At 37.9% G+C, this 144,179-nt stretch overlaps 3 protein-coding genes across 4 annotated transcripts; 2 read left to right on the top strand and 1 right to left on the bottom strand.

Moving 5' to 3' along the window:
* Nucleotides 1–35,290: 35,290 nt before the first annotated feature.
* XKR9 (XK related 9) lies at nt 35,291–65,876 on the bottom strand. 2 transcript variants are annotated; one of them, XM_036264174.1, is made up of 4 exons: nt 65,803–65,876; nt 58,760–59,287; nt 40,236–40,456; nt 35,291–35,946 (listed from the first exon to the last, which is right to left on the bottom strand). In XM_036264174.1, the coding sequence occupies exons 2-4, from the start codon at nt 59,029–59,031 to the stop codon at nt 35,306–35,308; spliced, it is 1,134 nt and encodes a 377-aa protein (XP_036120067.1). In that variant the 5' UTR covers nt 59,032–59,287; nt 65,803–65,876; the 3' UTR covers nt 35,291–35,305. The 2 variants fall into 2 exon arrangements, with proteins under 2 accessions (XP_036120067.1, XP_036120068.1); XM_036264175.1 differs by lacking the exon at nt 35,291–35,946 and adding an exon at nt 56,854–56,923 and having other exon boundaries at nt 40,372–40,456.
* A 3,302-nt stretch (nt 65,877–69,178) lies between these two features.
* LACTB2 (lactamase beta 2) lies at nt 69,179–102,459 on the top strand. Its single transcript, XM_036264093.1, has 7 exons — nt 69,179–69,377; nt 77,584–77,747; nt 88,051–88,177; nt 95,455–95,633; nt 97,850–97,998; nt 101,563–101,644; nt 102,288–102,459. The coding sequence occupies exons 1-7, from the start codon at nt 69,256–69,258 to the stop codon at nt 102,329–102,331; spliced, it is 867 nt and encodes a 288-aa protein (XP_036119986.1). The 5' UTR covers nt 69,179–69,255; the 3' UTR covers nt 102,332–102,459.
* A 15,227-nt stretch (nt 102,460–117,686) lies between these two features.
* Nucleotides 117,687–142,635, top strand: TRAM1 (translocation associated membrane protein 1). Its single transcript, XM_036264085.1, has 11 exons — nt 117,687–118,027; nt 125,095–125,158; nt 126,595–126,716; nt 126,831–126,947; nt 129,775–129,833; nt 131,475–131,559; nt 137,769–137,839; nt 137,942–138,046; nt 138,839–138,982; nt 139,595–139,752; nt 141,044–142,635. The coding sequence occupies exons 1-11, from the start codon at nt 117,905–117,907 to the stop codon at nt 141,115–141,117; spliced, it is 1,122 nt and encodes a 373-aa protein (XP_036119978.1). The 5' UTR covers nt 117,687–117,904; the 3' UTR covers nt 141,118–142,635.
* The last annotated feature ends 1,544 nt before the right edge of the window (nt 142,636–144,179 follow it).

The following is a 144,179-nucleotide window of genomic DNA, read 5'->3' as shown; positions in this document are numbered from 1 at the left end:
ACCCAACTTTCAGGCCCACCCAAGCTGTTGCCAGTTGTTTAACCATAGGATTGGCCTGTCTTGGATCCTGCTTCAGGTTTTCCTAAATTCTTTCAAACAAGCAGCATCTGGTCTCAGCTAGCCCCATACCTTTCATTAAGTAATAGATAGAAACAAACACAGGGAGTCAGCCAAAATGAGGAGACAAAGACACAGGTTCGAAATGAAAGAAAAGAACAAAACTCAAAAAAAAGAACTAAGCGAAATGGAGATAAGCAACCTAAAAGATGCTGAGTTCAAAACACTGCTTATAAGGATGCTCAATGAACTTAGTGAGAACCTCAGTGAACTTAGTGAGGGCCTCAAGAGCATAAAAAAGGACCAGTCAGAAATGAAGGATGCACAGTCAGAAATGAAGGAGGCACTAACTGAAATAAAGAATAATTTACACAGATTCAATAGTAGAGTAGGTAAAGCCAAGAAGCAAAGCATCGATTTGGAATATAAGGAAGCAAAAAACAACCAAAAAGAAAACAGCAAAAAGAAAACAGAATCCAAAAAAATGAGGATAGTGTAAGGAACCTCTGGGACAACTTCAAGTGTGCTAACATTCACATCTTGGGGGTGCCAGAAGGAGAAGAGAGAGAACAAGAAATCAACAACCTATTTGAAACAATAATGGCAGAAAACTTCCCTAAATTGGTGAAGAAAACAGACATACACGTCCAGGAAGCACAGAGAGTCCCAAACAAGATGAACCCCAAGAGGCCCACACCAAGTCACATCATCATCAAAATGCAAAAGGTTCAAGACAAAGAGAGAATCTTAGACGCAGCAAGAGAAAAGAAGTTAGTTACCTACAAGGGAGTTCCCATAAGACTGTCAGCTGATTTCTCAAAAGAAACTTTGCAGGCCAGAAGGGAGTGGCAAGAAATATTCAGAGTGATGAAAAGCAAGAACCTTCAACCAAGATTACTCTATCCTGCAAAGCTGTCATTTAGAATTGATGGCCATATAAAGAGTTTCCCAGACAAGAAAAAGATAAAGGAGTTCATCACCACCAAACCGTTATATGAAATGTTGAAGGGTCTTTTTGAAGAAAAAGATAAAATATATGAACAAACAAAATGGCAATGAAGCCCTGGGCGATTTGGATCAGCAGTTAGAGCGTCAGCCTGCGGTCCAGACAGACGGGGAGTTCAGTTCCCGCTAAGGGCATGTACCTCGGTTGCAGTTTGTCCCTGGCCTTGGATGGGTCATGTGGGTGGCAACCACTCGATGTGTCCCTTTCACATCAATGTTTCTCTCTCTCTCTCTCTCTCTCTCTCTCTCTCTCTCTCTCTCTCTCTCTCCCTCTCTCTCCCTCCCACTCTATCTGAACAAAAAGAAAAAAGAAAACAGCAATGAATACATATCTATCAACAATTGAATCTACAAACGAAATGAACAGGCAGAACAGAAACATTCTCATAGATACAGAGAACATTTAGTTGGGTGCCAGATGGGAGAGGGTTGGGGGAATGGGTGAAAAAGGTGAAGGGACTAAGAAGTACAAATTGGTTGCTAGACTGACAAACCTCAAAGGGAAGGGGGTTGGGAGGTGGGAAGAAATAAACCAAAGAACTTATATGCATAACCAGTGGAAACAGACAACAGTGTGGTAAAAGGCAGGAGAGGGGGTGTGGGGGGTCAATGGGGGAAAAACGAGGAACATCTGTAATACATTCAACAATAAAGATAAAAAAATAAAAATAATAAAAAATAAATTAAAAAATAAAAAACCTGGTACAGGCAAAGAACAGGCATATAGCTCAATGGACTAGAACAGAGAACCCATATATTGACCTAAGACAGTATGCACAATTAATATCAACAAAGGAGGCAAGAGCACATAAGAATAAACTCAAAATAGACAAAAGACTTAAATGTAACTCATGAAATCATAAAAATCCTAGAAAAAAATGTAGGCAGAAAAATCTCAGATATTATATGTAGTGGAATTTTCCCTGATATATCACCTAGGACAAGGGAAACAAAGGAAAAAATAAATAAATGGAACTATATCAAACTTAAAAGCTTCTGCACGGCAAAAGAAACCAGCATCAAAATAGAAAGAGAACCCACTCTCTGGGAGAACATATTTGACAACAAAACATCAGATAAGGGGTTAATATTCCAAATATATAGAGTGCTCAAACAACTCAACAAAAGGAAGACAAACAAGTCAATTTAAAAATGGGCAGAGGATCTGAATAGACAATTCTTCAAACACCACATACAATGGCCAGGAGACATATTTAAAAATGCTCAAGCAAAACAAGCCAAGCAGAGAAAGACAAATATCACATGATCTCACTTATTTGTGGAATATAATGAACAAAACAAACTGATTAACAAAATAGATCCAGAGACGTAGAAGTAGGGTACAAACTAACAAACCTCAGAAGAGAGGGTGGGGGGAGAGAAAAAATAAACCACAGAACTTATTTGCATGTATGCATAACCAATAAACATAGACAACAAACCTGGGAACAGGACAAGGGGTGATGGGGAGGAGGGTGTCAATGGGGGGAAATGTAGAAACATCTGCAACAAAAGGAAAGAAAGAAAGAAAGAAAGAAAGAAAGAAAGAAAGAAAGAAAGAAAGAAAGAAAGAAAGAAAGAAAGAAAGAAAGAAAGAAAGAAAGAAAGAAAGAAAGAGAAAGGAAAAGGAAACTCAACATCTCTAATCATTAGAGAGATGCAAATTAAAATGACTATGAGGTATTACCTCACACCTGCCAGAATGGCTGCCATCAACGAATCATCAAACAAGTGCTGGAGAGGGTGTGGAGAAAAGGGGACTCTAGTACACTGCTAATGGGAATGCATACTGGTGCAGCCACTATGGAAAACAATATGGTATTTCCTCAAAAAATTAAAAATGGAACTGCCATTGGACCCAGGGATCTCAACTTCTTGTAATATATCCTAAGAAACCTGAAACACCAATCAGGAAAAATATATACACTCCTATGTTCATAGTAGTACTATTTCCAAAAGCTAAGATCTGGAAATAGCCCAAGTGCCCATCAGTAGATGAATGGATAAAAAAGCTGTGGTACATATACACAATGGAGTACTATGCAGCTGTAAGAAAGAGATCTCTTACCCTTTGAGACAACATGGGAGGACCTGGAGAGTATTATGCTAAGCAAAATAAGCCAATCAGAAAAAGAAAATTACCACATGATCTCACTTATTTGTGGAACATAATGGACAAAATAAGCTGTCGACCAAAAGAGATCTAGAATCATGGAAGTAGGGAACAGACTGACAAACCTCAGAGGGATGGGGGCTAGAAGGGGAGAGAAGAGATAAACCAAATAACTTATATGCATATATGTACAAGCAATTGACAGGGACACTAGGCTGGTGATGACAGGAGGGGAGTGGGGCAGGAAGGAGAAGGTCAGTGGGAGAAAAAGGGTGGACATCTGTAATTCTTTCAACAATAAAAAAAAAAAAAGTTTCATCAGGAGTGATATCAGTTGCAGACTTCAGGAGCAGATGTCAATATATCACCTAGGAATGGAGGCCACTGTATCTAGTTTACCAATTATCAGCCAATATATACTAAAGGACCAGCACAAGGCCAGGCTTTAAGTCCTCATCCCCCATACACTTGAATAGTAATTCAAAGAGAAGCAGCACTATTGTTTGTATTTGTGTTTCAAATAGGAGGCAGAGACAGCTCACTGGCTTATATCTATTGGAAAATGACAGGGAAAATAATATTTTCTTTTTTTTTTTTTAATCCTCACTCAAGGATATTTTTTCATTAATTTTCAGATAGACTGGAAGGGAGGGAGAAACAGAGGAAGTAAGAGAGAGAGAGAAACATTGATGAGGGAGAAACACATCAATTGGTTGCCTCCCACACGACCAACCAGGGCCAGAGATCGAACTGCAACCCAGGTATGTGCCCTTGACTGGAATCGATCCTGTGACTCTGTGGTCCATGGGCTGATGCACTAACCGCTGAGCCAAACCAGCCAGGGCAGAATTTTTTTTCTTCAAAAATGAGTGCTAGATAGTCCTTTTAACCTGAAAGTTCCATTTAGGCTAAGAAGTTCAAACACCTATAAATTAAATATGTGCATTGCTTATGAAAATGATGTAGATTATAAATGGAAGGAAAATATTACTGAGATATCCTAAGGACCAGAAGAGCCAGCCAGCCATGAATTCTCAAATTCTGTTTCAAGTGAAGCACGTAGAGGGATTCTGACTTCATACCCAAATCTGTAGAAATGCTGCAAAGCAGCAGAATACAAACTGACAAAATAGCCATTGATTATCTTGCAGAACTTTAGCTGGATGATCCCTGCTCTACCTTGCCAAAAGCCCCAGAAGGTCTCATGAACAAGTGGATTAAGTAAGAAAGACCACTGCCTCTCAACATTTTTCAAAATTAATCACCATTTTTCTGAAGTAATGGTGAATCTTGTTCCATCCATACACATATTAAGCTTTCACTCAAATCCTAGGATGAACAATATACAGTAGGAATCCCTCAGTCCACTTTACAGCAACCACAAGTATCCCTCTTTAACCTCCTTCTCATAGACGCCAGGCTGAAATTCCTTCTTACTCAGATCATGTAAATGGTAGGAATTACTATACAATTACAATCCCTTTTTACATCTCCTATCACAAAATTATTCAGGATCTGATTACAAAATTATTCAGATTTAACCTTTCATTACCAAAAATCTGCCACATACAGATAATAATTTCAATAGTGATTTCTATATTTTTTGTTAAAAGAATAACAAAAGTATTTTTTAAATTTATTTCTGCTGCTAAACTCAGATAAATAAAGCTCACTAACTTTTACCACAGACTTGAAACTATTACGAGTGACCAAATTTTCCTAAGACTTGGAGACTATAGGGTCCTTTAAGATCAAGGACCTTATCTCATTTATCTCTGTTACCTCAGTGGCTATCACTGTACTGGGAACACGGCCACTGCTCTTTAAATATTTATTGATATGAACAGCTGAACTTAACCTGGTTATATATTAAAATCTTTAAGAATATGATGAATTACAATGATTCCAATACTTTGCAGAAGGACACTTTTAATAAATGTTTAAAGGGGATAGTGAGGTTCCTCAAAAAGTTAAACACAATTACCATATGATCCAGCAATTCCACTTCAAAATAACTGAAAGCAGGGACTCAGATATTTGTACATGAATGTTTACAGCAGTATTATTCACAATAGTCAAAAGACAGAAACAACCCAAGTGTCCATTGACAGAAGAATGGATAATCAAAATGTAGTACATACACATACACATATAATATAATGGGATATTATTCAGCCATTAAAGGAAATGAAATTTTGATACATGCTTCAACACAGGTAAAGCTTGAAAATATTATAAGTGAAATAACCCAGACAGATACACACAAAAACAAATACTATATGATTCAACTATATGAGGTGCCTAGAATAGTCAAATTCATAAAGAAAGTAGAATAGAGGTTACTAGGGGCTAAGAGGAGGGAGAAAAAGAGAGCTCATGTTTAATGGGTACAGTTTCTGTTTGAGATGATGAGAAAGTTTTAGAAATGGATAGTGATGATGGTTGCACAACACTGTGAATGTACTTAATGCCACTGATTTAAATTTATACTTAAAACTGGTTAAATTGATAAATTTTATGTTATGTGTATTATATCACAATAAAAAAAGAGGATAGTGACTATTAAATATGAAAACAATACTTCATAAGGTGCTTTGTAATAATGTACTCTACAAAGTGAAGGCTCCAAGGTATACATGCTATATAAATATCTTACTTAATGATGTGAACCTCCAACAGAAACAAAGACTAATCTGTTGATAAGCAAACAGGTAAAACAGCTGAAATATTTAAAATAAAGGTCAAAGATAATTTCCTTATCAAAAGCCTTACCATTGTATAAACTAGTTTGAGGTCAGTGTACATTTTGTTCTCACTTAGAAGTAAACTAAATAAGAATGGATGAAAATATGTTGTCATAACAGAATCTGAAATATTCTAGAATGACAGCTGCTCTTAATGCTAGTTTTATAATTAAATATTTTTTAAAGTCGCTAGAGTCATTCTGTAACAAGTACCTTAACAAGTTAGTATTAAATATACATTATTTGGCCCTGGTAAGTTTGGTTCAGCGGTTAGAGTGTTGGCTCTCAGGCCAAAGGATCACGGGTTTAATTCCTGGTCAAGGGCACATTTCTTTGTTGCAGGTTTGATCCCTGGCCCTGGTTGGGGTCATGAGGAAGGCAACCAGTAGATGTGTTTCTCTCCCATCGAAGTTTCTCTCTCTCTCTTTCTCTCTCTCTCTCTCTCTCTCTCTCTCTCTCTCTCTCTCTCTCTCCCTCCCTCCCTCCCTCACTCCCTCCCTCTCTCCCTCTCCTTCCCTTGCACCCTGTCTAAAAATCAGTGGAAAAGTATTCCTTGGGTAAGGTTTAACAACATCATATATATAAAATTTGAATGTAAATATGAAAGAATATGGTGAAAACAAGCAAGTTAGAACACTAAGTCCTCCAAAGAGTTAAAACAAACTGCAGCCTCTGAGGGGTCACTCTCTAGAACCATGTCTTCATAAATTTGATTCATTTATAGAGTGTTTTTGATGATAGGCAATTCTTTCCTGAAAGTTAAGTGCTCTTTTATATGAATAAATAAAAAAGGCTTTGGTTTGAACTAATATATTATTTTGACAAATGTTTACTGGAAACCAATTATGGGTTCATTAAATCAGGCTTCTTTGTGGTTTGTCAGGTGAACACACCAATGCCACCAGATGTCATGGGGCATATTGATAGGGTAATTAAAACAACTCTATGGAATGCTGTCCTTCTCCTATACAATGACAATAGATAAAACAGAGAACAAAATGGCTTATTATCTTTAACTCACTAAAAATGCTTTTGTAAGATCTGCTGACCATTCCTTCAAGAAAAGAAAATTGTTTTCTATTTACATTGAATTAAAATGACAAGGTCAAGAATAATGCATTATATGTCAGACAGATGATTTTCAAACATTCTTCACAATAAAAGGGGGGGGGGAGCTCATCTTCATATATTCCATGACTGAACTCTGTTCTTAGAAGAATTATTTCTTTTTCTTTTTTCCTCCCTTTCCTCCCTTTCCTTGTCCTCCACTCTGCTTTTTAAATACCTATTATTTCCTGAAGAAGCAAGTCCTACTAAAAATGGCTAGTGTACCTAGGCCAACGCACATTCAGCTGCGTATTGCACAGACTGAGTTGTATGAAAAATTCCATCACAAAAGCTTACATTCTTCATTACTAAAAAGAAAACAGTTGGCAAGACACTTCTTAAACTTAAAATTGAAAACACTTTTTACTCTTAAGACTTTTGGAAGTCTCTACATAACCCAAATGTACTGACCATGAAAAGGGAGAGAAATGAGTTGTTAAATGAAAGCCTGTATTTGCATATTATAGCCAAAAGCGGGAAATTTTCTTGACATTTGATTGTCTAAACCACAGTAGAAGATGTAAAAAAAAAAATCAGATCTGAGTGAGTAGCATGATATATAAAATAAAACCTAATAATTCTGTCTCATCAATATTGCCAAATTTGTTATAATTATCTGTAACTATTTTCAATCTTGCCTTATAATAAGTCCTTAACAGACTGAGTCCATTTCACTCCTATGTAGGCAAAGTATCTCTTCCATAATGGTATATATGACTTAAGATATTTAAGTATATTCTGTGGGAAATAGAAATGTTATGCCTCTTTGTACAATATAGCTAAAAGGGGCTTCTGCCCTTTTTCTTTATACATCACTATTTAGCAATGGAAAATGAAGGATCTCTGCCTGTCACAGATTGCTAGACAGATCTCTGCATAATTCATTCCAATTGCAAGTAGCACAGGCAAGAATATTAGAGATTTGCCTCCAGAACAGCCAGGCAGCTCCATGTGAAGTGCCAGTAGGGTAAGGCCACACACGCAGAGCTCTGCTATTACTCTATAACCGCACTGCCCAGGCTTGCTGGCTTGGCTATTGGTGATAAAGTAAACAAGAAGGGAGTGACAACTTAAAATGCTGGCTGTTGAGCCCTGGCCAGTTTGGTGCAGCGGTTGGAGCATCGGCCTGCGGTCTGGAGAGACCCGGGTTCGGTTCCCGCTAAGGGCACGTACCTCGGTTGCAGTTTGTCCCCGGCCCTGGTTGGTCTTGCGGGTGGCAGCCACTCGATGTGTCCCTTCATGTCGATGTTTCTCTCTCTCTCTCTTCCTCTCTCTCCCTCCCGCTCTATCTGAACAAAAAATGGAAAAATATCCTCGGGTGAGGATAAAAAATAAATAAATAAAATAAAATGCTAGCTGTTGATCTACTCTAATTTTAAACCCAAGAAAGTATGTCATCAAGACTGACTTAAAAAGGACAGTGTCTAAATATAGCTGTTATTTGTGAAAGACAAAAAAATGTTAGCATTGTATCACAGACAAATGTCTAGAAAGAACTAAACTGGGAACTAGGTCTCCTAGAGCATCTTTGATTTGAAATTATCTGGCCAGCTTCATATAAAGAAGAGTTCTGTTTAAACGGGTACCTGAAGGGCCCTGAATTCCCATAATGAATCAAGAGACTCTCTTTTTTGGTTGAGTTGTATGAATCTGCATAATGTCAGCTTAGTGAACAGCTGTCAAGAATAACAGACTGCTATGAATAGTAGCATGACAGCAGGAAAAGCTCCACAGACTCACTTCCTAGTGAAACTGGTGAGAATTATTAAAAAGCAAGTAATTAAAACCTTTGTAAATGGCCCTAAGTATAAACAGCAAATGAAAAAATATATATATCTATTCAAGGTAACCTAAAAAATTTTCTGTACCATGAAAATCTGTGGTATTTGAATCAAGACCACTCCTACCCCACGCCCAGCACCTTGAGGCTGACCCTCCACTGGAGATTGCTGCAGCCAGGAATACAGGGTCGCCTATTCCTCAGCTCCTAGAAGGAGGACTTTCTTCCCAGGAGCCAGCAGGACTTCAGTGTTTCTCATCTAGCCTCCAGCTGCCTGTGTCTGGGAATAAATCCCAAGCAAGTGCAATCAAGAGGTGCAGGCTCATTTCTCTCCCCCAATTCATACTGAGGTTCTCACTGTGGAATGTCACCCAGAGATAAGTTTACCATTGTTCCCACCCCTGGCTCCAGAGCCTTGGCTCAGAGATTTTTGCCTCAGGGAGAAGCAGTCTTAAAACAGATAGCTCCTAACCTTTTCCCAAAAAAAACTGACTTCATTTGCAAAAGAGTTTGGAAAAGTTTAACCTAAGAGCACTATTAAAAACAGTGGAGGTTGTGGTCAAAGGCAATTGGGAGGAGATTTGTGTATCTAATAAAGAAAAAACCTAGACTGTAGGCTGGCTAATTTACAGGAGAGAACTGGGAATAAGATAGCTGGGAGGAGCTTTCCTGGAGTAATAACAAATATCAAACACTGATCTCAGAAAGTTTGGATTCATGAGTAGAAGAATTTATGCTCCAGGAAATTTTTGGTAAAAATAAAAAATAGACCAACCAGCCAGAAATTGGTGAAATTTTAACACCTGAGTGAGGTCAAAGTGGAAGAAAGCCCTGCCAGTGCTACTGTCATCTCAAAGTGACTATGGACACACCTAAAGCTGTGCCTCCCTGAAGAGCAACATCAGAGGCTTAACACTGGGGGATGGGGATGAAGGGTTGGGAGAATAGAGACTTCACTAAAATAACTCAGCCAATCACTAAACAAACAAGCAAATGACAAGCTCCAGAATGAGGGGACCAGTGCCCAGAATTGCTACAATATATTATCTAAAATGTCCAGTTACCAATGAAAATTATAAAGTATGCAAAGAAACAGGGAACCATGACCCATATTTCAGAAAAAAATAAAATCAGGCAACGAAATTTCCTGTGAGAGCAATAAGATGTCTGATTTAACAGAAAAATATTTCAAAGTACCCATTATAAATATGTCCACAGAATGAAAGAAAACTACATTTAAAGAAGTAAAGGAAGATACATTGACAATGTTGTACAAATAGAGAATATAAATAAATAAAAAAGAAATTATAAGAAACCAAATGGAAATGCTGGAGTTGAAAGGGCAATTAACTGAAACTTAAAAAAAAAAAAAAAAAAAAAAAAAAAAAAACTGCTAGAGAGGATCAACAATAGATTTGAATTAGCATAAGAAAGAATTGCTAAACTTGAAGATAGATTGATAGAGATTATGTAAGCTAAAGAACAGAGAGGAAAAGAATAAAAAATAAATAAACAAAACTTCAGAGAAATGTGAGATACCATTAAGCACACCAACATACAGATAAAGGCAATACTAGAAGGAAAGGAGAAGGAAGATTCATGACCCAGTGAGATGTGTCCCAAGGATTCAAGATTGGTTCAGCATCTAAAAATCAATTACAGTAGACCCCGTTTATCCATGAGGAATATGTTCCAACACCTCCAGTGGAAGCCTGAAACCATAGATAGTACCAAACCCTCAATTTAAGGGACTTTGGATTTAATGGAGAAAATTTCTAGTCTGTATGTCATATATGAAAATTAGCACCCTGTTAATTTTTAAATGCTTTTAACCAAGATTTGCTTATTATTAAATTAACAGTTTTTTGTTATTAATTCAGTTATTTTTCACAAATGTTAGCAAATAGGCCATATATTGGAAAAAACACTGTAGTAATTTTGCCAGCAAATGAATACATATTTAAACCCAAGAGTCACTGCTCATAAACAATGTTCAGTGAATGGTTAGCATGTGATCACACTGCACTACGTGCAGTAATTGGTCCTGTTGTCATGTGGTTGGACTTTCTGCAGCAGTTTAAACTCCTGCTAGCCAGTGTTTCAATGTGCACTAAGCCATGCCCCAGCCATGCGCATTTGTGTACTTGCAGTGACAGGTGAATATACACATTTACTAGACCTATTCAATAAATTTAAAAGTAAAGTAATACATATAGAAAACTTTTCTGTGAAATTAAATGTTTCATACATACTTAATTTTAATTACACAAATGTATCTACATAAGTAAAAACAGATAAACCATCAATTTTTTAACATATGCATTTGGGAAACCTACTTTATTATATAATGGACTTTTGGCTTTAACAGACACCCCCTCATCAGAATTAGTCGGTCATATTGAGGTTTTACTGTATATAGCATGGTTTTTCCTACACATACATACCATTTCACTTAAAGGAAGCACTTTACAGCTTCTCTTTGGTATATCCGAATTGCCAGCATCACTACTCTTGTGCTCTGGGGCCATTATTCTGTAACATAAAGGTTACTTGAACACAACACTAACTGCGATACTACACAGTTGATTTGATAATGGAGACAGCTACTAAATGAGACAGCTAACAAGCATATGCAGCATAGATATGCTGGACAAAGAGATGATTCACGTCCCTGGCCAGAAAGAGTGGGATGGCATGAGATTTCAATACACTACTTAGAAGGTTATGCAATTTAAAACTTATGAATTGTTTATTTCTGGAATTTTCCATTAAATATTTTTGGACCACAAGTGACCATAAATAACCAAAACCATTGAAAGTAAAACCACAGATAATTGGAGACTACTGTAATGCAATGCCTATATTAATAGAACAAAAATTATAAGTAACATAATCATCTTAAAAGAATCTGAAAATAAGTTATCATCCCTTCAAAATAAAACACTAAACAAACTAGGTATGGAAGGGAACTTCTTCAACATGATAAAGAGCATCTATGGAAAACCACAGCAAACATCACAATTAATGGTAAAAGTTTGAAATATTTCCCACTCAGATGAAAAACAAGATAAGGATGTCTGCTCTCACTACTTCCATTCAATATTGTCCTGAAAGTTCTAGCCAAAGGAATTAAGCATGAAAAATAAATAAAAAGCATCCAGATTGGAAGGGAAGGAGTAAAACAACCTCTTTTACAGATGACTTGCTCTTATACATAGAAAATCCCAAGTGCCACTAGAAGCTATTAAAATTTAATAAATGAGTTTAACAAGGTTGCAGAATATAAGAGCAATACCCCAAAATCAGTTGCATTCCTATACACTGACAATGAACAATCTGAAGATGAAATCAGAAAACAATTTAATAAACAATAGTATAAAAAAGAATAAAATACTTAAGAATAAATTTAATAAAAGAAATGCAAAATGTATACTCTGAAAACTACAAAACACTGTTGAAAGAAATTTAAAATCTAAATAAATGAAAAATACATCGCATGTCCATGGACTGGAAGATTTAATATTGTTAAGCTGGCAATACTTCACAAATTAATCTACAGACTCAACACAATCCCTATCAGAATCTCAGCTTACTTCTTTGTAGAAATTGACAAGCTGATTCTAAAATTCACAGAGAATTACAATGGATGCAGAAAAGCCAAACATTCTTGAAAAAGAATAAACGAGGCCCTGGCCGGTTTGGCTCAGCGGTTAGAGCGCCAGCCTGCGGTCCTGAGAGACCCGGGTTCGGTTCCCGCTAAGGGCATGTACCTTGGTTGCAGTTTGTCCCCAGCTCTGGTCAGTCGTGCGGGTGGCAGCCACTCAATGTGTCCCTTCACATCGATGTTTCTCTCTCTCTCTCTCTGTTCCTCTCTCTCCCTCCCACTCTACCTGAACAAAAAAAATGGAAAAATGTCCTCGGGTGAGGATAAAAAAAAAAAGAAAAAGAATAAACTAGAAGCACTAGCACTTCCCAATTTTAAGATTCTTTTTTTTTTTTTTTTAATGAATTTTTTATTTATTTTTTTGTTACAGATATTTTACCTTTTTACCCCATTGGCAACCCCCACCTCTGCCCCGTCACCGGCTTAGTTGTCCATGTCCATTGGTCATGCATACATGCATATAAGTTCTGTGGTTTATCTCTTCCCACACCCCCACCCCCGCTCCCCCTCTTCTGAGGGATGTCAGTCTGTGCCCTACTTCCATGTGTCTGGGTCTACTGTATTCCTCAGACTGTTATGTTCATTATATTCTGTATATAAGGGAGATCATGTGGTATTTGTCTTTTTCTGCTTGGCTTCTTTCACTTAGGATAATACTTTCCAGGTCCCTCCATGTCGTCTCAAAGGATAAGAGATCTTTCTTTCTTACCTCTGCATAGTACTCCATTGTGTATATGTACCACTGCTTTTTTATCCATTCGTCTACTGGTGGACACTTGGGCTGTTTCCAGATCTTAGCTATTGTAAATAGTGCTGCTATGAACATGGGGGTACATATATTCTTCCTGGTTGGTGTTTCAGGCTTCTTAGGGTATATTCCCAGCAGTGGGATAACTGGGTCAAATGGAAGTTCAATTTTTAATTTTTTGAGGTAGCACCATATTGTTTTCCATAGCGGCTGCACCAGTCTGCATTCCCACCAGCAGTGTATTAGAGTCCCCTTTTCTCCACACCCTCGCCAACACTTGTTGTTTGATGATTTGTTGATGGCGGCCATTCTGACAGGTGTGAGGTGATACCTCACTGTTGTTTTAATTTGCATCTCTCTGATGATTAGTGATGTTGAGCATTTCTTCATATGTCTCTTGGCCATTTGTATGTCCTGTTTGGAGAGGTGTCTAGTCAGCTCCTCTGCCCATTTTTTAATTGGGTTCTTTGTCTTCCTTTTGTGGAGTTGTATGAGCACTCTATATATATTGGAAATTAACCCCTTATCTGATACATCATTGGCAATGATGTTCTCCCATACAGTGGGTTGCCTTTCCATTTTGATGATTGTTTCCTTTGCTGTGCAGAAGCTTTTAGTTTGATGTAGTCCCATGTGTTCATTTTCTCCTTTATTTCTGTTGCCTTAGGTGATGTATCAGTGAAAATTCTGCTCCGTATAATGTCCGATATTTTGTTGCCTACATTTTCTTCTAGAATTTTTATGGATTCACGGGTCACATTCAAGTCTTTTATCCATTTTGAGTTTATTTTTGTGTAGGGTGTAAGTTGATGGTCTAGTTTCATTTTTTTGCATGTAGCTGTCCAATTTTCCCAACACCATTTATTAAAGAGGCTGTCTTTACTCCACTGTATGCTCTTGCCACCTTTGTCAAATATTAATTGAGCGTATTGCCTTGGATCCATTTCTGAGTTTTCAGTTCTGTTCCACTGATCTATATGCCTGTTCTTGTGCCAGTACCAGGCTGTTTTGGTTATAGTCACTTTGTAGTATAACCTGATATCTGATATTGTGATCCCACCTACTTTGTTCTTTTTTTCTCAAGATTGCTGTTGCTATTCGGGGTCTTTTTTGGTTCCATATGAACTTTTGAAGTATTTGTTCTAGTTCTATGAAATATGTCGTTGGTATTGTGATGGGGATTGCATTGAATCTATAGATTGCTTTGGGTAGTATGGACATTTTAATTATGTTAATTCTTCCAATCCATGAACAGGGTATGTGCTTCCACTTTTTTATATCTTCCTCTATTTCTTTTTTCAATGACCTGTAGTTTTCTGCAAATAGGTCCTTTACTTCTTTGGTTAAGTTTATTCCTAGGTATCGTAATTTTTTGGCGCCATGGTAAATGGGATTGTTTTTTCAGTTTCTCTTTCTGTGAGTTCATCATTGGTGTACAAGAATGCTGTCGATTTCTTGACGTTAATTTTGTATCCTGCTACTTTGCCAAATTCATTTATTAAGTCTAGCAGATTTTTGATGGAGTCTTTAGGGTTTTCTATGTATAATATCATGTCATCTGCAAATAATGACAGTTTCACTTCCTCCTTTCCAATTTGGATCCCTTTTATATTTTCTTCATGTCTGGTTGCTGTGGCCAAGACTTCCAGTACAATGTTAAATAAGAGTGGCGAAAGTGGACATCCCTGTCTTGTTCCTGTTCTTAATGGAAATGTTTTTATTTTCTGTCCATTGAGTATGATGATGGCTGTAGGTCTTTCATATATGGCCTTTATTATGTCGAGATATGACCCCTCTATTCCTACATTGCTGAGCGTTTTTATCAGAAATGGATGCTGGATTTTGTCAAATGCTCTTTCAGCATCTATTGATATGATCATGTGATTTTTATTCTTCATTTTGTTTATGTGGTGTATCATGTTTATTGATTTGCGAATATTGTACCAGCCTTGCATCCCTGGAATGAATCCCACTTGATCATGGTGAATAATTTTTTTGATGTATTTCTGGATCCGATTTGCTAATATTTTGTTCAGGATTTTGGCATCTGTGTTCATCAGGGATATTGGCCTGTAGTTTTCTTTCTTCGCAGTGTCTTTTTCTGGTTTTGGAATTAGAATTATACTGGCCTCATAAAGCGAGTTTGGAAGTCTTCCTTCTTCTTGAATTTTTTGAAATAGTTTGAGGAGAATGGGTGTTAGTTCTTTTTTGAATGTTCGATAAAACTCCCCCGTGAAACCATCTGGGCTTTTGTTTGCTGGGAGAGTCTTGATTACCTCTTCAATTTCCTTAGTTGTTATTGGTCTGTTCAAGTTTTCTATCTCTTCTGGGAATAGTTTTGGGAGACTGTGTTTCTAGAAATTTGTCCATTTCAATTAGATTGTCGAATTTGTTGCCATATAGTTGTTCATAGTAGTTGTTAATGATCTTTTGTATTTCCGTGGTGTTGGTTGTTACTTCTCCTCTTTCATTTCTGATTTTGTGAATTTGGGTTCTCTCTCTTTGTTTCTTGGTGAGTCTAGCTAAGGGTCCATCAATCTTGTTTATCTTTTCGAAAAACCAGCTCTTTGTTTCATTGATCCTTTGAATTGTTTTTTTGGTCTCTATGTCATTGATTTCTGCTCTGATCTTTACTATTTGCTTCCTTCTACTTTCTCTGGGGTTTTCTTTTTGTTTGCTTTCTAATTCTTCAAGTTGTGAGGTTAGACAGTCAATTAGAAATTTTTCTTGTTTTTTGAGGTAGGCCTGTAGTGCTATGACTTCCCTCTCAGAACTCCTTTCACTGCATCCCATAGATTTTGTGTTGTTGTCTGTTCATTTTTATTGGTTTCCAGGAAGTTTTTAATTTCTTCCTTGATCTCCTCGGTGACCCATTCATTGTTTAATAACATGCTATTTAGCCTCCATGTGTTGAAATGTCTTTGCATGTCCTTGTTGCAATTGATTTCTAAGTGTCATGCCATTGTGATCTGAGAAGATGCTTGATATGATTTCAATCTTCTTGAACTTGTAGAGATTTAGTTTGTGTCCTATCATGTGGTCTATCTTTGAGAATGTCCCATGTGCACTTGAGAAGAATGTGTATTCTGTAGTTTTGGGGTGTAATTCTCTGTAGATATCTATTAAATCCATTTGTTCTAGTGCTTCATTTAGAGTCTCTGTTTCCTTGCTAATTTTTTGCCTAGAGGATCTATCCAGTGCTGTCAACGGGGTGTTGAAGTCCCCTGCTATGATTGTATTCTTGTCGATTTCTCCTTGAAAGTCCTCCAGAAGATTTTTAATATACTTTGGTGCTCCTATATTGGGTGCATATATGTTTATCAAGGTTATATCTTCCCGTTGGATAGATCCTTTCAATATTATGTAGTGGCCGTCTTTATCTCTAGTTATGGTCTTCATTTTGAAATCTATTTTATCAGATATGAGAATTGCTACCCCAATTTTTTTTGCTTTCCATTTGCTTGGAAAATTTTTTTCCATCCCTTCACTTTCAACCTATGTGAGTCTTTTGTTGAGAGGTGGGTCTCTTGTAAACAACATATAGATGAGTCATACTTTGTTAACCAATCAGCCACTCTGTGTCTCTTTGTGGGAGCATTCAATCCATTTATGTTTAAGGTGATTATTGATATGTCCTTATTTATTGCCATTTTTGTTTAGTGTGGTTCTATTTTTCTTCCCATTTCTACTGCTAATTACAGCAGTCCTTTTAACATTTCTTGCAGCGCTGGTTTGGTGCTAATGTATTCCCTTAGCCTTTTTTTGTCTGGGAAGCTCTTTATTTGACCTTCTATTTTGAATGATAGCCTTGCTGGGTAGAGTAGTCTTGGATTCAGATTCTTGTTTTTCATGACTTTGATTACTTCATGCCATTCTCTTCTGGCTGTAGTGTTTCTTGTGAGAAGTCAGCTGAGAGCCTTATGGGGTTCCCTTTGTAGGTAACCTGTTGCTTATCTCTTGCTTCTTTTAGGATTCTCTCTTTGTCTTTAATTTGTGGCATTTTAATTACTATGTGTCTTGGTGTGGGCCTGTTTGGGTTCTTCTTACTTGGGACTCTCTGTGCTTCTTGAACTTGAATGCCTTCTTCCTTCACCAAATTCGGGAAGTTTTCTCTCACTATTTTTTGAATATATTCTCTACCCCTTGCTCATTTTCTTCTTCTTCGGGGACTCCTATGATGCGAATATTATTACGTTTCCAGTTGTCCCATAGTTCTCTTAAGCTGTCTTCCTGATTTTTAATAGTTTTTTCCTTTTTTTTTCCTGATTGGTTGATTTTTTCTACCCTGTCTTCTAATTCACTGATCCAGTCCTCAGCTTCCTCTACTCTGCTTTTTAAACCTTCCAATGTTTTTCATTTCTGATATGTCATTTTTTATCTCTTCTTGGTGGTTTTTAATTCCCAATTGGCTTATTTTCAGTCTCTATATGTCCTTACTCATGCTGTTCAGCTTCCTCAAGATCATGGCTCTGAATTCTAGCTCTGTTAACATGCCTAATTGCTCCACATTGATCCCATCTTCGGTGGAGGTCTCTTGCTCTTTCATTTGGCTTCTGTTTCTGTGTTTCACCATTTTGGCTATCACTGTGGGCTTTGGAGCCTGTCAAGTTTTCCCTGTGGGTGTTGGTGTTCTGCTGTTTGTGGCTCCCTCTCCTGTGTTTAGATGAGCGAGGGAGGACCCACGTTGAACACCACTGTCAAGTCTTACTTTCCTGGTTAAAGTTGCTAGCCCAGGAAAGGTACTGTTATCCTCTAGCTTTTTGCCTGGAGGCCTGCAGTCTACTTACTTGATGAGTTTTGGGTTGTCAGTTGATTGAAAAGCTCCCTCAGGTGCTTAGCACAAGAAGATTTCCTGAGGGTGAGGCAGATGCTGGTTGTTAGTGAGCCTCAATTAGCACTTCAATGGCCCACAGGGTGGGGTTGGATCTCCGAGAGAGGGGCTGCTGCCTCTCTCAGAACCCTGGGTAGGAGCAATGTGGCCACCGTCCTGAGTGGCTGCACTCAGCCAAAGCTCTGAGCGCCCTTCAGATCCCGTGTGTCCCGACACAGCTCCAGTCCTGTCTGCCCTCCCTCTGCCGGAGCCCAAGGTGAGTGGCTGTGGCTGTTTCAGCCTCTGTCCCGGCTCTGCGCTGTCGAGCCGCCTGGGAGTGTCACCTGAGGGCGCTGCTCCCAGCTAAGGCTGCTGCCGAGCTGCCGACCGTGGGCTCCCAGCCCCCATCTCTCACCTTCGCAAGCCTACTGGGATGGAGTCAGTGTCCCTCGTTGTATGGTCCTCGCAAACTGCTTTTCTGTTGGTTTTTCCCATCGATTTGTCTGTGTTATAGTTGTAATTTCAGTTTGGTTCTGGGAGACGGTCTGTGTAGCTTCCGTTCACTCCGCCGCCATTTTTCCAAAGTCAGCACTTCCCAATTTTAAAACTTACTACAAAGCAACAATAATCACAACAGTGTAGTACTGGTACAAGGATAAGATATAGACCAATGGAATAGAGTTGAGAGACCAGAAATACCCCCTACATCTGTTGTCAACTGATTTTCAACAACAGTGCCAAGACCAGTCAATGGGAAAAGAATAATCTTTACAACAAATGGTGCTGAAACAACTATATAGCCATATGCAAAAGAATGAAGTTGGATTCTTACTTCACACCATACACAAAAATTAACTCATAGTGGATTGAGCACTTAGATATAAAAACAAAAACTATAACACTCTCAGGAGATAATATAGGAGCAAATATTCATGACCTTAGATTTGGCAAAATTTTCTTAGAGAGGAAACCAAAAATATAAGTAGGAAAAGAAAAAATAATAAATTGCACTTCATCAAAATTTAAAACTTTTATGCTTCTAAGAACTTCATCAAAAAAGTGGAGGGAAAAACACTGAATGGGGTAAATGTTTTCAAATCTTTGAATCTAAAATATAAAACTACCTTTACAATAAAAAGACAAATAAGCCAAATTAAGAAGTGAGCAAGGGATCTGAATAGACATTTTCCCAAAGAAGATATACAAATGGCCAATAGTGAGTATATAAAATGATGTCTGACATCATTAGTCATGAGGTAAATACAAATCAAAACCACAATAAGATACCATTTCTTGCCCACTAGAGTGGCTAGACTCAAAAAGTCAGATAACAACAGTGCTGGTGAAAATGTGGAGCAATTGGAACCCTCATACACTACTGATAGGAATGTAAATGGTACAGCTTCTTTGAAAATGGTCTGGCAGTTCTTCAAATGATTAAATGCAGACTTACCATACAGCCCAGCAATTCCACTCCTAGGTATCTATTTACCCAACTGAAATGAAAACATATGTCTACACAGAAACTTGTACCAAATGTTTATAGCAACATTATTCGTAATAGCCAAATAGTAGAAATAACACAAATGTCTATTAACAGACAACCAGTGGTCTATTCATACAATGGAATATTATTCTGTATAAAAAGAAATAAGTACTAAGACATGCTACAACACAAATGAACCTTAAAAACTATCGTAAGTAAAAGAAGCCAGTCACAAAAGATGATATCGTATATGACTCCATTCATATGAAAGTTCAAATAGGGAAATCTATAGAAACAGAAAGTATATTAATGGTTGCTTAGGGCTGGGAGTGGTGGAAGGAAAGATGGAGGGTTGTATTAGTGTTCTACAGAGAACCAGAACAAATAAGATGTGTATATAGATAAAATTTTAAAAAGACTTAAGGAATGGATACACAGTTATGGAAGATGGTAAGTAAAAAATCTGCAGGGTGAGTCAGCAGCCTGAAGACCTATGATAAGCTAGTGTTGTACATCAAGTCCAAGGGCCAGAATTCCCTCTTGTTTATGAGAGATACGTCTTTTGTTCTATTCAGGTCTTTAACTGATTGGGTGAGGGCTACCCACGTTATGGAGGACAATCTGCTTTATTTGAAGTTCACCTATCTCAATGTAAATGTCATCTAAAAACACCTTCATAGAAACACTCAGATAATGTTTAACCCCCATATCTGGGCACTGTGACCCAGCCAAGTTGACACACAAATTAACTATCATAGAAGGAATAGATAAAGATACAAGGTTTCTTTTAAAAGTGATAAAAATTTTTCTAAAATTGACTGTGATAATGGTTGAACATGTCCATGAATACACTAAAAACCATTGACATGTACACTTTAAATAGGTGAGTTCTTTGTAAATTATATCTCAATAAATCTGCTCTTAAAGAACAGATGCCCTGGCCAGTTTGACTCAGCGGTTAGAGCATCGTCCTGTGGACCAGAGAGGCCCGGGTTTGGTTCCCGCTAAGGGCATATATCTCAGTTGCAGTTTGTTCCGGCCCTGGTTGGGGTTGTGTGAGTGGCAGCCACTCACTGTGAGGTCTCTCTCACATCAGTGTTTCTCTCTTTCTCTCTTCCTCCCTCTCTCCCTCCTGCTCTGTCTGAAATAAATGCAGAAATGTCCTCAGGTGAGAATAAAAAAAAAATGTCAGGGATAGTTATAATCTATAAAACATTATCACATATAATATATTACTGATTTTTTACAACAGCCCAGGGAGATAGTTATTATTGTTATGTAATTCTCACTCTATATATACAGAAACTTAGATTTAGAGAAATTAAATGACTCACCAAGGTCATCCAGGTAGTAATGTCAAGGCAATCAAACGCGGGTCTTTAAACTTTCAAATCAAAATTTCTACAATACAACATGTTAGGACACAAAACTAGTCTCAATAAAATTAAGAACTGAAATTATAGCAAGCATCTTCTCTGACCATAATGCTATGAAACTTGAAATCAATCACAAGAAGAAAGCTGGAAAATATACAAACACATGGAGGCTAAATAACATGTTACTAAACAATGAATGAGTTAGCAATGTGACAAAGGAAGAAATCAAACAAAATAAAATCAATTCAATTCGAAAATGAAAATGAGAACGCAACAATCCAAAATGTGTGGGACACAGGAAAGCAGTCCTAAGAGAAAAATTCATAGCATTACAGGTGTATCGCAAGAAACAAGGAAAAGGTCAAATAAACAATCTAACTTTATACTTAAGGAACTTAAAGAATAAAAAAACAAATCCCAGAGTGAATAGAAGGAAGGAAATAATAAAGATCAGACTAGAAATGCATGAAATAGAGTCTTTAAAAAAAATGGAAAAGATTAATGAGTAAATCAATAAATGTGATACACCACATAAACAAAATGAAGAATAAAACCATATGATCATATCAATAGATGCTGGAAAAGCATTTGACAAAATCCAGCACCTATTTCTGATAAAAACACTCAGCAATGTGGGAATAGAGGGATCATATCTCAACATAATAAAGGTCATATACGAAAAACCTACAGTCAACATCATACTCAATGGGCAAAAACTAAAAACATTTTCCTTAAGAACGGGAACAAGACACAGATGTCCACTTTTGCCACTCTTAGTTAATGTAGTTCTGAAAGTCTTAGCAACAGAATTAGACATGAAGGAAAAATAAAAGGGATCCAAATTGGAAAGTAGGAAGTGAAACTGTCATTATTTGCAGATGACATGATATTGTATGTAGAAAACCCTAAAGACTCCACCAAAAATCTACTAGACTTAATAAATGAATTTGGCAAAAGTGGCAGGATACAAAATTAATGTCAAGAAATCAACAGCATTCTTATACACCAACAATAAACTCACAGAAAAAGAAACTTAAAAAACTATCCCATTTACTATTACAGCAAAAAAATTAAAATACCTAGGATTGGACAAGTAAAGGGTCTCTTCATAGAAAACTACAGGTCATTGAAAATAGTAATAGAGGAAGATATTAAAAAATGGAAGCGGAGATTCCAAAATGACGACGGAGTGAATGGAAGCTACACAAACTGTCTCCCAGGACAAAACTGGAATTACAATTAAAATAAAGACAAATCGTTGGGGAAAAGCAACAGAAAAGCAGCTTGCCAGGACCATATAACCAGGGACACCTATTTGATTCTGGTAGGATTGCAGAGGTATGAGAGGGAGACTGGGAGCCCACAGACAGCCGTGGTCTTAGCTGTGAGCAATGCCCTCTGGTTAAAATCCCAAGCCCGCTCCACAGCAGAGGAGGGCCGAGACAGAGTGCTAAAATAGCCACAGCCACTCACCTTGGACTCCTGCAGAGGGAGGGCAGACTGAACTGAAACAGTGTGGGGACATTTGGGATTTGGAAGGTGCTCAGAGCTTTTGCTGAGTTGTGGCCACGCAGGAATGTGGACATCTTACTCCTTCCCAGAGCTCTGGGGAGAGGCACTGGCCCCTCCTATGAAGATTTAACCCCACCAGGTGGGCCATTGAAATGCAAATTGAGGCTCATTAACAACCAGCATCTGCCCCACCCTTGGAAAATCCCCTTATGCCGAATATCTTAGGGAATTTTTCATTCAACTGAGAACACAAGGCTCTTCAAGAAGCCTCAACTAATAGCCTTCAGGCAAAAATCTAGAGGATAACTGAATCATTCCTGGACTTGCAACTCTACCCAGGAAAATAAGACTTGACAGAGGTGTTTAACGTGGGTCCTTCCACGCTCACCCAAACCCAGTAGAGGGAGCCAAAAACAGCAGAACACCAACACCCACAGGGGAAATTTGCCAGGCTCCAAAACCCACTGAGATAGCCAACATAGTGAAACAAAAAACAAATCCCAAATAAAAGAACAAGAGGCTTCTACTGATGATGAGATAAATGAAATGCAGTTAAACAAGTTAACAGAGCTAGAATTCAGAGCCATGATCTTGAGGAAGCTCAACAGCATGAGTAAGGACATCAACACCATGAGTAAAGACATAGAAACATTGAAAATCAACCAATTGGAAATTAAAAACCACCAAGAAGAAATGAAGAATGACATAGCAGAAATACAGAACACATTGGAAGGACTAAACAGGAAAGTAGAGGAAGTTGAAGACCAGATAAGTGAATTAGAAGACAGGGTAGAAAAAATCAACCAATCAGAAAACCAAAAGGAAAAAATAATTTAAAAACAGGAAGACAGCTTAAGAGAACTGTGGGACAACTGGAAATGTAATAATATTCGCATCGTAGTAGTCCCCGAAGAAGAAGAAAATGAGCAAGGGTTAAAGAATATATTTGAAGAAATAGTGACAGAAAACGTCCTTAATTTGGTGAAGGAATAAGGCATTTAAGTTCAAGAAGCACAGAGAGCCCCAACTAAAAAGAACACAAAAAGGCCCACACCAAGACACATAGTAATTAAAATGCCAAAAATTAAACACAAAGAGAGAATCCTAAAGGCAGCAAAGATAAGTAACAGGTTACCTACAAAGGAACCCCCATAAGGCTCTCTGCTGACTTCTCAACAGAAACACTCAGGCCATAAGGGAATGGCATGAAGTAATCAAGTTCATGAGAAACAAGGATCTGAATCCAAGACTACACTACCCAGCAAGGCTATCATTCAAAACAGAAGGTCAAGTAAAGAGCATCCTAAACCAAAAAAAGAAAGCTAAGGGAAGACATTAGCACAAAACCAGCACTGCAAGATATGCTAAAAGGACTTCTGTAATTAATAGAAGAAATAGAAAGATAAATGTAACCACACTAAACAAAAATGACAATAAATAAGTACATATAAATTATCACCTTAAATGTAAATAGATTGAGTGCTCCCATAAAAAGACAGAGTAGATGATTGGATAACTCATGCCAAAGCATAACTCATATATGTTGTTTACAAGAGAACCAACCTCACAACAAAAGACTCATATAGGTTAAAGTGAAGGAATGGAAAAAAATCTTCCAAGCAAGTAGAAAAAAAAAAAGCTGGGGTAGCAATACTAGTATCTATAAAATAGATTTCAAAATGAAGGCCATAACTAGAGACAAAGATGGCCACTACATAATATTGAAAGGATCTATCCAACAGGATGATATAACCTTGGTAAACATATACACCCAATATAGATGCACCAAAATATATTTTAAAATATTCTGGAAGACTTCAAAAGAGAAATCAACAGCAATACAATCGCAGTAGGAGATTTCAACACCCCACTGACATCACTGGATAGATCCTCTAGACAAAAAAATTAGCAAGGAAACAGAGACTCTAAATGAAGCACTAAACGAAATGGATTTAATAGATATCTACAGAGAATTACACCCCAAAACTGCAGAATTCACATTCTTCTCAAATACACATGGGACATTCTCAAAGATAGACCACATGATAGGACACAAACTAAATCTCTACAAGTTCAAGAAGACTGAAATCATATCAAGCATCTTCTCAGATCACAATGGCATGACACTAGAAATCAATTGCAACAAGAACATGCAAAGACATTTCAACACATGGAGGCTAAATAGCATGTTATTAAACAATGAATGGGTTACCGAGGAGATCAAGGAAGAAATTAAAAACTTCCTGGAAACCAATGAAAATGAACACACAACAACACAAAATCTATGGGATGCAGCGAAAGCAGTTCTGAGAGGGAAGTTCATAGCACTACAGGCCTACCTCAAGAAACAAGAAAAATTTCTAATTGACTACCTAACCTCACAATTTAAAGAACTAGAAAGCAAATAAAAAGAAAACCCCAGAGCAAGAAGACAGAAGGAAATAAAGATCAGAGCAGAAATAAATGACATAGAGACCAAAAAAACAATTCAAAGGATCAATGAAACAAAGAGCTGGTTATTAAAAAAGATAAACAAGATTGATGGACCCTGAGCTAGACTCACCAAGAAACAAAGAGAGAGAACCCAAATACACAAAATCAGAAATGAAAGAGAAGTGACAAGTGACACGACAGAAATACAAAAGATCATTAACAACTACTATGAACAATTATATGGCAACAAATTCAACAAGCTAAGCAAAATGGACAAATTTCTAGAAACACACAGTCTCCCAAAACTGGACCGGGAAGAGATAGAAAACTTGAACAGACCAATAACAACTAAGGAAATTGAAGAGGTAATCAAGACTCTCCCAGCAAACAAAAGCCTAGGCCCGGATGGCTTCATGGGTGAGTTCTACTGAACATTCAAAGAAGAACTAACACCCATTCTCTTCAAACTATTTCAAAAAGATTCAAGAAGAAGGAAGACTTCCAAACTCGTTTTATGAAGCCAGCATAATACTAACTCCAAAACCAGAAAAAGACACTACAAAGAAAGAAAACTACAGGCCAATATCCCTGATGAAAACAGATGCCAAAATCCTGAACAAAATCCTAGCAAGTCAAATCCAGCAATACATCAAAAAAATTATTCACCATGACCAAGTGGGATTCATCCCAGGGATGCAAGGCTGATACAATATTTGCAAATCAATAAATGTGATACACCACATAAACACAATGAAGAATAAAACCACATGATCATATCAATAGATGCTGAAAAAGCATTTGACGAAAACCAACACTCATTTCTGATAAAACACTCAGCAGTGTGGGAATAGAGGGATCATATTTCTACATAATAAAGGCCATATATAAAAGACCTACAGCCAACATCATACTCAATAGGCAAAAACTAAAAGCATTTCCCTTAAAACAAGAACAAGACAAAGATGCCTACTTTCGCCACTCTTATTTAACATAGTATTGGAAGTCTTAGCCACATCAATAGGACATGAAGAAAAAATAAAAGGGATCCAAATTGGAAAGGAGGAAGTGAAACTGTCATTATTCATAGATGACATGATATTATACATAGAAAACCCTAAAGACTCCATCAGAATCTACTAGACTTAATAAAGGAATTTAGCAAAGTAGCAGAATACAAAATTAATGTCAGAAATCAATGGCATTCTTATACAACAATGATGAAGCCACAGAAAGAGAAACTGAAAAATAATCCCATTTACCATCACAGCAAAAAAATTAAGATATCTAGGAATAAACTTAACCCAAGAAGTAAAGGACCAATTTGCAAAAAACTACAGGTCATTGGAAAAAGAAATAGAGGAAGATATAAAAAAGTGAAAGCACATACCTTGTTCATGGATTGAAAGAACTAAAATGTCCTTATTACCCAAAGCAATCTATAGATTCAATGCAATCCCCATCAAAATGCCCACAATATATTTCACAGAACTAGAACAAATACTTCAAAAGTTCATATGGAACCAGAAAAGACCCCAAATAGCCACAGCAATCTTGAAAAAGAAGGACAAAGTAGGTGGGATCACAATACCAAATATCAGGTTATACTACAAAGATACTGTAATCAAAACAGCCTGGCCCTGGCTGGTTTGGCTCAGCGGTTAGAGCATCGGCCTGCGGTCCAGAGGGACCCAGGTTCGGTTCCCTCTAAGGGCATGTGCCTCGGTTGCGGTTTGTCCCCGGTCCTGGTTGGTCGTGCGGGTTGCAGCCACTCAATGTGTCCCTTTCACGTCGATGTTTTTCTCTCTCTCTCTCTCTCTCTCTCTCTCTCTCTCTCTCTCTCTCTCCCTCCCTCTCTCTCCCTCCCTCCCTCTCTCTCTCTGTTCCTCTCTCTCCCTCCCACTCTACCTGAACAAAAAATGGAAAAATGTCCTCGGGTGAGGATAAAAAAAAAAAAAAAAACAGCCTGGTACTGGCACAAGAACAGGCATATAAACCAGTGGAACAGAACAGAGAACCCAGAAATGGACCCAAGACATTATGCTCAATGAATATTTGACAAATAGGCAAGAGCATACAATGGAACAAAGACAGCCTCTGCAATAAATGGTGTTGGGACCTGGCCAGTTTGGCTCAGCGGTTAGAGCATCGGCCTGCAGAGAGACCCAGGTTCAGTTCCCACCAAGGGCATGTATCTCAGTTGCAGTTTGTCCCTGGTCCTGGTTGGGTCGTGTAGGAGGCAACCACTCGATGTGTCCCTTTCACGTTGATGTTTCTCTTTCTCTTTCTCTCTCTCTCTCTCTCTCTCCCTCTCCCTCTCCCTCTCCCTCTCCCTCTCCCTCTCCCTCTCTCTCCCTCCTACTCTATCTGAACAAAAATATGGAAAAATGTCCTTGGGTGAGGATAAAAAATATATAAATAAATAAATAAATGAATAAATAAATAAAAATGCTGCTGGGAAAATTGAACAGCAACATGCAGAAAAATGAAACAAGACCATCAACTTACACCATACACAAGAATAAACTCAAAATGGATAAAAGACTTAAATGTGACCCATAAATCCATAAAAATCCTAGAAGAAAATGTAGGCAACAAAATTTCAGACATCATACACAGCAGAATTTTCACTGATACATCTTCTAAGGCAAAAGAAACAAGGGAAAAAACAAACACATGGGACTACATCAAACTAAAAAGCTTCTGCACAGCAAAAGAAACAACCATCAAAATGGAAAGGGAACCCACTCTATGGGGCAGCGTCATTGCCAATGATACATCAGATGAGAGTTAATTTCCAAAATATACAGAGTACTCATACAATTCAACAACAGAAAGACAAAGAACCCAATTAAAAAATATGCAGAGGAGCTAAATAGACACATCTCTAAACAGGACATACAAATGACCAAGAGACATATGAAGAAATGCTCAATATCACTAATCATCAGAGAGATGCAAATTAAAACAACAATGAGGTATCACCTCACACCTGTCAAAATGGCCGCCATCAACAAATCATCAAACAACAAGTGTTGGCGAGGGTGTGGAGAAAAGGGGACTCTAGTACACTGCTGGTGGGAATGCAGACTGGTGCAGCCACTATGGAAAACACTATGGTGTTATCTCAAAAAATTAAAAATTGATCTGCCATTTAACCCAGTGATCCCACTTCTAGGAATATACCCTAAGAAGCCTGAAACACCAATCAGAAAGAATATATGTGCCCTCATGTTCATAGCAGCACTATTTACAATAGCTAAGATCTGGAAACAGCCCAAGTGTCCATCAGTAGACGAATGGATAAAAAAGCAGTGGTACATATACACAATGGAATACTATGCAGCTGTAATAAAGAAAGTTCTCTTATCCTTTAAGATGACATGGAGGGACCTGGAAAGTATTATTCTAAGTGAAACAAGCCAAACAGAGAAAGACAAATACCACATTATCTCACTTATTTGTGAAATGTAATGAACTAAACAAATTGATGAACAAAATAGACCCAGAGTCATAGAAGTAGGATATAGACTGACAATCCTCAGAAGAGGGGAATGGGGGAAGAAAACAGATAAACTACAGAACTTACATGCATGTATGCATAACTGATGGACATAGACAACAAAGCTGGGGATGGGGTGGAGGGAGGGTCTCATTGGGGACAAAGGAGAAACATCTGTAACAAAAATAAATCAATTTTAAAAATAGTAAATAAAAGTTCAGGTCAAAAAAAAAGATTAATAAAAAATACAAAAGATTAATAAAGAGATGGTTAAGAGATAAAGCAGATTGACAAAGCTTTAACCAGACACATTAAAAAAAAAAAGGAGCGAGGAACCAAATAAATAAAATCAGATGAAAGAGAAGAAACAACTGACAACAAAGAAATATGAAAATATTACAACTATTTACCAACTTATTGGACAAATTGGGCAAAATGGACAAATACCTAGAAACATATGGTCTTCCAAACTAAGTCAGGAAGAATCAGAGAATTTGAGTACACATCACAACTAGTGAAATTGAAGTAGTAATTAAAAAATAAATATTAAAAACTCCCAACAAGCCCTGGCCGGTTTTGCTCAGCTGTTAGAGCATTGGCCCGTGGACCCGAGAGTCCCGGGTTCAGTTTCCGCTAAGGACATGTACCTCTGTTGCAGTTTGTCCCCGGCCCTGATTGAGGTTGTATGGGTGGCAAACACTCAGCGTGTCTCTCTCAAATTGATGTTTGTCTCTCTCTTTTCCTCCCTCCCACTCTATCTGAAGATACATGCAAAAATGTCCTCAGGTGAGGATAAAAAAAAAACTCCCAACAAACAAAATCCCTGGACCAGATGGCTTTAGAGGTGAATTTTACCAAACATTCAAGAACTAACACCTATCATTCTCAAACTATTCCAAAAAAACTCAAGAAGGTAAGATTCCCAAGCTCAGTATCCTAATTCCAAAACCAGATAAAGATATGACAAAGAAAGAAAATTATAGGGCAATATCCTTGATGAACATAGATGTTAAAATACTTAACAAAATATTAGCAAACCAAATCCAGCAATACATTAAAAAGATCATATACCATGACCACATGGAATTTATTCCAGAGATGCAAGGTTGGTCCAATATCCACAAAACAATAAACATGATACATCACATAAACAAATGAAGGATAAAAAACCACATGATCATATCAATAGATGCAGAGAAAGCATTTGATAAAAGTGAGTATAGAGGGAACATACCTCAACGTAATAAAGGCTGTATATGACAAACCCACAGCCAACATCATACTCAGTGGGCAAAAACTATGTGTTCCCTTTAAGATCAGGAATAAGACAGTGATATCCACTTTCACCGCTCTTATTCAACATAGTACTCGAAGTCCTAGCCACAGCAATCAGATGAGAAGACGAAATAAATGCATCCATATTGGAAAGGAATAAGTAAAACTGTCATTATTTGCAGATGACATGATACTGTATATAGAAAACCATAAATATTCCACCAAAAAACTACTGGAACTGATCAATGAATTCAGTAAAGTAGTAGTATATAAAATTAATATCCAGAAATCAGTTGCATTTTTATATACAATAATAAACTATCAGAAAGGGAAAGTAAGAAAACAACCCCATTCACAATTGCTTCAAAAAGAATAAAATACCTAGGAACAAATTTAACCAAGTATATAAAAGACCTGTACTTGGAAAATTATAAAACAGTGAAGAAAGAAACTGAAAAAAGATACAAATAAGTGGAAGTATATACCATGTTTGTGAACAGGAAGAATTAACATCATTAAAATGCCCATACTATCCAAAGCAACCTACAGATGCAAAACAATTCTTATCAAGATACCAATGGTGTATTTCAAAGAACTAGAATAAATATTCCAAAAATGTATATGAAACCACTAAGACCCTGAATAGCAGCAGCAATCTTGAGAAAAAAGAACAAAGTTGGAGGAATTATGCTACCAGATATCAAACTATACTACAAGGCCATAGTAATCAAAATAGCATGGTATGGGCATTAAAAACAGACATCTAGATCAATGGAACAGATCTAAGAGAGCCCCAAAATACATCCACGCCTTCATAGTCAATGTATATTTGGAGACAAAAACATACAATGGGCTAAAGATAGTCTATTCAATAAATGGTGTTGGAAAAATTGGACAGATACGTGCAAAAAAAAAAAAAAAGAAACTAGATTACCTTCTTACACGCACACAAGAATAAACCCAAAATAAATTAAAGACTTAAATGTTAGACTCAAAATAATAAAAATCCTAGAATAAAACATAGGCAGTAAAATCTCAGACATTTCTCGTAGCAGTATTTTTTCTGATATAGCTCCTTGGGCAAGGGAAACAAAAGAAAAAATAAACAAATGGGACTACATCAAACTAAAAAGTTTTTGCACAGCAAAGGAAACCATCAACAAAATGAAAAGACAATCCACTGAACAGGAGAACATATTTTCCAATACATCTGATAAGGAATTAATATCCAAAATTTAGAAAACACAACACAAAAAAACAAACAAACAATCCAATTAAAAATGGACAAAGCACCCAAATAGATACTTCTCCAAAGAGGACATGCAGATGGTCAATAGACATATGAAAAGATACATCACTAATCATCAAAGAAATGCAAATTAAAACCATAATGAGATATCACTTCGCACCTGTCAGAATGGCTATCATCAGTAAATCAACAAACAAGTGCTGGTGAGGATTTAGAGAAAAGAAAATCCTTGTGCACTGATCCTTGTGTGGGAATACAGATTGGTACAGCCACTGTGGAAAGCAGTATGGAGTTACCTGAAAAAATTAAAAGGTGGAACTGTCTTATGACCCAGTGATTCCACTTCTGGGAATTCATCCGAAGAAACCTGAAATACTAATTAAAAAGAATGTGTGCACCTCTATGTTCATTGCAGCACTATTTACAATAGCTCAGATTTGAAAGCAGCCCAAATACTCATCAGTAGATGAGTGGATAAAAAAGCAGTGGTACATTTACACAGTGGAATATTACTTGGCCGTAAAAAATATAGAAAATCTTACCCTTTGTGACAGCATGGATGGACCTGGGGAACTTTATGCTAAGTGAAATAAGTCATTCAGAGAAAGACAAATACCATATAATTTCACTCATATGTGGAATTTAATGAACAAACTGGACTGATAAGCAAAATAGAGAGAGATTCATAGATAGAAAGCAGGCAGACAGCTCTGGTGGGAGGGTGTAGGGGGGGTGTGGAGGGATTGAGCAAAAAAAAAAAAAAGAGAGAGAACTCATGGACATGGACAACAGTGTGGTGATTGCCAGGGTCAGGGGGGTGGGTGGAGGTGGAAAATGGTATAAGGGGGATAAATGGTGATGGAAAACAAAGAGAAAAAAAAAATTTATAACACAGTGAAAAGCCATTGCTGGTTCCAGCCAAGAACTAGGACTACTCATAAAGGTGGTTATGTCTATATACTAGGTATCAAAAGGAAATTTTAAAGAGCATTAAGTGCAGCAGTAAAGGTAGCTTTCAAGTTCTGTACCATGTTAGGCAAAAAGAAAATATAACAACATCCCTGAAAACTACATATTTTGTTTTTACTCCAGTCCTTTTCTACCATCAAAGCAATATATCTAAGAGAAATTGCAAATTCCTGCACTCTGTGGATCTTTATGTTCTGTGGACTGAGGTTTAATACATACCAAATTTAATATTTTTAATAAGTACTTAGGTCTCACTTTCACAAAATAAAAAGTGCATGTCTTAAAACAATAAATACAACATAAATGTAGAATTTTCTTCATTACAAACTGAGCCTATTATCAAAATGTAGTCTCTTCCCCCTAAGAAAAATCCAACTTTTAATTTATTGTGATCACAGAATGGGCATCAGCCAAAGTTAGAGTTCATTATACATCTCTGACCCCCACAATCATAAGGACAAGTTTTGATTTATATCACAATTGAGAATGAGCCTGAAGATATTGTACAGGAAATTAGTGTTTGGCTTTGGTATTCTGGCTTATAACAATACTGTTGTTGATAGCATAAATCAGGGAACCTATTAAGCAGCACATCCAATTTGTCTGTGGTTCCATTGCCCTCTAGTGGCTATTTTGAAACTAATTATTAAAAGTGGTATTAACCTTCAAAAGTCAGTGGCAGTTCTCAAAGCAGGGTGGGCAGATCAGCAGCATCAACAATATCTGGAAATTTCTTACACATACCAGTTTCAGACCCCTACGAGCTACTGAAAAGAAATTGTGAATGAAAATCTAATAGACCCTCCAGATGATTCTGATGCACTCTAATGTTTGAGAACCACGGATGTAAGGGAAGCCTTCTATTATTTCAAGTAGATATGAAAGTATATGGGTGTATGTGAGCATTAATTTTATGTGTTAACTTGACTGGGCTAAGGGATGCCCAGATAGCTGGTAAACATTATTTTGGGATGTGTCTGTGAGGGTGTTTTTATCTCAAACAGATTAACATTTGAATTGGTGAAATGAGTAAAACAAATGCCCTCCCCAGTGTGGGTATTATCATCCAATCTGTTGAGGGCCCAAATAGAACAACAAAAAAAAAAAAACGCATAGGAAGAGCAAAATTGTTCTGTCTGCCTGAGCTAAGTCCTCCCTCTGCCCCTGCCCTCAGACATGGGTGCTCCTGGTTCTCAGGCTTTTGGACTCAGATCAGGACATATACCATTAGCCCCATGACTCCCAGGCCTTCACACTTAAGAGTGTATTACACCACGGGTTTTCATGGTTCTCCAGCTTGCAGACAAAAGATCGTAGGGCCTCCATAACCACCTGAGCCAATTCCTATAATAAATATCCTCCTCTTTTTTTTTTTACATCCTCACCTAAGGATATTTTTCTATTTATCTTCAGATGGGGGGGGGGGGGGTGAGAAAACATCAATGTGAGAGACACAGCAACTGGTTGCCTCCTGTACAACCCTGACCAGAGCCGGGAGGAACTGCAACCAAGGTTCGTGCCCTTGTCCAAAATTGAAGCCTCAGCTCATTGGTCCACAGGCTGATGCTCTAACCGCTAAGCCAAACTGGCCAGGGCAATAAACATCCTCTTATACACACATCTGTATACATCCTATTGGTTCTGTTTCTCTGAAGAACCCCTACTAGTGCAGTGCATATGAGTGTTCTTTTATAGGAGTGTTGCTCATAATTATCCCATGCTTTTCTAAATTTCAAAATGTCTTTGATATGTGCAGAATAATCTAGAAAAAGTATACAATTAGTTGGGGAGATTTAAAAGTACTATATATTCAAGACTGAATGATAAAAAAAAATAGAACAAAATAAATAAAAGTAACATTAGATATTAAATGTCCATTTTAAGAGCTTGCTAACTAGCCAAACCATCGACCAGGATCTACCCATTCTTTTTTTGGCTATAAAATCAATGGGGAGCCCTGGCCAGTTTGGCTCAGCGGTTAGAGCGTCGGCTTGCAGTCCAGAGAGACCCGGGTTCAGTTCCCACTAGGGGCACGTACCTCAGTTGCAGTTTGTCCCCGGCCCTGGTTGGGTCGTGCAGGTGGCAACCACTCAATGTGTCCCTTCACGTTGATGTTTCTCTCTCTCTCTCTCCCTCCCACTCTATCTGAACAAAAAATGAAGATGTGTCCTCAGGTGAGGATTAAAAAAAAAAAAATCAATGGGAAAATATTTGTTGAATGGAATGACTATTCAATCCAGGTTTGTATGGGGTATTTAATATTCGAACTCATTAGTAGACGTATATTGCTTTATAACCATTTTCTTCCATTACATAAATTGCTACTTCTCATGTTTGTTATAGGATTATTCACAATAGCCAAGAGGTGGAAGCAACCCAGTGATGGATAAATAGAGAAAATGTGGCATATGTATACAATAGAATATTATTTGACCTAAAGAAGAAAATTCTGACACATGCAACAATATAGATAAATCTTGAGGACATTATGCTAAGTGAAAAAAACCAGTCACAAAAAAACAAATACCATTATGATTCCACTTACATGTGGAATCTAAAGTAGTCAAATTCATAAAAGCAGAAAATAGAATTGCAATTGCCAGTGGCTGGAAAGAGAGGGAAATGGGAAGTTGTTGTTCAGTGGAAACAGAGCCTGTTTTGTAAGATGAAAAAGTTACAGAAAGCATACTGGCTGGTTTGGCTCAGCAGTTAGAGCATCGGCCCACAGACAGAAGGGTTTTGGGTTCTATTTCCAGTTGAGGGGATATACCTGGGTTGCAGGTTCAGTCCCCTGCCTGGTGGATGTCATGCAGGAGGCAACCAATCAATGTGTCTCTCTCGCATCAATGTTTTTCTCTCTCCCTCCCTCCCTCCCTTCCACTCTATCTAAAAACCAATGGGAAAATGTCCTCAGGTAAGGATTAACAACAACAAAAAAGTTACAGAGATGTACAACAAGGTAAATATAGTTAACACTGCTGAACTATACACTAAAAAATGGTTAAGATGGTAAATTTTATGTTTTGTTTCTTCCTCTTCCCCTCCTTTTCCTTTTCCTCAACTCAATCTGTCCCCAACTCAATATATGCACAGAATCAAGAAAATAGAGGCAAGAAGAACAAGTGTTCTGCTCTCTTCTTTCTTTTGCAGTTCACAATAGGTACATCAGTCTTAGTTCAGGAAAAATGAGGGGAAAGTTGGAGGGAAGCTCAATTCCAGCCTTCTAATTATGGGAACCAGGCCATTTCTTCCCATTCTGGCGCAAAATGGCTACTCTGCCAAACAACAGGCAAATACATCTAAGTTCTTAAGATCTTCAAACTCAAATGAGAAATTTATTTAAATAATAAAAATATTAATATACTCAGTCTCACATTCATAAATAATGTACCAGAATCTATCTCAAATTAAAGAAAGCAAGATCAAGAAGCAATACAAACAGACATATATATATGTGTGTGCCTCAAAAGCAAATAGCTTATTCCATTAGGAAATGCTTCATTCTACAATCTATTTGCACTGTGTTTCCATCAATTTCATCAGGTTTTGTTTCTTCACTTCTGTCTTCACTTCTGTTTGGGTGATAAGTCCCATAATAAACAATAAGAAAAATAATTCCAAGGAGAAGAGTAAGAGCTATAGTAATACTGATAGGTATAAAATAGTCTGGATTAAAAATAGAAAGTGGGCAAACCCACAACACAATCAATGTCCCCAATGTGGCCAGTACCCTTACAATATAATAACAAGACATTGGACATTTGGTATTCTGTCCCTTAATATTAAAAAATGTAAAAATAAGAATGAATCCAACAACAATCCTGTATAAGAACTCCATACTTATGGAAGCACAAAACTGAGTTTGCTTTTTAAATGCCCACAATATACCTAAAAACCAAAGAAATAGCAACAGACATAAAGCAATGTTAACATTTAAGAATAAAAGAAGAACAACACTCAGCATCCAAGATAATAATGTAAAAAACTTGTAAAAGAAATATGTGGTTTTGGGACAGGGACCAATAAGGGTATTTTTATCAGGCAAGGATTTTCTTAAAGCTATTTGATAATCAACAGTCGACCAAGAAATAGCACAGCAAGAGACCATGATGGCTGCATCTACAAAACAAAAAAATTTAAAAAGGTATATTGTTATAGGAATAATAATAGCAATATTAAATTACCATATGCCATACATGCTTTATCTGTATTTACACATACCCACAAACACATGTCAGGCACTTGATATACTCATCTCAGCTAATCCTTTGAGATACATATGAATATTCCCATTACATATGCAGGATTAATGCTTTAAGAATATATATTACTTGCCCTGGCCGGTTTGGCTCAGTGGTTGGAGCGTCGGCCTGCAGTACAGAGAGACCCAGGTTCGGTTCCCGCTAAGGGCATGTACCTCGGTTGCAGTTTGTCCCCGGCCCTGGTTGGTCATGCGGGCGGCAGCCACTCGATGTGTCCCTTCACATCGATGTTTCTCTCTCTCTCTCCCTCCCGCTCTATCTGAATAAAAAATGGAAAAATGTCCTCGAGTGAGGATAAAAAAAAAAAAAAGAATATATATTACTTGACCCAAGTCATACAGCTAGCAAGTTGCAGACAGTTGAGATTTTAATCTAAAGCTACCTGATTCCAAAGTTGGTATACTTTACCACTGCATTAGACTGCTTTACAAGATACTGAATAAACTGTGCAAATTTTGGACACATTTTATTGAGCAACTGGTAGAGTGAAAACTACATACTGTTCTATGGAAATTCTCTAAGACACTACAATTATAATCCTAGCTATTCCAGTCTTTAACTTTGACCCTATATATATCTGGGCATATATCTAATTCACTAAGAGACAGCATCATGAGGGAAAAAAGTGGGAAGGAAGGAAGGAAGGAAGGAAGGAAGGAAGGAAGGAAGGAAGGAAGGAAGGAAGGAAGGGAGGAGGAAGGGAGGGAGGGAGGGAGGGAGGGAGGGAGGGAGGGAGGGAGGGGGGAGGGGGGGAGGGGGAAGGAAGGAGAAGGGAGGGAGGGAGGGAGGGAAATTTAATATAAGTATGAGCTGAGTATCAACAAGCTCAATTTCCCACATCTTTAAGATGATGGATCAAATGAATATGTTCTAAAGAAAGCTAACAAATTTCAATAGGTTTGACATCTTAACCCTATTTTTCCCCCAACAAATAACAGAAGAGTAATCTCATTACTACTTTAGAAAGGCATGTCATAGCACCACTGTCAAAACTGGACTTTTATAAGACAGTATCTAGATCATACCCATGTTTACCAATGTGACTATATTTTGTGATAGGGCCATTAGGAGGTAATTAATCCAACTTTATGGATTAGACTTTTCTACCAGACATCCCTCTCTTGTGAGGACCCTGAGTTTTGTTTTCAGTCCTCCACACCCTAGGAAGCCATCAAAACTGAATTTGCTGCCAAGCTGGAGTGGCTCAGTTGGTTGAGTGTTGTTCTGTGAACCAAAAGGTAGCCAGTTTGATTCCTGGTCAGGGCACATACCTAGACTGTGTGCTTGATCCCTGGAAAAGAACAGGTCTATATTTTTCTCTTTCTCTCTCTCCCTTCCTCTCTTTAAGCATGTCCTCGGGTGAGGATTTTTTTTAATATGTTTTTATTGATTTTTTAGAGAGCGAGGAAGGGAGAGAGAGATAGAAACATTGATGTGAGAGAGAAACATTGCCCAGCTGCCTCCTGCACACCCCTTACTGGGGTTCAAGCAGGCAACCTGGTCATGTGCCCTGACCGGGAATTGAACCAGGACCTCTCAGTCCAGGGGATGAGGCTCAATCCACTGAGCCATGCTGGCTGGGCTCAGGTGAGGATTAAAAAAAAAAAAAAAAACTGTATCTGCTGTTTATAATATTCGGTAAAAACCCTCAGGGTATAAATACCTTCAAGCTCCTACTTAACCCTACTGGGTTCTACTTTCATGCATATTTAGCCTGTTGCATCAAACTGTTATGCAGGCTTTTGAAAATATTTATCCAACAGTTTCAGATACTTTCAGAGGGAGACTAGTTTCAAGTAATTTTGCCTTTCAGTGGAGAGCTGATTCAAATAACCTAAATTTTCCATAATCTAAATATTGGTTGATATTTCTAATCTGCTATTCTATTTTGCATTCTCTTTGTTCTTGTGGGTTTATATTATTTTTACTCCTTTACACTCCTTATTAGTGTGATTTCAAGAAGGAGCAAAGATATAAGAATATGTTCAGTTTTCTGAAGTACTTCTACAAGTAACCTGATTTTTTTAACATTCTAAGTTTTTCTTCTTGATTGTCAAAACAATACATAATTACTATAGAATGTTTGGAAATTCAGAAAAGTGTAAAGATTAAATAAATTCATTCATAATCCCACTGCTCATAAGCAGCCACAGTTAACACTTTTCATATTTTCTTCCTGATGTTGTTCTATATAATAAGTTTTTGTATCCTTAAAAGTATGCTGATAGAAAATTTTATAAACTGCTTTTTGCCTAAATTTTATTTTAGAATTACTTTCCTGTGTTATTAAAAGTTATCACTATTTCCAGTAGCTACATAATTTTTTATTGTAACAATACAATAACTTATTTACCAATTCTTCTATTGTTAAACAATTAGACTCTCATTTTTTTTTTTTTTCTATTTTTAACTAATACCTCAACTTCTTACTTCAAGGAGAAACTGAGAATGAGATAGAACCATAATATGAAGATAAGGTTACTGGATCCCATAGCTGATCTGAATGCTATGTACTACTTGGAATCATCAGCAGATCTACCATAAAATAGGCTATAAACTCTATAGGTTGAACTTCTAGTTTCAGTAACTATATGACACAGAACATCTAAGTCCCAAAACACAAATTATTTGCATTACAAGGAAAAAGAGGTCTCATACACAGTAGGTTCATTTCAGTGTCTTATTAACAACTAAGGTAAAAATAATAATATTAGAGGGGGCTACAATCTTGAGGTTTATGGGAAATTGGGAAGAAAAAGACTATTTAGGAGAATGAATTGATCTCACAGGTGAGTCTAGCATAGAAAAAACTCCAGGAAAGATGACAATCTGGTCCTCTGAGGTGAATCCAAGTCTTCATGCAACCTTAGTCATTAGTTTTTTATAACATCTCAAATTAAACACCTATTAAAAGTTTTTTAATGGAAATATCAAGCTGTCTTTTAAAATTTAATATTTTACCCTAACAAGGAAATATGCCATAATAGAGCAACATACTGGCCAACTTTTGCGAATTCTGTAGCATTCATAATTTATCTAATGATTCCAATTCTGGAAATTTACCCTATGGATATACTTCATGCATATATAAGATTATTCACAGCAGCATTTATTGCAATAGTAAAATATTAACAACCTAGCCCTGGCCGGTTTGGCTCCGCAATTACAGCAGCGGCCTGCAGTCCAGAGAGACCCGGGTTCGGTTCCCGCTAAGGGCACGTGCCTCGGTTGCAGTTTGTCCCTGGCATTGGTTGGGTCGTGCGGGTGCAACCACTCGATGTGTCCCTTTCACGTCAATGTTTCTCTCTCTCTTTCTCCCTCCCATTCTATCTGAGCGAAAAATGGAAAAATGTCCTCAGATGAGAATAGGAAAAATATATATATTAACAACCTAAATTAACATAAACAGGGGCTTTTTAAAGAAATCATGGTAGCCCAGCCAGTGTGCTCAGTGGATAGAGTGTTGTCCCATGGACTGAGAGGTCCTGGATCGATTTCCAGTCAGGGCACATGCCCACATTGCAGGCTCGATCCCCAGTATTAAGGGATCAAAGAGGTGGGCAGGAGGCAGCCACTCCATGTTTTTCTGTCACTCTCACATCAACGTTTCTCTCTTTCTCTCTCTCTAAAAATAAATCAATAAAAACGTATTTTTTTAAATAAAAATAAATCATGATACATCCATAATTTGTAATACTATGCAGATAATGAAAATGAATGAGGGAGCTTTTTCTGTACTGACATGGATTGATATCCAAGATATACTGTTAAATGCAAAAAACAAAGACAGTTTTTATTTTATGTTACCATTTCTATAAAAGAGGGGGGAGGAAGAGAGAGGGAGAGAGAGACACAAAGAAACAGAAAAAGAGACAATTAATATAGGCTTTAATTTTTTTTTTCTGAAAGAATTATTGAAAAACTGACTATGGTTTCCTTTCTGGGCAGACAAAGGAAGGAAAGAGAAGAAGTCTGAGGGAAACAACATATACCTTAAAATACTTAAACCATGTACTTCTTTTTAAAAATTAAATAATTCTATAAAGAAAAACAATTTTAAAAATTCTAAAACCTGCCCAAAACTTACATAGTCAACGTAAGATCTCAATTGCATCCCTCTAACCAAGGGTCTTAAGAAAGACTTACACTGACTGATATTTCCTTGACCATGTTCCAGACAGATGTAGAGCTGAAGAACAAGTTGTGGGCAGCCTTCCAGGTAGGTCTCAAATAGCCTGAGCATGCTCAGATCAGTCACTCTATCTATAACTTCTTTATGTGGATCAATTTGTTCTTCTAGGAAGTTATCAGTTTTGCTGCTATATTTGAAAGCCACACGATAACCGTTTTTCAAGGTAAACCAATACCTGAAAAGTAAGCATAAACATTCATCTTCTGTAATATGTACTTTATAACATATATGTTTAATATACACAATAATTTTGAAAAAAAGTAGCATATGTTTAAGTACAGATTTTCCCCACAAACTTTCTCTACTACAAATTTCTTCTCATTGTGGCTTTACTGAGATTCAGTTTCCATAAACTTTTATTTCATGTTTGATGCTTCATTTTGTGCTAGCACTGTTAAACATACATGATCTCATTTCATCCTCACAATAATTATGTAAGATGAGTAGGTATTATTCCCATTTTATAGATGGGAAAATTAAGGCTGAGACCAGTAAGGTGATTCACTGACAGTTACACAGAGAGTAAGGGGCAGACCTAGAGTCCAAATCAAGATCTTATGATTCATAGTCTTAACCACTACTCTGAAAGACAAACTACAATTTTCAATTCATGCAATTTATCTTTCTTAAACTATTTTAGAAAGAGAAAGAGAGAAACATTGATGTGAGAAAACATTGATCAGTTGCCTCCCACACTCACCCCAACCACGAAAAATACCCACAACCTGGGTATTTGCCTGACCAGGAATCAAACCTGCCATCTTTTGATGTAAGGGAGAGACACTCCAACCAACTGAGCCATACCAGCCAGGGTCATGCAATTTATCTTAAATACAAGATGGATATATGCCCTTAAGATAATGTCAAGTTTGAAGATGAGATTAAACTTCTTTCAATTTAATCCAGCAAATAAGTATTCAATATCTGCATGGTGCTAGTCTCTTTGACCATTATCATCTTCGAAAATACAAAAAAAAATCTCAGACTTAAAACATCCTTGCTCAGGCTCTTCTTTTAAAAAAATTTTAAAATGAACATAGGTTATTATCATACAAGTAAAATTCATTTTTAAAAATGGAGACACAGAAGAAATCTGAGTCTAGCAATAAAGCAACCAGGATTCTAGCCCAAAGTTTATCAGACTCTTTATCTACACCTCAGTTTCTTCATATATAAAATAAGGGCAGTAAATATATGTACATCCTCTTTTAACCTGCTCCTTCTGTCAGTGTTTCCCATTTTAGTAAATGGTACTAATGACTTCTGGTCAAGATGGCGGCATAAGTAAATGTGGTACTGGCTTCCTCCCACAACCACATCAAAATTACAACTAGACTACAGAACAACCATCATTCAGAACTGCCTGAAATCAAGAGGAATGAAAGTCCTACAATTACGAAATTAAATAAGAAGCCACATGCCCAGCCAGTGTGGCTCAGTGGTTGAGCGTCAACCCATGCACAAGAGATCACCTGTTCAATTCTCACTCAGGGCACATGTCCAGGTCATGGGCCAAATCCTCAGTCAGAGGCATGCAGCAGGCAGCCAATCGATATTCTCTCTCATCGATGTTTCTCTCTATCTCTCCTTCTCCCTTCCTCTCTAAAATCCATAAAGAAAAAAAAAATAAAGAAGAAGCCACATCGAGACTGGTAGGAGGGGCGGAGGCACAGATGGGCTAGTCCCATACCCACGTGTGGCAGACACCCCGGTTGTGAAGGTCCTCTCTGAGGAGTGAGGGGTCCCCGTCCCACATCAGGTACTCAGCTCGGGATTCCAGGACCAGGAAGAGAATCTCCATAACTTCTGGCTGTAAAAATCAGTGGGAACTGAGGCTAAGGGAGGCTGAGGCTGCGGCTGCTGGAGCCCCGGGCAGCTCCTCTTAAGGGACCCACTCATGGACTTACTCAGACTCACAACCTCTGGGCTCTGGCATGTGGGAGGCAGCTTGAAAGGCACCAGAGACATACAGTGAAGAACTGAGTTGTTAGGCATCAGGGCAAGAACTGAAGGGGCAGCTTTCTCCTGGATACACGTGTTAGCTGAGGCTGTTGTTCCTTTGGTGAGCCCTCCTCCCACAGGGCAGGCAGACAGCCACCACACCTGCGACTCCAGCAATCTGGCTCACACTGTTTGCTCCACCCTGGTGATTTCTCTGAGGCCCTGCCCCACCCAACTTTCAGGCCCACCCAAGCTGTTTCCAGTGGCTTTACCATAGGGTTGGCCTTTCTTGGATCTTGCTTCATATTTTCCTAAAATCTCAAATAAGGAGTATCTGGTCTCAGTGAGCCCTGTATCTCTCATTAAGTGGCCCCAGACCGGTCACTAAAAGCAGCCAGCCTTGGTTTACAATTTGGCTTTGCCTGGGCACCTCCAAGCCCAGCACAAGAAGCAGCCATCAGCAGATCACTTTGTAGCTTATGCCGGGTGGCCCGGGGTAGAACTCAGGCATTGGCTGACCTTTCCCTAGAGCCAGCACACACAGTGGACAGCTTCAGACCACATCGAAACACCACCACCCAACCACCTCCACAAGTGACACATTGAATGAGTGGACTCCGTGGGTACCAGAAAACTGCTGAAGTAAGTCTTGCTTTGTGTGGTAGGTCCCTAGACAGCTGATCCCCCAAGGCAGTCAGAGGCCAGTGGTCAGTGGGCACAGCCAATCCTTGTAGCTGATCTGCCTGAGTAAATCCCTCCCACTGATGTGCCAACAGCAATCAAGACTCAATTACAGCAGAAGTGTGTACAATCCACACTAGGGGTGCACCTCAAGGGCCCAGCTGGGGTGATCAGGGAGGCTGTGCCACTGGATCCTGCAGGACAACTACAACAATAGGCTACCCTATGAAGCCCAGGAGACATAGCAACTCTTCCTAATACATAGAAACAATCCCAGGGAAGCAGCCAAAATGAGGAGACAAAGAAATATGTCCCAAAAGAAAGAAAAGAACAAAACTCAAAAAAAAGAACTAAACAAAAATGGAGATAAGCAATCAATCAGAAGCAGAGTTCAAAACACTGGTTATAAGGATGCTCAAGGAACTTAGTGAGAACTTCAAGGAACTTAAGGAGAACTCCAAGGAATTTAGTGAGAACATCAACAACATAAAAAAGGGCCAGTCAAGAAGGAAGGATGCACTAAATGAAATAAAGAATAATTTACACAGATTCAATAGTAGAGTAGGTAAAGCCAAGAAGTAAACCATTGATTTGGAATATAAGGAAGCAAAAAACACCCTATCAGAACAACAAAAAGAAAAAAGAATCCAAAAAAATAAAGATAGTGTAAGGAGTATCTGGAACAACCTCAAGCATGCCAACATTCACATTATGGGAGTGCCAGAAGGAGAAGAGAGAGAACAAGAAATTAAAAACCTAATTGAAAAAATAATGGCAGAAAACTTCCCTAACTTGGTGAAGGAAACAGATGTATGAGTCCAGGAAGCACTGAGTCCCAAACAAGACGAACCCAAAGAGGTCCACACCAAGACACATCATCATCAAAATGCCAAAGGTTAAAGACAAAGAGAGAATCTTAAAAGCAGCAAGAGAAAAGCAATTAGTTACCTACAAGGGAACTCCCATTAGACTCTCAGTTGATTTCTCAAAAGAAACTTTTCAGGCCAGAAAGAAGTGGCAAGAGATATTCAGTGATGAAAAGCAACAACCTACAACCAAGATTACTCTTTCCTGCAAAGCTTTCATTTAGAATCAATGGCCATATAAAAAGTTTTCCAGACAAGAAAAATCTAAAGGAGTTCATCACCACCAAAGCAGTATTATATGAAATGTTGAAGGGCCTTCTTGAAGAAGAACAAAAATGCAAACAATAAAATGGCAATTAATACATATCTACTAATGTTTGAATCTACAAACAAAATGAGCAAGCAGAACAGAAAGACTCCTAGATACAGAGAACATTTTGTTGCTTGCTTGATTGGGGGGTGGGAGGGGATGGGTGAAAAAGATGAAGGAATTAAGAAGTACAAATTGGTTGTTAGACTGAACCTCAAAGGAAAGGCAGGAGGGAGGGCGGGATGAGATAAACCAAAGAACTTCTATGCATATATGCATAACCAATGGACACAGACAACAGTGTGGGGAAGGCAGGAGAGGGGCGGGATTGGAGAGGAGGGAGTCAATGGGAAAAAAGGGGGGGACATCTATAATACATTCAACAATAAAGAGAAGTTTTAAAAAATAAATAAATGACACTAACATTCACTGTTCTTTTTCTCATACCCTATAAAAATTTCTCAGCAGGTTCTCTTGGTTCTAACTTCAAATAGACTCAAATCTAAACAGTTATTTCCACTGCTATCTACCTAGTTTAGGCAGCCAACATCTCTTGCCTGAATTATGTCAATAACCTCAAAATTGGTCTCTCTGATTCTCCTCCTGATTCCTACACATTCTTCTCTCTACAAAGCATCTAGACTGAGCCTGTTAAACATAACTCAGCTGTCACTCCTCTGCTCAAAATGTTCCAGTGATTTCCATCACTTAGAATAAAACCTAAAGTCCTTACCATATCTTATAAGGCCCTCCATGATCTACCTTCGGCACACACTACCTATCCATCTAATTTCTCCCAGACTTCCAGTGTACCCATCTTGCTGTTTTTCCCAACATAAAGGCTTTTGCCTTTGCTACTACTCCCTCTTAACCCCAGATATTTTATACTATTGCTCCTTAATTTCATAATGGTGCTTTACAATACATGAAGCAAAATTTGTCAAAAAGTAAAGGGAGAGAAAGACAAATCTAAAATCTTAGTTGATTATTTTAACACTCATCTCTAAGTAATTGAAAGAAAAAGTAGGCCGCCTCCCCTCCAAAAATGTCAGTAAGAATATACAATATTTTAATAACACTACCAGCCAAATTGCCCTAATTTACATTTGTAGAGCAATATACTCACCAGGGGCAGATTACAAATTTGTTTTAAATATACACAGAATAGTCAACAAATTAGACTATATACTGTCCATAAAACAAGTATTAAATTTAAAAAGACTAATCATATGAAGTATTCTCTGACCAAAATGAAATTAAATGAGAAATCAACACTACATCTAGGAAAACCCCCAAATATTTAGAGATTGAGGTAAAAGGCCCAGATCCTAGAGCTTCCTAAATATTGCGCCTTAGGAAATCTGAACATTACTAGATGATGTCTGTCTAAAAAGTTTTAAATAGAAAAGTAGGTAGGAAAGAAGGTTCAAGTATTTAATTCCCATTTAAGAAACTCTATAGGAAAGGGCCTCGGGATCTGTGGGAGGAAGGAAACTAATTTCCCATTGTATTCTCTTTTATACAATTTGAACTTTTTTTTTTACCATGTATTTAAAAGAGAAAAAAATAACTTTCACATTTTAAATATGTAACCCAAATGCCTATCATATATTGATCAAAGCAAAAGTCTCCTTTGGCAAAGAGAGAGATGTTATCACAAATCATACATAAAATAAAAATGTAAAGGTGTCATCTAATTTATATTCTGGAACATTCTGTTCCACAGACCCCTGAGCAGTAACCGCACACTTAATGGCAACAGGCACTTACACCTGATAAATAATTCATGTTGATATTCCTTGTCTTTCATCTACCAACACAAACTCAATTTATCTATTCTCTCTAGGGAAAGGAATCCATAATTCAGCAAATTTCAGTTTTCTGTACTTAACCTAGTCAAACCCTTGGATAATTTGGCCCATTTTTATGATGTTTTCATTTTACTTACTTCTCACTGAGTATTATGCCATTTCCTGCACTAAGAAAATGCACAGAAGGGTCTTTGTTTATCTACCTTGCATTTTTGCTAATAGCCAACTACTTCAATTTTTCCTTTTCTTTTATTTTATCCTCATCCAAGGACATTTTTTCATTTATCTCCAGATAGAGCAGGAAAGAAAGAGGGAGGGAGGGAGAGAGAAAAACATCAATGTGAGAGAGAGACACATCGACTGGTTGCCATCCACATGACCCCAACTGGGGCCAGAGACAAACTACAACAGAGGTACATGCCCTTAGTGGGAACCAAACTCAGGTCTCTCTGGTCCACAGGCCGACACTCTAACCGCTGAGCCAAAAAGGCCAGGGCCCCTTTTCTTTTATAATTGTTTAAATAGGAAAAAAAAAATCATATAACTTAAAAATTTTTTAATTTTAAAAATTATTCAGTGAAAAAATTAATCCCACTCTTATAACCCAACTACCCAATTTTCACCCTCCCCCATGACCATAAGAACTCACCGTTGCTAGTTTCATGTGTACCCTTCTAGAGTTTCTTTATGCATATGCAACAAACATAAATATATATGCCTTTTCACCCCCCATTTTTTTACACAGATTGTAGCATATTATACATGCTGTCTACACCTTGTCTTCTCACATAAGAATTACATTTTGGAGCTCTCTCCATTTCAGTACATAAATTACTTTATTATTCTTTGCAGTAGCTATGCAGTATTGCCATTACATAGATATACCATTAACTCTATCAACAGACATTTCAATTGTTTCCAATATTTTGCTATTACAGACAATGCTACAATTAGAAAATTATTTGCATGAGTTATCTTACATGTATACAAGTATAACGGCTTCCCAGAAGAGAACCTCTGGTCTAAAGGTATATTCATCTGAAATATGGTCAAAGTGCCCTCCACACTCCCATCAACAAAGTGTGCCAGTACCTATTTTCCCATGCCTTACCAAGCGAGTATATTATTACTTAGCTTTTAGCCAATCTGGTAGGTGAATAATAATATCTCAATGAAGTTTCAATTGGCATTTTTTAGTTATGAATGAGGTTTAGCATCTTTTAGAGAACCTAAGAGCCATTCACATATTCTTTTCTATGAACTATCTTATTCTTTTCCCACTTTTCTATTGGAGTATGACCTCTTACTTTTTTACTTCAGAAGCTCTTTAAATATTAGAAGACTAGCCCTTTGTTATAAGTTGCAAACATTTTTCCCTGTTTGCAGGGAAATGCTGTTTTTCTTTTAGCTTTGCTTTTGTTTTTGTTTGTTGGGGATTTTTGCTTTTGTTTATTGGCATGTATTTTTAATAGTCAAATCTATAATTTTTGTAGCTTATAAAATTTGATTTATGGTTAGAAAGGTATTCCTCATTGTACTTGATTCGTCTGAAATCAAGCGTCTGATATCTTACCTGGAAGTACAATCTATAACATGCAGTCTTAAATCCCAACTCTAAAATTAATTGAAACCTTTACTGTGTTTTTATTTTTCAATCTTTACTGTTCTTATGCTTCCTATACTGGCTATTGCTTCCTCTTACTTCACTGGTCAATTTCTACAATATGGCATACAGAAAAAAAAGTATTTTCTTGTCCTTGTGGTTTGTACTAGACGGAAAAGTATTGCTTTGGAAACAAAATTCTTTGAGTTTATCCTTTTGGATTTTCTTCTGGCTAGAAGGAATTAGAGTCCATATTATGTCACATCAAAGAGTGGAAGAATGAAAACATAAACAGCAACATTTTAAAATTCTCTCAGTACCTATATTTCTTTGTTTCTATCAATATACTTCTGAAAATTTCACCTTTATCGCAGAACAGGCTAAACTCTTTTTAAGATTATGTGCTAGGGTATGGGCTAAGCCTGACCTTCCTGTGAAGGTTCAATTATAATTTAGATAACTTTTTCAACTACCCAGTTGTCTCAACACACTTAACCACTAAGCAAAACATCAATAAGAATGCAGAATCTCTGTACAACACTAGCAACTACATTACTAAATATAATTTCTAAAATACTGCAAATAGCCACTGCAGCAGAACATGTGTTTCAAGTAGACATAAAATCATAAAGATGGACCATATGTTAGGCAATAAAACAAGCTTAAATAAATTTCAAAATTGAAATCTTAAGAGTATGTTATCTACCACAATGGAATTAATTAGAAATCAATATTAAAATGTCTACAAAAGACCAAAATACCTGAAAAAAATTTAAATACAGCCTAACATTTGGGTAAAAAAGAAATCACAAGGAAAGCTTAAAAATATTTTGAACTAATAAAAACACAACATATCAAATATAACATTTCAGATACAGTTAATGCACAGGTTTGGAGGAAATTTATAGTTTAAATGCTTTTATTAGAAAAAAAAGAGTGAATAGTAATAATATAAGTTCCATACAAATGACCTAGAAAAAGGGAAGCAAAGTAAGCCCTAATTACACAGAAGGAAGGAAATAATAAAGACAAAAGCACAAAATGCAATAAGAAAGAGACAAGCAATAGAGAGAAATTAAAAAGCCAAAATATGGTTCTTTAAAAAGACATAAGAAATAGATAAACCTCAAATGAAAAGATGCTGAAGAGTAAGAAGAGGGAGAGAACAAAAAATAACAACATCTGGAATGGAAAAGGTGATATCACTAAAGATCAAAACTATAACAATGGAATACTAGGAACAACTTTATACCAATAAATGAAACTTAGATGAAATGGACAAAATCCCTGAAAAACACAATATACTAACACTGACACAAGATCATTAGAAAATCTGAATATATCTGTACCTGTCAAAGAAATCAAATTTGTTTTCTTTTTTTCTTTTTCAAATTTGTTTTCAAAAATCTACACATGACATTAACTATCCAATACATTTTCTCAAACATTTAAGAAAGAAAAAAACACCAGTCTTGTACAAACTCCTTCAGAAAATAAAGAAGGTGTACTTGTCAACTTCTGTTATCAGACTAGCATAAAACTAATCTAAAACCTACAAAAGATATTTAAAAAAGAAAGAAAATTATAAAACAATATCTCTCATAAGCATGGACACAAAAATGCTTAATGAAATATTTTTAAATGGAATTCCGCAATGTATAAAAAAATAATAATAAATTAAGGTCTACCCCAGGAATTCTAAGTTGGTTTAACAGCATTAAATCAATCCATAAAAAACCATATGATCATCTCAATACGTACAGAAAAATTTGATAAAAATTTTTTTTTATCCTCACCCGAAGACATTTCTCCATTTTTTGTTCAGTTAGAGTGGGAGGGAGACAGAGGAAGAGAGAGAGAGAGAAACATCAACGTGAAAGGGACACATTGAGTAGCTGCCACTCATACAACCAACCAGGGCTGGGGACAAACTGCAACCGAGGTACACACCCTTAATGGGAACCGAACCCGGGTCTCTCTGGACCGCAAGCTGACACTCCAACCGCTAAGCCAAACTGGCCAGGGCTTATTTGATAAAATTTAACATCCATACATATTCTCAAGAATATTAAAAGAGGAGTAAATCTCTTTAATTTGATAATGAGTAGCTATGAAAAACCTACAGCTAACACCAAACTTCATGGCAAAACATTCAACTCTTTACCCCTGAGGTCAGAACAAATTAAAAATGTCACTCTTATCACTTCTATTCAACATTTTACTAAAGGACCTAAACAGAGAAATGAAGCAAGATAAAGAAATAAAAGGAATAAGTATTTTAAAGGAGAAAATCAAACTATTCGTATTTGTAAATGACATGATGATTAACATAAAAAACACCAGGAAAACAATAAAAAAACTAATATAAGTAATAATTGAGTTCATCAAGGTATCAGGAAATGTTATTTAAAAAATCAATTGTCTTGGAGATTTCAAAATGGCAGCAGAGTGAATGGTAGCTACACAGACCATCTCCCAGGATCAAACTAGAATTACAACTAAAATAAAAACAAATTGGTTGGGGAAAAAAAACAACAGAAAAGCAGCTGGAGAGGACCCATATAACCACAGTCAGAAAGAGGACACAAAATCAAGCCTGGTAAGAACTGCAGAGGTGTGAGAAGGCAAGCTGGGAGCCCACGGACAGCAGCTGTTTTAGCTGTAAGCAGCTCCCTCCGGGTTAAAATCCCAAACTGGCTCTACAGAACAAAGGGCCCGGACAGAGCACTAAATTAGCTACAGCCACTCACCTTGGGCTCCAGCAGATGGAGGGCAGACTGGACTGGAACTGTGTGAAAAGACGCTGGAACTTGGAGAGCTGGGAGAGCTGAGACAGCAGTGGGAGTTTTTTTGCTGAATCACTCCCTCAGAAGACAGTAGCCATATTCCTCAAAGAGCCCTAGGGAGAAGCAACAGCCTCTCCCTCAGAAATTTAACACCACCCGGCCAGGCCAGAGAAATGCAAACTGAGGCTCATTAAAAGCCAGCAAGCATCTGCCCCACCCTTTGGAAATTCTCTTACCCTGAACACCTGAGGGATTTTTTCATTCAATTGAGGGCTACAACCCAAGGCTCACCAAGTAACTGAGACTAATAGCCTCCAGGCAAAAAAAACAGAGGATAACTGAACCTTTCCTGAGCTTGCAAATCTACCCAGGAAAGTAAGGCTTGAAAGTGGTGTTTAATGCAGGTACTCCCATACTCATCCAAACCCAGTAGAGGGAGCCACAATCAGCGGAACACCAACACCCACAGGGAAAATTTGGCAGTCTCCAAAACCCATTGAGATAGCCAAAATGGTGAAACAAAGACTCTAATCCCAAATGAAAGAATAAGAGAACTCTACTGAAGATGAGCTAAATGAAATGCAGTTAAGCACGTTATCAGAGGTAGAGTTCAGAGCAATAATAATGAGGAAGCTCAATAGCATGAGTAAAAATATAGAAGCACTGAAAACCAACCAATTGGAAATGAAGAATGACAGCAGAAATAAAGAACACATTGGAAGGAATATCCAGCATAGTAGAGGAGGCTGAGGATTGGATCAGTGATTTAGAAGACAGGATAGAAAATATCACCCAATTAGAGAATCAGAAAGAAAAAACAATTAAAAAACAGGAAGACAGTCTAAGAGAACTGTGGAACAATAATGAAACATAACAACATCTGCATCATAGGACTTCCAGAAGAAGAAGAAAATGAGCAAGGGTTAGAGAATATATGTGAAGAAATAGTGACAGAAAACTTCCCTAACTTGGTGAAGAAAAAAGGCATACAAGTACAAGAAGCATAGAGAGCCCCAAGTAAGAAAAACCCAAAGAGGCCCACATCAAGACACATAATAACTAAAATACCAAAAATTAAAGACAAAGAAAGAATCCTAAAAGCAGCAAGAGATAAGCAACAGATTACCTACAAAGGAACTCCCATAAGGCTATCAGCTGATTTCTCAACAGAAACACTACAGGCCAGAAGAGAATGGCAAGACGTAATCAAGGTAATGAAAAACAAGGATCTGAATCCAATCTACTCTATCCAGCAATGCTATCATTCAAAATAGAAGGTGAAATAAAGAGCTTCCCAGACAAAAAAAAAAAAGGCTGAGGACATATATTAGCACCAAACCAGCATGGCAAGAAATATTAAAAGGACTGCTGTAATTAGTAGAAGAAATAGGAAGGCAAAGAACCCAATTAAAAAATGGGGAGAGGACCTAAATAGACACCTCTCCAAAAAGGACATATAAATGGCCAACAGACATATGAAAAAATGCTCACTGTCACTAATCATCAGAGAGATGCAAATTAAAACAACTATGAGGTATCACCTCACACCTGCCAGAATGGCTGCCATCAACAAATCATCACACAAGTGCTGGCGAGGGTGTGGAGAAAAGGGGACTCTAGTACACTGCTGGTGGGAATGCCGTTTCCTCATAAAATTAAAAATTGAACTGCCATTTGACCCAGTGATCCCACTTCTAGGAATATACCCTAAGAAGCCTGAAACACCAATCACAAAGAATATATGTACCCCTATGTTCATAGCAGCACTGTTTACAATTGCTAAGATCTGGAAACAGCCCAAGTGTCCATCAACGAATGAGTGGATAAAAAAAAATGTGATGCATATACACAATGGAACACTATGCAGCTGTAAGAAAGAAAGATCTTGTATCCTTTGAGATGACAATAAATTCATCAATGGTGTTCTTTATTTGTTATAATGTTTTTGATCCCTAGTATTTCCTTTTTATTCTTTCTTAGAATTTCCATCTCTCTGCTTTCAGCGGTTCCTGTAAACAGAGAGATGGAAATTCTAAGGAAGAATAAAAAGGAAATACTAGGGATCAAAAACATTATAACAAATAAAGAACACCATTGATGAATTTATTGGACTGGGCACAGCTAAGGAAAGAATCCCTGAGCTACAAAATTATCTCAATGGAAACCTGCATAACTGAAAAGTAAAGAGAACAAAGACAAAAAAAATAATATAATAACAGACTATGTGACAACTACAAATGGCATAACATACATGTAATAGAAAAGAATACTGGAAGGAAAAGAAAAAGAGAAAGCAACAGAAGACATATTTGAAATAATAACAACTGAGAATTTCCCTAAATTATGTCAGATACAAAACCAGATATCCAAAAAGTTCACAGGACACCAAAAAAGAAATGCAAAAAAAAAAAAAACCCTATACTTAGGCATATCATATTCAAACTGAAGAAAATCAAAGCTAGATAAAAAATCTTGAAAAAAGCCAGAGGGGAAAGAAATCTCACCTATAGAGGGGAAAAGGTAAAAATCACATCCTACTTCTCAGAAACCATGCAAGGAAGAAGAAAGTGGAGTGAAATATATTTAAACTACTGAGAGAAATGTAGACTCCTACAAAAGTATGCTTCAAAAGCAAAGAAGGTCATCAACAAAATGGTGGAGTAGAAAGTTCCAATACATGTCTCCCCCTCCACCAACAAAAACAATGAATAAACAACTGTCCAAGATGGCACTACAGAAGGACTCAACCCCTCCCAGGAACAGATTGAATACACATACACATTTAGAGCAATTCCTCCTGAGAGACAACTGAGGGGCAATTGAACAGGTCCTGCATAACAAACTAGAGAGAAGCAAGGTGGGAGGGGGGTGGGGGGCTGAGACTACATAGCGAAGGCTAGGGAACTTCCAGAGCTCTCCAGGATCTGGGGAAACCCTCTGGGATCTGAGAAACCAGTGAGAACCATTGTTTACATTCTCCTTAGACCTAGATAATGTGGGCGGGAGTGCTGTACAGGTGCTGTCCAAACTGCAAGATTGCCACAATGCATTCTGACCTGTCTTGATTTCACTCCAATGAGACCAAAAGGGCACCACAGCACATGTGCACCAGGCTGCCAAACCCAGACCCTACTCCAGCCACAGACAACCAAATTAACAGGGACCTGCCACACACATGTGCACACTGGGCCACCCCACACCCAACAGAGGAGCACCTAAACATATAAGGCAAAAATTAATAGACATAAAGGGAAAAATTGACAGTATTAAAATAATAGTAAAGGACACATGGCTAGTGTGGCTCAGTGGTTGAGCGTTGACCCAGGCACCAAGAGGTCGCAGGTTTGATTCTCGGTCAGGGCACATGCCCAGATTTGGGCCAAATCCCCAGTAGGGGACATGCAGGAGGCATCCAATCAATGCTGATGTCTCTCTCTCATCAATGTTTCTACCATTCTTTCCTCTCCCTTCCTCTCACTAAAATCAATAAAAACATTTTAAAAAATATAGGAGACTTTAATAACCAACTTACATCAATAAATATATCATCCAGACAAAAAAATCAATAAGGAAACTAAGTCCTTAAATGTCACATTAGACCAAATTGACTCTACAGATATTTATGGAATATTTCATCCAAAAACTACAGAATATACATTCTTTTTCAAGTGCGCATAGAACATTCTCCAAGACTGATCACATACTAGATCACAAGTTTCAATAAATTCAAAAAGACTAAAATCATATCAAGCATTTTTCCAACCACGACATTATGAAACTAGAAACCAACTACAAGAAGAAAACTGGAAAAAAACACAAACACGTGTAGACAAACAACATGCTACTAAATAAGCAAAAGATCAAAGGTAAATGAAAAAATACTTAGAGAATTGTTTTAGTTAAGTCATTTTTGACATAACATTTATTATCATTGTGGATCCAGTTGTCGGGTATTGGGTTATCAGTTCTTTGAAGAAATAAATTTTGAGGAGGTGTGGAAGGAAGGAATACATTTTATAAAATCTTACCATGAAGCTCATGACTAACCTTTGAATAGCAAGTGTTTTAAGTATGCTGTTAAGTATCTGTAATGTACAGTTAAGGGAATTACCGGACAGTGAAAGAAACGTGAGCTTGCCAAACAAGGATTTCATTGTAGATTTTCTCTTTATGTAAGATCTCTTTCAGTGATCTTAAAGAAACAAGTTATAGTTAAAGATTGAATGGAAGAACCTGCCATTGTTGTTCCACATCTGGATGTTGCTGTTTACATTCCTTTGTTGAGCCAATATCTTCATAAGCTTTTTGCAGGTATAAGTCGAACACTTCTGTTTCATGGTCAAGACAGATTCAGAGGCCATGGATACTGGCGATTGATTTATTCTGTCTTTTTCCATGACTGTATCTACTGCCTCGTCTTTAATTATAAGAAAAACCTGGAAAACCTACAAAAATGTGTTTTGTAGTTATCTTGGAATAATACAGAAAATATTGCTGTTATTTTTGGTGAAAAAAGTCAATTCCGTATAGTTTATTTCAACATAAATAAAATGTGAGTTTTGTTTAAAAAAATAAAAATAAATTTAAAAAATAAAATAAAAATGAAAACACAACTTCCCAAAGCCCATGGGATATAGCAAAAGCAGTTCTAAGAGGGAAGTTTATAGATACAGATCTACCCTAAGAAACAAGATAAGTCCCAAATAAACAACCTATCTTTACATTTAAAAGAACTATAGATCAAAGCAGAAATAAATGAAACAAAGATTGAAAAAAAAATAGAAAAGATCAATGAAATTAAAGCTGGTTCTTTGAAAGATAAACAAAATTGACAAACCTTTAGACAGACTCACCAAGAAAAAAAGAAAGGGTCCAAATAAATAAAATTTAAAAATGAAAGAGAAGTTACAACTGACAACATAGCATTATAAAGGATCATTAAAGAATACGACATTTGCCCAGCTGGTGTGGCTCAGTGGTTGAGCATCGACCCATGCACCAAGAGGTCGCCAGTTCGGTTCCTGGTCAGGGCACGTGCCCAGGTTGTGAGTCAAATCCCCAGTGGGGAGCATGCAAGAGGCAGACAATTGATGTTCTCGTCCATCAATGTTTCTATCTCTCTCCCCATGTCCCTTCCTCTCTCTCTAAATCAATAAAGAAAAAATAAATAAATAAACATGATGCATTAAAAAAAAAAAGACTACAATTATATGCCAATATAAGTACCCAATAGTAGAATCAAAGTCAGTAGTAACAAACCTGTAAAAGCTTCATATATTGAAATTATAAATGAAACAACTATACTTACTATGTTTAAAGATATAAATAGCAAATCTGAAATATCTAAAGTGAACAGGAAACTATAAAAAGTGACATAGCAGCCCTGGCTGGTTTGGCTCAGATGTTGGAGTACTGGCCTGAGGACCAGAGTGTCCCGGGTTCGGTTCCCACTAGGGGCACGTACCAAAAAAAAAAAAAAAGTGACATAGCAGACTTGAAAAGAATCAAATGTAGCTTCTAAATATAAAAATTGTAATAATCAAAATTTAAAACTCAGTGGTTAGGTATAATAACATCTTGGCCACAGCGAAAGAAAGTACTAGTGAAATAAAAGTTATGAAAAATTACACAGAATGTACCACAGAAAGTCAAAACATTAAAATTTAAAATAACCAAAAAGTAAGAGTCTGTTAGATACAGTGAGAATATTTAAGTTACATTTGTTCAAAGTCCCAGAAGGCAAAGAGAAATATAGTAAAGAAAATGTTAGAAGGTAATGACTAAGAATTGTGCAGAACTGATGAAAGTTTCAAACAATCATGAGGACTAGCAAATCCCAAGCAACAGAATTAAATCTACACCTACATACATCATAATTAAACTGTAAAAAAACAAAGATAAAGAGAAAAATCATAAGAGCAACCAGAGGGAAAAAAGACTGACACCTAACACTTAAAGAGAAACAATGAAAACCAAAAGACAAAGAATGTAACACGAAGAGAGAAAATAACTACTCACCTCCAATTCTATAGCCACTAAAATATCTCTCAAGAAAGATAATGAAATAATGACATTTCTAGACAGCAAAAACTTAGAGATGGTGTCACCAACAGACTCACAATATATGCAATTCTAGACCTCAGGCAGGCAGAATAGTGATACTGAGTGGAAAGTCTGAGATTCAAGAAGGAATAAAAAATAAAGAGAATAGTAAATATATAAATAAATATAAACAATATTTAATAAAATTTAACTATATAGAACAGAAATAATATGATCTAGTGAGATTAAACACAAGAATTAAAATGCCAGCAACATTAATGTACACATTGGGAACATGGTACATGGAATTCAAGTGTTTTGAGGTCTTTATATTATTTATAAGAACAATAAAGGTTCTGTTCAACTTCAGACTTGGGATAATTTAAGACTACACATTGTAGGATAACTCAAAATTGCACTTTATGGACTACACTTCTATGTAGGATGTAGTATATTGGAATGGACCAATGTTCCTGTCAAAACAACTAAAGAAACTGGAAACTGAGCTGATGTTTCTGCAGATACTTGTTACCTGGAAGTACTTGCTGATTCGGTAACTCTGGACAAGATGTTGAAAATCTGAGTTTTGCCCAGGCAAAGAGCTGTTGTTAGAAAACAGAATAAATAGCAGAGGTTTCAAAGATCTTGCAGGACTGAAGATAGGGATCTCAAAAGCACAGTCAGTTTTTCCCCTGGGACATTTACCAAATTTCGAAACTATAAGATAAAGGCTAAAAGCTAGGCAGAAAGCTTTAAAAGAGCAAAGCACACATTCTGTCAGTCTTGTGGTACCAAGGAGATAAGGACTGGTAATATTCAGGACATATAAGAGAGAGCATGACCACACCAGGCTCTCAGTGCCCTAGAAGGCTGCATCCTAGGAGCAAACCAAGAACATACTGACCCTTACTACTCTAAATGCCCAGAATAGAAAAGGAAAATAGTATTATCTGGAGCCTCTATAATTTTTTTTACCATAATGTCTAACATTCAATAAAAAATTACTAGGTATGTCAAAAGACAATGAAAATCAAGGTAATTTTGCCTTTCTTTTATAATACAATTTATAATTTATGATACAATGTCTTGTAATACCTTCAAGTCATTATTTGAAACACCAAAGAAAATAGTTCTGTAGATATGAAAATTTTATATTTATAAAATGGCAAATAACAAAGAATTTACCATTATTTCTAAAATCTCTGGAAAAAAGTAAATTTTATCCTTCTCTAGATATTATAACTACAATTCTCATTATTGCCCATAGAGAATACTCATTAAATCTTATTTATTACACATAAATACTTATCAGCACTAATGTTTACTCCATCCCCTTAAACATTTCATCTTACTGAGAACATACAGTTTCAAATCTAGCTTCCAATATCAACACCTACCGTACTTTCCAGCTTCCCTCAAACTTGTACTTTTTTCTCACTGTGTATTTTGTTTCTCTTACATGTCATAACCTTAATAATTCTAGCTTTAAAAAAACAAAGTATATGAAAACACTTTGAAAACTATAAATCTCCACACAAATTGAATGGCATTTATTATTATTACTATTAATTAACATATAAAAAGCCTGGATTTTTTTTAATACTTTCAATTAATTGCCATGAATATGTTGCTTTTTTAACAAGATAGAATCAGAAATTAACCTTTATGTAAGCTACTAAAATAATCCAAATTCCAAAACTAAATGTAACAAAACAGTATGTTATTCTTTTAATATGTTTCTAATTTTTCTCTTATATATATATATATACACGTGTGTGTATATGTGTGTGTGTATGTGTGTGTATGTGTGTGTATGTGTGTGTATGTGTATAGTTTTTAACAGAATGAATTTCCTTAAGGTAATAATGAAAAGGTCATATGAAATTAGATATACAGAGAATCACAGAATTCTTGAGGCCTATTTAGATACTAGTTTCTTTAACTAATAAAATCAGGTTTTGAACATGATTCTTAAGGCTGTTTTTAGTTCTGTGCATGATTCTGTACCAGCTAACCACATAGCTATAACACCGTTGCAGTAAATTTTTCATTGAGTTAAATCAATGGTACAAGTAATTTAAAAATTAAGTGCTTTAATAGAGTTGCAGGTGATAGGCTATATTTGCACTATCAGGCCTTGATTATAAAACAGAAGATCACGAGACATAAAAATGAGTTTTTTTTCTTCCCATAAAAATTGAGTACATATTAGAAAAAGTAAATTAACTTAATCAGGTAAATTAAAACATGCTATTAAAACCTGGAAAATTCTGACAGTACACCAATGACTCATACAAACACCAATAATAAGGAGCAAATAACCTTTGTGCTACATGCAAATAGGGGACCTTTGTACATTTGACGACCTAGATACAGAAAGGTAGTTTCTGTTAGAATAAAAGAAAAAATAGTGTTAATGATCAAAAGTGTATGCTCACCTTGTAAAAATTCCTCCTTGCAAGCAGTGAAGTAGAAGAAAACAATGCTGACTTTCTAGACCTGCTTTCTTTAAATCGGCCTTGAACCAAGAATAACTAAAACACTGGACCACAAGTGTTCCAAAGAGCATAAAGCATACTGTTAAAACACCAAAAACATATTGTCCTTCATGGAAAAACCTAACAGATACCCAGATGTCCACAATTAAATCGGTTATATAGATTATGATGCCAAGAACGGACATCATAAAATTTGATTTAGTATATTTCATTATAAATCACTATAGCTCTTGGTTGTTTACTTTCTTCTCTTATACAGAAAGGAGGGAAAAAACAGCTTTAGTACAGTACTGAATTTTATTTTCACTCACTAAATCTATCTAGAATAATAAATATTATTAAATTGGAATACCAAAATCAAATTGACTAATTTTAACTTTCTTTTCTAAATCTCTAATCTAGGTTCAGTGTTATAAGGCTTTATTCAATCTTCTGTTTCACAATGATCTTCATTACAGATGACAATACCTAAAATAAAACATACATATATGTACATATAAGATTCTAAAACTCTTGGATATAATATTAAAAACTCTAGGTCACGACTTTATCAATGCTCTATTTTTTTTTTTCATCCTCACCCGAGAACATCCTTTCATTTTTTGTTCAGATAGAATGGGAAGGAGAGAGAGAGAGAACTATCAACATGAAAGGGACACATCGAGTGGCTGCCTCCCGTACAACCCAACCAGGGCCGGGGACAAACCGCAACTGAGGTACATGCCCTTAGCGGGAACCGAACCCGGGTCTCTCTGGACCACAGGCCAATGCTCTAACCACCAAACCAAACCGGTCAGGGCTTAATAATAATATATTATCACCAAATATAGTTCTTACAATAGCTTTGGGAAAGTAAAGTCTCAGCAATATACTAACAAATTGACAACTTCCTCTCAGACTATTTACCTTTTAAAAAGCTTAACCTAGTTCCCTCTGCTCTTCACATGGGAAGATGGCTGTCTGCAAACCAGGAAGTGGGCCCTTACCAGACACTAGGTCTTGGACTTCCTGTCTCCAAACCTAAGTTTCTTCTCAGAGATGCTTCTTCTGGAAAAGGCTTCTCTACCCCAACTCTCATCTACTTGTCAACTAGAAAGCCTTAAACTCACCCCTAGAGATGGATTCCTCAGATTAAACATTGTCCTCTATTAAAATGCAGATAACTTGCCCTGTCCAGTTTGGCTCAGCAGATAGAGCGTCGGCCCATGGACCAAAGAGTCACTGGTTCAATCTGGTCAAGGGCACGTACCTCGGTTTCCGTTCATCCAGGCCCTGGTCAGGGTCATGAGGGAGGCAACCAGTCCACGTGTCTCTCTCATATCAATGTTTCCCCGCCCCCAGCCCCACTCTAACTGAAGATAAATGGAAAAATATCCTCAGGTGAGGATTAAAAAAAAAGAAAGAGCCCTGGCCGGTTTGACTCAGTGGTTAGAGCGTCGGCCTGCGGTCCTGAGAGACCCGGGTTCGGTTCCCGCTAAGGGCGCATACCTCGGTTGCAGTTTGTCCCTGGCCCTGGTCAGTTGTGCGGGTGGCAGCCACTCGATGTGTTCCTTTCACATCGATGTTTCTCTCTCTCTCTCTGTTCCTCTCTCTCCCTCCCACTCTACCTGAACAAAAAATGGAAAAATGTCCTCGGGTGAGGATAAAAAAATAAAATTAAAAAAAAGAAAGAAAGAAAATACAGGTATCTTCTAAAATGAGTCACATATGACCATAAATTAGTATCATTTGTAATTTTTAAATTTTTTAAATTGATAACTATCAAGGTACTGAAGGAATAAAATAGCACTGTAGTCTCCAAACACTTTTGATTATACATCTTTATTAGTAAAAAGCTAATATATGAGCTATGTCCACATATATATGCATATGTATGTATGTATACATATATATAATTACTGTCAATTCACACATTTTAATAAACAATTTTATATACATTTTAAAATAAAATAAAAAGCTTAACCTACTCACAAAGGTCTTTATCATAGGACCATTTATATTGGCAAAACTTTGGAAATAATCTAAATATGTCAGCATAAAGAATTGGTAAAGTAAATAATGGTAGATTCATATAATGGAATATTAGAAAGCTACAAAAATATATTTTAACAAGGTACAATAGCTATGAAAACTTTTAATATGCTTTTGACTCAGAAATTCCATCTAGGAATCAAGCCTAGGGAAATATTCACAAATGTGCACAAAGATATATATGCTCTTTTCAGAACTTTTATACAACAGCAAAAAAACTGAAAGCTACCTAAATGACAATTGAGAAGCTTAGTTCTACAACTTACGGTACCTTCATACTAAAGAATACACCATGCAACATTTAATAAGAATAAAGTAGCTTTGTGTAACCTGATTTTAAAAGACCTTTAAGACACATTAAGTGAAAAAAACAAGTGCCAGACAGATAAATATAGAATTTGTGGTTTTTAATTATATATGGAGAGGGAAAAGGGTTCGAAGTAGGAAGCAAAAGCAACTTCAATTAAATATACTTTTCATTGTTTAAGGTTTTTCTTTTGTTTGGTTTTTTTTTTATCCTCACCCGAGGACATTTTTCCATTTTTTGTTCAGGTAGAGTGGGAGGGAGAGAGAGGAACAGAGAGAAAGAGAGAAACATCGATGTGAAAGGAACACATCGAGCGGCTGCCACCCGCACAACCGACCAGGGCCTGGGACAAACTGCAACCGAGGTACGCGCCCTTAGCGGGAACCGAACCCGGGTCTCTCAGGACCGCAGGCCGACGCTCTAACCGCTGTAGCCAAACCGGCCAGGGCTGTTTGAGGTTTTTTACAATAGATTTGTATTCATATATTGCATAATTTCTTAAAATGAAAACAACAATAAATGATACTTATAAAGAATTTCAATAACTGGAGAAAACTTTTATGCTACTGATGATAGATAACATTTGCTTAGCACAATGTGCCAGGAATTGAACTAAATGTTGCATATGAAATGTCCCTATTTGCCCTTGCCAGTTTGGTTCAGCAGTTGAGCATTAGCCTGTAGACCAGAGAGTCCTGAGTCCTGGGTTCAGTTCCCACTAGGGGCACGTACCACCAAAAAAAAAAAAGTCCCCATTGTCCCCATTTAATTCTTTTTTTTTAGTTAGTTAGTTTGTTTTATTTTATTTTTTTATTAATTTATTTTTGTTACAGATGTTTCTCCTTTTTTCCCCACTGACACCCCCCATTTAATTCTTACATCAAACTTGAGAGGTAGATACTACTATTATGATTTCTATTTTATAAATGTGGGCTGAATGCAATCTGCAGATGAGATTTGTCTGACTCAGTGGTGTTCTTTTAATTTTCCTAATTAATTGCCAACATTTCATATAAAAATCCAGAATTTTCACTGCTATTTTAACAACAACAACAATAAAGATCTGCTACACTAGACTACCATTCCTCCATTAGCAGTGGGTGTCCCCTAATTGGAGCATGCTCTCTCAAGTTCACCACAGTAGCCAGCCACCCCACTTCAGTCATTTCAACAACTCCGTCTCAATGCTAATGCAGCTACCTACTAGCTGTGTGTCCTTAAACATGTTCTTTTATCTCTTTATGCTTTATTTTCTTCATCTGAAATACAGAGATTATAATGGTATATACCTCACACAGGGTTGTTTTGAAAATTAAGAAGGATAATTCATGTAACACATATAAACTTCGAGAAAAGTACTTGGCACACAGTGCTCAATAAATGTTAGTTACCATCAGTGCCTACCTGCCTACCTGATCCCTGTAAGAATCTCAGTTTGAAATATGTGACTTAACCTTCAATAATATTAAGTGAAAAAGTACTATGGTATGATCTCAAAGCTGTGAAAATGCAAAGAAAATATGACTAGAAAAATACAAAATGTTAACAATGGTTTTATTTGTTGAATTAATGGTTTTATTTGTTGAATTAATGGTGTCATTCTTTTTCTATATGTAGGGACAGAATTATTTCCCTGCAAAATTATGTTAGAATTCTACTACTCAATATGACTGTATTCTAATCCCCAATAGGCCTTTAAGGAGGTAAATAAGGCTAAAAGGTCATTATGATGGGGCCTGAATCCCATAAGACTGGTGTCCCTATAAGAAGAGGAAGAGACACCAGCTTTCTATCTCCCTCGCCATACCCCACCCCCGACATACACACACAGGAAATGCACGGGAGGATACAACAAGAAAGCAGCCTCCTGAAATGGAAGGAGAGCAGCCGCACCAGAAACCAACCCTACTAGCACCCGAGTGTGGGATTTCCAGTCTCTAGAACTGTGAGAAAATAAATTTTTGTTGTTTAAGCCACCCAGTCTGTGGTATTCTGTTATGACAGCTTGAATAGACTAACACCCTGTATGTTCTATAAAGAACATTTATTACTTTAAAAACCAGGAGGGAAAAGTGTTACTAAAAACACACACAATTTAATACTTACAGTGTTCTTGCCATTTTACCACTATAACTATTTCATTTAAAAGTCTTCAGAATAGTATTAAAAGGTATTTCACTCTTCTTACAGAAAAAAAAAGTTCATAATTACCACTTTTTCTGTCAAGAATGTTGTAGCCAACAGGATGAAACAAATAATTTTAAAATGTAAGTTTTTCCAACCTAGCAGGCCATGAATTTTTCAGCAGTAGGTTTCTTATCTTAAAATGAAAAATACCGCCCTGGCCGGTTTGGCTCAGCGGTTAGAGCGTCGGCCTGCGGTCCGGAGAGACCCGGGTTCGGTTCCCGCTAAGGGCACGTACCTCGGTTGCAGTTTGTCCCCGGCCCTGGCTGGTCGTGCGGGTGGCAGCCACTCGATATGTCCCTTCACATCGATGTTTCTTTCTCTCTCTCTCTCTTCCTCTCTCTCCCTCCCACTCTATCTGAACAATAAATGGAAAAATGTCCTCGGGTGAGGATAAAAAAAAAAAAAGAAAAAGAAAAATACCATGCCCAACCATACCAAAATACCACACCATAAGCATGAATTTTAGTAGAATGAGATTTAATCAGCAAGTTCTGTTCAATTGAATTAATTAAATATTTACTTGGAACCCACCATGTGCTGTTTTAGGCTCTTGGGATATATCAAGTGACAAAACAGACAAAAATCCCTGCCTCTGTGGAATTTACACCTTAGCAGAGAAAGATAGTCAATTAATCATAAAATAAATAAATTATTATATTCAAAGGTAATAAGTGCTATGGAGAAAAACATAGAGCATTTTAAGAGAGATGAGGAGTTGAGAGTAGAAGCAGGTACATCATGGGTTGCAATTTTAATTAGAATGATCAGAGCAGGCCTCAATGCAAAGGTGACATTTCAGTAATGAAATCTGTCATGTGGATATCATGAAAAAACTTTCCAAGTGGAAGGAACAGCTAGTTCAAAAGTGTAATGCACTACATTTTGAGTACATCCTCCAAAAACAAAAGTTCCACAAAATATTGGCAGAGATTCCTTAGCATTATTTTACTGGCTGTGTTTAACGTGTATCCAAGTCCTATTCTAACATAATTCTAAAAAATAAAATTTCTTAAGCTTTTCTATGTAGGGACAAAAAGTATTGCATACATAGTGGAAGAGTAGATAGTAATAATAGTAGCTACCATTTCTGAACGTTTACTACATGTAAACTGCTTTACATATATTATTTCATTTAATCCTTACAAATCCTTATAAGAAGGGTATTATTGGCCCCATTTTACAGATCAGGAAACTGAGTTTAGAGATATTGGGTGTTTAGGTGAGTTATCTCTAATGAGCAAACTGTTTTTATTGTTTTGTCTGTTTGTTTGTTTTATTAATCTTCACCCAGGGATAGTTTTTTCATTCATTTTTAGAAAGTGGAAAGGAGGGAAGGAGGAAGGGGGAGAAAGAGAGAGAGAGAGAGAGAGAAACATCAATGTGAGAGAGACACTCTGATTGGTTGCCTCTGGAACAAGCCCCAACCAGGACTGGGGATCAGACCTGCAACCCAGGTACAAGCCCTTGACTGGGGATCAAACCTGCGACCCTTCAGTGCACAGCCAATGCTCTAATCACCGAGTCATGCTGGCCACGGCAGCAAACCATTTTTTAATTGTAGATGATTTCCTTAGAATTACAGAGTATAATACTTAAGCACTCCATAGGTGTATTTCTTTCTTTCTTAATATATTTTCTTTGATTTTTTTTTTTTTTTTTTTTAGAGAGAGAGATGGAAACATCAATGTGAGAGAGCGAGACATTGATCGGCTGCCTCCTGCACGCCCTCTTCCAGGGATGGAGTCCAAAACCCGGGCATGTGCCCTGACTGGGAATCAAACTGGAACCTCTTAGTCCATGGGACAATACTCCACTGAGCCACACTGGTAGGGCCATACATGCATTTCTTAATCACTCTCCCCACAAAGAGAGCTTCCTTTACCTGGTATGGATATGGAAAACACTAGCAGTTTTGAGTCAAGTTTTATAAGATGGGGAAAATAATTTTGAAGAAACTTATTAATTGTATAATTGGTATAATATCAGACTCAAAAAAACTAATCTGATACGACTACTTCTGTATTCCTAATTTAGTGAGGCAGGGACATAACGCCAACTGGAAAGAAACCTACACAGTAAGGTAATAACTATAGCAGCTCTCACAAAGAGGGCCCGTAGCTCTTTCAATAACCACATGGTTATATAACTTGTATGAAGGACAGTTCATTTCTATTCTTACAGTTGATCACTATTCCAATACCAGCTTACGAGAAATAAAGCCATTTACAAAATTTGACTTCCTAGGGAACTTGTGACACTAATTTAATATTACACTTTCAATCCAATTTCATTCAGAGGTCAACCCAGTTGTATGGCTGGCTTCCTGGTTGCCAGCTAAAATATATAACCTTTGCCCACTGTACATGATCTCTTTGCAATAAAGCAGATATTTAAAAAGTAAAAACTAGGAGACTTCCATTTGTCAATCAAATTTAACACACATAAGATACAGACTTACTTGTCAAGTGTAAAAAGGCTTCTTTAATTCAGTCTCTTCTAGAAAATTCTCATTTCTTTTATTTCTTCTTCACTGAAAACAGGTATCATTAAAGGGTTTGTAAACCTTAAAGACCAAAGACTAAAATGAAACTGAAATCACCTGTTAGTCATATGTGGGATAGTCTAATCTGGTGATAACAGAGTGATTCATTGTGACTACAGTACAACCTTTTATGACATTGGGGAAAGGAATAACATGGCTTCTATTATAGGCTGACTAGGTTACAAGCTTTTACTGTATTTATCAATTAAGTTTTAAGAAAATACAATTTTTCTCACAGCATATCCAAGTGAACACGTCATGTTTGAAAGAAAGAAAAAGAGATTTTTGAATTTGAAATACTCTGATAATGAATTTTCAAAATATCATTAAGTTAGCCCTACCTACTTTTTCAAATTGTATACCTTCTCAAAGCCTATGCCAAGAACATATGATTGTTGGTTTCCGTTCCCAAAAACACCCACTAAATTTCTTCTATTTCCAAGCCTGTCTATAACGCCCTTCTACCTCCACCTACCTGATGAAATTCTATCAATCCTTTAAGAATCAACTCAAAATCCATCACCTTTAAGCTTTCCCAGATCTTCCCAATCAATTTGATTCTCCCCTTCATACTTGCAATCACATCACTTTAGCTTCTCCTCTAGGATTTACCCAAATATGCATTAAAATAAGACCATGCATATCTCCTTTCTGATTATGAATGTCTAGAAAGAGCCTACTATCTTTCATTTTTAACACCACACACACACACACACACACACACACACACACAACGTCTACAAGAATACTTTGCAGCCCTGGCCGATTTGGCTCAGCATTTAGAGCGTTGGCCTGTGGTTCAGAGAGACCCAGGTTCGGTTCCCACCAAGGGCATGTACCTCAGTTGCAGTTTGTCCCCGGCGCTAGTCGGTTGTGCGGGTGGCAACCACTCGATGTGTCCCTTTCACGTCGATGTTTCTCTCTCTCTCTCTCTTCCTCTCTCTCCCTCCCACTCTATCTGAACAAAAACAAAAACAAAAAAATGTCCTCAGGTGAGGATTAAAAAAAAAAAGAATACTTTGCATGTTGTAGGCAGATGATAAATGACTGCAAATGGGACTGGACAGAATGTAAAAATCATTGGTCTTACTTCTTGGAGAGGAAGTTAACCTTCAAGTCACATTGCTAAGTATATCAACAAATACTCAATTTTATATCTGTAGCCGAGATCTCCCATCTGAGCTAAACTCACATATCCAACTACCTATAGGTATCCTTTCCAAGATATCCCCCAATCACCTCAATTTCAACTTATCTAAACAAAGTTCACTATCCATTCGTTGTTCCTGCTCTTCTGCTAATGTCTCCTTGTATGACTCCACTCAAGTCACTCAACTACTTTTTTTTTTAATCCTCACCCAAGTATATGTTTTCATTGATTTTTAGACAGAGAGGAAGGGAGGGAGGAAGGAGGGAGAAAGGAAAAGAGAGAGAAACATCCATAGGTTACCTCTCATACTCGCCCTGACAAGGGATCAAACCAGCAACCTAGTTATGTGCCCTAACCAGGAATCAAACCCGCCTTTTGGTGTAGGGATGACGTTCCAACGATCTGAGCCACCTGACCAGGGCAAGTCACTTAACTTTTAAATTATTTGTTGGGTCAATTTCTTCATCTGTCAAATGAAGAGCTTGGCAGTTATTAAATAAAATCGAGATGGTAGGCACAAAATGAAATTCTAATTTTAAAAAAAGCTAAGGGTTAAGAGCTTGGAGCTGCCTGCAAGTCTCAGGAAGAGCACCAGGGTGCAGAAATTACTGCCCCGCCCTCTTCTCAAAGGTTCTGCTGATTCTCCAGCAGAGAGTTCTTAGGATGAGGGAAGGAGGAGGTCGCTTCCTGCCTGAATAGCCATTAATTCATGGTGACAAATACGTAAATATTGGTGAGCTGATCTTCCTGACATAGGGATTTTGATGGTTATTCCGAGCATTTTTTTAAAGGCCCATTGCTTACCTTCCCTTTGCAAAGGGGTTAATTTACATGATTATTTCAGTGAAGGTCTTTGAAACACTTTGCCATTAAAAGGACATCTTTGCGACTCAAGGCAAAAAAGTGTGTCACACATAACACAGGTGTGTCTTTCCAGAAATGTGGAATATTAAACTGCTGATCTGTAAAATAAACTTTTTTCAATTTTTAACATTGCTTATATTCGTTATGATATTTTATGTCTCTTACATAAAATCCAAGAAAGCCCATTCTTTCCCGAGTTAGCATCTTCTTAACTGGTATGCTTTTTCTTACTCACTAAGGAGAACTAACTATACAACCGTGTCTTCTTTGCTTTGGCTGCCAGGGACCTCAGGCTTTGTTCTCATCGGCAATACTTTTGTTTATCTTGCGTGTCTGGCATAAGTTATCCTCCTCCACTCTCTTTTCCTGCTTCTTTTGCTAGGTCTTTTTATTATAGTTTTAATGGGCTGAATTTTATTAAAATAAACATTTTATGAATTAATAGGAAATGGTCTTTTTCTTCAGAAATATCTACCAAAAAAAAAAAAAAAAGAATGTTAAAAATGCTTGTACTAAATTTTGGCACTGTGTCCATTTCTCATTTTTTGGAAAAGAGATGGGCTGGGGGAGCGGATGTGTTCTCCGTACTCTTGTCAAAGCTGAATGAACCTGACCACAGGATCTGCGTGTTTAAAACAGGGAGCGGTGGTGAACCCTGGGGCGGTCAATCCGCTGAACCCGGTTCCGGCCCAAGGCCGACCGCGCTCGGGCAGCCGGGAGCACGGGAGGCCGGTGCTGCGGGGGTTAAAGGAGAACCAGTTGACCAAGAGCACTTAGCAGGTGGAAAGCGCTTGGTACACATTACTTACAACTGTTACGAAAGATAAACAGGTTACTCCTCACACACACACCCCCCAGTGCCCGCAAACCTGCCGAGCCCGGCTTCCCGGGATTTAGAACCCATTAACTACCTGCAACCTGCCTGCTGCCCTTTGCTCCATCACAAGATTTCTCGATTTAAAATGTCCCCCGCCCTGGATGAACTCCCTGCCCGAGCATCAACTCCCGGGAAGGCACCTGGCTCTGTGACAAGAGAAGCTGTCAAACCCGGCTTCGCCTCAGGCCGCTTCACGCCCCGCCCAGGGAAACGCCCTCGCGCCGCCGCTCTAGAAGCCCGTGCGCAGTCACGTGGCTTCTGGCCCCGCCCCAGCTCAGAGGCTGATCCCTCCCCGCCCCACCTCCCCGCTCCGCTCCGCTGGCGAGGCGACACGTGACCTCTGGCCCCGCCCCCGGCGTAGAGGCTGATCTCTCTCCGCCTCCAGTCAGGTGACTGCTGGCTCTGCCCGCGGCCTACCTGCGGTTTCCACGCTCGAGTCCGACCGTAAACTACGCGCGGACCGGAGGCAAACGCGGAGATGGCAGCCACTCTGCAGCGCATCGAGCGTCTGTCCAGTCGAGTGGTGCGCGTCCTGGGCTGTAATCCGGGTCCCATGACCCTGCAGGGTACTAACACCTACCTGGTAGGGACCGGCGCCAGGTAAACACCCCTCGCATTCCCACCCCCCACCACACACACACGCCCGCGGAACATGCAGAGCTGGGGCTCCGATCACTGCTTGCCGTGGACCGGCACAACCAGAACCTGCCGCAGGTCACTGGTTGCCGTGGACCGGCACAACCAGAACCGGCCGCAGGTCACTGGTTGCCGTGGGCCGGCACAACCAGAACCGGCCTCAGGTCACTGCTTGCCGTGGACCGGCACAACCAGAACCGGCCGCAGGTCACTGCTTGCCGTGGACCGGCACAACCAGAACCGGCCGCAGGTCACTGGTTGCCGTGGACCGGCACAACCAGAACCGGCCGCAGGTCACTGGTTGCCGTGGACCGGCACAACCAGAACCGGCCGCAGAGGCCCAGATCTCGGACCTCCCCTAAATTACGACCGCCAAGGGTGGTAACTTCTCTAGTTTACAAGTTGCTGGGGGAGAAATGATTTTTTTAAAAAAACTTGCTGTTTAATTAAAAAAAAAAAAAAACTTGCTGTTTTTGAAACCCAGTTTGTTTTGCTTTGATGTTGAATGCCAGGGTGAGCATGTTTAAATGGTTGAGAAATTAGTATCGTCCGGACTTTTTAAGAATCCAGGAAAACGTTGATTTGGCTCACCTTCTGACTTTCACTCGTGTTTTGCCCAGAGTGTAACTGCCCCTTCACAAAAGCAATTGTACTGAGGTCTTTTTATTAACTCAGCAGCAGAGGGCAGAGTTGTCTTGCTTCCAAGTTGCTGGAGTTGGGTAATTGGAAAAAGCACCACCACACCACCCACCCCCAGCCCTTGGGAAAGAAGACATTACTAGTTTTGTTTTTGTTTGCTACTATTGTGTGGCCTTATTTAGGTTATTTTGCGGATGGAATAACCTATCTCTGTTTCTAAGATTTTTTTCTCTTGTTCAGCTGCATTCTGTTTAATGCAGAAATGAAGAGATGTGGTTTATTGCACAATAAGTGCATTGGACAGCTTTTGTGTACTTAAAATAACTTAGATATGCAAAATAGAAATAAGATATAGTTTTCTGTAAGTAGAGAATTTAACTGTGTAGTCAAGATGTGTTACAATTAATAAAATACACTTGAATACTAAATAGTTTAGCAAGTATAGTTTACTGAATTTTTATGTGAAGTACCTACTATATTCGCCTTTTTCCAGCATATCAGAATTTTCAAGTCAAGTAGGCAAAAGGTGAAGTCCAGAGCAAACAAGGCAGGGTCAGTTAGGAACAACAGTTTTAGGCTGCCTCTAGAATTTAGAAGAACAGAGAATTAGGTAGAAAAAAGTAACTGATATCTAGGGTAGAGTCTTTCTTGGCTGGGACTTGCTCACCCCAGGAAGCCCATAGGCATTTTCATCTCTTCAGTATGCCATCTTAGTTCTAAAGTCAGTACCTAAGATGAAAATTGCATATAGTCAAAATTACCCTGGAAAGTCTCCATATGGGAGATCAGTTTCTCAGTAAGTTCAACAGAGCCTGCTTTTCTCCCAGCGATGAAACAGATGGCTAGTTCCATTTGAAAACCAGATGAAGAAGTCAGCTTGTGTTTAGGGGCCATGTTGTATGAAAATACATACTGTGTCTTTAAGACACTAGAATCAGGCTCAATGTATAAACTGTTTGTACTAAAAGAGACATAAAGAACCTGAAACTGACTGAGATTCATAGTCTCCCATCTTACATAAACTCATGGAGTGGAATGGCCCGTGGAATCACTCGTGTATGAGAGAGATGATGAGTCCACATAGTTGAGCTAGAATAGGTTAATGTACAGATGATACTGCTCTATAAAGTAGAAGTCAAGTGGCTAGAAATGATTAATTGAATCCAAATTAGAGGTTCTTATATTGGTAGCCACCTGTTCCACTGCACAAAACAGTTCTAAGATCACAGGTAGTTTCTATTATCACCAAATCCAATGGCATTTTTCCATTCCTATTTATTTGAATTTCGATATCTTGATCCTGTTGACCACTCCTTGATCTACTAACACTGCTTTCTCCTGGCTTCTTACCCCTCTAGCTGCTCTTTTACAGTCTCCTTTATAGAATCATCCTCTTTACCCGATCTTTTACGTGTTTGAGTTCCTCAAGATGTAATCCTAGTCTTTCTTCTGTTCTCATGCTGTATTCTCTACCTAGGTGATCTAGTTTACTTCCTTGGATTCACCTATTATCTGTTCATTAATAACTCCCAAATTTAGATAAGAGTGCCAGTTCAGTTCATACTTGATCTTCAGACCAGGGTTGCCAACTACTTTCTTAAGTCTCAATTTGGATGACTCTCAGTATTTCCCAAACTGAACTTACAGACTTTTCCACTAAACTTGATGTTCTTCCATCCATATGTCCATATCTTAGTGAACAGAATCATCCTCACATTTGTTCAAGGCCAATACTTAAGGACACTCCTTGACATTTTTCTTGCACACACACCTAAGCCATTAAGAAGGCAGTATGTTTTTTTTTTAATGTCTGTTTGTTATTTTAACATTAAATTAGGCCCAGCTGGCATGGCTCAGTGGTTGAGCATCGACCCATGCACCAAGAGGTCACCGGTTCATCCCGGTCAGGCCAATGCCCAGGTTGTGGGCCCAATCCCCAGTGAGGGGCATGCAGGAGGCGGCCAATCGATGTTCTCTCATCGATGTTTCTGTCTCTCTCTTGCTCTCCCTTCCTCTCTCTCTCTCTCTAAAATCAATAAAGAAAAAAAAATTTTTTTAACAAAAAAAAAACCACTAAATTAGAAGACATAACTGCTTTTAATAATTCAGATATACCCAAGTCTGAAGTATCCATAAATTACTAGAATGTTTATTAAAAATACTAGGATATCTAATGTCTTCTGAGTAGATGAAGCAGTATATCTTGAATGGAGAAGTCATTGGACCTTGCATCTGAATATCTAGTGCTTCCCAGCACTGCCTGTGGTTGGGGCCTGGAACAAATCACTCAGCCTTTCTGAAGACTAGATTCCTCTGCTGTAAAATAAAATAATAATAATAATACCTCCCTAGAGTTGATCTGAGGGTCAAAGAGATAATAAATATGTGAAAGTGCCACATGTTAATTTAAATTGCTATGTCGGTCAGTGTAAGATGTTACATTGTAAGATGCTCTCCCAATCAATAGGTTCCCTTTTCTTTTATTGATAGTTTTCATTTTGTTGTTGGTTTCCTTTGCTGTGCAAAGTTTTTTTTAGTTTGATGTAGTTCTATTTGTTTATCTTTGCTTTTGTTGACCTTGCCTGAGGAGACAGATCCAAAAATATTGCTAACAGTGATGTCAAAAGAGTTTACTGCCTAAGTTTTCTTCTATAGATTTTATGGTTTCTGGTCTTACATTTAGGTCTTTAATCCATTTTTAGTTTATTTTTGTATGTGGTATAAAAAAATGCTCCAGTTTCATTCTTCTACATGTAGATGTCCAGTTTTCCCAATACTACTCACTTATTGCAGAGATTGTCTTTTCCTATTGTATATTCTTGCCTCATTTGTTTGTATATTAATTGACTATATATCAAGGATTTATTTCTGGGATCTCTATTCTGTTCCATTGACTGATATTGTCAGTTTTTATGCCATGCCATACTGTTTTGATTACTCTAGCTCTGTAGTCAAACCAGAGAGCATGATACCTCCAGTTTTGTTTTCTTTCTCAAGATTCCTTTGGCTATATAGTGTCTTGTGGTTACATACAAATTTCAGGATTATTTTTCTAGTTCTATGAAAAATGCAACTGGTTATTTGATAGAGATTGCATTAAATCTGTAGATTGCTTTGGGTAGTATGGACATATTGATAATATTCTTCTAATTCATAAGCACAGTTTATCTTCACATTCATTTGTTTCATTTTCAGTTTCTTTCATCAATGTCTTACAGTTTTTTAGTACAGGTAACACCTCCTTGTTTAAATTCATTCCTAGGTATTTTATTCTTTTTGATGCAATTTTCAATGGAATTGTTTTCTTAATTTCTCTTTCTGATAGTTCGTTGTTAGTGTATAGGAATGCAACAGGTTTCTGTATATTAATTTTGTATCCTGCAACTTTACTGACTTTATTAGTTCTAATAGTTTTTTGGGTTTTTTTTTATTCTCACCCGAGGACATTTTTGCACTTATCTTCAGATAGAGAGGGAAGAAGTGAGAGAGAGAGAGAGAAACATCGATATGAAAGAGACACATCAATTGGCTGCCACCCACACAACCCTAACTGGGGCCAGGGCAAGCTGCAACCGAGGTACGTGCCCTTAGCAGGAACCGAACCCGAACTCTCTAGTCCACAGGCCAACACTCTAACAGCTGAGCCAAACTGGCTAGGGCTAATTCTAATAGTTTTTTTATGGAGTCCTTATGGTTTTTTATAAATAGTATCATGTCATCTGCAAATAGGGACTGTTTTATTTCTTCCTTTCCAATGTGGATGCCTTTCATTTCTTTTTCTTGTCTGATTGTTTTGTCTTGGACTTCCAAAACTATGCTGAATAAAAGTGGTGAGAGTGAGCATCATTGCCTTGTTACTGATCTTACAGGAAATGCTTTCAGCTTTTCACCATTGCATATGATGTTATCTATGGATTTGTCATATATGATTTTTATTATGTTGAGGTATGTTTCCTCTATGTTCATATTGTTGGGAGTTTTTCTCATAAATGGATGTTGAATTTTGTCAAATGCTATTTCTGCATCTATTGAGATAATCATGATTTTTATCCTTCATTTTTAAAATGAGGTGTATCATATTGACTAATTTGTGGATATTGAACCATCTTTGCATCCCTGGAGTAAATGCCACTTGATGGTGGTATATGATCCTTTTAATGTGTTATAGAATTTGATTTTCCAGTATTTTAGATTTTTGCATCTATGGTCATCAGGGATATGAGCCTATAATTATCTTTTTTTTATAGTGTCTTTTTCTGATTTGGGTATAAGGGTAATGCTGGCCTCATAGAATGACTTTAGAAGTATTCCTTTCTCTTCAATTTTTGGGATAGTTTTGCGAAGGATAGATATTAACTCTTCCTTAAATGTTTGGCAGAATTCACCTGTGAAACCTTCTTGGACTTCTGATCTTGGACTTTGGTTTGTTGGGAGTTTTTAATTACTGGTTCAATTTCATTACTAATAATTGGTGTGTTGAGATTTTCTGTTTTATCCTGAGTCAGTCTTAGGACATTGTTTCTAGAAACTTTTAGGTTGTCCATTTTGTTGCTATATAATGTTCATAGTAATCTCTATGATCCTTTTTCTGAGATGTCAGTTGTTACTCCTCTTTCATTTCTAATTTTATTTATCTGTGCCCTCTCTTTTTCTTGGTGAATCTGATTGAAGGTTTATCAGTTTTGTTTGTCTTTTCAAAGTACCAACTCTTAGTTTCATTGATCTTTTCTATTGTTTTATTTTAGTCTCCATTTCATTTATCATTACTCTGACTTTTATTATTTCCTTCCTTCTACTTACTTTTGGGTTTTGTTCTTTTACTAGTTCTTTTAGATGTAAAGATAGGTTGTTTATTTAGGATTTTTCTTGTTTCTTGATGTAGGCTTGTATCACTGTAAATTTCCCTTTTATTAAAATTGCTTTTGCTGCATACCACACATTTTGGAACCTTGTGTTTCCAATTTTATTTGTCTCAGTGTATTTTTTTTTATTTTCTCTTTGATTTCTTCCTTGACATAGTTTTTTTAGTTGCATATTGTTAATCTCCAAGTGTTTGTCTTTTTTTCAGTTTTCTTCTTATAACTAATTTATAGTTTCATATCATTGTGGTCAGAAAAGATGCTTGATGTGATTTGTCTTAAATTTGACCAGACTTGCTTTATGATCTAACATGTGATCTATCCTGCAGAATGTTTCATGTGCACTTGAAAAGACTGTATATTCTGCTATTTTGAATTCAGTGCTCTCCATATATCTATTAATTCTGACTGGTATAACGTGACATTTAATGCCAGTGTTTCCTTATTGATTTTCTATTTTGATGATCTATCCACTGGTGTACATGGGGTATTAAATTTCCCTACCATTACTGGATACTGTTGATTTCTCCCTTTATGTCTGTTAATATTTGCTTTATGTATTTAGTTGCTTCTATGTTGGGTACATAGGTATTTTCAAATGTTAGATCCTCTTATTCAAATGATCCCTTTATCATTGTGTGAGGCCCTTCTCTGTCTCTTGTTACAGTCTTAGTTTTAAAGTCTATTTTGTGTAATATAAGTATTGCTACCCCAGCTTTCTTTCTATTTCTATTTGCATGGAATATCTTTTCCATTGCCTAACTTTAGGTATGTCTTAAATCTGAAGTGATGCCCGAACCAGTTTGGCTCAGCAATTAGAGCCTCGGCCTGCAGACCAAAGGGTCTCAAGTTCGATTCCCAGTCAAGGGGATATACCTGGGTTGCGGGTTCAACCCTGGCCCTGGTCAGGGTCGTGTGGGAGGCAACCAATTGATATTGCTCTCTCACATCACTTTCTCTCTACCTATTCCCCTCCCTCCCTTCCACTCTATCTAAAAAAATCTGAAGTGAGTCTCTTATGGGTAGCATATACATGGGTCTTTATATTTTTATCCATTTAGACACTCTGTGTCTTTTTTTTGTTTGTTTTTATTGATTTTTTTTTTGAGAGAGAGAGATACATTAATATGAGAGAGAAACATCTATCAGCTGCCTCCCATACTCCCCCTACTTGGGATTGAGCCTGCAGCCTGGGCATTTGCCCTGACCGGAAATTGAACCAGGACCTCTCAGTCCATGGAACAATACTCAGTCCGTTGAGCCACTCCAGCCAGGCGACACCCTGTCTCTTTTGATTGAAGCATTTACTTTTAAAGTAATTATTGATAGGTATGTACTTATTTCCTAAATGTTCTTTAAATCATCTCCTCCTTACATTTCCATTGCCAACAGGATCATATAATGCATTCTTGGGAAAGTATAATCAATTGGTCTCCCTGACTCCAGATGGGACAGTTATAACATTGTGTACTTGTAAAGTAGAGCCACTGCTCTACACAACTTATGATGTAGCTAGAAGCCTGTGGATCATAAAGCTACTGCCCTTCCCCCTGCAAGTGGGCAGTTTGTTTTTGAGTCTCAGGGAAGTGGGTCAGGGAAACAAACCATCCAGTATAAAATAGCCATCCAGTTACTGCATGTCATTTACTTCCATTTTAATGTTCTGCAAAATGATTTCTGTTATCTATCACTGTTATTGTTATTGTTTATTTTCACAGCTTTCCCTTCCCACCCTCAACCTGAATGTAAAAATATGTAGCACACAGTAGATAATTAGGAACAATATTGATAAATTAATAAATGAAGGAATGACTCAGTCTTTTCATCAAGACTAATCATCTTTCCCATGCTTGAATTAGGGAGATGTTACTATGAAACAACATAAATTACGAAGTTTATTAATTGGATTTTGAAGAGAAAATGTCACCCTCATTTCTTTAGTTCAGGGAAACTTCATAGAGAAAGACCATCATTTCATAAAATAGTGACAAAGGGAAAACTATATGAAGGTTCAGAACCACAAGCAGAAAAATAATAATATGGTTGTCTAAGTAAAGAAACAGCAGCTCAGACATTTCCTCCATGCTTTTCTGTTTTCTGTACTTTCATTTTCATATGTAAGGGAGCCAATGTAATACTTCAGGGATAAGTTTTGTATGTAGTGCAGAAGACTAGATTTCTTTAGAGATGCCATTGAATCAGATTCTGTTATGTCTTTGAGACATTTGAGGATATTGTAAAAGAACTCAAAGGCAGAATGGATAAAAGCACATAGTTTATGTGCCAGAATATCTTGGTTTGAATACTGGTTCTGCCATTTATTTGCAGAATAACCTTGGGCAAGTTACTTAATTTCTGCATATAATAATGAAATACCTACCTTAAATATTTGTTATGAGGAATACAATGGTTAAATTGAACACTTTGGAATAGTGCCATATTTATTTTGTGCTAGGTAAGTGTTCAATATTATTGCTATTATTCCTTGTTCAGACTTACATGTAGCCATAAGAACTTTCTTAAAGTGAGATTACTATAGTTAAGCTGAAGTAACATACAGCTGGTTTTGAAAGCAAAGCAATTTATGCAGTTCCTTAAATGTAAATTATCTGTGAGGAATATGGTAATATTAACTGTTTCAATTGTGTGATCATCTTCCATTTAACTTTCAGGAGAATCCTCATTGACACTGGAGAACCAGCAATTCCAGAATATATCATCTGTTTAAAGCAGGCTCTGAATGAATTTAGCACAGCAATCCAGGAAATCATAGTGACTCATTGGCATCGCGATCATACTGGAGGCATAGGAGATATTTGTAAAAACATTGATAATGGTAAGCAGAATACATTCATTAAGCTCATTGAAGAAACCTACGTTTTCAGAATAATTTCCGTTACAGAGCTAAGTAAGCTAGTAAACAATTTGCTGAATATTTACTTTTAAATGGTACTTTTAGAAATTAATATAACCCCCAAAAAATAGAAAAGAAAAACTAGAAATGAATATAACTTGAATACTGTGACCATTTTTAACAAGGGAAAAAGTAAAAGTCCTATTTTCTATTTCATATCTCTTCTCCCTCTTATTTTCCCCCTTTGCCCAGTGATGAAGGTCAGTTTTAATTTAGTCCGTGTGACAGTTACTGCTTCAGATTTTATAGCTAACCACTTTTTAGCATTTACTGTGTGCCAAGCACTGTAGTATATACTTTACATTGGTACTTGAGGTAGTTGCTGTTATTGTCCACATTCTAAACATCATCTCAGGTGTTTCATAACTTTAAGGCAGTTAATCTGATGTACTATAATAGTGATGAAAGATCATTGTATTGATAATTCTTTGTCCCTGAGATTTATTCAGTACTGACACTTTACCATCTCTCTCCTTATTCCCTTGTCCCACCATCCCACACATTCATTCCTTTAACAAATATTCAAGTTATTGCTAAATTCAAGCACTGTTCTTGGCACAGCGGATATAGCAATAAAACAAAGACTCCACTCTCATGGGACTTTCATTCTAGTAGAGAAGGTAAATGGTAAATGAATAATAGATCAGATAGTGATAGGTGCTATGAAGAAAAATAAAGCTAAGTGAAGAAAAGGGGAGAGAGAATAAAGTAGAAGAGAGCTGTAGCTATTATATTTAGGGTGGACAGGGAGTGAGGGAGTAAACTATACAGGTATCAGAGGAGGGCATGCCAGGCAAAGGGCACTGCAGGAGCAGATACTAGAATGGGGGTGTGCTTGACATGTTCAAAGCACAGAAAGGACAAAGAGGTCAAGAATGTTCGTTCACAACTGATAATTTTAAATATTTTCTAAGTGTTTTCTTTTTAGGCCTTGAGACTACAATTGGGCCAGAAAGTTATTCTCAGCTACATTGGCCTATATCACCAGGTTGCTCATTATGGAAAACTGTCTAACCTAGCTTTCTAGCCCTCTTACCTCCTTTCTTCCAATCCAAGGGGACTATATGGAAGTAGTTCTCTCTCAGTCTGACTTTTCTTCACCTTTCTTTCTCTTGTTTATCTACCCATTAAATTTTGTGAAATAAAAAACTATGCTAGGGTCCTTAATTAGCTTCCGTCAACTCTTTTAGCATGAGGGCCAGTTTGAAAAATTAAAATGTTTATATTCAGTGAGCAAAAGCTAAAAGCATTTCCCTTAAGAACAGGAACAAGACAGGGATGCCCACTTTTGCCACTCTTATTTAACATAGTAAGGAAGTCTTAGCCACAGCAGTTTGACAAGAAGAAAAAAATAAAGGAGATCCAGATTGGAAAGGAGGAAGTGAAACTGTCTTTATTCGCAGATGACATGTTGTTGTTCATAGGAAACCCTAAAGAATCCATCAAAAATCTGCTAGATTTAATAAATGAATTTGGCAAACTAGCAGGATACAAAATTAACATCCAGAAATCGATGGCATTTTTATACACCAATAATGAACACTCAGAAAGGGAAACTAAAAAAAACAATCCCATTTACTGTTACAACAACAATAACAAAAAAATACCTGGGAATAAACTCAACCAAGGAGGTAAAAGACCTGTTCTCAGAAAACTACAGAACACTGAAAAAATAAATAAAGGAAGATATAACAAAGTGGAAACATATACCATGTTCATGGATTGGAAAAATCAACATCATTAAAATGTCCATTCTACCCAAAGCAATCTACAGATTCAATGTAATTCCTGTTAAAGTACCAACAGCATATTTCACAGATGTAGAACAAATACTTCAAATGTTTATATAGAACCGTAAAAGACCCCAAATAGCCACAGCATCTTGAAAAAGAAGACCAAAGTGGAAGGGAGCACAATACCAGATATCAAATTATACTCAAAACCACTGTAATCAAAACAGCCTTGTACTGGCACAAGAACAGGCATATAGATCAATGGAACAGAACAGAGAACCCAGAAATCAACCCAAGACAGTATGCACAATTAATATTTGACAAAGTAGGCAAAAGCATACAATGGAGAAAAGACAGTCTCTTCAATAAATGGTGTTGGAGAAATTGGATAGTTACATGCAAAAATATGAAACTAGACCACCAATTTATACCATATACAAGAATAAACTCAAAATGGATAAAAGACTTAAATGTCACTTGTGAAACCATAAAAATCCTAGAAGAAAATTAGGGGAAAAAAATCTCAGACATCATACATGGCAGAATTTTCACTGATACATCACCTAGGGCAAGAGAAACAAAGGAAAAAATTAACAAATGGGACTACATCAAACTAAAAAGCCGCTGGCCAGTTTTGCTCAGCCATTAGAGCTTCAGGCCATGGACCACAGAGTCGTGGGTTTGATTCCAGTCAAGTGCACATACCTCAGTTATGGTAAGGTCCCCAGCCCTGGTCAGAGTCCTGTGGGAGGCAACCAATCTATGTGTCTTTCTCACATCGCTGTTTCTCTCACTCTATCTGAAGATAAATGGAAAACTATCCTCAAGTGAGGATTAAAAAACAAACAAACAAACTAAAAAGCTTCTGCACTGCAAAAGAAACCAGCATCAAAATGAAAAGGGAATCCACTCTCTGAGAGAACATATCTGCCAATGATACATCAGGTAAGGGGTTAATATCCAAAATATATAGAGTACTCATACAACTCAACAAAAGGAAGACAAACAATCCAATTAAAAAATGGGCAGAGGACCTGAATAGACACTTCTCCAAACACGACATACAAGTGGCCAGGAGACATATGAAAACATGCTCCACTTCTCTAATCATCAGAGAGATGCAAATTAAAACAACTATGAGATATCACCTCACACCTACCAGAATGGTGGCCATCAACAAATCCTCAAACAAGTGCTGGCAAGGATGTGGAGAAAAGGGAACTCTAGCACACTGCTGGTAGGAATGCAAACTGATGCAGCCACTATGGAAAACAATATGGTGTTTCCTCAAAAAATTAAAAATGGATCTGCCATTTGACCCAGTGATCCCACTTCTTGGAATATATCCTAAGAAGCCTGAAACACCAATCAGGAAGAATATATGCACTCTTATATTCATAGCAGCACTATTTACAATAGCCTAGGTCAAGAAATAGCCAAAGTGTCCATCAACAGATGAATGGTTAAAAAAGCTATGGTATATTTACACAATGGAATACTATGCAGCTGTAAGAAAGAAAGATCTCTTACCCTTTGAGATGACATGGAGGAACCTGGAGAGTATTATGCTAAGCAAAATAAGCCAGTCAGAGAAAGACACGTACCACATGATCTCACTTATTTATGGAATATAATAAACAGAATAAGCTGTTGACCAAAAGAGATGCAGAGTTATGGAAGTAGGGGACTGACTAATAAACCTCAGAGGCATGGGGGGTGAGGAGGAGGAGCAGGAAGAGATAAACCGAAGAACTTATATCCATTTATGCACAACCAATAGACATAGACATTAGGTTGGGTAAAGCAGGAGGTGGAGGAATCAGGAAGGAGGGGATTAACAGGAAAAGGGGGGCACATCTGTAATACTTTCAACAATAAGATAGATAGATAGATAGATAGATAGATAGATAGATAGATAGATAGATAGATAGATAGATGTATGTTTGTATGTATGTATGTTGGGGGAAAGGTAATCAGAACACCAGTGGGGGGAAAAAATGAAAGCTTCCTAAATGTGGAGTAAAATATTTTTAATGTCGTGTAGTAAAAAAATAGCAAATGAAAACTCACTACATGATATGTAAAATGTGTTATTTACAATGTTCTAGAAGCAGCAATTCAGTGGAAAAATAGATTGTGTGTATATGGTTATATTATGATTTATCTAACAGAAAATATAAAGAATTTTAAAATCCTAAAAAAAACTTAAAATGTTTACAGCCTACTTTTTCTCCTTCATAAATCACCTTTATTGAGCTTGAACTTACATACCCATTAAATGTACCCATTTTAAGTGTTTAGTTTGTAAACACCTATGTGACCAATCCAATCAAGATAAAGAACACACCCAGAAAGAGGTCTCTTTGTGCCCCTCTCCAGAGATTCCCCTCCACCTCCAGCACCCACTTACCTGCTTTGACTGTAGATTAGTTTTGCCTGTTTTAAGTGTCACATAATGGAAGCATACAGAATTACTCTCTGGCTTTTTTCACACAGCATCATGTCTTTGAGATTCACCCATGTTTCACATGTCAGTAGTTTGTTCCTTTTTATTGCCCAATAGTTATCCATGTTAGGAATACACCATGATTTGTTTATCCTGTTAATGGACATTTGACTTACTATTTTTAAATTAAAAATTAAAATAGTTTTGGGTTCCATTAAAATAATGAATATTATTTTGCCTGGCCAGTGTGGCTCAGTGGATTAAACGTCATCTCATGGACCTGAGAGATCCTGGTTCTGTTCCTGGTGAGGGCACATGCCTGGGTTTCAGGGTCAATCCCAGTAAGGAACATGCAGGAAGAAGGCAGCCAATCAATGTTTCTCTGTCACATCGATGTTTCTTTCTGTCTCTCCCTTCCTCTCTCTCTAAAAAAAATAAAATAAAAAAATAAAAATTAATATTTACATAATAGATTACCTATGAGATTAATTTAAAGAAAATCAAGAAGAAATTGGATACTGCTTTATAGCCGCTAAACTTTTCATGCTTTCTTTGAGAAGTGGCTTGATGTTTTTCATTCTGAACTCTATGGAAGTTTGACAAGCTGCATACAGACCTTGAGTTGTTCATCATTGAAACTGTACCAGAGGTACCTTTCAGAATCTTCCCCCAAAAGTCATATGTATTTCTTCATTCCTTAAATCCTTAATCACTACCATTCTTGTTCCATTTTGTTTTCTCATTGTTTCCTTTCTTCTGTATTTTTTTTATCTTTATTGTTGAATGTATTACAGATGTTTCTCATTTTTCCACTATTGACCCCCTCCTCCCCACGCACGCCCACCTCCTGCCTTTTCCCACACTGTTGTCTGTGTCCATTGGTTATGCATATATGCATTTAAGTTCTTTGGCTTATTTCTTCCCACCCCCCAAACCCCTCTTCCCTTTGAGGTTTGTCAGTCTAGCAACCAATTTGTACTTCTTAACTCCTTCACCTTTTTCACCAATTCCCCCAAAACCCCTTCCATCTGGCAACCAACAAAATGTTCTCTGTATCTATGAGAATGTTTCTGTTCTGCTTGTTCATTTTGTCTGTAGATTCCATTGTCGATAGATATATATTTATTGCCATTTTTATCTTTTTCTTCAAGAAGACCCTTCAACATTTCATATAATAATGGTTTGGTGGTGATGAACTCCTTTAGCTTTTCCTTGTCTGGGAAACTCTTTATATGGCCATCGATTCTAAAGGACAGCTTTGCAGGATAGAGTAATCTTTTTTTTTTTTTTCCCTCACCCGAGTACATTTTTCCATTTTTTGTTCAGGTAGAGTGGGAGGGAGGGAGAGGAACAGAGAGAGAGAGAGAAACATCGATGTGAAAGGAACACATCGAGTGGCTGCCACCCGCACGACCCAGGGCCGGGAACAAACTGCAACCGAGGTACACGCCCTTAGCGGGAACCGAACCCGGCTCTCTCAGGACCACAGGCTGACGCTCTAACCGCTGAGCCAAACCGGCCAGGGCAGGATAGAGTAATCTTGGTTGTAGGTTCTTGCTTTTCATCACTCTGAATATTTCTTGCCACTCTCTTCTGGCCTGCAAAGTTTCTTTTGAGAAATCAGCTGACAGTCTTATGGGAACTCCCTTGTACCGTAACTAACTGCTTTTCTCTTGCTGCTTGTAAGATTCTCTCTGTCTTGAACATTTTGCATTTTGACAATGATGTGTCTTGGTGTGGACCTCTTGGGGTTCATCTTGTTTGGGACTCCATGTGCTTCCTGGGCGTGTATGTCTGTTTCCTTCGCCAAGTTAGGGAAGTTTTCTGCCATTATTGTTTCAAATAGGTTTTCAATTTCTTGTTCTCTCTCTTCTCCTTCTGGCACCCCCAAGATGCGAATGTTGGCACGCTTGAAGTTGTCCCAAAGGCTCCTTACACTATTCTCATTTTCTTGGATTCTTTTTTTCTGTTCTGATTGGGTGTTTTTTGCTTCCTTATATTCCAAATTGGTGGTTTTCTTCTTGGCTTTACCTACTCTACTATTGAATCTGTGTAAATTATTCTTTATTTCAGTTAGTGCTTCCTTCATTTCTGACTATGCATCCTTCATTTCTGACTGGTCCTTTTTTATACTCTTGAGGCCCTCACTAAGTTCGCTGAGGTTCTCACTAAGTTCATTGAGCATCCTTATAAGCGGTGTTTTGAACCCAGCATCTGTTAAGTTGCTTATCTCCATTTCACTTAGTTCTTTTCCTAGATATTTTTTCTGTTCTTTAATTTGGGACCTGTTTCGTTGTCTCCTCATTTTGGCTGCCTCCCTGTGTTTGTTTCTGTGTATTACTTAGCGACAGGTATGGGGCTAGTTGAGACCAGATGCTGCTCGTTTGAAAGAATTTAGGAAAACCTGAAGCAGGATCCAAGACAGGCCAATCCTAAGGTTCAGCAACTGGCAACAGTTGGGTGGGCCTGAAAGGCGGGGCCTCAGGGAATCACCAGGGCGGGGCAACCAGTGTGAGCCAGGTTGCTGGAGTCCCTGATATGGCAACTGTCTGCCGGCCTCATGGGGGAAGGGCTCACCAAAGGAACAAAGGCCTCTGACTGCACAACTGTCCCATAGAAAGCCCCCTCTCCAGCCCTCACTCCAGTGCCAAACAACTCAGTTCTTCCCTGTATGTCTCTGGCGCCCCTCAAACTGCCTCCCCTCCAAGCTTAGAGGGAGTGAGTCCGATAAGTCCGTGCGCGGGCCCTTTAAGGAGCTGCCTGGGGCTCCAGCAGCGTCAGCCTCCCTGAGCCTCAGTTCCGGCTGGTTTTCCAACCAGAAGTTATGGGGATTCTCTTCCTGGCACTGCAACCCTGAGCGGGGCACCTGGTGTGGGATGGGGACCTCTCAGTCCTCAGGGAGGACCTTCCCAGCCGAGGTGTCCTCCTGATTTTTATCCGCTACATGTGGGTGTGGGACCAGCCCGTCCACCTCCGCCCCTCCTACCAGTCTCCATGCGGCTGCTGCTTTAATTCCTTAGTTGTAGGACTTCCATTTAGCTTGATTTCAGGTGGTTCTGAATGATGGTTGCTCTGTAGTTTAGTTGTAACTTTGATGTGGTTGTGGGAGGACGCGATTCTGCGTTTACCTACGCCGCCATCTTGACCGGAAGTTTATTTTTTTTTTTTGTAATTTATTAGTATGGCAGAAACTTTTCAGTTACTAGCAATCTGTTTTTATAGGCCACACCAAGATTATGAATACCATCTGTAAAAGATAGAGTAACTGTGAAACAACCTGCTTACAAATTTTTTAAATAAAAGTGTTTCATTTCAGAACTCCTGGTGGCTACAGGGCGCCAGGAGCTTACTAGACATGCAAACTATATAGACCCAGGCTGCTTGAGTGTTGTTTGTTTGTTTGTTTGTTTGTTTGTTTGTTTTTTTGAGTAAATCTTGTAAGATATATTTTGTTATCTGATATTATTATTTTGCAGCTGAAGTTGGGTCGTCATCACATATTTCACATTCAAGTCCTGGGAGTCAAATGTTTGCTTGTATGCTATTCAATTAGAATGTGTTTCTATTCAAAAACATTACACATAAATAATATCACATGTTTGTATCCACTTAAATAATTAGCCTTAGCAATGATGTTATAATCAATCCATTATTCAGACCTTAGTAAAGTTTTCTCCTGTTAAAATAATTATGTAAGTGGTTGCCAGGGGCTGGGAGGAGCGAATAGAGAGTGACTACCAATGGGTATGGGGTTTCTATGAGGGATTTTGTGGCCTAAAATTAGATAGTGGTGATGGTTATACAGTTCTTTGAATGTAGTTTAAAAAATAACTGAGCCCAGGCAGTGTGGCTCACTGGTTGAGCATCAACCCATACACCAAGAGGTCGCTGGTTCAATCCCTGGTCAGGCCACATGCCCAGGTTGTGAGCCAAATTCCCAGAGGGGGCATGCAGGAGGCGGCCACTCGATGTTCTCTCTCATCGATGTTTCTGTCTCTCTCTCCCTCTCTCTTCCTCTGTCTCTAGAATCAGTAAGTAAGAAATATTTAAAAACAAAACAAACAAAAAACTGAATTTTACACTTTAAAGGGGTGGATTTCATTGTATGTGAATTATATCTCAATAAGCTTTGACTAAAAATAATTCATATTTACATATAATTTTAAAAACTGACACAAAGTTATTTTACAGTATGACATTTGTTTTGTAATTCTGAGATAATTATGAGTTTTTTGGAAAGATTCTCCCAAAGGTCTCATAAATACAAATATACTTCCACTTCTTTACTGAAAGACAAAATTATGCAAATTAAAATAAAAAATAAATCAAAACACCCTGACCATGTCACTCTATAATGAAGATAGTTCCCAGAATAGCATATTATTTCTTACTGCTTCAGCCTCAGAGATGCAAAATAATGGAGTTTGAGGATGAAGAGGGAAAATCCAGTTGCCGTTGCTTTATTTTATTTTTATTATATTGAAGTATTTCTGTGTCCTTTATCCTCCATACTTAGTCAGATTTCTATGCCTTGTCAATTTTTCTATGAATGTCTTTTTCTCCCTTCATATTTCCATAGCTAACAGCCTTGACATAATAGGCATTACATTCCAGCAGGGTTATTATGCTCATTCCCTCCTGGTTTTTTTTCTCTCTCCCCATCCAGGCTCCCCACCTGCAACTGCTGTATTGATCACTACAGCTGTCATTATTGATCAGCCTCTTAACACTATTTCATTTTCTTACTAAAGAGCATACATGGGCCACATACAGCAAAGCATAAATTCCTCTTCTGTGAAAGACAATTTAAGGCCCTCCAGGATCTGAGCTCACTTGACTAATCCCACTCTATCTCTACTCTTCCCAGCCAGTATTTTGCGTTAGACAAATTGGTAGCAATCTGTTGTTGCACACATGCCATGTTCATTCTCCTTTCTGTGACTTGACTCATGCTGTTCTCCTACCTCTCTGAACCTTTTCCCTTCCTGCTCATCCTGTAAGCCACACCTCAAGGCCTATTATATTTATGAATCCTTTCCTAATTATTTCTACTTTCCCTCTACTCATTTTGCTTTTACTAGCTGAATTGTCAACTTAGTATTCATTAAATGGTACTGAATATAGTTCTTTAATCATTTTGTGTTTGTAAATTTTATTTCTCCAACTATGACCATTGTTAAGCACTTTGATGTCATGGTACATGTATTCATTATACTGGCTAAATAATTGGCAATCAGCTATTGATTGATTAATTAATTTTCTTTGTATTGATAGGTAATATGGGTTACATTTATTATAATGTTTTAATATCTTAGCCCTGGGTTTGGGGCTTTCTTTCAGCATTCCTTTATATTATATTTATATATAATATTTATATATATGTATCATCCCTTTATTATTAACTACTGCCATGATGCCAGGACTTTTTTTTTTAATCCTTACCCAAGGATATTTTTCCATTTATCTTCAGATAGAGTGGAAGGGAGGGAGGGAGAGAAACATTGCCATGAGAGAGACCCATCGACTGGTTGCCTCCGTCATGACCCCAACCAGGACCAAAAACTGAACCGCAACCCACATACCAGACCAGAATTGAACCCAAGACTCTTTGTTCTGCAGGCCAGTGCTCTAACCACTGCACCAAACTAGCCAGGGCAGGACTTCTTTTGTTATGTTAGGCACCTAGACAGGGAAAAGTTCCTGCTTTCTGTATTACTCCCTCTTCAACACTGATCTTGATGTCAAAGCTAGCTGATGAGATCATGAAGAACTTTGAAACTATTGTATAAAATAGAACTGACCAGAAAAACACAAAGGCTTTTATGTAGACTTAGAAGGACATTAGAGAGTAAAAAGCTCTTTTCTTGGGATAGAAGAAATAGTTACCATCCTAGAGATATGCTGCTATAATTCATCCCATTTTCTGTTGTCTCTTAATGTTAATACTTTTTGCAGCTATTCACAAGTGTTCTATGAAACTTGGACTCTTAAAAGGCTGAATTATCATTACAGTGTGACTTAAATATTTTACATGTTTTGTCACTAGGCACTCCATATTGCATTAAAAAACTCCCACGGACTCCTCAGAGAGAAGAAATTATAGAAGATGGAACACAACAATATGTTTATCTGGAAGATGGAGACGTGGTTAAGACTGAGGGTGCCACCCTAAGGTACGTAAATTACCTTTGGCCTGGGAAGGTGGTAGGGGGTGGGAGTAGTCTATGTATACGTGTTGTAAAAGGAGGGCAAAGGAAGTCTCCTGAATATTTGCTTGTATGAATGAAGAAGGATATAAGAGATCTGATTACATTGGTTATGCTGGGAAGAGAAAATGGGTTGCTTGAGAAACAGGGAAAAAGAGACTTCTCCGTCTATCTACTTTTTTATAATTATTTGTTTGAATAATATGATTATCATTTTTAATGAATAAAATTTAAATTAAAAAATAGATTAGAATTTTCTGCTAGGAAATTCAGGGCTTTCTCATATTCTCACTTCCAAAAGATGACCCATACCCATATATTTTAGGCCAGGCCTATAATCCCCTATGACCTATTTGTGTTTCTAACTCAGTAATTGTAGAACTGAACTAATTATGATTCTCCTCTCTCCCCCCCACCATCTATCCTGGCTTGCTGATTTCAGAACATCTACTTCTGTTAGTGCTTAAGATTTTATTTTGTCTTCTGTGATAGAAGCTAACTCCTTTTCACCTTTATCACTTTCCCTCCCCCTGCCCACCACATCTAATCATGTTAGGGTTTTTTTTTATTGATGTTTTTTAGAGAGAGAGAGAGAAACATAGATATGAGAGCTAAACATCAATCAGCTTCCTCCTGCACACCCCCTAGCTGGGATCAAGCCTGAAATCTGGGCACGTGCCCTGACCGGGAATCAAACTGGCAACCTTTTAGAGAATGGGACGACACCCAGCCAACTGAGCCACACTGGCCAGGGCTAATCACGTTAGTTTTTAGCTAAAAAATATTTGTTACTGCTGTCTTTCTTTCTTCATGTCCACTACCACTACTTCTTGGTAATATTCCTGTCTCCAGGCTCTCCCCTTTCCAAGCTACCCTTAGTATGCTCTGTCACATGAAAGCTTGAATAATTCTCACTGCATACAAGATAATGTTTATTCTCCTTACCGCAGCCTGGCCCCAAACCACTTTTCTGGTCTTAGCTCCTACCACTCCCCCTCGCAAACACAATTAGCCATGTCCAAATACTCCTGAGCACATTCTATCTGTTCATGCCTTTGCTCATACCCTCCCCTTTGCTAGGTCTCACCCCTTCCCCCAACCTTGTCCCCCTGATAAATGATTATCCATCTGTTCTTCAAACCTCAGTTTACATATTACTTCAAGAACCCTCTGGGCAGAATTAACTGCTTCCTCCTCCAACCTTTATATAATTTTCATTTTTTTATTACAACACTTACTAAATTATAAAAAAAATTTTGGTGTGTAAATAGGTATCTCTTCAAAAGGTAATCAGTTCCCTGGGTTTACAATACATAATAGTTAATGTCAGTTACTGTAGCAAACCACACCACAAATGTATAATAGCTCAAACATTAAGTAAGTTTACTTCTCAGTCACATTAAGTCCAAAAATGGTTCCTATTCCTGATCAGCAAATGAGCAAATGACCCTCATGCATGTAATGTTTCAAGATCCTTGTGGATTATTCCGACCTCAATACTTGGCTTTCAGAGTTGCCATACTCACCACAATCAGTACAGTGAGTGGAGAATGAGCATGGAAGGAGGCTTATGTGGGAGGTGTTCATGGACCAGGCCTTCTGTTGCATTGCCTATCAATTCAGTCATGTGCCACTCCTGACTGTGGGGAGGCTGGAAAATACTCTTTAACTTCGTACCCAGGCAAAGAGGAAATAGGTTTGATGATAAGATAGCCATCCTCTGACACAGGCAGATACCAGATTCATCTTCATATCCTCAGTCCCTGGCAGTGAACATTTATCCTACATGTAATAAATGTCTACATCTTAAGAGGCAAGTAGATGAACAAATAAATGAGAGAGGAAATGAAGTAATGGGTGTCTGTGCCCCCTTTCGAAACAGCGTCCTCTTTTCCACTATGCCAGTGATTTACAAAATTTAATTTATAAACCAACTAATTGCTGGGCAGTTTTCTTAAAATGCTATTGTTCAGAGTATGATAGTATCTTGTATAATTTGCTGCTGATATCACAGAGAATCAAATGTTATATTACTACTTCTTCAAAAAGTATTCTTGTCCTGGCCGGTTGCTCAGTGGTTAGAGCGTCGGCCCATAGACCAGAGAGACCCGGGTTCAGTTCCCACTAAGGGCACGTACCTTAGTTGCAGTTTGTCCCCAGACCCAGTTGGGGTCGTATCGGTGGCAGCCAGTCAATGTGTCTCTCTCACATCGATGTTTTTCTTTCTGTCTTCCTTCCTCCTGCTCTATCTGAAGATAAATGCAAAAACGCCCTCGGGTGAAGATAAAAAAAATTAAAAAGTATTCTTGGCAATACTGAATGTCCTCCATCACATACCAAGTGAAAGAAGGGGCTGGAGATAGGAAGTGGTTCCAGTCTTCTGTCTCAGAGGTTTATCAGGACTAGTTTATCAGTTATCACAGAAGCATGGATATTAGATCCATACCTAACATGCAGATAAAGACTATTCAGGCTTTGGAAGTTAACTACCTACCACCCATCTGCCGTAAACAGACCACATATTTTAAGCTTTTAAAGCATACAAACAGAAAAGTGTACATGTCATCAGTGTGCAAGGTGGGGAATTGTTACAAACTGAACAAACCATATGAGCAGTTTGCAGATTAGAAACAGCAGCAGTGCCCTAGAGCCACCCACGTACTTGCTTCCTGTCACTGCCCCACCCCCTCAGTTGAACACTGTCTTGTTTCATGGAGTGAATTGATGCCAAGGATCTCAATATTAATGTGAATTCCATTTAATTTTTGTTTTACTGCATTCTAATTGTTAATATGGGAATCTATTTTAAGATTTGAGGGGAAAACTAACACAAAGAATTAAAAAAAACACTTTTTTAAATGACAGTAAATCTTTTCTCAATATGTAAATTCCAATTATGCTAAAATCTGAATAAAACATTTAATTTACTGTTGATGTAGTTTCCATTTTTATAGTCAGTAAATCCTCAATTGTGTTAAATGTTAACATGAAGACTCATTCTTACACAAAAGTTCCATAAACAGAAGGTTAAAATTTACTTAATCCAAATTTTTGATGTCCAGTTGATCTTGTCTACATGCCAATCTTGAAAAGAAAAAAAAAAACAATAGGAATAGAGATAATACTCACCAAGAACCCATTAGTAAACAACAGAAAGTTAGCAAGGTTCTCAGTAAGGATTCTGGATGTAACCCTCGGGAATTTTCTAGTGAACTAAATTTAAGTTCTCAAAGTTAATCTGACAGCTTTTGCTGACTGTTCTGAATGTTCTGAGAGAGCCACTCTTACGAAGTCTGTGTCACAGAAGCGGAGAACTAGATGAATGCTCTACCTGATGAATGGGAGGCACAGCTGCAGTTCCTCTGATCTTTAGCAGAGCACCTCTGATGTCATTTCCTTGTCTCCTCCCGCCTACGTGAAGTGAATTTTAACACAGTTTTTATGCAAATTAAAGCATTAGCCACCCAGGTGACTGGAGGATTGGAAGTTCTGATCTCCTAATTTAAGAAATCTTTGCCTTCAGCCTAGAAAATATCAAAGGAAACCATTAGTGAGTCTGGCATGGGGAGTGGGAAGGGAATAATTAAGGAGGCATTACAAGCTCCTTGACGGATAAGACAGTTTGCAGACCCTGGAAGAATGGTCCTCCAAGTGAGTTTATGTAGATTAAAAAGAACAAAAGATTGTGGTTCCATTTGTAAACACATTATATGTGTGACTTCATAAGATTGTCCATAAGATAAGATAGACACCCATACCACATATTTTTATAGTTGCTGGAAATATGTCTCCTGCGATTATTTTTATATAACACGGAATATTTTCACTAACTGGTTGCAGCAGGTTTAATCACAAAAGAGATGATTTCTAACACCTCACCATTACTAAATACAGTAATCATTTGACATATATGAAGCATATACTTGGAAACCATAAACGTAAAATAGTTCCTAAAATCAGTTCTTAATGCCTCTCAAAAATAATTGTTCTCATTACACAAGTATCTCATATTCTTATACCTTATATCTCTTATGTTTTTAATGAATTCTTTACAAAGGCTTTCCAGTTACAATATTTAGCATTGAGGACTTACTGAATTTTTTGGCAAACAAGAAACTTCTAAGTTTAGTCATTTCAGTTTTCTTAAATACTGTTCTCTACAAGTTGAATTTTGTCAAATGTCTTTGCAGTGTCTAGGAGATGAACTTACTCATTTTCTCCATAGCTTTATTATGAAGTGCAGTCATCTCATAAAACTGAAACACCCTGACATTTTTTAAATAAATTGTATTTGCTCTCAATGGTATTTTTAAATATGCTTTTGGATTCTATTTGTTAATATTTTAGTTAAGATTTTTTTATAACAGCATTCATTAGTGAGATCAGGAAGTAGTTTTCTTTTTGTTCAACCTATGTCAGGTTTGGGATTCATAAGTTTTTTCTCTTTTTTCTATGCTCTGGGATAGGTTAAGTAGTTGGTAGAGTTATTTAGTGAAAATACTGAGCCTTTAGTTAGTTGCTAATGACATTTACACCCCTTTTTAGTGGAGCTTCATTTTGCTTATTTGTAATATGGTCCGGTGAGTTTAGCTTAATGCAAATAACTTTAACTTATTTCTGTGAATGTCCTGCTTCCCAGCAATCTTTTATCTATTGGTTTTAGCGTCTATTTATGATACTTGCCTTAATTAATATATTGAAGGTGGCACAATTGTGACTTTTCTTATTCTATTTCTTCTACTTTCTTTTTGGTTTTGTTTTTTCTTTATTTGCTTACATTCTTCTTAAGGAAGAGATTGCCCCTTCCTCTTTTTTGAGTGTAACTACAGACTTTTTTTGTTTTTTTATTCAGGGCTTCCTTGTCCTTTTGATATGGCCCCCTAATCTTTCAGTATCTTCTTGCTGTCTGACACAGGATGTCTAATACCACAATTTACTTTCCCTGCCTCAGACCTGGAGCCAGCATGTCTTTAAGAAACCCTGGTTTCGCCCTGGCCGGTTTGGCTCAGCGGTTAGAGCGTCAGTCTGCAGACCAGAGAGTCCCAGGTTTGGTCCCTGCTAAGGGCACGTACCTCGGTTGCAGTTTGTCCCCAGCCCCGGTTGGGGTCGTGTGGGTGGCAACCACTCAATGGGTCTCTCTCACATCAATGTTTCTCTCTCTTCCTTCCTCTCTCCCTCCCGCTCTATCTGAAGATAAATGCAAAAATGTCCTCGGGTGAGGATAAAAAAAAAACAAAACAAAGAAACCCTGGTTTCTCTGAGGGAAATGGTATTTAGAAACAAAGAACTGAGTGTGAGGTGTGCTCATTACTGCTAGAGTATCAGCACATCTGGGCCTTTTTATAGACAGAGCTAGAAAAAAAAATTGTGAATTCATTATTCCTCGATTCAAATAAGAAACAACCCGAAATTTAATTCCCTGATTCCATTTTTTTTTTTTCCTTATCCCACAGTGAAAAACTTGGTTCTTGACATTGATTTATTTACTTGTTTATACTAGCATATAATACACACAAAATAGTTTCAGAAACAATAACTAGTAACACTGCTAACGTTAAACCTATTAAGTTCAAGATATCTTTGCAATTCTTTTGATCTTAAGATATATTCCATTAAGAATGTACAGGCTTAGTATTATATTTAAAACGTATTTGAGCCCGGCCAGTACAGCTCAGTGGTTGAGTGTTGGCCCATGCACCAGGAGGTCGCCAGTTCAATTCCTGGTCAGGGCACATGCCCACTGGGTAGGATGGCAGGAAGCAGCCTGTCAGTGTTCTCTCTCATTGGTGTTTCTATCTTTCTCTCCCTCTCCCTTCATCTCTCTCTAAAATCAATAAAGAAAATTTTTAAAAATAAATAAATAAAACTTATTTGAATCAATTCAGTTTTTTACTGTGACTATGTTATCTATCCAAAGTACAATAAGATTTACTTCTTTCTATATTGAATATTAAGGATTTTTCCTTTCTATTTATGTTTTGAATATACGAAATATTTACATAGAATGAAAGTTAAAACCACTAAAAAAGGTTGTTCTAATTAGAGAAGTCTTGATTGCACCTCTATTCCCTACACCCTACATGCCTACCCTCTATGGGCAGCTGTATTTATCAGTTTTTTATTTATCCTTCCTGACTTTCTATTTTGCAAAAATAAGGAAATATATACATTTATGTTTTTATTTCCCCATCTTTCATATATAAAACAGCATACTATGAACACTCTTTGGTGCTTTGCTTTTTATCACTTGACAGTATATCCTACAAATTACTCCATATCAGTCCATAGAGATCTTCCTCATTCTTTTTGATGACTGTATAGTGTTTCATTGTGTAGATATACCATAATTTATCCAGAGTGACCTATGACTTGGCATTGGGTTGTTCCTAATGTTTTGTTATTACAAATAATGTAATGAATAAATTATTTTGTATTTGTGAAGGTATATTTTTGGGAGTAAATTTCTAGCATTGGGTTTGATGGGTCAAAGGATGCTATTTTGTTAGAAAATGCCATATTTCCCTCTATATGGACTGTGCCATTTTGCTTACCCTCCAGCAACATATGAAAGTGCTTTTTCTTATAGTCTTGCCATAAAGTGTATTGTCAAATGTACTTCCTGCCCTGGCCGGTTTGGCTCAGCAGTTAGAGCATCACCTGTGGACCAAAGAGTTGCAGATTCAATTCCAGTCAAGGGCATGTACCTCAGTTGCTGTTTGATCCCAGCCCTGGTCAGGGTCATGAAAGAGGCAACCAATCAATGTGTCCCCCTCACATCGAAGTTTCACTCTCTCGCTCTCTCCCTCCCTTCCTCCCTCTCTCTCTCCCACTCTATCTGAAGATAAATGGAAAAATATTCTTCCTGACATGCAAAGAAAATTGAAAAAATATATATGTTCCTAAAAAATAAAAGCACTGTCTGTAGTAGAAAGATTGGTGATTTTTATCTACTTTTAGGTACTTTCCTTTTCTGTTTTCCAAATTTGTTGTAATCAGTATTTATTATAAAATTTTAAAAAGTGGGAAAAGTATTAAACTTATACTTCAGAGTGAGAAATTTGATTTGGTTGAAGGAGAAAATTTCTGGTGATAAGTTTCAGTGCGTGACAAGAGAAAAGGAAGCTTTTTAATTCGCTGACATTATTTATTTGTGTCTTATCCAGGGGTAAGGATAAAGAGTAATTTGCTTCTCAAAATTTCTTCTAAGCTTAAGAGTCCATAATTGTTTGTATTTCTTCTTTCAGAGTTATATACACCCCTGGCCACACTGATGATCATATGGCTCTACTTTTAGAGGAGGAAAATGCTCTCTTTTCTGGAGATTGCATCCTAGGGGAAGGAACAACTGTCTTTGAAGACCTCTATGATTATATGAATTCTCTAAAAAAGTTATTGAAAATCAAAGCTGATATGATATATCCAGGTAGGTAATTTTTTAAATCTGGTAAACCATTTGTGTCAGATGATGAGAAAGAATTATTGTGTGTGTGTGTGTGTGTGTGTGTGTGTGTGTGTGTGTGTGTTTTCGGCCTTGAAGACAGACATATAAACTACTTCTTTAAATTATACCCATAAGTCCTGTCTAGCCATGCAATTTTTAAAAGGGCCAAGATTTATATTAACTTCTTATAAACATATAAGGGATAGTTTTAACATCTAAACAGCAATTATAGAACTGTTAAACAAGGGAAATAACTTACATTGAAACAAGAAAAGATTTTCCTTCCATAAGCTATCTTCAGTTTTATTAACTTGATTTCTGTAGTGGACCTCATTTTAGCCATGTAACCATGGGTAACATTTGACCTCTGAATTTTAGTTATTTAAATTCACACAATTGAAATATCAGTAGCTTCCATATGAACTGTAAAATCATTTATTTTGATTCTCCAGGAAAAGAAACCTGTTGTTAGTATCTCAGCTATCACTGTACTGCTCTGCAGTACGAATTTCCCCTCCATTCTGAAAGCTAAGAAATATACAGGACCCAATAATAGGGTCCAGAAAAGAAAAGAGACTAGGGCACTTAATTTTTAAGTCCTTCTAACTTATTCCTAAACAAAGAGCCATGGAAAGATCTGCAAATACAGTGTCTTCAATACCCTCATATTCTCTCATGAGTTTCTACTACTGAGGGAGTGGGAAACATACCCTGGGCATTTGGATTAATATTATGACATAAAAGGAATGGAAGCTGACAGCTATTTTTAAAGCAAAGAGAAGAGCCGTTTGATGCACTTGTATTCAAGCAAAGCTAATAAGAGGCTGCCTAGCAGAGGCCCTTAGTGTGTTACCTTTAGTGAATCCAGTGAACTGCCTTATTAACACAGCAGGAGCTTATATGAAAATTATGTCCTGTAGCCATAGCTACCATATATTAAAGCCTGCTCCCCATCAGGTACATGCAGGGACCTTTCCAGCTAGCTGTTGTTCTCACTAAAACCCACTGAAGAAGGTAGCAGTGTCTTCATTGTACAGCTGAAGAAACAGTTCAGAGATTTTCACGGCCAGACAGCTAGTAAATGATGGTTGGTATTCTAACCAAAGCCCCTGCTCATGGGCTTTGAAAACCCATGATAATGGGTTAGCCTACTTCTGTGTATTTTGTCCTCAAATATTTTAAACATCCTTCTGGCTGACTTGTGTAATATATTAATTTGCACTGAGCAAAAGAGCATGTAAATTTCAATATAATTTTATCTGGGTTGTCAACATTTCTGAATTACAAGCCTATATATAAGGTCTTTATTGTTTTTGTTTTTGTTTTTTGTTTTTTGTTGTTGTTAACCCTCGCCCGAGGATACTTTTCCATTGATTTTAGGTAGAGTGCAAGGGAAGGAGGGGGAGAGAAAGAGAAACATCCATGTGAGAGAGACACATTGATTGGTTGCCTCCCACACAACCCCAACTGGGGATCAAACCTATAATCCATGTATATGACCTTGACTGGGAATCAAACCGGAGACCCTTCAGTCTGAGGGCCAGACGCTCTAACCACTGAAGCAAACTGGCCAGGGCTACAAGATAGGTTCTTAAAGTTCTACTGTGGTTCCTGTGAATTTCTAATAGCTCTTGGTTACTTACATGAAGCTACTTTTACATTCCCCTTTTCAGTCTTTTATAAGTAAGTGTAGCACAGTGGTAATAGACTAGACTGGTTAAAAGCTCCTGGGTCAGAATCCCAGCTCCACTCTTTAGCTGTGTAACTATGGGCAAGTTATTTACCCTCCTTATGCCTCAGTTTCTGCTATGAAAAAAGGATAATAATAGTACCTACCTCTTGGGATTCTTGTAAGAATAATATATAGCATTTAGAACAGTGCCTGGCAAATAATAAGTACTCTGTAAATATTACCTATCATTACTGTTGTGATTCCTGTTATTGCTATATTTTTATCCTTTTTAATGTACATAATAAAATTTTATATACATTTTGATATGATTATCTAATGATTTTTGGCATTGTACATAATTTTTAAGTCTCATATCTGTATAGTTTTCCAAGTAACTCTTATTTGTTGTGTATTTAGTATGCTGTTTCAATACATCATATGGATTATTTTTAAATAGGATGAATTAACTTCAGTTATACTTAATATTTTAATCTTGTTGAAATAATTTTTTATTACTCTAATTCAGGACATGGTCCCGTAATCCATAATGCTGAAGCTAAAATTCAACAATACATTTCTCACAGAAACATTCGAGAAGAGCAAATACTTAAAATATTTCGTGACAATTTTGATAAATCATTTACAGCAATGGATCTTGTAAAAATTATTTACAAGGTAATTTTTCTTTATCTTATTTATATATAGCCACAATTTTATTAAAATAATCTATTTTAGCTCTGGCCAGTTTGGCTACGCAGTTAGAGTGTCGGCCTGTGGTCCAGAGAGATCCGGGTTTCCCACTAGGGTCACATGCCTCGGTTGCAGTTTGTCCTTGGCCCTGGTCGGGTTGTGCAGGTGGCAACCACTCGATGTGTCACTTTCACGTTGATGTTTCTTTCTCTCTCTCTCTCTCTCTCTCCACTCTATCTGAACAAAAATGGAAAATGTCCTCGGGTGAGGATAAAAAAAAGAATCTATGTAATAAACTATAGCCATAATAATCCTAGTCACCTCCCAAAAGAGAGTAAGGGTTAATTTTATAAGTAATGCTACTTGCATATATTCAAGACCAGCAACCTCAACTTTATAGAACATAGAAGTTAAACAAAACCTTGCCCAGAGAACAAAAATAACCATTCTGAGCCATCATTAAACCATATTCTTCATTCTGTAGGAGAAACCGTTTCCAGCAGCTTGATGATGAAGTTTTGTAGTGACTTATGTATTGTTCTAGCCATCTTGATTATCTGGTGTCCTAGGCCATAGCAAGTGAGGAGAGGCAGTCTGCTGGAGACAGATACTAGGACAAGCGCAGTAAGGTGCAGCAGCGATGCCTGATGATGGATAAAGTGCATGTGAAGAACATGAGTAGAGAAATTTAGTGTATAGAGAGAACCTCTCACTACAATGGCCTCTGAGCACATCACTATATGACAGCACTATGTGGCAGTCTATCAGTATAGTCCAGTTTTTCAGCGAATGTTTATTAGATAACTGCTGTGTCGGCAGTATAGCTTAGAAGTATTAGATTACCTGGGTTTAAACTCTCCCACTACCACAACCTATACAGCCAAAAGATACATGAGAGTGTACCTAAAGATGAGCTTGAAAAGTTACGTGGGGCCAATTACAGCTGGTAAGGGTCCTTAATATCCTGTATACCCAAGTTATGAGAAAACAGATCATTCTCAGTGTGCTTTGTTTTAGTTTTGTTTGTTTGTTTGTTTTTGTTTTTAAACATAGAGCAGGAGGGAGAGATGGGGAAGAGAGAGAGAAACATCGATGTGAGAGAGACACATTGACTGGTCGCCACCCACACGACCCCACCGGGGCCGGGGACAAAGCGCAACCAAGGTAGGTGCCCTTAGCGAGAACCGAACCCGGGACTCTCTGGTCTGTGGGCCAACGTTCCAGCCCCTGAGACAAACCAGCCAGGGCAGTGTGCTTTGTTTTAAAAGAGAAGGGTGATTAAAAAAAAAAGAAAGAGAGAGAGAGAGAAAGGAGGGGAATGAAGGGTTAAAATAGCTAATGATTTTTTTTTAAAGTGCCATTGGCAAAAGGGTAATGTAAATATTTAAGTTCTGTGAAAGAGTTCATTTCTTCATAATACTAGAGTAGAGCCACTCGACACTATTCATTGGTATACTGGGATTTTTTTCTATCCTAAGTAGAGACAGATCTCTGATAACCCTCACAGATGAGTCATCAAGCATCTGCCCATACCTAAAATAATATTCCTTTGCATTCAGAATTGTGTTCAGTTGTGTATTCACTGTGTTTATGTGTGAAGTACCTGTTGAATATAGAATGGCATCAAGTACTACAGAGGGATTTATTCATTCAACAAACATTTATCAACTGTCTTTCATGTGCCACATACTGAGCTAATAGTATAGAGATACAAAGATCACTACAGATCCCTGCCCTCAAAGGACTCAGTTCATGTTCAACACATACTTGTATCAGTGGAAAGGGAAAGTGTACTCATTACAAAAAAGTTACACCATGTACTTGTAATACTGTCACAATAACTTCCATTTTTTTGCACAATTTTATGTGCTAGACACTGTACTTAAATGCTTTACATTTACAAATGTAATTTGAGGTACTTAATTCAAATACCTCAAATTTTCACTGCATAAAGATACAATTATTCCAGTTTAATAGGTTAAAAAACTGACTTCGAAAGTATAAGCTAAGCAACTTTTTCAAGGACAGACAACTAGAAAATGTCATGCTCAAATGTCAGATGTCAGATACTCAAATCTTGTTTGTGTCATACCAGGCTTCCTCCAAGGCCAATGCACAGTATGTCAGGCCATAAAGGAAGAGGGATCAATTCTACCTGATGAAGATACAGGATAATGAGGCTTGTCTGGAAAAGCTTTGGAAACTTAAATCATTTCATTGGATCTAAACAGAAGGGAGATGTGGTCAAACACTGGGAGTAATAAAAGAGCATTGCATGTGTTTGAAATCCCATGGAGAAACCACATATGAATGCATATGTGGATGGTCAGGAAGAGAGTCCCAGGGAATGAGTTAGGAAAGGCAGGCATGATCAGGTCATGGGAAGCCTTAATTGATTGCCATGCTAACAATGTTGAGCTTTAGCCCATAACCTGGGAATGATCAACTATTCAAGGTCTCAGGAAGGGGAGTCACATAATGCGATCTAGAAGATTACACTGGTGGAGATAGTAAATGGTACTGGAGCTTAAGGGAGAGTTTGGGGTTGGAGGTTTACATTTGGGGATTATTAATTTGTGATATTGCTGTGGCAAGTTGGTTGAGTAAAAAGAGAAGAGAGTCAATGATACAACACACTGTACACATTAGTGTTTAAGAGAAGTCCAAAGAAGAGTATCCATGATGAAACTAAATGATAAAAGAGGTAGAATAATCAAGGGAAATGTGAAAAGTTATTTTCATATAACCTAATAAATAAACCATAGGGCCAATGTCTGTAGCATCATCAAAGCTATCTAGAATAATTTTTACATTTATTTATTCATCCATTCGTAAAATATTTTGTTCCTACTATGTGCTATTTTGCTAAGCGCTGGGTATTTAGTAGTGAACAAAATGTACTATTGTGGGGAGGGGGGTGCCAATGGGGTAAAAAAGGTAAAATATCTGTAACAAAAAAATAAATAAAAAAAAATTTTTTAAAAAACGTACTATTGCCCTGGCCGGTTTGGCTCAGCGGTTGGAGCGTCGGCCTGCGGTACAGAGAGACCCAGGTTCGGTTCCCGCTAAGGGCACGTACCTCGGTTGCAGTTTGTCCCCAGCCCTGGTTGGTCGTGCGGGTGGCAGCCACTCGATGTGTCCCTTCACGTCGATGTTTCTCTCTCTCTCTCTTCCTCTCTCTCCCTCCCGCTCTATCTGAACAAAAAAAATGGAAAAATGTCCTCGGGTGAGGATAAAAAAAAACACACACACAAAAAAAACGTACTATTATCTTTATGGAGCTTATAGTCTATTTTATCTATAAGAATATAAATAAGAATATGATGCCTAAAGCAAGACACGTACAAGCTGAAATTGTTTTGACTATTACTATATAAAAATGAATTGAATTGGGGACATCTGTAATAGTGTCAACAATTAAAAAAATAAAAATTTTTAAATGAATTTAAATTAAAATTTTCTTTTGTTGCATTTTTTAGGTTTTGAAAAAATTAACTTTGTCCTTTTTTTAAAAAAGAAATGTTTTCTTTCACTCTCATTATATTTTAGACTACTCCTGAGTATTTACATAAAATGGCTGAACATAATCTCTCGCTTCATTTGAAAAAATTAGAAAAAGAAGGAATGATATGTAAGTATACTTCCAAATTTAATGCCAGCACTAAAATTTTTTTTAACAAATGAACTAGTTTCCTTTAGGAAAAGTAATGCCCATCAGAATCCTCCTTTGAATATCATTAGAAGTTGGAAAGATAGGCACTAGGAAGGGTCACTAGAGAAAGGCCAGTGGACCACAAGTGGAAACCAAACACTCCCATGGGAATTAGAATCTCGATTCAGGGTTCCAGTCCTCACCCACCAGAATGACAATCCAAGGCGTGTAGTAGAAAATAGCTTTTCTCCCAGACCACAAGACCACAAAGAATTTTATATGCAGAAGATGTGGGAACAGCTAAAAAGTTTAGCAGTACTAAAGGTAGTAAACTCAAAGATAGTAAAGCAGTAATTCTACAATTGTTTACTAGTGTTAGGTTAATTTGTCAAATTAAGAATCTTTATAGAAGTTTAATCCTTAAAATCAACAGATTCAAAGCTTGAATTTTGTGTAGAAGCTTCGGCAATGTTTTTAAATATACAAAACAAAAAATACCAACTTTATATTGAGCAACAAAATTATTTTTGGAGTGAATTTTTTTTAACTAGAATATAACTTAAAATCCAGAGAATTCGCTTGTCTGCTGTTAAAATTTTATTCTCTAATTTTCTTTCCACAGTTAGCAACACGGACCCTGACAAGAAATGGAGAGCTCGTCTTTAGTTTCAGATTAGTAAAAGTTGTGTTGTTTTGCTTTATTTTTAGAGAATGGTATGTTTTCTTAACTGTTAATTATTTACAGAGATTATAGAGTGTATAACGTTAAAAATAAATATATAAATTACATTTTATATCTATAAGATAGAATATTTATCTAACCTAGGTCTTACAACAAACAATAATGCTGTTTTTTCTAGCTGCTTCAGTAACAGCACAGATTTCTATGCAGTCCTTCCTTTTTTGCAACCCTTGTCTGTATCTACAGATAATAGCTTTGTTTTTATGCTTCTGTCGATTATATCATTATTATATATTACTGCTATAGCTCTCTATCATGTTTATTTTCTCATCATGGTGTTTCACAAATGATTCATGCACATCAACTTTTGGTAATTAAAAAATATATTCCCAGTTAAAGTCATTATATAATAAATAATTATTTCTATAATTCATGAGTACAACCAACTTTCCAAGTTTAGGTTTTAGTACAAAAATAGTCATCAGCTTATATGTGAATTATATACCATTTTTTAAATTAGAGGATTATAAAACAGGCATTTTTTATATAAGAAATGTTCTTAATTAGTGGTTATGTTCTCAGAGTAACCCACCAATGCTTATTTAACCCATAAGGTTACCAAACTGCTTTACTAAAATGAGCTCAGAATCCTGAGAATATACTTTCTGTACTCTTCCCTAAAGATCAGACTTGAATTTTTTTTAACTTTCTTTGACATCCCCCCCTCTTTCTGCCCTTTTCCCCAAGACCCTAGCATTTTCATACTATTCTAAGAACTTACTCTCATGCCCTAGAGACCTGTTGTGTTCCTGAAACCATTATTTTCCATATTGCAAAATAATTGTGAAAACAACAAAAAGAAGCAACCCAATTCAAAAATGGGCAAAGCACTTGAATAGAAACTTCTCCAAAGAAGATATACAAATGGCCAATCAACACATGAAGAGTTGCACTAATGATCAGGGAAATGTATATTAAAACCACAGTGAGGTACCACTTCATGCCCTTTAGGATGGCTGTTATTAAAAAACAAAAACAAACAGAAAATAACAAGTGTTAGGGAGGATATTGAGAAATTGGAACTCTTGTACATTTCTCGTTGGAATGTAAAACGGTGTGGCTTCTATAGTGGTTCCTCAAAAAATTAAACACAGAACTGCCATATGATCCATTTCTGGGTATAAACTCAAAATAATTGAAAGCAAGGACTTGAGCAGATATTTGTACAGCCAGGTTCATGGCAGCATTATTAACAATTGGCAAAGGGTGGAAGCAACCCAAGTTTCCAAGGGTGAGTGGGTAAATAAAATGTTATATATATCTACATTAGAATAGTATTGAGCCTTAAAAAGCAAGAAAATTCTCACACATACTACAACATGGAAGAAACTTGGAGACATTATCATAAGCCAGTCACAACAGGAGAAATACTATATGATTCCACATTTATGAGGTACTCAGAGTAGTTGGAGAGTAGAATGGTGAATGCCAGGGGTGGGGGGAAGGGAGAGATGGGAAATTATTGTTTAGTAGGTAAGGAATTTCAGTTTGGATGAAAAAAATTCTAGATATAGATGGTGGTCATGATTGTACATACAACAGTGTGATGTACTTAATGCCACTGAATCATACGCTTAAAATGTTTAAAATGGAAAATTTAAAAATAACTGTAAATATCCTCCTCAACACTAGCACCAAAAAAGAAAAAAAAAAAAAAAACAGTATTCCTACCCCTTAAGTATAGTACATATCAGCAAAATCTAGACAAAAAATATGATTATATGAATGTTTAATTGCCTCAACTTGTTTCTCCAATCTTCCCTATCAAACTAGAAAACCTAATAGTCATTTTTGTTATGCCCCCTCCCTCATCTCATACCCAATTCTTCACCAAGTACTCTAGAATTTATCACTACCTCTTACTCTACCAACACTCCTTACTCCAGGCCATCATCGTCTCTTTCCTGAACCACTGCAGTAACCCTTAGCTCTGGTCTTCCTGCTTCCATTCCTGGAGGGAGTTAGGGGACAGGGATGAGAAGGGCATTCTGAACTGAGGAAATCTCGTGCACAAAGCCATGATTCCATATCATTGTCTTTTTTAAGTACCATGGCACACTTCATGCTGCAAGTGGATCTATTAAAAGGGGTGATAACAGAAGGCTATCAAACATATTGGTTATTGAAAGTGTCTAAGCAACTGAGTTTAAACAAAAAAATGGCATTCATTAAGTATCCACTTCGTGCTGGGTACTGGGTCAGGCATGGAGTTTAAAAGGGGGAACAAGCCCTGGCCAGTTTGGCTCAGCGGTTAGAGTGTCCGCCTGCGGTCCGGAGAGACCCGGGTTCGGTTCCCGCTAAGGGCACGTACCTCGGTTGCAGTTTGTCCCTGGCCCTGGTTGGTCGTGCGGGTGGCAGCCACTCAATGTGTCCCTTTCACATCAATGTTTCCCTCTCTCTCTCTTCCTCTCTCTCCCTCCCACTCTATCTGTAAAAAAAATGGAAAAATGTCCTCGGATGAGGATAAATAAATAAATAAAAGGGGGAACAAAACCACATCTCTGCTCTCAAACTAAACTCCTATTCTAGTTGTGGGAGCACACAATTACAATATGCAGTGCCAATAAGTTTAGAGTAGTATCTAACCTGGTTGGGTTGTGGAAAGCTGCTTAGAGGAGCCTGTGCTCAGTCTTAAAAGATGAGTAAGTGGTAGCCAGGTGAAGAAGTTAGGGATATTTGGGAGGTGAGAATAATTGTTCCAGTGGAACAGTATATGCACATAAACAGATGTGGCAGAGCATCAGATGGTTGGGAAAGTAATGTATGTGGCTAGGCTATATAGTGTTCATGGGTTGAAGTCTTAGGAATAAGAAGAATCTCATGGGAACACAGAAATCTCACAGGAACCAATGTATTGACACCCAGCCATGTTTCACACAGGATGGATGGAGTACACGCATAATTTTCAGGAATCATTTTGTTGACTCCTCAACAGCAAGAGTTTGTTCCCAACCATTATGGTGATTTCATTTCTCTTTTTCTTTCTATTACTCCAGCCATTACTTTGTCCTCCATTCAATATACTGAGTAGGTTTGGATTACTCATAGCTTCCACTTACCCATTTTCTGTTTACACAACAGTTTCTGCATTCTTGTCATCACCTCTGTCTTCATGTATATCTTCAGCTTCTGTTTTGTAACAACCAAGTAGTCCTCTGTGTGTCTCAGATTCAGATATCCTCATAGGAGAGGACCTGATTGGTGTAATTAATCATTTGGGACCAGAAGGATCATAGGAAACTTAGGAGGGGACCCCGTTCAACAGAGTCAGTGGGCAGATAAGCATTCTGAGATTTGGCCTTTACAGTGAGGAAAGAAAAGGAAGAAGCAGAGGGGGGTCTCAAAGGTAGAAGACAGGGTTACAGATATGAGAAATATTCTAGGAAAGGAATAGCACTTAGAAACTGATTAGATCTTGAAGGTTGGGGATCAGGTAGGGGGAAGTCTTGGTAGAGTTATAGATTTCTGGCTTACACAGTTGGGCAGATGTTTACTAGATGATGAAGATGAGAAAATACACAGGAACTAGGGTCGGTAGAGCAGGGAAGGGCGGAAAGATACACTGCACTACAGATAGGAGTCTGGAGTACCAAGGAGCATCCAGAGGGAGATACCTAGTAGGCACTTCAATATATGGAGCTAAAGAGATAGGATGTATTTGTTGCAGGTGACAGACAGTTTCAACTAGCTTAAGCAAAGGGGGACATTGGTTGGCACATGTAACCAATGTGAGAAGGATGAGGTTGGAGCCAGGCTTGAACAGGAACAAGGATTTGGATCCCATCAGTACGACCCCAAACCTCTCACTTCAATTTTCTTTTGGAGTAGAGACCCCAAGCACTATGGCTTCTTCACATGGCAGAGGACACAGCTATGGGCAACTCGGGGTACATATTCTATCCACTCCATAACCAGTAAGGAAAGCTTGTTCTTCCAGCTTTGGTTTAGAAAATCCTAGGGAAGGCACTCAATGATTTATACTAACTCAGTCCTGGGATCAAGAAAACATGAGGTGCTGTATTTGGCCCATCTTTGATCACATGCCTTCCCATGTGGCCAGAGTGGGTGAGGTCTGTTCTTAAATGAAGCAGAGTATCACAGGAAGACTATCCACTGATATTAATTCCTCACTGAATAGCTTTTCCTTTCTTTCCAATGTATATAAAACAGAATTCTCTGCAGTAGCTCACAGAGTGACTGGGCCAACTCTGTGCAGCTGGAACCATTTCTGAGTGTTTCCACCAGACTTTTCAGTTATCTGGGAGTATTTTTATACCTCCAGATTGTCACTTCAAGAAAAAGTAAAGTTGGCTAGTAGTAGGAAAGCTAGAACCCTGGAGAAAATGAGGGAAAACTTTCAAGTGCAATTGTTTCTTTATTCTGCCAGTACTATACATCAGTGTCCCCTCCTTTGCAAGTGTCTCTGTGCTTACCAGAGCAATGGATCAGAATGAAACTTGCTACCAATTTTCCAGGCATTGTTGGAGCAGAAAAACTCATCATTATCAGTCTTATCCCCCTATTTTCTCTTTATGGAATTGCTGGATAATGTACTCCAGATAAACAAGAAAGAGGAAGGCACATTATTAAAATAGTAAAACCAACAGAAAAATGTCAAAAGGAACATCTCAGACAAAGGTGTACCCAAAGCAGGAGGAAGTGGGGGCTTCAGTGAGAGATCTCCAGGGTGGGAACTGGAACGGAGATCACCTGCTATGTTTGAGCATTGGGGGGTGAGGGGGGGTACTGCTGGTGGTCATACAACAACTCTAGCTGAGCAATTGAAACAATAATCATTTAATAGAAAATTATACTGGTGGGAAGAAATGAGGCAGTTATTGATTCCAAAAAGCAAAAGCTAGCCCTGGCCGGTTTGGCTCAGCGGTTAGAGCGTCGGCCTACGGTCCTGAGAGACCCGGGTTCGGTTCCCGCTAAGGGCACGTACCTCGGTTGCAGTTTGTCCCCGGCCCTGGTCGGTTGTGCGGGTGGCAGCCACTCGATGTGTTCCTTTCACATCGATGTTTCTCTCTCTCTCTCTGTTCCTCTCTCTCCCTCCCACTCTACCTGAACAAAAAATGGAAAAAATGTCCTCGGGTGAGGATTAAAAAAAAAAAAAAAAAAAAAAAAGCAAAAGCTATGCAATGAAGAAAATAATTATGGAGACTTCTGGTCAAGATGGCGGCGTAGGTAAAACAGTATCACGTCCTCCCACAACCACATCAAAGTTACAACTAAACTACAGAACAACCATCATTTAAAACCACCTGAAATCAAGCTAAATGAAAGTCCTACAACTACGGAATTAAAGCAGCAGCCACATGGAGACTGGTAGGAGGGGCGGAGGCGCGAGGGGCGGAGGCTGAAGGATTGGTCCCACACCCACGTGTGGCGAATAAAAATCAGGAGGCTACCTCGGCTGGGAAGGTCCCCCCTGAGGACTGAGGGGTCCCCGTCCCACACCAGGCACCCCGCTCAGGGTTCCAGTGCCAGGAAGAGAATCCCCATAACTTCTGGCTGGAAAAACCAGCGGGAACCGAGGCTCAGGGAGGCCGACGCTGCTGGAGCCCCAGGCAGCTACTCTTAAAGGGCCCACACATGGACATATCGGACTCACTCCCTCTAAGCTTGGAGGCGAGGCAGCTCGAGGGGCACCAGAGACATACAGGGAAGAACTGAGCTGTTTGGCATTGGAGAGAGGGCTTTCTTCGGGACAGACGTGCTCTCAGAGGCCTTTGTTCCTTTGGTGAGCCCTTCCCTGGAGCAACACACAGCCGCCATATCTGGGACTCCAGAAACCTGGTTCACACTGGTAGCCCCGCCCTGCTGACTCCCTGAGGCCCCGCCCCACCCAACTTTCAGGCCCACCCAACTGTTGCCAGTTGCTTAACCTTAGGATTGGCCTGTCTTGGATCCTGCTTCAGGTTTTCCTAAATTCTTTCAAACGAGCAGCATCTGGTCTCAACTAGCCCCATACCTCCCGTTACGTAATACATAGAAACAAACACCAGGAGGAAGCCAAAATGAGACAAAGAAACAGGTCCCAAATGAAAGAACAGAATAAATCTCTAGGAAAAGAGCTAAGCGAAATGGAGATAAGCAACCTAACAGATGCTGGGTTCAAAACACTGCTTATAAGGATGCTCAATGAACTTAGTGAGAACCTCAGCGAACTTAGTGAGGGCCTCAAGAGTATAAAAAAGGACCAGTCAGAAATGAAGGATGCACAGTCAGAAATGAAGGAAGCACTAACTGAAATATAATTTATACAGATTCAATAGTAGAGTAGGTAAAGCCAAGAAGAAAACCACCAATTTGGAATATAAGGAAGCAAAAAACACCCAATCAGAACAGAAAAAAATAATCCAAAAATATGAGAATAGTGTAAGGAGCCTCTGGGACAACTTCAAGTGTGCTAACATTCACATCTTGGGGGTGCCAGAAGGAGAAGAGAGAGAACAAGGAATTGAAAACCTATTTGAAACAATAATGGCAGAAAACTTCCCTAACTTGGCGAAGGAAACAGACATACACGTCCAGGAAGCACAGGGAGTCCCAAACAAGATGAACCCCAAGAGGCCCACACCAAGACACATCATCATCAAAATGCAAAAGGTTCAAGACAAAGAGAGAATCTTACAAGCAGCAAGAGAAAAGCAGTTAGTTACCTACAAGGGAGTTCCCATAGACTGTCAGCTGATTTCTCAAAAGAAACTTTGCAGGCCAGAAGAGAGTGGCAAGAAATATTCAAAGTGATGAAAAGCAAGAACCTACAACCAAGATTACTCTATCCTGCAAAGCTGTCATTTAGAATCGATGGCCATATAAAGAGTTTCCCAGACAAGGAAAAGCTAAAGAGTTCATCACCACCAAAACATTATGATATGAAATGTTGAAGGGTCTTCTTGAAGAAAAAGATAAAAATGGCAATAAATATATATCTATTGACAGTTGAATCTACAAACAAAATGAACAAGCAGAACAGAAACATTCTCATAGATACAGAGAACATTTTATTGGTTGCCAGATGGGAGGGAGGTTGGGGGAATGGGTGAAAAAGGTGAAGGGATTAAGAAGTACAAATTGGATGCTAAACTGACAAACCTCAAAGGGAAGAAGGGTTTGGGGGGTGGGAAGAAATAAACCAAAGAATTTAAATGCATATATGCATAACCAATGGACAGAGACAACAGTGTGGGAAAAGGCAGGAGGTGGGCGGGCGTGGGGAGGAGGGGGTCAATGGGGGAAAAATGAGAAACATCTGTAATACATTCAACAATAAAGATAAAATTTTTTTAAAATCATGTTATAATAGAGGAAAGGAAGTAGGTTGAGAATACTAAATCATCTATGATAATACAAAGTCAATAAAGGCTAAAATGACAAATCTAGAAACAAAAGTATAAGCATCTTATTGGTTAATAGCAGGGAAAAAAATCTTAGAAAGAGAAATATGATGGGGAAATGTTTTTTCCTGTTGGTAGTATTCAATGTATTAGTTTGACATAATGTAAACATTTTAATGTCAAATACTGACACTATACAATGGGTGGGTTTCAACTCCTTAGTCCAATGGAGAAAGCATTTTTGTTCTAGAATTTTCTCCTGAAAAATTATCAGGAATTGGGAACAAGGAGACATACATGCTCAATGTTCTCTTAGACCTAAGGATAATCTTTAAGTGTATCCCCCCCCTCCCCCCGCCATTTATCTTCAGATAGAGTGGAAGAGAGAGAGAGAAACATCGATGTGAGAGAGACACATCGACTGGTCGCCTCCTGCATGACCCACCCCAACAGGGGCTGGGCATGAACTGGTGCCCCTGACCAGAATCAAACCTAAGGCTCTGGTCCACGGGTCGATGCTCTAACCGCTGAGCCAACCTGGCCAGGGCATGTGCCTGTTTCTTAATGGATACAATTTTCAAGCATAACCTTGTTCCTAATAGGAAATCCTATGCCTAGTATCTGGACTGAAGGACAATGGTAGAGTATTAAAGATCTAGCAAAGTTTATTTATCTTGTTGAGATCTCAACTGAATTTAGGATTCAGAAACTAACCAGTGTAAAGAGAAGAGGGAGGACTCGGCCTCTATCAGAGTCTTCAGCCAACACTACTTTCCTCTATGGTTGGTTAGTTACCCACTACAAATTCTGCAGGAAAACGAACACTTTTATGACAGATTGCCTCACTTATTTATACTAATGTTTTTAAGAAGTTTGGGGTGGTTAATGACCATTAAGAACAGAAGAAGTATACCTGGGAAGAAAAGAAATATTTTTCTAGATATAGTTGAAGATCGATCTGGAAAACACTTGTGTTGCTCTAAATCAGAAGTTTCCAAATATAAGTAGGGTGCAGCAATTCAGGGTGCAAGTATATGATCCTATTTTGTGTGTGATTATATTAATACCATGATATCTTTGGTACTTAAATGTTTTGAGTAAAGTGAAACTCTACCAAAAGACGGCTAGTCAGTTTTCCCATATGTTTTCTTCCCATGATTTTATAAGATTTTAATCCATTGAGTATCAATTTTTTTCCTTTTAAAGTGAGACTAACATCTATTCTCTTGGCATATGATGCAAACTATGCTTTAGATAGTTTCCCAAGGGTTGAAGACAATTTTTCACTAGAAGAAGCTCTCTGGTTTTATACCATAGAAGTTTCCCCAGCCTACTTTGTGGAAGTAGATTGTGCTTCCTTCTCCTACTTCAGTTTATTTTATTGCAAAAATATTTATCACAAATGGCATATGTCAAGATTTTATATCTAGGCCTGAAAGTTTAAGAAATATGGTTGCCCTGTTTGGCTCAGCAGGTAAGAGCATTAACTTGAGGACCGAAGGGTCGAGGGTTCTATTCCCAGTGAAGGGCATGTACCTGGGTTGGAGGGTCGATCCCTAGCCTCAGTCAGGGTCATGCACAAGGCAGCCAATCAATCAATCAATCTCTCTCTCTCTCTCTCTCTCTCTCTCTCTCTCTCTCTTCTTCCCTCCCTTCCACTCTATCTAAAAAAGAAATCAATGAAAAACTATTCTCAGTTGAGGATTTAATAAAGAAGAAAAAATATTGTTAACCATCCATTCTCTCAGCAAAAATGTGGTGTTGGACCACTTTTATCAGTCTCAACCGGGACGCTCATTACAAATGCAGATTTCTGGTCCCTACCCAGATTTACTGAATCAAAATTTCTGGAGGACAGAGGGATGTAATGTTTCCATCGGTTCTTTTCCTACATCAGTTTTATAATTTAGCATTATGTTGTTGGTTTTTATTTTATCAAAGGTCAGAATAAAGTACACACATATAAAACCTCTACCTATTTTTTTAATGCTATTAATAACAGTTCTGTTTTATTATTCAATGTTCTTCGGTGTCCATGGAACAAAATCTCAGATTTCAGAGCTAGGAGGAAACTTATTCTGTCCTGTGAACTGAGATGTTTCCTTTGTTAGACTTGTGCTCGTCAAATTTGACTAATTCTCAGAATCACCTGGGGAACTTTTAAAACATACACACCTTCCCAGACCCCCATGCACAACCCATTCATCAGAATCTCCAGGTCAGGGAGGATCCATTCGAGAGTGAGAAGTAACTGTTTGAAAAACCCTACATGGGACCATATATAGTTAATTCACCATGTTCACTTTTGCTTTGTCTTTCTGGAAGCTAGTCTTACAACATTTTTTCTTGGAGTTCAGTTCTTTAGTATAATTATTCTTCTTTTCTTTCCCATTTTGTTACTTGTCTCATTTAGTATGTTTTTAATGAATTTCAACTTCAGAGGCAATAACTTACAATAATACTATCCTTTGGACCATCACATTTCTTGTAATAGCATTTAAGCCTAAAATAAATCAGTTATTAGGATTATGGAGTGAAAGAATGTTGTGAGCATAAAAGTTTCATTGTTCAGATTTTATAGAGCCTTCATGGGAAATTATTATTTGCAAAGCATGCTGCAAATCATTGCTATTAAATGCTACATACATATTTAAACTCCTGGTCCCCCTTTAGTCCCTTTGCTAATGGCACCCAAGATTGAATACATTTCTCTTTCTTGTTATTCACCACCTCAAAGATCTAATCCATGTTAGTGGTATTAACCATTACCACCATGCTGAATAATTTCCAGATGTCTGCTTGAGCTTGAACCATTCACCAAAACCCCAGCTGAAACCATTTGCTATCTGCAGGAACTCTTCATTTGGCTGTCTCCCAAAGTCCAGACATCAATGTGAAGAAACTCAATAGATCTAAAACCAAACTTTTCTGCTTATTCCACAATTTTATATTCCTAATTACCACCCTTCCCAACTCACCATTTCAGTAAATAGCATCACTATTCTCCCATGTCGCTAGCTGCATTAGTCTCTGGTCACTCTTATTTCTTTTAATCCCCACTCCACTTAGCAGGACAATATTTATACTATAATTTGAGGATGTAAATTCAATTTGAAAACCAAAGAAAATGCTGGTGGGTAAAAGTGGTGCTGGGGAGTGATAAATGGCCTAGGAAATGCAAGTGGCCTGCTTCACAGGGACAAAGGCATCATTTGTCTTAGTCTCAGAGACTCATCCCTTTTTCTTTTCTTCCCTGGCCTAGTGCTCATTTCCCGAATTAAAATAAACTACTAATAATTTATTTCCATGTACATGGCCTATTCCTGTTTCCATTTGTCATGGTGGTGGTGGCAGTAACAGTTTAGTAACAATATTCCTCATCTGTAGAAAAGAAACGATAATAAATAATTCAATGAGTTGTTATGAGTATTAAATGTTCAGAGTGTTTAGTACAACCCTTTGCACCCAATAAATACTACTTGCTATTATTTTGTCGTTGTCAACAGAATATATTCACATATTCCCCTTTGATTATTTGACTTATACCATTTAAGTGCCACAAAATACCATATTTATTCTTTAATAAAATCTTACCATAAATTTATAAGATAAAATTTGCCCTCTTCACCTTGGGAGTTAAAATTTAATAGTTGCAAGATCCTAAACAGGTTTTTGGTTTTTTTTGTTTTGTTTTTTTTACAGAATCTCTGTTTCCTTATTTGAAATAGGGATAACACTATGTTCCAGGTTAATATAAAGTTAAAATTACTAATATATGTCAACAGTGCTTGGGGGTACTTCAAAAAATTGTCTACATTTTAGTTGTTTTCAGTTGTGCTGAAAGCTCTGTCTTGGGCTGATGCGGTCAAGAAAACAGTTCCAAAGAATCCTTGGCCACCACCCCAAGATCTTGGTTCTACCAGGCACTGAGCCATACATCATTTTTGATGGCTACAAGATATCAGCTTGGTTCAACCAGTCAGAAATTCCCTAAGGCATAAGACCTTCTAATTACAGAAGCAGTTTACGAAAGCATTTTTCACAGAATGATGCAAAAAGAGAATGATTCATTCTCTTCAGGTGAAAGTGATGTAATGGGTGCTTCCCGGCAGCTCTAAGTACCCAGTTGCCTTTTGAAGCATCCCCACATATGTTGCTGTGTCCAGAAGCTCCCAACCTTCCCAGGAACCACTGACCTACTACCATTTTGAGGACCCTCTTGAAAGCACAAAAAATTCAAACTAAGACCCCATTCCCCCATCTGTGTCTGCTGAGATTATTTCAGATGTCCACCCTACCATACATCCCCACAGTCCTTGGCCATTGCCTCAAATACAAGTCACTTCACTCATCTATTCTCATTCACTTGTGTTCATGCTACTGTTGATTTTTTTCTCCCCTGATCCAACCACCTCTACCTCTAGAACGTTTCCACCAATTGTTTCATGTTCTTATTTGCCCAAAACCCCTTCCATAACTTCTGGTAATAGACTCACCCTACCCATAGGGAAAAGCATGTGACTATGGTGGGCCACAAAAGTTGACCCAGAAATGATCAAGCAACCAAACTAGCTTAGTCTAAGTCCTTCCTTGGGATTGTTCTGATAGAACTTCAAGTGACCATATTCTCTGCCATGTAAATGACGTCCATTTACAATAGGGAAAAATGAAACCAAACAAAGAAAAAAGAGAGATGAAAAAAGAGTCGTCCTCTTCCTGTAAGTGGCCTGAGGTGACCTCTGAAAGTGGTTCACTATTCATTTGACACAGAAATCCCCACAAACATGCAAATCAAGAGGTTCAAATCTTCGTATTCACTTTGCAAACACTCATGAAACTGCCCAGGCCATCAAGGGTATGCATATTCAAAGAGCCACCAAGTATCTGAAGGGTGTCACTTTAGAAAAGCAATGTGTGCCATTCCATTAGTACAATGGTGGAGTTGGTAGGTGTGCCCCAGCCAAACAGTGGGGCTGGACACAGGGTTGGTGGCCCAAAAAGAGTGCTGAATTTTTGCTGCACATACTTAAAATGCAGAGAGTGATGCTGAACTTCAGGGTTTAGATGTAGGTTCTCTGGTCACTGAGCACAGCCAGGTGAACAAAGCTCCCAGGATAGAGCACAGAATATACAGAGCTCATGGGCCTATTAACCCATACCTGAGCTCTCCCTGCCACACTGAGATGATCTTATTGTGAAAAGAGCAGATTGTTCCTAAACCAAAAGAGTGGTTACTAAAGCCAAGAGAGAGCTGTGGGGTCAGGGCCTACTGACAGAAGCTGTAACCTTCTCTGGAAGATGGCAAGCATGCAGGGTGGGAGTGCGTAATCCCTGCCTGAGCACATCCGTGACATAAGGACCCACGACGTCTGCCCAGTATACTGGAGCTCCCCCTGAGCAAGCCAAAACTTTCTGTGACTGAACTTCCGTCTGAAGCTCTTCCTTCCCAGTCCTCCTTCCATCCTTTCAGATGTCTGACCTGTGCTATAGTTTGAAGGCTTTCCCTACTGACTCTTCTCCCCTTCATATTTCACAAATGTTTTCTTGTTTGTTTTTATGGGTTTTTTATTTATTTTTTAGAGAGAGAGGAGGGGGGAGAGAGAAACATTGATGAGAGAGAGAAACATAGATGTGAGAAAGAAACATTAATCAGCTGCCTCCTGCACACCTCCTACTGGGGATGGAGCCCACAACCTGGGCATGTGCTCTGACCAGGAATCGAACCAGGACCTCTCAGTCCATGGGACGATGCTCAATCCACTGAGCTACACTTGCCAGGCATATTTCACAAATGTTATTGTCAATAAATCTCTTACAATTCTAAATCTGTCTTGGCATCTGTTTCCTGCAAACCCCAATCAGACAACCACACATCCTCTGTCTTGCCAAATATAGACCATCTCAGGTCTTATGGTCTGAAAGACTAGTGAGGCTTCTTTTCTCATAAAAAAGTGAAAAATAATAAAATTTGAAGGTATGAAAGAGTCCATTTCAGTTTAAAAACTTAACTTTAACAGAACAATTAATTTCCAAGTGACCTAGAACACTTCCAATACACCCTTCACCAAGCAAGTCTTGAAAACACCCATCACACTGGTAATTACTTGTTTATTGTCTGTCTTCCATCCCAGGCATGTAAGTTTCAAGAACAAAGACTAAGTCTTTCTTTTTGGGATAATAAAAACGTTCTAAAGTTAGATTATGGTGATGGCTGCACAACTTTGTAATATACTAAAAACCATCAACTTGTGCACCTGAAATAGGTGAACTATGTGACATAAATGATATCTCAAAGTTGTTAAAACATACAATTGAATCATAAGTCACAGTAGCCGGTGAAGGTTTCAAAGAAGTCACATGTAAATGAGACTTAAAGGAACAGCAGGAATGTCCTAGGAGAACAGGAGAAACACACACACACACACACACACACACACACACAATTTTTTTTCAATGGGCTAGTCATGCAGAACCACTGAAGAATGTTGAGCCTGTTTGAAGCAGCATTCTAGTGTAAAAACTGGAAGATGATTTGAAGGTGGTTATAGTAATCATTTGACCAGAAAGGAGAAAAACAATAATAGCTTATATTTAGAGCCCTAACCCTCTACTAAGCACTTTCCTTGAATTATCTAATTTATTTGCTAAACTAGCACTATAGTAATCTCTTTATAGATGATTTCCATATGGTTTGTTCCCTCACCTCCTTCAGGTCTTCAGGCAAATGCAACTTCCCAACACTGTCCCTGTTCCCCTTGCTTTATTTTTCTCTGGGACCCTCATCTCAGTTTAACATGCTTTAGTTCTTAAATCTTGTTTAAAGAGTCTCTCCCCACCTCTAGAAGGAAAGCTAATAAGAATAGATTAATTTGTATTTTTCATTCAGTTCTGTATCCCCAGTGCCTCGCTACCCAATAAATATTTTTTGAATAAATGAATGAGGAACTCGAGTCTCATAGAGCTCAAGTAAATTGTCCATGATCATACAGGTAATAAGCAGCAGAATTCTGATTCAAAAATCCACGTTCTTAAATCAATGAGTGCTTCACCAGAGTTGTAATACTGTAGACAAGAGGTAAATCCCCTCCTGAGGCTGTGGCAGAGGGAGGGAGGAAGGGGGACAGAATTGCCTGTGTTTGATCGTGGTTTGGATGTGGAAAGATGCTGAAAGGGATCAGTCCAGGGTGACTTGGGTTTCTAGATTTGGCCAATGGGTAAATGAAGGAGAAAGAATACAGAGGAGTCTTGGTTTGGGTAGAAAGACTATCAGGTCTTTCTGGAGGACATGTCTAATCCACAAACCTTTTTTTTTTTTTTTTTTAACCATCTCCCTAAATTACTAAGAAGTGTTATTAATAAGTATGAAGCTAGTAAACCCAAACTGATCCCCTTGTCTTCAGTCAGAGGCCCAGTGGAGGATGGGGATGGGTAGGTGGGACCGAATAAGAATAGTTTTTTTAAAAAAAACTAGTTCAAGCTTACCAAGAATAGAAAAAAGTCCCCAGGGGTGTTTAAAATAACTCTTAAATTAATCTGTAAGGCGGCTGCTAAAACAGAAGAATGCACGGTACCCTTGTGGTAGTAGTTAGGTTCTAGTTCCATGTTCAGATTATCTTTGTGGTGGCGGTGGCTTTCAAGAAGTGACAGTCAATTCGGAAGCAGATAATGACACCCAAGCCCAGTGTGGCCAGGAAGTCAGAAAAGCATGCCTGCGGCTCTACACGCCACAAACGTGGCCACCAGCGACCTGGCTGGGGACTCTGCCTGTTAACTCCGCGCAGGGAGCTCGCGCCTCAACACGGCCTGGTTTAGAGCCGGGGAGTCCCTCAGGCTCCTTCCCTCGCCCGGCCGGGGCTGACGGCCTCCGGTCACCAGGCGGCGCTATGGGCTCACAGGGGCAGCAGCGGCACGAGCGAGCGCCGTCTCCCTGCTGCGCATGCTCGTCCCCGCTGTGGACTCGCTATTTTTTTTTTTTTTCCGGGCGGCCCCGGCGGCTGCGTACTGGCTGTGGGATGGGAAGTGAAGCCCCAGCGAGCGGCGGCGGCGGGGCTGTGAGGAGCAGCCAGGGGGAGGCGGCGGCGGTGGCTGGTCGGTGAGCAGCGAGGAAAAGAGGAGCCGGGCAGAGCACCTGCAGGCGCGGGCGGCAGCTTCACCATGGCGATTCGCAGGAAGAGCACCAAGAGCCCCCCGATCCTGAGCCACGAATTCATCCTGCAGAATCACGCGGACATCGTCTCCTGTGTGGCGATGGTCTTCCTGCTGGGGCTTATGTTCGAGGTGAGCCCGCCCCGCGCCCCAAACCGCCCTGGCGCCCCCATCCCGGGCCACCGTCGGCCCGGGACCCCGAGGACTGGAGCCAGGGGGAGGTGCCGGCCCCCCCGGGGTGCGGGCCTGGTCGGGGGCCGCCGCGTCGCCCCCTCTGCGGACGCGCTGCCCTCCGCCGCCCCCACCCCCTCCACCGCCCCCTCCCCTCCCGCCGGCCGCGCAGTTCCTGGTTCCCGCGAAGGGTTACGTGGCAGCCGGCGAGGGGCCGACGGCGGCGGGGGCGGCCCTGCTCTGCAGAGCTGGCTCTGGGCGGGTGGGCGGATTGGGGGATGGCCGGCCTGGCAGCCGGGCGCGTCCGCGGGCGAGGGCTGGGGCGAAGTGGAGGCCTGGCTTAGGGGGCCCGAGGGCGCGCGTGCCGGGGGTGGGCGTCGCAGCAGCCCCGAGTTTGGGGTGAACGAGAGCAAACGGAGCCCGGTGTGTGCTGCCCACTGGAAGGGCGGTGGCCGCGGGGCAGCGAGACATCGCAAGGGTTGGACACACGGAGGCACACCGATTGTTTGAATTCTTGTCTCCCAAACTGCTGGCATCACCAGCCAGTTACCGAACTTTTTGCCCTGACGCTTGCTTTTCCTTAAGAAACAAGATCTGATACATAAGTCGAGGTTCTGAACAGCAGTGCCAGGGAGTCGAGTGATTTTGTTACTGTTTTTTGAAGTAGGAAAGGCTGGAAATGTCAGGAGTGTGTAAATTCTCTTCCCACGTATCTAGTATTTTGATGACTTAACAGCTGTTGAATGTGGATGATAAACTTCGCGAGGTGAACGCGTACCATCCTACGGTTTTCTTTCCCTGCTCCCCAATATACACGCCCATTCCTTAAACCATCGCCCATTCTCTTTTTTTGTTCTTCTCCATAGCCCCTACGACCTGTCCAATGTACTAATTATTTTACTTCTTTACTCTCTGTCTCCCCCACTCCTGGAATGTAAGGGCAGACTTTTTTTTTCTATTTCCAGTACCTAGAATAGTGTCTGGATATAGGAGCTGCTTAAACCATTCTTGAAAAAAATTATTGTAATGAGACTGCCGGTGACCAAAAGATGAGTAAAATTTTTAACTGTAGTCCATGTAGGTTTTTAAGTGTTATTATTAGGTAACAATATTTTAATTTACTTTTGTTGTTCTACAAATGGGCTATTCTAAGTCTAAATATAGATTTTTTAAAAGATTCCTGATAGTGTCTTTTATTTCCACTCAGTCCATTGTGAAAGAGGGAGTGGGTGTAGTGGAAGGAAAGATAGAAGGGAACTAATAGGCTGGGCCTGTGCTTCTTAACCTACTGTGGGACCCAAGGTTAAGTCTCAGGGTTTTGCTCTATACAAGGAAATAACATCACCTGTGCTAATTCTCACAGCCCATGATGCAAGGATCAGAGAGTGTGGTGTGAAGGTACCATGTGAGTATTGTATGAGTGTATAATATTGTGAAAAATGCAGTGCTCACTTTCTGAATTTATTTATTTATACTTTCTGCTTTGTTATTACAACTAATACTTTTGTGCCCTGGCCGGGTAGCTCGTTTAGAGCACCATCCCAGTATGACAGGGTTGCAGGTTCCATCCCCAGTCAGGGCACATGCAAGAATCAACCATTGAATGCATAAATAGTGGAACAACAAATCAATGTTTCTTTCCCTCAAATCAATAAATAAAAATTTTATATAAAAAAAAGTAATACTTTTGTATAAATTTGCCATAATCCATCTCCATATGGTAAGAATTCCTGACTTTAAAAATGTAATTTAGGAGTACTATTACCTGCAAGATGTGTTTATAATGCTTTGAATGAAATGGACTATAAATCAGAAAGACACTTAGAAATGAATAACTTTGCATTTATGTAAAATATTTTACATTGTCTTATCACAATTGTAGGGAAGTTCATCATCTGTATACCTTGTCTCACATGTTAATGATTTTTTTTAACAGTGAGTAGATTTTCACCTTTATGTAAATATGTAAGATTTGTAAAGCTACATAGACACAACAATGGTCTAAAAAGTTTTAGGGTCAGTTCAAAAGAACATTAAGTAGTATACAGGAGAGGGAAGTTTGTGCAAGTTGTACACTCTTCTTACCATATGTTCAAGTTTTTTATTTGAAAGCATGTTATCTACATATGGGGGAAAAATTGACCAGGTTAGTTTTGCTATTTGACTTTTAAAATAATTGCTCATAGTCCTGGCTGGGTAACTCAGTTAGAGCGTCGTCCCTATCCCCTAAGGTTTCGGGTTTGATCCCCAGTCAGGGCATGTACAGGGAGCAACCGATGAATGCAGAAATAAGTGGAACAACAAATTGATGTTTCTCTCTCTGTCCCTGTTGCCCTCCCTCCCTCTCTAAAAATCAATAAATTAAAAGTAAGTAAATAATAATTTCTGAGAAATCTCAGTTAACATAATTATGGAATAACAGTAATTGTGCTAGAATAATAGAAAAGCTGATGTTTTTACAGTAGAGCTGTTAAGCCTTTTGTGTGAATATATTGAGAAAATGTCAGGACTTATGGTAAAATTGACAAAGTAATAACATACTGTATTACTGGCCAAAATGAAGAATCAATATCGAACTACTGTAGAAGCATAGATGCTGGAGCTTAAAGGATTCCATGTACAAGTTAGAGTTTATCGCTTGCTAACTGGATGACCTAAGGCACGTCATCTAACTTCTCAGAACTTGTTTCCTTTTCTGTAAAATGGGGCTCATTAGCCTACTCTGAGAATAAAATTAATGTGTATAATGCCTATCTAGTCCATTAGATGTTTACCAAAGTGGGAAAATACAAGACAGCATTTTTATGTGACACAGGGGTCCAACCATTAGCATGTAAAGAGATTATACAGGGTGAGGCAAAAGTAGGTTTACAGTTGTTTGTATGAAAATAATACAACTGCAAACCTACTTTTGCCTCACCCTGTGTATTCTGAAAACATTGATGAAGTTGTTGTCTGTTTGGGGGAAATGTAAGAGTTTAATTTCCAGGAAACTTTGTAATATTAAAAATTGCTTATGAATTTTGAAGTCATGTTTTTACTACAGTCAGCATCTGTCCACATAATGCAAATTATGGTCTATAATAAATGGCTTTATATTTGAGTTAGGAAAGTTTAAACGGTCAAAAAATGTAAGGATATTTGGGAAGTTTTCTGAAAGTGAGGCTAGAGAAGGGGGGTTGTGGGTTTCCAAGAGGAATATTTTCTTCTGGAAGGGAGTTACTTTCCAGGTGTTCAGGAGTCTAGATTGTATGGGTCGTGCAGGTTTGGGAAACATTTCCAATTCCAACCACCTTGGAATGGTTTGGGAAGTTTGTTTATTTTTAAGCATGACTTGTCTTAATGCCACCATTTTCTTTCCTTCTTTTTTAAGTACTAAATTTTATATGAACTGGCGGGAAGGTGGCATTTGATATTCAGAAATTGCCCTTTTATTGTTCAGGCGCCTGGTCAATGTAGTAGTCACACCAACCTCTAACAAGTACAAAATAGTTAACATCTGTGTAACAAAAAGAAAAAACACTAAGTGCCACTGGTGACTACTTAATTAAAGAAATATTATGATATTCCTGATGTTGCATACAACAGAATTAAACAGTTCATGAGAGTTTGTGGTAACCTGTTAAGATGTATCTGAATGAGTCATTTTTTTCTTGAAAATAAAGAATATAAATGTCCAGAACTGTCATAAATGCAGTAGTTTTTACTTTTTAGTGCATTATATATTTTTGTATATTTTATTCCAAGCTAATTTGTCTTACTATTAACTAATTGTAAAATTAGTTTAGAGTATTGACTGTGGTGTGTGGCTTGGGGGGGCATAGAAAATTAGGAATGTGATAACTGGTTTAATTTTTCTATAAACTTTTTGGGGAATATATAGTTTGTATTTTTTCTCTTATTCTTCTACTTTTTAATGTCACATGCTAAACTAGCTGGAGGCCAGACTTTAATTTTATTTGGAAGCCTAGGATAATCTAATTTTTTGCTTTTGGTATTTGATATTAAATTTATCTCTGAAGAATTTCACTTGTCATTGTAAGGAACTCTTAAAAAGTTGTCTTAGCTATGTAGTGGTGACTTCATAGTCTAAACTATAAGCAGATTTGTGAGTGTGCATGTTTATGTGTTTATGAAGACTAAACAGATTATTTAAATGAAGTTTAATAATCAACTTTATTAAAAATAATTGCGTGAAGGTAGTGTTACTCAGGAAATTCATGCCCTCATTCTGCTCTAATGCATCCATGTGAATGATTCAAATTGTAACAGTAAGCTTTACTGGCCTTTTCTATTCAAGTGACCTTTATATACCACAGTGAAGCGACTCACTTTAGTGTCATATCCTGAGCTTTACTTCACAGACTTGCCTTATTTCCAGATCCTGAATTCTAGTGTAGCAGAGGCTCATCCGCTACGCACCTGTTCACCTCCTTCATTCTAGTGCTCGTATGCCTGCTCTCCAGCTAGTCCAAACTTTTATCGTCACTTGGTCCCCTTTCTTTTTCTCCAGTATATTAGCCCCTTCGTTGCTTTGCTTTCCTTGCAGACTACTTATCCACACTCTCCTGAGGCCCTCAGCTTTTATCCCTCTGGTCTTTCTCCCCATTTACCCTGCAGGTGTCCAACCATCTTTCCAGCTTGCCATCTGTCTTTCCTGTCCGCCCCATTTGTGGATTGCTAAAAGTTGCTAGAGAAAGCATACACTCATGTTGCCCCCACACAAGCTCAGTCTCTCCCATCATAAAAATGACATAGTCTTGACCTGGCATCTGTTGCTAGGTACCACTTTGTTCTTCTTCTGTTCCTTAGTTTGCTGTGACGTGGCTGTCACTCTCACTACTTTGTTGGAATTACTCAAGCTGTGACCCCTGATGACTTCTTAAATAGTCCAGTCCATTGCACTCTTTTCCTGCCATGTGTCTTTTGAAACTTTGACTTTATTAACCACGCCTACTTGAAACGTTTCCCCTTTGGCTTTAGGGGTGTCAAGTTCTCTTCATTCTCTTTCTGCCTCTCTGATCATTTGTTATTTTGCCACCAGCTTTTTCTCTACCATCTCCACAGTCTGATGTATGACTTGTCTATGAATACTGTACCCTCTCCATAGATGATTTTTGCACTTCCACAGCTTCAAGGACTACCTATGAATAGAGATACCCAAATCTTTACGCCAGTGTCTCCCTGCAGAGTTCAGGCCTAGGCTTTGACTGCCTACAGACATCTAAGTTTATCTAGAACTTGGTTTCTTCCCTTTTCCCCTAAACCTGCTGTTCCTTCTGTATTCCACATTTTTATTAATAACATTACTTTTCATTTAGTTGTTCAGGCTATAAGCATCAATACATAATCGTTGACTCTTGCTTACCAAGCCTTATTCTGCCTCAAAAGTCCCACCTCTATCCCACTACCACTGTCTTAGTTCAGGCCTTATTATCTTTCATGTGCTCTCTTCCAGAAAGTTCATACTTGACTTGCATACTTCAGTTTATATTTTATCTAGTATTTATTCAGTAATATTGATCCATCACCTAATATGTGTCAGGCTTCATGCTGGTCTCTAGCATATGGTGATGAACAGAAACAGGCATGGTCCCAGCTCTTATGGGGCATACTTTCTAATGAATGAGACAGAAATTGTTAATGTAATCACTCCAAGAGTATGTGTTTTGAAAGGAAGACAGTTCTCTGTCATCTAACAAAGGAAATGACCTGCTCTAAGAGACAGGGCAGCCTTCCTTTAAAAGGTGTGATTGCACTGGGATCTGAAGGGGGAGTTTTCCCAGCAGTATCTTAGGTGGAGCTGTACAGACCCTGTGGTTAGCAGGAATGCAGCAGGCAGGAGGAAATGGTCAAAAATGAGGCTGGAAGCTGAGGGGAGGGGTCAGACCATGAATTGTTGTATGGGCCACATTGGAGATTTTGTTCTTCATCCTAGAAAGAACGGGAATCTAGTGAAGGATTTTCAGGGGAAGGGCGGGCATGGGGAGAGGTGTTAACACGATCAGAAGATGGTTTGGTTGCAGTGTGGATTCTGGGTCTGAGGAGACTTGAGAGACCATTTTGTAAGCCACAGCCATTTTCCAAAAAGCACATATGGACTTCCTTCTCCTCAAAATTCTCTGGTCATGCGAAAGTAAAATCTAAACTATTTAGCTCAAGAAACAAGGTCCTTTCTAGCACTTGATAGCTTGTCTAGGCTTCTCTACCACTTCTGATGTGTGCCCATGCCAGGCCTGTGTTTATTGCTACTTGACTTGCATTTTCTATCTCTGCTACCTATATACTACCCTCTTCATCCTCCTCGTCGACTTATTTTCCAATTAAACAGCTTCCTTACCCTCACCACATCCTCTGAGATGCCTTTCCAGAACATGCCTCATTCCCCACCCAGGAAAAAAATAAAAACAAAAAAAAATGTGTTTATCCTGAATACCCATTGGTACTGAATCTATGGTATCATAATAATTTTGTCTTCCTGACCCAACTAAACTCCTCATTAAGGATTATATCATTCATCTTTGTTATATTTTCTTGTCTAACATAGTACTGATACCTAGAGATACTCAGCAAGCATTTCGTTTTTCTGTTCTGACAGATTAACACACACACACAAACACCACAGACCCTTCCTTTGATCCATTTTTGCCATGGCAACTGTGCTTCTGTTTCTTTTATTAGTTTACATTAAAATTTTTTTTGCTAGGAGCTATGTGTGTTCATTGGATGGGTCTAGAATAGAGAAACTAGCTGTCAAATCACTGTTGAGTGGAACTGCAGAGAGTGTTTCTTTTGAAATCTTAAAGTTGGGAGTGAATTACACAATCTCATCTAAACTGCAGAATACTCTTATGTGAACTCCCACCCTCAATTCCTTGGTGATCAAGAATTCCATTTGTGCCTGTCAGGGTGCCACAGGAACTAGGGTGCCCTCGGTTCTTAGATTTGGGGACAGAAGTTGTAATATTTTCCCCCAGTCTTCTATTCAGAAGGTCACAAATTGAATTGATCTTTTTTTTCTTTCCTAGGTAACAGCAAAAGTTGCTATCATTTTCGTTACTCTTCAGTACAATGTTACCCTTCCAGCAACAGGTTGGTAGTTTTCTGTTAGAATTTTCTATTTAAGTGGAAAAGCTCACTTGGACAAACCAGGAAATTTCCATGAACACTAACTACATTCTTCATTAATTTTCACAAATCTCATTCATGATTAGACTGAACATTATTTTGATATTTTTGTAATGTAAGATCTAATGTTTTTGGTTGATTTCACCCTATGTATTATATGGAAATCAGTTTTTATGTGTTTAGTGTTTGTTGTACATTTTTGTAAATGGGCTTAAAATTCTGTCAAGAACTTTTTTTTTGCCTTCTCTTCCCTCTAGCATAGATATTTTACATTTGATTAAAGTATCATTTTCAATCAAGGTTTCTGAAGGCACAATGTTTAGATTCAGCTTTTCCGACCATTGAGTTATGTTTTGGACCTGTAATAACAATCCTTTTAAGCCCATTTTATTTTCAATTTTTTGTTGTGTTCTACCTATAACATTATTTTAATTAGGATGTCAGTAAGCTCTAGGGGTTATTTCGTAATAGCGCCCAAATGACACTTTTAGTTTTTATTTCAAAAAGGTTTTCTAAATTGTGCTATGTGAAAATCAGGTTGTTACTAGAAATTAATTGTAGTTGAATACAGTAATATAATTAACTAGCATGGGTGAGGAATGGGGTATTCAGTTCAAACATATTCGGGCAGTACACTTGCCCTGGATCTCTCTATTTGAAATGTAAGATCAATTATATAACATTAAGTTGGGTTTTTGTTCCATTATATAGTTCTGTAAATATTTGATTTAATGACTTAGATATCAGATAATGGAGAACCACAAAGTTGTTCTGAAATTTGAATATGCCAGAGAAGAATGAAGCACTCTACCAATTCCCAAGTATTTGATTAAGCTTTCTTCTGAACAGTTATAGCAATTTCAAGGATTAAAAATTATTTTAAGTAGCAGTTGCTGTGTGTAGATAAAATCTCTACTGTGTGTAGATAAAAACTAAATCAAATACAGGTTAAATCACTTTTTTTTCCCACAGTCATAATGTGATGTCTGGTTGGAAAGTAGAGGTAGAAAGTTTTGAAAGTTCTTTTAAAAACAGGCAAATGGGCTGAGTGTAAGCTAATCTCTATGCCTGGGATAATGCCAATTTTACAGTTTCCCCAAGGACCTGAGTGTGGCCACCCTCTTCTGTTTTTTTGGTTTTTGATGGCTGTGACTAACATAACATGTGTCAAGTCTTTGTAAGTAATTTCCAGAGCTTTCAATTTCTAGATAGTCTCCTCAATTTTCATTGTTGCCATGATTCAAGATGTCCAAAAACAAATTACCATGATGTTTCTGTAGTATTTATTTATTAGGTTAGTCATCTTTTGTTTGTTTCCATAACTATGTTGTATCTAGTGCCGTTTTTATAATCTCATGTATATTTTTGTGTATGTGTGTCCTGTCCTTTTTGGCCTTCAGAAGAACAAGCTACTGAATCAGCGTCTTTTTATTACTATGGTATCAAAGATTTGGCTACAGTTTTCTTCTACATGCTAGTGGCGATAATTATTCATGCCATAATTCAGGAGTATGTGTTGGATGTAAGTATACAATCTTAGAAATCTCTACTTTGTAAAATACTAGCTCTCCAAACTATGACCGTCATGTATCAAATATGTTTTATAGTCTTAATTATTGATTGTTTTTATTTTTAGAAAATTAACAGGCGAATGCACTTCTCCAAAACGAAACACAGCAAGTTTAATGAATCTGGTCAGCTTAGTGCATTCTACCTATTTTCTTGTATTTGGGGCACATTCATTCTAGTATCTGTAAGTATATACTATGCTTTAATTTTCATCTTTTAAAGTATTTACGTTACATCCCCAGAACAGAAAATCAAGTCCTTTTTTTTAATGTAAGCAAACCTTGAACCTTAGAAAATCCCTCTTCGATTGTTACCTAAGATTAAGAATTCTGCTAATGGCCCTGGCCGGTTTGGCTCAGAGGTTAAAGCGTCGGCCTGCAGTCCAAAGAGACCCAGGTTCAGTTCCCACTAAGGGCACATACCTCGGTTGCAATTTGTCCCCAGCCCTGGTTGGGTCGTGCGGGTGGCAACCACTCGATGTGTCCCTTTCACGTCAATGTTTCCCTCTCTCCCTCTCTCTCCCTCCTACTCTTTCTGAACAAAAAAATGGAAAAATGTCCTCAGGTGAGGATAAAATTAAAAAAAAAATTTTGCTAATGAACTAATAGAAAGCAAGTTTCATCGTTGCATCTCTTTTTAATTAGTTTTGATTTTTTTTTTTTTTTTTAAGAGAGGGAGGAAGGGGGAGAGAGAAATATCGATGTGGAGAGAAACTTCTATCAGCTGCCTTGCGCACGCCCCCTACTGGGGTTCAAATCTGTAACCCAGGCAAGTGCCCTGACTGGGAATAAAACCGGGATCTCTCAATCCATGGGACGATGCTCAATCCATTGAGCCACACCAGCCAGACTGGAATGTTATTTTTATTATTTATTTATTTCCAATTTTTATTAATTTATTTTTGTTACAAATGTTTCTCCTTTTTCTCCCTTAAACACTCTCCTCCCCAGCCTGCCCCCCAACCCCCTTTGCATTGTTGTCTATGTCCATTGGTTATGCATATATGCATATAAGTTCTTTGGTTCATCTCATCCATCCTCTCCCACCCCCTTACTCTGAAGTTTGTCAGTCTGAACCATACTCCTTTCTCTGTCTCTGGGTCTGTTTCATTCATCAGCCTACCTTGTTCATTATATTCCACAAATAGTGAGATCACATGATATTTGTCTTCCTCTGATTGGCATACTTCACTTAGCATAATACTCCCAAGGTCCCTCCATGTCATCTCAAAGGATAAGAGATCTTTCTTTCTTACAGCTGCATAGTATTCCATTGCATATATGTACCACAGCTTTTTTATTCACTTATCTGTTGATGGACACTCAGGCCCTTTCCAGATCTCAGTGATTGTAAATAGTGCTGCTATGAACATAGGGGTACATATATTCTTTCTGATTGGTGTTTCAGGCTTCTTAGGACATATTCCAAGAATTGGGATCACTGGGTAAAATGACAATTCAACTTTTAACTTTTTTGAGGAAACACCATACTGTTTTCTATAGTGGTTGCACCAGTCTGCGTTCCCACCAGCAGTGTACTAGAGTCCCCTTTTCTCCACACCCTTGTTTGATGCTTTGTTGATGGCAGCCATTCTGACAGGTGTGAGGTGATGCCTCATAGTTGTTTTAATTGAATGTTATTTTTATATCTCACAGTCATTTGCAGGTATCTCTGTATTAGCACAAAGGGTAAGATGTCTGTGATACCTCTGCTAGGTTACATGAGTTATAATGTTTCTAGCCATTTTCTCTTTTAAAAACAGTTCATATATTTTCCAAGCAACTGACAATATTTTTTTTTTTTTATCCTCACCCGAGGACCTTTTTCTATTTTTTGTTCAGATTGAGTGGGAGGGAGAGAGAGGAAGAGAGAGAGAGCGAGAAACATTGACGTGAAAGGGACACATCGAGTGGTTGCCACCCGCACAACCAACCAGGGCCGGGGACAAACTGCAACCGAGGTACGCGCCCCTAGCGGGAACCGGACCAGGGTCTCTCTGGACCTCAGGCCGACGCTCTAACCACTGAGCCAAATCGACCAGGGCGCAACTGACAATATTGATAACATTTGCAGTTAAGCCTATCTAAACCTTTAAGTGTGTTATTCTAACTAATGAAGGGGAAGACAGTATCAACCTTAGTATTAATTAGTATTAGTATTATTACTAGTATTAGTACTCCAGCGTTCACCTATTTTTGAGTTTGTCAGGACACACAATTTTTTTTTAATCACCATGTTATATGTGAATAAATAGGCAAAGTGAATTTCCCAGGGTACAATACAATGTTGCAGACAGTCTAAAACTCAGCCTTTCACTAAAATTCCACTTTACACTGCTGCTTTAACAATACTTTATATATATATATATATATATATATATATATATATATATATATATATATACACACACACACACACACATATATATACATTTCAGCTTAAAATCTCTCTTTTTTTAATCTGTAAAAGTGTTGTATTTCATTGGGAAAATATTGTTATTAGAGATAAGTTACTTTAGATTTTTTTTCCTTATGCAGTAATTTCTCACTGGCTAGATCCTTTGAGTATGTGGACATAATCTGTAAAACTTGACAGCACCTTGATCCTCCACCTCCTGGCTGGTGCTGCCTCTTTCCTAAAACCCTCTCTGATTACCCAACCTAAAAATGTATCTCTCCCGCAGCTGTTGCACCTCTCTTATGGATCATTTCTGTTTTTTGATTGCTTAACGTTTGTTTGCATACATGTATTTTTCACTCTACTGGATTGAAAGAATTTAGAAGGCCAGGGATTATCTTATTTGACTTTGTATGTCCATTGATTTTCACTTCATTAAAGTAAACAGTTCAGCTGAGTTGACAGTAATTAAAACAACTAAAAAGTTTGACTTTGTAGACTCTTTGGAACTTGACGTGGGGAGTTGTAAATGTGCAAAAAAATGAAAATATTGTCTTATTTTCCAAGAAGTTTGCATTATACTAATAGACTAATTTTTGTATCTTCTTTCTTAGGAAAACTACATCTCAGACCCGACTATCTTGTGGAGAGCTTATCCTCCTAACCTGATGACGTAAGTCATTTCTGTCGGCCTTTTCTCAGTTAAGGACCATGGTCATGTCACTTTTAAGTGGAATCCATTTTAATCTCTTTAGGACCTTAGGCAAATTCTGTACAATAGTATGTCTTTGGCAGGCCGTAAGAAAAAAATTCCTGTGTGCTTTTTTCATGAATACAATCTTTTAAGAATACTGATTATAAAAATAATCTCTAATTTAGTACTCTGTGTCCCTTTCTTCTCCCTCTTCCTCTCTTCTCTTCCCTGCTCCATCTTCATAGGTTTGCTCCTGTTCTTTGCCTCAGTCTCTTCACTCCTTCTATCTTTTACTCTCTTATACTATAAGCTTGAGGGTAGGTATTGTTTCTTTTTTATCTTTCTAGCCCCCAAGGTTTGTATAGGATGTGTAAGAAGCTTAGTGGCTGCAAAGGCATTCAGCTAAATTACTTACTCTTCAAGCCCAGCCCTAGTACAACTGTTCCAGATTTTTTTCTCGTGTTTAGCCTGTATTCTCTTTTGCTTTTCTGAATTTGTCATTGTAGTGTATAATATTTTATGTAGTATCTATACATCATCTTGACTGTTCTATAATTGTGTCATTTAGTAAAGTCTTATATTGTGCCCGTGCCCACCAATAGAAACTCTCTGTCTTTATGCTGTGTCCTTTGTCGTGCTGGTTGTGGTGCTTATCACCTAGACATCATTCAGTAAATGCACTGTGATGTGAGCACCGGAGAAAAGATGTGAAGGGAATGCCGTGACCATGCATGTCTTCATACCCTCAAGTCCAACGATAATGTCCACTCTGCTGAGTCATTCTAACTTTTTAAAGTTATATCAATTCAATGAATTTTTATAGACTGGGTTATAAACATTATATTTATATGGGACTGTATTTCTTTCCTTTCCCTGCCCCCCAAAATTATTTCAGATTGGTTTTGTGGTTTCTATTTTAGACATCTGAAGGAGAGGGAGAAGGGAGAATAAAGAGAAAGCAGAAGCACTAGAGGGTACAGGAGTGTGAAGAGGAGACTAGTGGTGCCAGACTGATTTGGATATATTTCCTGGGGAACCCTTCTCTGCCTTATTCCTCTCTTTAATCCTGGTTTGCCTCCACTTATTTGGGGCTCTCAATGTTCCAACCAGGTAGAGTTACCATATTTCATTAAGAAAAAAGCCATTTGAAATTGGGATTATTCCAGTTTTAGGTGATCCTTAATCTGTGTGCTTTGACTTTTGTGTCAGTATTGTGCCTCCCCCACTTCCCTTTTGCTGAAACATTCTCCCTCAGTCATGTTCTTTGTGTGTTCAGTAGCTAACATGACACACGAACATATTAATTAACTGACAGACAAGGAGCGCTGGTTTCTCCCAGCTAGCTTGCATGTTAACAGGGTTCTTCAGATGATGTTTTTGCTTCTGCTGTTTAATCCAAAAGAATTGACTGATGTGGAAATATCCCAGGGAGACAGGAGAAGTGGCTGAGGGTGAGTTGTTGAAAGGTACACAGAGTATTTGTTGTAAGGGCACCTGAAATGATAGCACAGATGATAGCACGAAGATACCTAGTATCTCCTCAGTTCCAGTGTTTGTTTTTAACTGTAGTCTTTAAAAATATCAGGCTTTAAAATGTATTTATTTTTTTGTGTTATGCAGATTTCAGGTGAAGTTTTTCTACATATTACAGTTGGCTTACTGGTTTCATGCTTTTCCTGAGCTCTACTTCCAGAAAACCAAAAAAGTAAGCTGGTATTTTGTGATTTTAAAATTATCTTGTCATTGTTTTTTTCCTTTTATGTCTCTAACCTCCCTCTCATCTCAACTCTTTCCCCATTCTTCTCCCAGCTCCCCACTTTCCACAAAGACTAGGTATCTTTAAGTATTTATTGAAAAAAAAAAAAAAAAAAAACCATGAGTCATTATTTTAACTTAGAGGAGGATCTTGTACATTTAACATGCTAATGGCTTGTTTTAGAATTATGTTAATAGTAACTTAAACAAATTTTGAAGTATTTTATATAATTGAAATTAATAAGGATTACTCAGATTTACTACAACTAACAGTTCTATGTATAATTCCCAAAGAAAAATTTCGTATTGAGAACAGTAAAGCTAGTTGAATGTTAATCAGTGAAGCTTCCCCTGAACTGCGTGGAGCATTCCCTTTTTAGCGTGTGGGAGAGGTGTTTGTTTTATCTGGACAAATAAACTCCTGGGGCACTGCAGTATTCTGTTTTCTAACTTTAACCTTAGTACTTCTGAAATTAGACTTCCATGGTGTTACAAAGCAACTTGATTTCCTTTATTGAACTCTTTCTCCCCTAAAATCTACACTAGCTCCCTGTTACTTTAAACTAAAATAGAGCTGCTGGCCTATGCTCTAAGGGTCTCCCACCTGGGCCACCTTCCCTGGTCCCTTTTTCTTCTGCTCTCTGCTGTACTTCATTCCCATAATGTCCTCTAATTTTATACCCCCAGCACATCAGTTCTTTTTCCTGGAATACCTCTTCCCTATGATAAATGAATTAATGAAGCGCTTTTACTCCCTTTTCAGGGAGAGATTGTTTTAAAATTCCCATATATGAAATTATATATGGATGAAGCAAGTTTGCTCATTTGTTAACAACTATTGAAGCTGGGTTATGGGTACATGGGGCCTCATTTAACTCCCTGTTTGTTGTATATATGTTTACATTTTTCCACATTTAAACCATTTTTTAATTGCCTTACTTTAAGAATCTTTCCCAAAGAGAAATGTAATGATCCTTCCAATGACCAGTTTAGCTCTGCCTTTTCAAACACTACAACCACTTATTTCTATATGTGCTATAAATAGTTCGTGAGTCTAGTGTTTTGAGTTACTACTGTTCTGTGTTTTTGTTTTGTGTCCTGTGTGTCTGGCATCATTGATGTTTCTGCTCTGATGAAGAAGCGGCACCATTAGAGTCCATGACTATGGCTCAAGATTTCTTTTCATGTTGATTTCTTTTATAAAATAGAATGTTTTTCTATTTGATTATAAGGATTAGGATGATGATCCATAAAACCTTGGCTCTAGAACTATCTTAAGATAAAATTCTTAGACTTAAAATTTCCAGTAGCCCTTCCATATTCAGTAAGCCCCCGATGTGAACCATAGATGTCCTAGAGCTACACCGTCCAAGCAGTAGCCACTAGTCACATTTAAATTAAATCAAAACAAAATACACTTTCTTTTTTTTCCTCCAATTTTTATTTATTTTTGTTACAGATGTTTCTCCTTTTCCCCACCTAGACCCCTTCCTTCCCATCCCGCCCCCCCACCTCCCCTAGCATTGTTGTCTATGTCCACTGGTTTTGCACACATGCATATAAGTTCTTTGCTTCATCATATCCATCCACCCCACCCCCTACCCTGAAGTTTGTCAGTCTGAACCATACTCCTTTCTGTGGCTCTGTCTCTGGGTCTGTTTTGTTCATCAGCCCACCTTGTTCATTATATTCCACAAATAAGTGAGATCATGTGGCAAAATACACTTTCTTGGTCACACTATGCCTATCTCAAGTTCTCATTGGTCACATATGGCTACACTGCCATTTTGGATAGCAGAGATGGAGAACGTTTCCATTGTTGCAGAAAGGTCTTTTGGACAGCGCTGCTGAGAATATAATAGTTTTCTTATGTCTCAGTACCATGGCTCAAATATTGAATGCTTTCATCATATGCTTTTATACCTATGGACATAATACCTCTGGGTTTCACTATTAATTCATGGTCTATATTTTGTTCATTGACCATGTAAGTAAAAGAGGGATCATTTAAAGTAATTGTTCATTTTAGTTCTCAAAGCTCTTTCCTTATCAGTTCCTGCCAGATGGCATTTCTCCAGAAATGCAATCTAATTTTTATGGAATAATTTGCATAACTTAGAACTTAACTGAAACTATTTTTAACACCTACATATTACAGTCAAAAGTAGCTGTTTCAAGTAATTAACATAATTTGAAAGTAACAGCTGCATATGTGTTAAACAGTTTCTTAAAATTTTCTCTGGAAATTATTTTTGGAAGAACTCTTAACTGGAAGAAACTAGTATAGTGATTATTTTGAACTGATTCTACAGAGAAATGAAGAAAAAAAGGAACACTGTTAGTAGCAGTTCAAGAGGTATGTTAGTCATGAATAACTCAGTTTTTCTTAAGGAGAATATTTTAATTACGTATAATACGTACATATGCTTCAATATAAACAACCCTCCTTTTTGCCCATGGGAAGATTCAAATGTAATTTCGTAGTCAAATTGAATATATGAAGTTTCCAGGAAGTGTGGATGAAACAGCCAGAAATGTTTTCTGGTACTTAGTTTATTTAAATTAATTATACATACATATAATTGTATGTAAGTCTACTAAATTAAAAATAATGCTTAAATAATGCTTTTTTTCTCCATTCCTACATCATGAAAATTATATTCACCCTTTTCATGTGCAGCCTTGTTAATATGTCATTCATCATTAGAGCCACTTTTTGAATTGTGTTTCAAAGTACATCATCTTTCTTCCGTCTTACTCATTCCTCCACTAAACCCCTGTAAGCATTTAGAGATGTTATTGACTGGGGTTTTTAAGGCTATGTATTTTACCCAAACATTTATTTGTTATTCAAAATATACAAATCAGTGTAGATTACTATAATGTGAGAGCTTTGAAAATATTTAAATATGAGATTGCTCCATCTATGGTTTAAGGGAAAGGTTTGCCTTATATTTGGGCATATATGTTATGCTCAATTTAAAGTCAAGTTTGTTTTTTAGTAAGGTCTAGTTAAGAAAAGCATTTTTTTTACAAAAATAGAAATTCACTAAAGTATATGGCTGACCTTTTAAATAAAAAGTTGTTGTGCCCTGGCCAGATTGGCTCAGTGATTAGAGCATCAGCCCGCAGGCCAGGGAGTCCCAGGTTGAATTCTGGCCAAGGGCACATACCTTGGTTGTAGTTTGTCCCTGGCCTGGTTGGGGTCGTGCAGGTAGCAACCAATCAGTGTGTCCCTCTCAAATTGATATTTCTCTCTCTTTCTCTCTCTTCCTTCCTCTCTTCCTCCTTCCCTCCCGCTCTATCTGGAGATAAATGGAAAAATATCCTCGGGTGAGGATTAAAAATATATATGTATATATTTTTTAAGTTGTTGGAATAACAACCAAAAATGTCACTTGAAACTATTTATGATTTTAGAGTTTGATTTGATTTAGTGTGCTGTGTTTATTAGATTTTCTTTGAAAAATGAGAATATTAGAATTCATCATTCCATGAGTTCATCCTTATGTAAACCCCTTGAACACTAGCATTAAGAATATATAAATACCCTGGCAGGTTTGACTCAGCGGTTAGAGTGTTGGCCTGTGGACTGAAGTGTCTCAGGTTCAATTCCCGGTCAAGGGCATGTAGCTGGGTTGCAGGTTTGATTCCTGGCCATGGTGGGGCTCTTGTGAGAAGCAGCCAATTGATGTGTCTCTTTTACATGGATATTTCTCTCTTTCCCTCTTCCTCCCTTCCACTCTATCTAAAAATCAATGGAAAAATATTCTCAGGTGAGGATTAACAAAAAATAATGTATAAACAGTTAGCAAAGCTTTTCTAGTAACTAATTTTCATTATATATTTTTCCATTCAAGTATAAGAGAGTTTGTTATTCTTTTTTTTTTTTAATATTCAGCCAAGGATATATTTATTGTTTTGAGAGAGAGAGAGACACCAATGTGAGAGAGAAACATTGGTTTCCTCCTGAATGCTCTCCAAAGGAGGATTGAACCTGCAGCCTTTTTTGGTATATGTGATGACACTCTAACCAGCTGAGCCACCCAGCCAGGGCATAAATGTTTGTTGATCTTTAAACATACAAATAAGTAAAAACCTCATTTCTGGCTTCTGTTAGAAAAAGTTTATTTGCATAACAAAATCATGTATAGCATATCAATTATCAAGCATGTATACAGCATATCAAATTACATTTATAACAGTACAGCTGAGCTGTTCTGAAATGATTATGAGAGAAGAAAGAGATACTTCTCTCTCTAGTTGGAAGAACGATTATAAACTTGGTATTATGTCTTGGGAATTTTCCCCGTAAGTCCCCATAGTACTGTCTATAGGACTATTTGTCTTTTGTTCCACCTTCCTAACACTTGATCTTTGTACCGTTCTTAGTAGAGGAGAGTTTTCTATTTCAAAACTATACTTGTAAAATCTCTACTCTTAGGAGATCGGAAGTAACTCTCTACTTACACAGGTTTCTCCCACTCTCCAAATGTAGAGTGCTCCTATGAAACCTTTCATAAGAATAAATGCCATAAAGCAAAGAAACAACTACCTTGCCAACAGATACACAAAATGACTCCAGATAAAGCACAGGTGCTCACACAGTTCAAAGCCATGGCAGCTCAATGCTGAGATGCTGGGTGTAGTTCCTGGGGAAGGAGCTTGGTGGGGCCACCTGCTCTTCTCTGACAGCTCACTGCCAGACATGCCGAACGCTCTTTTCACTTGTGGCCATTTTTGCACAATCCTCTGTGGATTTCTTTCTGTTGTGAAACACTTGTTAACGCAAAATGAAAACTAGATTTTACTTGCATGATCCTGTTTGTGTGTGTGTGTGTGTGTGTGTGTGTGTGTGTGTGTGTTTAAAATCTGGAATAAAATTTTCACGAAACAATACAGTGTGCTTACTATAAACTCTAGCATTTTCTATTCTGTTTCATATTTTAAAAGAGGTTAGTGTGACCTCCTAAAATGATTTTATGATCCAGTAGTATGTCTCGACTTAACTTTTTTTGTTTGTGTGTGTGAGTGTTTGTTAATCCCCACCCGAGGATATTTTTTCCATTGATTTTTTTTTTTTAGAGAGTGGAGGGCCGGGGGAGAGAAAGAAAAACATCAGTGTGAGAGAGACACATCTCCCTCACGCGCCCTGGCACGGGCTGGGGATCGAGCTTGCAACCCAGGCACAAGCCTTGGACTGGGAATTGAACTGCAACCCAGTTGGGAGGGCCGACGTTCTAACCACTGGACCACACTCACCAGGGCTTGACTTACATTTTTTAAAAACACCGTTTCTAAGATGATCAAGTTGCTAGGAACTATGAAAGAATAGAAGGGAGGCAAAACTAAAATGTGGATACTTGGCTTACAGGGTTATTAAGAGGAGGAAAAATATACAATTAGGTGATATTCTAAGAAAGAAAATAAAATTTTCACCTTTGGTTTTAATGACTATAACTGATAGTGGAAGGAATTAAAAGCATGTGCTACAAAATGTAAATACTGTTTTAGGTAAAACAAAAGTATCTCTTCTGTTAAACAGCAATTTTGCCCTGGCCAGTTTGGCTCAGCGGTTCTCATGTCAGCCCACAGACCAGAGAGACCAGGTTCATTTCCCACTAAGGGCACATACTTCGGTTGCAGTTTGTCCCCGGCCCTGGTTGGGGTCATGTGGGTGGCAGCCACTCTATGTCTCTCTCTCATGTCAACGTTTCTCTCTCTCTTCCTCCCTTTCTCCCTCCTGCTCTATCTGAAGATACATGCAAAAAAAGTGTCCTTGGGTGAGGATTAAAAAAAACAAAACATAGCAATTTTAATATTAGAAGAACATCATGGATATTAATATTGTGTCATTTAATGAATATTTGTTATGAAAAGAACCATGGATGTTAGCACTGAAAGGGATTTTGAGTTCATCTGACTCAGGCAAACCCAAGTATTAGTCACATGTTACAGATGAGGTAGCTGAAGCCAAACAAAATTTAGTGACTTGCTAGAGGCATGCCGTTAATTGGGATGAGCAGTTGGGGTGGGGTGCAGCGGCAGAATAGCCTTCAGGTCTCTTGCAATACTGTGTTTTTCACCCTGCCACAGTGCTCCTAAGGAATAGAAATGTTTCAGCATGTTTTCATCTATAATGCACCTTTCTATTTATAGGAGGATATCCCTCGGCAGCTTGTCTACATAGGTCTTTACCTCTTTCACATTGTGGGAGCTTATCTTTTGAAGTAAGTTGGGATTTTTCTTGGGCGTGTATATGGACTGGGCAGATAGTATGCTAACCTTAACTGATAAGTAACCTTTACATTTTAAATTTGCTCTTTTAACAGCTTGAATCATCTAGGACTTGTTCTTTTGGTGCCACATTATTTTGTTGAATTTCTTTTTCACATTTCCCGCCTGTTTTATTTCACTGATGAAAAGTATCAGAAAGGGTAAGTTGGTTAGCCATTCTATTTCTCATGTAATAAAAGCCAGTGCCTATATTGCCAAAACCCATGCTGTGGACAGTTATATTACTTTAGAAGTTGTTAATAGCAGCTTTAAATGAAACTAATAGCAGTTCAGGTTGATATTTTATTCTCTAAGATGGAGTCTTTCTTAAGCTAAAGAGATATTATGTGGCAACTTACAATTTTGAAGGCTTTTTGGGTGTGCTTTTCTAACTTCTTCAGTGTTGTTTAATGCATATTTTTCTTTTGGACAGGGATAATGGGGAAGATAATGGGGAAGTGAACGTTCAGAAGAACATGAAATAATAGATTACATAACCTTAAAAATATTAAAATATTTTGATGGGAAAATTGAACTGAAAAGAGTTGAAGTGGTATAACTTGTAAAAAGTGTAAAGTCTTTAAAAAACAGTAAAACTAGGACTCTTACAGCATAGCTTTTGTTGTGTTTTGTCCAGCAGTTTTCAAAATTATTATATATACCAATAGTTGTGAGGGTCATTAATTGTAGTTTTATTAACAAAAAGTATCAGCTAAACAAAAAATAAAACATTTCTTTACTGGACTTTCTAGAACCTTAAATATGCTACTGTGTTATCTCTGAGAGTGTGATATACAACGTAGCATCTTCCGAACATTTTACTTACAGAATTTTTTTTGCAGAAAAATAAATGCTGTTTTAATATGCATTTACTTAATAGAATCTGATTCCTACTAGAATATTTTCTTATCGTTGCAATTTTATGAATTTGACTTATGACATTTTTCTTCCAGATTTTCGCTGTGGGCAGTTCTGTTTGTTTTGGGAAGACTTCTGACTTTAATTCTTTCAGTACTCACTGTTGGCTTTGGCCTTGCAAGAGCAGAGAACCAGAAGCTGGATTTCAGTACTGGAAACTTCAATGTGTTGGGTGTAAGGTACAGTCAGTATAACATCTTTCTCTCTTTGTACAGCTGTATGGTATGTATTATCAGTTTAAAATATGAATTACCTAAAAAATATGGAGGTTAGGGAAATAGCCATTTGATATGATTTCATACCTGTTTTATATGTCTAAATTTAAATACGAAAGCATTGCCCTGGCTGGGTTCGCTCAGTGGTTAGAGCATCAGCCCACAGACCGAAGGAAGGATCATGGGTTTTATTCCAATCAAGGGTACGTACCTGGTTGCAGGTTTGATCCCCAGCCCCAGTCAGGGTCATGCGGGAGGCAGCCAGTCGATATGTCTCTCTTATATCAATGTTTCTCTCTCTCTCACTCTCTCACTCTCTCTCTCTTTCTCCCTCCCTCCCTCCTTCCTTCCCTCCTACTGTCTCTAAAAATCGATGGAAAAATGTACTTGGGTGAGGATTAACAACAACAACAAAAGAAGTACCAAAGCAGTTATTTAATTTCTGGGATTGATTATTAATGGGATAATTACTTGGGAATTTAGTACTAAATTAGTACTATCAAAAGAAGATAGACCACTTAATTCAGTAGCATTGTTTTGATGCACACTAATATTTTGTTTATTTCATATTCCCAGAATTGCTGTCCTGGCATCAATTTGCATTACACAAGCATTCATGATGTGGAAGTTCATTAATTTCCAGCTTCGCAGATGGAGGGAACATTCTACTTTTCAAGCACCAGCTGTGAAGAAGAAACCAACAGTGACAAAAGGCAGATCTAGAAAAGGAACAGGTTTGTATTCAGTAAACAATGAAAACCCTGGTTTTTCATTTTAAAAAATGTTTTGGGTCTTATTTATAATCGTACTAAGATTTAAAATCCTATAAAGAAAATTTTCTACTTTTAAGCAAAATTAGAGGCAAAGTAATCTTGCCCTATTCTACAGTTTGGTGATTCCGTAGGGTCAGTTATTTCCCTCAAAAACTGTCCACTCAGTTTCTCTCTCTCACACTTTCCCTGCTTGATTACTTTCAGCCACTATAGACCAGTGTCTGTGGGCAGTTTCAGTGAATAACTGATCGAGAGAGTGATACTTTGTGCTTCCAGGCATCTTACTCATATTTATAAAACAAAACCTCTACACCTGTTTCCCATCTGCCTTTGAGTCCCAAGTGGAATAGTTGTGTGTGCATTTAATAACATCTGATTGCTTGATCCGTTTCTGGACATTTCATGTAAACGGGATCATACAATATGTGATCTTTTGCGACTGGTTTCTTTCAGTTAGTATGTTTTTAAGGTTCATTCATGTATTAGTATGTACTGATACTTCATTCCTTTTTATGATCAAATAATATTCAATTGTATGGATATACCATATTTTATCTATATATTAGTTGATGAATATTTGGGTTGTTCCCACTTTTTGGTAATTATGGATAGTGGAGTAAACATTAATGTACATGTTGTCTTGTGACCTGTTTTTCATTCTCTTGTGTGTATACCTATGAGTGGAATTGCTGGGTCATGTGGTAAATGTATATTTGACATTTGCTGAACTGTTTTCCAAAGTGGCTGTACCATTTTACATCATTGTTTTGCATATGTACCATTTGTTGAAAAGATTGATTTATTGGATTATCTTGATGCTCTTTTAGTATGTTATAAAGAAACATATTCCCAAGAACTTCATCTGTTGTCAAATGTGAAAGGTTCTTTATTTCTACCAAAAAGGACTGCTCTAGAGACTATTTTAAAATTCTTGTAATTCTTTTAGAGTTGTTTTATCTTTAATCACATTTTTCTGCTTTTCATAGTAGTTACTTGCATTTTTTTTTTTTATTGGGATCTAATGACATTATAGTTACATTTCTTTTAATCTGCTACTTTCAATTTAGTGTTTAAATCAGGTTTTATGATTGGTGAAATGCCAGTAAAGATTAAGCGTTGGTGAATGAATTTCACCTGAGGGCATCAAAGTATATATTGGATTTTAGATTTTCTTCTCTGAAGGTACCTTTATGTATAAATATTTGTGTTTTTTTCATAAAAGAGAGTAACACTGATTCTTTTCTCTTTTCAGAAAATGGTGTAAATGGAACAGTAACTTCAAATGGAGCAGACTCTCCCCGTAATAGAAAAGAGAAATCTTCATAATGAATTATAATCTAATTGATTAATGTCCCCAAAGAAATCTGCTTTGTACTATATCTTTCAGCACTAGAGATTTTTTTTCTGTTCTTGAAAATGCAGTTTGTGCTCTTTGATTCTCGCTATTGTACTGTTTCATGCATTTTTTAGAGGGCAATTGAGGGGAGGATGATTACTATGAGTGAGAAAAATATTTTAGCTTAGACTAAGCTACTTGCCTTTAAAATAGTTTAGGGACCACCACCACATTTTACTTTCTTTTTTATCTTTGAACATTTTTCTAATGATTTGGAGAGATAACTATTTACAAAAATTCTACATATCAATGATACAGTTTCTTGCTCTCACTGATTTTTTATATTAGCAAGATGGCCTCTTCCAATCAGGTCATATTTTTTAAGTTATCTTTCAGGGTAAAATGGAAATAATATAAAGTTGGATGTCAAACTTTAATATGTTCTCAGTGTTCTCTAATTTTTAGGAATTTTTGTAGCCTTTACAACAGGGAAAAAAGATTTGTAAATTTGCCAAAATAACAGTGTGCTTTATTTTATAGGTAATGGTTGTTAGTGTTACATCCCCCCCCTCCTCTTTTTTTTAAGGAAAAAAAAAACACCATTGGTTACAGTGTGGAGATTTATTTGCACATTTGTTGAATCAAAATATCTTCTATTAACATAAAAGTACTCGTGAAGTAAAATCTTTCTTGTGCATTTTCAACACTTGTAAACAGGAAATCAGAAAATTAAATATTTACTATAAGAAGAAAATCTGATACAGCCCTTTTTGATATGTTTATTAATAATGATTCTTAATGGGGCTTGTCATAAGTTCAGTATGCACAGCATCTTAGAAGAACGTCGTTTAACCTGCAAACCCTTTTAAAAAATAATGCCTACTTGATTTATATCTATAAAAAGAATGTCAGGTAATGATATTTGGAAACCATTTAATGCACTAACCTTAAAGAAATTGAAAATTCAGGTGGATAAATAGTCTTAAAAGGAGACAGTGCTTTATGTTACAACTATAGCTTTGGTCCCATCTTTAATTGAGAAGCATTTATCTGTATAAAACATATTTTTGGATAAAAAATATATATATATATTTGTATCTCTACAGAAAGTCTCTAAAAAACATTTGAGTAAAATATTTGGTTCTCTTTTCTATAATTATCCTTTAAAATCCTTATAGCTGTATTTGGATTTCTGTTGTGTTTATGTACATGGATTGCTCCTTTCGGTGTTCACATCTTGTTCCCCACTTCTCACTTTTGTCACCAGCTCATCCTTGTGCCGTTTTGAGTGTAGAAGGTGCAGGCCTGTTGGGTCTGCAGTGTAAGAAGTTACCATGCTGCTAGGAAGTCATGCTTTCTGTTTCCAGCTGTTTACCTACTTCCTGGGAAAAGTAGTAGCTCTCTGTAGCATCATGGAGTTTGGAACCAAATTTTTGCCATTAAAAACTGGCATTATATTGAACCATTTATTGAGAAATCAAAATAAAAATTTTTACTTTTACAAGCTATATCCTGGACATTTTCCTCATTGTTAGCAAGTTTTTATGCTATTTTAGAATATAAATTTTTTTAAATGTACCAAGTTTACAGAGCACACTCATGATTAATATTTAGAAAAGGCTTTTCCAAAAAGTGTGTTCTATAAAACATGATGAGGGAGCTACTGTGGGGGAAAAAATGGTTCACAACCAAATACTTTCAGGGACTGTTATTGAACTAAACAAACTTAAAGATGGTTACCACGGGACTGTTCAGTGCTTTATATACAGATGTGTTTTCTGATGCACCAAGAATACTGGCAGATACATAACATGCAGCTTTCCAACTCATTTAATAGTGGAAGCTGCTCTCTGTGGAATTATTTATAGCACTTGTGCTCGACAGCATATGCTGTGGGATTAACGGAAGGAAAAAAAGCCCTTGATAAGTAGTTAAAGTTTTACAAGACACTGTACTGGTTGGTTTGGTCAGCAGTTAGTGCGTCAGGCCTCAGACCAATGAGTCATGGGTTCGATTCTAGTCAAGGGCTCATATCTCGGTTGCGTTTCATCCCCAGCCCTGGTCAGGGTCTTACAGGAGGCAACCAGTCGATGTGTCTCTTTTGCATCGATGTTTCTCTCTCTCTCTTCCACTCTATCTGAAGATAAATGGAAAAATATCCTCAGGCGAGGATTAAAAAACAACTTTACAAGACACTAAAATACACAAGTGTAACTAAATCATAAGCCCTAGACTTCCTTCTCCCAAATTCTCTGAGCAAATTCTGCCTTTACTGGCTTCCAGATCCAGCAGGGGCTGCCACTCACTTGGCCGCAGGTCAAACATGAAAACCTGATGGGAAGCACCGGGTAGGGCGTGAACCTGGACAGCTGCTTTAGACTCACTGAGTGACTTTGAACCTCTTGCTTTGCCATTCTAGGGTTCAGTCTTCCTTCTGCAAAATGCCTTTTGCCTGCAATTTATTTATTTTATTTTTTCTTTATTGATTTTTTAAATTTTTATTTACTTTATCCTCACCTGAGGACACCTTTGCATTTATCTTCAGATAGAATGGGAGGGAGAGAGGGAGGAAGAAAGAAACATCGAGTGGCCACCTCCTGCATGCCCCCCACTGGGGATTTGGCCCACACCTGTAATGTGCCCTGACCGGGAATCGAACCACCAACCTCTTGGCACATGGGTTGACACTCAACCACTGAGCCACATCGGCTGGGCCTTTTGCCTGCCTTTTATTTTTTTTATCCTCACCTGAGGACATTTTTCCATTTTTTTGTTCAGATAGAGTGGGAGGGAGAGAGAGGAAGAGAGAGAGAGAAACATCGATGTGAAAGGGACACATCGAGTGGCCGCCACCTGCACAACCAACCAGGGCCGGGGACAAACTGCAACAGAGGTACATGCCCTTAGCGGGAACAGAACCCAGGTCCCTCTGGACTGCAGGCCGATGCTCTCACCACTGAGCCAAACCGGCCAGGGCCCTTTTGCCTGCATTTTAGATTATGGTTGTGAGTGGAACAAACAAATTAACTATGTTCACTAAAATTAAGTAATC

This window comes from Molossus molossus, unplaced genomic scaffold (genome assembly GCF_014108415.1).
Source record: "Molossus molossus isolate mMolMol1 unplaced genomic scaffold, mMolMol1.p scaffold_m16_p_16, whole genome shotgun sequence".
In the NCBI taxonomy this organism is placed as follows: domain Eukaryota; kingdom Metazoa; phylum Chordata; class Mammalia; order Chiroptera; family Molossidae; genus Molossus; species Molossus molossus.
Note: the sequence above shows the minus strand (reverse complement) of the source record. Positions and strands in the feature narration are given on the sequence as shown.

Bases quoted from the DNA above. Each gene is read 5' to 3' on its own strand.
- LACTB2 (XM_036264093.1), top strand. From the start codon at position 69,256: ATGGCAGCCACTCTGCAGCGCATCGAGCGTCTGTCCAGTCGAGTGGTG. The intron at 77,748-88,050 runs GTAAGCAGAATA...TTTTGTCACTAG, and splicing joins TTGTAAAAACATTGATAATG to GCACTCCATATTGCATTAAA. The intron at 88,178-95,454 runs GTACGTAAATTA...TTCTTCTTTCAG, and splicing joins ACTGAGGGTGCCACCCTAAG to AGTTATATACACCCCTGGCC.
- XKR9 (XM_036264174.1), bottom strand. From the start codon at position 59,031: ATGAAATATACTAAATCAAATTTTATGATGTCCGTTCTTGGCATCATA. The intron at 40,457-58,759 runs GTGAGCATACAC...CTTACTTTTCAG, and splicing joins CAAGGAGGAATTTTTACAAG to GTATTGGTTTACCTTGAAAA. The intron at 35,947-40,235 runs GTAAGTCTTTCT...TTTGTTTTGTAG, and splicing joins TCAAGGAAATATCAGTCAGT to ATGCAGCCATCATGGTCTCT.
- TRAM1 (XM_036264085.1), top strand. From the start codon at position 117,905: ATGGCGATTCGCAGGAAGAGCACCAAGAGCCCCCCGATCCTGAGCCAC. The intron at 138,047-138,838 runs GTAAGTTGGTTA...TTTTTCTTCCAG, and splicing joins GATGAAAAGTATCAGAAAGG to ATTTTCGCTGTGGGCAGTTC. The intron at 139,753-141,043 runs GTTTGTATTCAG...TTCTCTTTTCAG, and splicing joins CAGATCTAGAAAAGGAACAG to AAAATGGTGTAAATGGAACA.